This window comes from Mustela nivalis, assembly GCF_964662115.1.
Source record: "Mustela nivalis genome assembly, chromosome: 2".
Taxonomy (NCBI): Eukaryota; Metazoa; Chordata; class Mammalia; order Carnivora; family Mustelidae; genus Mustela; species Mustela nivalis.
Genome location: NC_139021.1, coordinates 33,865,024 through 33,986,919, shown reverse-complemented (window position 1 = coordinate 33,986,919; position 121,896 = coordinate 33,865,024). Strand labels below are relative to the sequence as shown.

Genomic DNA, 121,896 nt, shown 5'->3' with positions numbered 1-121,896 from the left:
CCACCATGTGCTTCAAATGACTTTCAGTGACTCTATCATGTCACTCTGCTTTCTTCTTCCCAAATCTCTCTCTCTCTCTCTCTCTCTCTCTCTCTCTCTCTCTCTCACACACACACACACACAAACACACACACGATAAATTTCAACAGGACAGAGTTGTCTGCTTGTTACCTCTGCCTCCCTGGTCTCAAACACAGTAACTTGTGTGTATGTGTTATCTCTACTTGTTGCTTCTTCAGATGTCAGTGTGAATATATTTGCCATCTCTTTGCTCAGAAACCTCTCTCAAGGTCATCAGTTTGCCAAATCCAGCTCCAGTGTACCACTTAACAAACATGTTCTCGTTCTTTCTGTGATATTTTACAACTGCATTTCTTCCTCCCTGATGCTTTCACGTCCTCGACCCTCTAAGGAGGTTGAATCTATCATTTGTCTTCCAAACTGGGCCACTGCTTAAAGTGACAAAGGGCACTAATGAATTATTATGCCAGGCCAACTGTCATCAACCAAGAATCTCCCAGGCAAACTCAGACGTATGGTCTCCCTCCCTCCAAAACCTCCCTCTCTCTTCACTTGGCTGCCTGTCCTCAGACTCCTTTTCCTCCATCTACTCTTTAAATGTGTCCCGGGCCCTCCTCTGTTGTTGGATTACACCATCTCCCTGTGTGACCTCATCTCCTGCGACTCAATCCCCATCTGTCAACAGTGTCTTCGTTCCTGTACTCCCCGTACAAACCCAACCACGAACCAGAGGTCTCTACCAGGATGTCCTCGAGGCAACTCTGCATCTAAAACCAAATTCATTATCTTCAATGTCAAACGCCCGCGTTCTCTTCCTGTTGATGAACGTAAATGGGGAAGTACCGAGGAGGAAGTGTTAAGAGTATAGGATCTAAAGTTATGGCTTCCTGGGTCCAAAGCCACATCCCAGCCACACATGCAAGGGTCATGATTTCACCTTTCTAGGCCTCAGTTTCCTTACCTGTAAAATGGAGATAAAGGCATCTACCTCAAAAGTTGGTTGTGGGAATTCAGTGAGACAGGAATGCCAATGGCAGACATTTATAAGGCACCACATACAAATAGGTATTATTTCATTTCATCTGCACAACAACCTAGTGAGGTAAGTGCCACTGTTGTTGTTGTTGTTGTTGTTGTTATTTCAAACTCAAGGTCCACATGGGACTTGAACTCACCATCCCAAGATCAAGAGTCACATGCCCTATCAACTGAGGCAGCCTGTCTTCCTGACCTGCTGCGTCTTCACATGCCCTTTACCCTGGGTGAGCCCACAGAGATCTCTGGTGACTCTCTCACTCTTACAAGGGCATCAGTCCTATCGGATTAGGGCCCTGCACACATAACCGTATTCACCCTAAATTATCTCCCAGCGACCCCGCCTCCAAATACAGTCACACTGGGGGTTGAGCTTCAACATATGAATTTGTGGAGCACACAATTCAGTTCATAACATGCATCCAAGGGGGAGGGAACAAGAGCTGATCTCCATTAGCATTTGCTCGGGGCCAGGGCCAGGACTGTGCCCGGTGATCTGTGGAGTTTCTCTCACTGAATCCTTCCATCAGCTGTGTGAAGTAAAGGCAAGTATTGTTCCATTTCCCTGATGAGGAAGCTGAGGCACCGAGGAGACAGCCAGGAAGTGATATAAATGGGATTTGAACCCAGGTGACCCGACTTCATAGGCTGGGGGGATCTGACCTGGATTTTGGCCTGCTTCTAAAATTAACAGGAAAGCAGGCAGGTTGGTGGTAGCAGACTCGGTAGGGAGTAGGAATTTGATGGCATCATGTGTTCCCAGTGGCCTCAATTCTGTTTTCCAGTAGTAGACAAGTCGCTAAGCATTAGGCCTGGGGTCAGGAGGGGAGCACAGGGCCCAGAATAGTGGGAGCTTGAAGACGACAAGCCTGAGGGCTGCTGCCCGCGCTGGCTGGTGAGGCTGAGCTGGGAGTCCGAGTGTGTCGTGATGCTGTGGGGTCTGTGTTTCTCCAGTGGCGCTCAAGAGCCCAGAGAGGGGAGGAGAGGGCACACTGGCCGCCAAACCAGGGCAGGAGGCTTGCCAGGGCGGTGCCGTCAAAGGGTGAGAGAGAGGGCCATGGCTACGGGTGAGAGTCCGAGGTTCCCGACGCTGGCTGCCTTTGAAGGCCCGGGAGGGCTGATCTCCACTCCGCAGGATTTTCACCAGAATCATCAGAACTGGGGTGCAGCTCTGCTGTGCAGTCACGGTCCCCGATGAAGGCCTGTGATTCCAATCAAGCATGGAGGGCAGGCTGAGTCCAGGAGGGTAGGGAGTAAGAGGTGGACAGCGCACAGGAAGGGAGTGAAAGAAAGGTGGAAACGAAGATGTGCGTGCTAGCGGGGATGCGAGGACGCTTCAAGGTCTGAGTTGTCCTGCATGGAGGGCTTCGAGGGCTGGGGGAGGCTCCACACCCTCTTCCACACCCATATTCCTGCGGCGAAAACTGAGTGGAATTGTCTCTGACCTTTCCCTTCGGCCTCAGAGCAGAGACCTCCGAGCAGCTGAACTCGGGGAGGCCTCAGGAGTGACCTGACTAGAATTTTCTTCCCATATGACCAGCACAGCCCTGGAAGAGCCACCCGGAGTGACATCAGGAGGGGGTTATCTGTGGGTCTGGCATTTTCCACAACTGAGGGACTTTTCAGGGAAAGGAATAATGGGGAGTGGGTTAGGATGACTGAAAAGGGGAGAAACCATTTTTTATCCAACCAATATCTTTTGAGCTCCAACATGTGCCAGGCAATATCTAAATACAACTGGTAATGTGATCTTGTGTGGTGTTTCCCAAAGCATTCTCTGGGACGATAACAGTGTCCCTTTTAGAAAAGGGGTGGGATCCAAGTGCAAATAAGTTTGGGACACATTGGGTTAGAGAGAGTTAAACAGATTTACCCCCTGCACGACTTCTCAGAACCTTTCATCTGTCAACATGGTCTAAGACTCTCCCAGAAGCGGAAATGCGAGCATCTCCCTAGTGTGTTTGACCCCAGGTCTCTCTCATTCTTGGCAGACCTAGAGGAATGAATGATTCATGGAACATGTTTTGGGAAATGTAACATGGTGGCAGAGAAGCTTTGAAGCTCAAAGTCATAAGACCTGGCTCCCAACACAGGCCGTGCTGCGTTATGACTTTAGGCAAGTGGTTACATTCATTTCCACATCTGTAAACTAGAGCTCCTTGTGTCTCCCTCACAAAGCCGTTGTCAGAAATAAATAATTCCCATGAAGCACTGGGCGCAGTTCCTGGCACACAGAAACCACTCATTAAAAGGGTGCTGGGCTGGTTGGGGACATCCTCGTGTCGGTGCTAAAATTCTGGGACACATGGGCCTGAAAAACTCTGGTTGGGGACAAGGGGTCAGAGTTTCTGTCTTCTACTAAGTTACACAAGACTCAAATCCTTTCAAAGCCTGTGACATGACCAGAGAAAGAAGAGTCAAGGGGGGTGTGGGTGGGGAGAAGAGAGACTTCCATTTCCATTCTGGCCTGAAGAAAGAGACTCTAGGAGTCCGCTGGTGGTGGGCTGATTTGGCTTCTAGCAGAGGGTGGTGACTGCGAGGGGACTGGCCAGCCACCACCCCTGCCCCCAGGGCCCCAGGACTGTGATGTTTGGAGCGGGTACACAGGAAGCCTCCCCAGGCCAGACAGGGGCCCAACAGCTGTGGGACTTGGCCTCTTCCCAGCAGTGTCCTTCCCGGGGGTAGACACTTCGAGAAGGAGATTACCAGAAAAGCTCCACAGCCCTGCTTCTGGCTGACATCAGGGCCCCGGAAGATGTTGGGTGTGGGGGATTTCTACCTCAAACGACAACTGGGAAAAGGGTTTCCCTCTTGCAAGTGCTTTGTCCCATTGCTCTAGGGCCCTGCTAAGTGAGAACAGATGACAGCATGTGGGAGGTAGGCATCTGAACTGGGAGACATGGAATAAGGACTGCGCCCCCCTGGGACTGGGGTGCTTCCAGAGACCCTGGGGGCTTGCGCCCAGCTCCCCGAGGTTCCAGACCCCACCTCTTCACTCTGGCCCCTAGAAACCAGCCCCCTTGGCTTTCATGACACAGGAAAGACCCACCTGTACACTTAAGAGCATCTACCTTGACATTCATGAGGTTTCTTTGCCTTCTCCTCACCTCTAGGGTGGGGGAGGGGAGAGTCAGCGAACCCCTCCCAGTAACTGGATCTCCATTTTAGAAGTCTCAGAGGTCAAGCACCCTGCCCAAGGTCGACGCCCACACCAGGATCTGAACCCCCATTCTGTTCAACACCAAAGCTTTCTCTAATTAAGAGGGACGGGCAGCGATCCCCATCCCTGGCTATGTCCCGGTTTCCTGGGAAAAAAATATATGTATAAGTCAGTAGAACCTCTCTGATGGAAGGCTGCTAATCCTGTTTTTTGTCTTTCTTAAGGGGAAAAAAAAATGCAGAACCCTTGTACACAGAGCTCTGTCAGCTGCCTCCGAGCAGGACCTAACGGTTTTTCCAGGAGAATACCCCATCACCACCAGACAATTCAGACAGCCCCCCTCCTGTGGCTTCTGGGCTGCCCCCCAACACTTCCCTAGTCTCTTTTTCTAGCCAGGGTTGGGCCTCTGGGGCTCGTGGCCTTGGGCCCAGAACTCGCCTCGCCTCCTTTCTTGGCAGGGGCTAGGCATCTCTACAGTTTTTGGCCCAGTAAAACCATTTTTTGCCTGCCCAGGGGAGAGTTTGGATTGGCTTCAGCTGGGATGACCTCATCCTCTGCAGAATTTGGGGGTGTTCCCATTTTCCACTGCTCCGCCTTCATCCAAGGAGTTCCCTCTGGCCATCTTTTCTCTACAAGGCGCCCCTGCCCCGACTTGCGGGGGCTCTGGCCTCCCCCAGCCTCGGCTGAGAAGGCCAAGTATGTGCCCTGGATACCTGCTCTCCCCACAGCCGGGTGCTCGGGGCTGTCTGGGCTGCCCCTCTGCTCTGCCCAAGCCCCTCCTGTGCTTTCCCTCCGCCCTCACAGCCTGCTTTCCCAGCCATGGGCCTCTGCTCGATTTCCGGGGCACAGGGGAAGCTGCATTATTTTAAATAATCTCTTCACAATAATCCCGTAATATAAGGATTCCTTAGTTTGCTGATGAAGAAATGGGAGACTCGGAGAGTCAGTGTGGTGCGGATAGAGTCAGGAGCCACACACAGGCGTGTTCAGCCCCAAAGCCAGGACACCGTGCTTGTTACATGGAAGGACGCCGCTGGCTATGCCCACATGAGTGATCCTGCCAGACATACACCTGGCTTCCCTGGAAGGATCAACAGCAAATCCCTGAGCTCTACCTTCCAAATATCTCCAAAAGGTGACCACTTGGAGCACAGCCTACGGCTAAGCCACCTCTGCCTCCCACACCTGGATTTGCCAAGATCCCTTTCTAAAGGGTCTCTGGCCCAGCCTTCACTCTTCCTGCTCATTCTCCACACAGCAGCTAGAGGGATTCTTTAAGCTGTTTTATTTGATCACATCTCTCCTCTGCTCAGAACCTGCCAATGGCTCATGTCTCACTCAGAGTCAAAGCCAAAATCCCCACAGTGGCCTAGAAGGCCTTTCATACCTGCAGTCCCATTATCCTCCCCCACAAGACTTCTGATCTCATGTCTTACTGTTCTCCCTTTCTGCTCCAGTTACACCAGCCACCTTGCTTGTCCTTCAACACAGACAGTAAGCTCCTGCCTCAGGGCCTTTGCACTTGCTGTTTCTGCTGATCCTCAAATAGCCTCATGACTCAGACCCTCACTTCCTTTAGGTTTTGCTCAGATATCACCTTTTCAACAAGCCTTTCCCTATTCATTTTATTCTCTCTGTCCTGCCTAAACCCTCTCTACCCCCCTGCTTTTCCCTCCCTCTGTTACTATCACCAAGTGACACAATTTTACTGATTTATTATTATCTGCTCCCCCTGCTAGAATGTAAACTTCATGAGCTTAAACATTTTTCTCTTTTTTTAAACTGCTATATTTCTCATGTCTAGAACAGTACTTGGCACATAGTAGATTCTCAATAAATCTTTGTGGAAGAGAGGGAGGGAGAAAGATGTTGGTCAACTAATTTTGAGCAGTGCCGAACAGGAGGGAGTCTGGACAGGACTTTGAGCATCCTAGTCAGGTGTTGGCAAAGCTGTTTGTGGTCCAGTCCCCAGCTAGAGGAACAGCTGGACACTTAGTACCTCTCTTTGCAGCTTTAGGACCAAACTTTGACTTGAGTCTCTGATGAGGCCAGTCCCAGGGCGGGTTCCCAGAAAGCAGACTCTGAGACAGCACTGCACCTGGGGGCTCATGAGAGTTCACTCTTCAGAGCAACACCCACGGAAAGACAGGGCAGGATGTTGGGGTGACTTGGAGAGGCTGAGCTCTGATTTAGGCCCAAGGGACAACCTCCGACGACACCAAGGGAATCTGCAACAAAATAGCACCTAAGCATTGCCCCACACTGCAACTCTGGCCTCGGCGGGTCACTGGTCGGGGGATGAGGGGTTGGGGTGGGGGGCAGGGGCTGGCCTCTGGCCTAGTGATGCTCTGCACGGGGGAGGCATTCCCCACAGCTGGGGCAGCAAGTCCTTCCTGAAGGCGGGTCTGGGTGCACAGCCGTGCTACCCCAAGTCTCTCAGTGAGTCTACCTTATTCAATGATGGCTTCATCTACCTTGATGGGTCCCCAAGACCCCAGAAAGGGGTGATCTGATCCCAGTATTACCCAAGTGAGGTTTGGTGCACTGCTGTTCAGAGTTGATTGCCTTCTGGCGAGAGCACCAAGACAAAGTCTAATTGAGAGTCATACTGCCGGTGCCCTCTAAATTAAAATTTTAAAAAATAAGCATGAAGGCGCAGGTACTCAAATCATGATGACTTGTGGAGCACTCTGCCTACCTTCTTCCTCCAGCACCTCCTCCCTTGTGTCTGCCGTGTCCACGCTCTTCGCTGCTTGGCACACAGAGTGATAGGTGTAGGCTGTCACTTCAAGAACTGGAAAATGAGGGTTGCTGTGCTCATTAGGGTGCAAACAGCAGCGGCTGCCTCTCTTCTCCAGAGGAAAGGCTGGGAGGGTCGGAGGTGCACCAGCGGGACCGGGCTTCCTGCAGAGGTGGTCAGTGGGGAAGCGGATAATCCTTGCTTAGAGCAAATATCCATCAGTAGCTGCGTGGGAAAAACACTTGTGCTGTCAGTAGGTTCCTCCAGAGCAAAGCACAGAAAATGCGAGATTATACTTAGGCAGTCCTCAAAAGTGGTAGGTGATCTCTACCACCTCTGGTCGCTGCTCCCCATGTGACTGATGGGGACCCCGGGAGACAGCCCAGTGGCCAGGCAGAGCCAGGTAGCTAGCAGCCTAGGGTTTGGCTAAGGGCTGGTGCCAGATTGTCTAGGTTTTGAATATTGGCTCTGTAACTTTTTTTTTTAAGATTTTTAAAAAATTTATTTATTTGACAGAGAGAGAGAGATCACAAGCAGGCAGAGAGGCAGGGGAAGCAGGCTCCCTGCTGAGCAGAGAGTGCAATTCGGGGCTCGATCCTAGGCCCCTGAGATCATGACCTGAACCGAAGGCAGAGGCTTAACCCACTGAGCCACCCAGGCTCCCCATCTGTAACTCTTCAGAAGTGAGATTTTCGTGTCCACTTCTCTTCTCCCCCCGGAAAGAGGTTGTAACCCCCAGTACCAGAGAATGCAGTCTTGTTTTGAAATAGGATCTTTACAGATGTAATAGAGTTAAAAAGGAGGTCATCAGAGTGCATCCTAATCTGACAGGACTGCTGGCTTTATGAAAAGGGAACTCTGGACACAGTGGCACCCACCTGGGGAGAATGCCATCAAAGATGAAGGGAGAGATTGGGGTGATGTTGGCAGACATCAAAAGTTAGAGTAAGACATGCGTGGAACAGATCTCCCTCCCCCCACACACACAACCCCCAGACCCAACCTTGTGGGCACCTTATTCTCAGACCTCTAGCCCCCAGAACCGTGAGGCAATCCATTGTTTAAGGCACCAAGTTTGTACACTTTTTTGTAGCGGCCCTAGCAATCAAACATGCTGGAAGTTTCAGAAGCTCACTGATTCTGATTCTCTGCTTTCTTATCTATAGAACGGGGATGATCTACCTCTCACAGTTGCAACAATTCCATGCAATTAAACCATCTCTGTAGTAATTCCAGGCAGAGCATGTCTTTCTCATGTCTGTGGTAGAGGCTCTTAGAATTCGGAGCAGCTCATAGCAAAGATCATGTCCTACACCTCATTTCCCAGCCATCTCTTACCACTGTCCCAGATGAAGAGAGCCCAGAGCAGAAGCCAGTTCTGAGCACTGAGCAAGTCACTTAGTTACCTAACAGGTGCTGGCCAGGCTGCAGGGATGGGAGGCCGGGCAGGCCTGTCCAAGCCTGCACAACCATCCTGGAGCCTGCGTTAACCCTGTTGCTGATCCCTGCCTGCGGCTCAAAATCTACAGATGGAGGGGAAGGAGAGGAGGCTAGGTCAGCCCTTCCAGATATTAAAATGACTTTCAAGAATAAAAATAAAAATAGGATAAAAATAAAAACAAAACAAAATGAAATAAACAAAATAAAATAAAATAAAAACAAAACAAAATAAAATAAAGTGACATTCGGTCAGCATCATTATCAACTGCAAACAGAAACTTAAATCACACCCTTCATGCTCAGCACTGAGCTCCAAGCAGTGATCTTAAACAATTCTCCTTGCTTCGGAGAAAGGAAAGGCATGAAATGGAAAATTGCCCCACTTCCAAAGTGTAAAGTGAACAAAACTATTGTCCATTACATGTCTACTGTTTGTTGTAGCTAACCTACCATGCCTTGGGATGATCTAAAAGTTGTGAAGTTGTATATGTTGGCTCATATGTGATATGTATGCTTAAAAGTTCAGTGCAGGTTTTTAGAGAATCTATGTGATACATAATTTTTGTCGAGCCTGGAAAATAATTTTACTGTGGAGATTTGTAGTTACTATGGCATTGGTTTTATGGTTTATTTCTGGCTCTATCTATGATTCATTTATTTGTTCAGGAACCTGCAATTATAACATTATTCCTTTTGGAAGCTTTTTTCCTCCTTGACACCTTAAAGTTTATCTTTTTTTCCTCTTTGCTTCTATAGTTTGTGTTGTTAATTTTATATTTTAACAACATCTACCACAACTAAAAGCTTTTATGGGGGAGGGGTGGCAGGGATTGTAAATGTGATACTTGCTTATTTTTTTTTAAATTTTGGGAAAAGACAGCAGAGTATAAAAATGAAAGTAAAATCTCCCGGGATCAAAACCTCTTAGAATATTTCCTTCTTGTCCTTTTTCTCAGTCTGAACATAAGTCATCAGTGCAAGAGGAACAGGTGGGAGTAGAAAGCTGTGTCTGTGGCCAACCTGGAACAAGTCTGGGCTTGCCTAGGGACATGGTGGGACAGCTGTCAGGAGTGATGCTACAGAAGGAGTGAGGAACCTTCTGGGTGAGAGCTCATCCCATGGGGAGAGAAGGTCAGACAGATGCCTTTGCCTCAGTGACTGGGCCTTCATTATCAAGGAGTGTTTCTGGATATAACCTGGGTCCGCTCAAAACCCGTGGAACCAACCTGAGTCATGGTGTTGTGGGGAGGGATGCGGTCCTGAGCCACTATGTCAGACACGGCAGAGCTGTTTCCCTAAAAGCCCTGTAAGACAGTGGGGCTCTGACAGCCCAGCTCTACAACTCCCTGACAGAGTACAACACGCAGGAGAGAGGCGTGATCTGTGATGTCACCCAGGTCTAGGACCTGCTTCAACATCAGCTGTAGGAGCCCAGCAGGGGTGCGGTACACAGTGCACCAGAACCGAGCAGGGAAGAGGGGAAAGCAATCGTGGAAATTATATGTTAGCAGCATTGTCCGGACTTAGACATGAGCCTATGTGAAACTTCTAGAAACACTTGGAGAGAACTTTCAGAAGCAGATGGGAGCAAGAACATGCAAAGCTCGGGTTCCTTTGACTGTGAGGACTTGCTCTATGACCCTCGCCAGACAGTGAGACCCCTGGGGTCATGTCATATTTAACTTTACTCCCATCACCTGGCTCACTGCCTGGTATATAGTAAGTGCTCAGGGCATGACATTTTTGCTGACTAAATTATCATCTCAATCTGATTTATGACATGGTTTCCAGAAACATATTATGGTTAAAAATGGGACTCCCTGGACAGAAAAATGAAATCAGAGAGGCTGCTCACAAATTCGATATCAACAAAGCTTGATATTCTTCCTCCAAATTCTCTGGGCACCTGCAATCCATTATATTCAGAAGCATCCAGGTTAGGAAGATGGTGGAGTTCTCCATCAATGAATGCTCTTGGGCTCGGACCCTTCTCCTCATTATTTAAATGGAACTGGGAGTAGAAGAGAGATCAGAACCAACCAAGCTACCTCCTTAGATGAACAGGAGCCTGGAGATCTGGCCTTTGTTTTACTGGTAAACTGGGGGATGTTAACTGCTCACCAGCCAAGTGTGTGTGTTGGGTATCTTAGGGGTTCTAGCCGAATGCATCTTGGTCCTTCCCCTTGGGGAGTTTGTCCCTAGTGAGAGAGATTAACAGTGCAAACACCTCTGTACGACAGAGCTGTCTGGGGTAGTGTACAATCAGGATGCAGTCGTGTAGAGGAAGTGGCCAGGAGGATCTAGCGAGACAGGGACCCTGGCGGCCAGAGGAAGGAGAGGGCTTTGGGAAGAATGTGGGCAACAAGTGAGCATGGAGTACAGTATTGCCTTGAGGTTGAGAAGAAAGTCAACTAGCTGGGTTCCAGTCCAGCTCTACCCTGTCCAGCTGTGTGGCCTTAAGCTAGTCATGTCACCTTTCTAAGATTTAGCTTCTATAAAATAATTCCTACCTCACAGGGCTGTTGAGGAGTAAACAATGCACATAAGGCACTTAACACAGTGCCGGGCACACAGTAAACACTCAATAAATAAAAGCCATTGCTTTTGTTATAGGGAAGAGTGGCACCGGGGTGGGAGGTGGTTTGGAGATGGTTAGAGACTGGGGAACCTGACTGGGATTCTGGAGTAGTTCAGTTCAACTGGACAGGTGTTTACTAAACATCTACTACATAACCAGGCTTTGTGCTTGGCTCCCAGTGGCAGAGACAGGGGCCCTGCCCTTAAAGAACTGACAGGCAAGTCGGGATATAACAAGCAGGCATCATTCCCTACTGTATTCCCTACAAAACGAAGGAAGGGTGTGGGGTCTGTGCCTCACAGAGGAGGTCCCGGGGCCAAGCCTACAGGTAGCCAGAGAGCCCTTTCCCAGGATGTGTGCATCTCAGCTGAGATCTGGGTTTGAGCAGGAATTAGCCAGCGGGAAGAGGAGGGCTGGATGGGAGAAGAAGGGAGAGTCTTAAGCAGAAAGAAGAACATTTCAGTCATCTGGAAAGTTCAGTCCATTCAAGCCACTACAAGTCAGTTCAGTGTGTCTCCATCCAATTACATGGGGAGGGAGTGAAACTGGTCATGAGGGCTCTGTCTGAGGCCAGTGGAGACTCTAAAAGGGAGTGCCACGGACTCATTTGTGCCTTCAAAGGATTGCCTGGATGCCCAGCGGGAGGGGATAAGGCCAGAGGAGACCGGCCAAGATATTTTATGATCATCCAGGTGAAGGACTGGGGCCTCAGCTAGGGTAGGGGTGGGCATAGTGACAAGGGAACACCTTCAAGAATTCCTTAAGAGCAAAAGTGAAGGCAGTTCTTTCTGCCCACAGTTCTTATCCCTGTGCTTTAATAAAAACCACTTTATGGGGAGGGGCAGGGAGGTGTTGCTTAGTCAGTTGAGCATCTGCCTTTGGCTCAGGTCATGATCCCGGGGTCCTGGGATCAAGTCCCACATCGGGCTCCTTGCTTGGCGGGGGAGTCTGCCTCTCCCTCTGCTTCTGCCTGCCACTCTGACTACTGGTGCTCTCTCTCACACACAAAAAATAAATAAAATCTTTTAAAAAGTTTTTTTTTAAAAGCACCTTTTTTGCACTGGGGGAAAAAAAGGTAAAAAAAGTGACAGGAGCGAGTCCATCCACCACACTTACATCAGGCATGTGAGAAACAGAGACAATGTGAGATGCCTAGCAATGGAGAGAACGCCTGGCACCGGGGGCCACAGGAAAGGGCTCAGCAAAGGTTGGCAGGAGGGCCCAGGCCAGAGGGAGGGGATAGTGGTAGCCTGGGAGCCATTGCACAGGGCGTGGTCTTCCACTGGCCCTCCAGATCCCAGCTGGGTTGCACTTGATGGTCTGGGCTGTAGGGGCCTTTTGGGGGTCCCAAGAGGAAAGAAGGAAGTAGAAGTGGAGTCCACTTCCAACAGTGTTTGAAGCAGCTGCTCCAGGGTTCATTGGTATGGGGGTGGGGGTTAGCTGGAGCCCAGAAAGGCAGATGTGCTGGTCTGGGCCCCATGGGGGAAAGAGGAGGAGGAGGAGTGAGGAGGAGGAACTTTACAGGAAGTGACTGGGCTGACAGAGGGAAGGCATCCACTGTGGCTCAGAGGATGAGAGGACAGCAGTGGCCCTGTCTAGACCCAGAACATCCAGCACTCCATAGAAGGCAGTCAGTGTAACAGCTCCCCTTTCCCGAGTGCCTCCTGTGGCTAGACCCACAGCCTGGAGACCTGAGGACGTCATGATGTCACCTCACCCTTACCACTGCCACCGCCCATGGTGTCATTCCCCATGTGACAGAGGAGGCCACCGTGGGCCAGAGAGGCTAAGCAACTGGCCGAGGTGCCTAAGTGACGTGAAGCCATTCAGTCACATAAACCTTCAACACGGACTGTGTGACTCAGGGTTGAACATGAAGTACATGAATGTACTTGAATGTACATGAATGCATGTGGGGGGCACAGAACAGTGCCAGGGACCGAGAGAGCATTTTCCAGAGTGTTTCCCGTTACCATCATTGTGAGACACAGCATCAGGCCCTGGGGATACTGTGGTCAGCAAAACATGAGATTCCTGTCCCCATGGACCTTAGAGTCCTTTGAGGGAGCCGGACACAGAAGAAAGGTGCAAGGAAACAGAACACCGGAAGTGCATGAAGGAAAATGGACTCCACGTCATGAAGCCCCCAGTCTGACCCCGAAGCCCAGGCCACTGGACCACAAAGGATCGAGGGGTTTACCGTCGGAGACCTCGGTTATCCAGCTGGTTCCACCAGTCATGGTGGTGCCTCCACACCAGGGTCTCCTCATGGGGAGAAGCAGAGACAGACTAGTGCAATGAGTGCAAACTGTTTTAGCTGAGGAAGCTTTTATGAAGAGATGATCTTAAGCAGAAGCCAACCCAATGTGTAAACCAATGAAACTCAGCTGCTCTGGCTGAGGGCACAACTGCTCCCAGCCCTGTATCCCCCTGACCATTCCCATTCTCTACAGCCCCAGACGAGCTTCATAGAATTCCTAGTAGGAACACCACGGGACCGTAATAGGACTTCACATTTAGTGAGCACTTACTGACAGCTATCCTCATCATGCTGCTAGCTCATTTCATTTTCTCAATGACCCTATGCAGTCATCATTTTATGAGGAATCTGAACCTCAAAGGGGTTAATAATATCATTCAATCAATGGCTGCTTGAAAAGCTGTTTGCCCATCATGGTCTGGCCCCTGTCCAACTCTGCAGCCTCCTTGCTCCCACTCCCTCACACACACCCCCCCACACACAAACACCCCAACCATGCCTTCTCTCTTTGAATCAGGGTACCCCTCCCACATCCCCGGCCTTGGCACATGCTTTTCCACTCTTCAGCTGGTGTGTTAGTCCCTTACTGTTGCTGTAACAAAAGATCACAAACAGTGGCTTTAAGCCCCACACATTTATTATCTTACACTTCTGGGGCTCAGCAGTCCAAAATGGGCTACCTGGCCTTTGTTCCTTCTGGAGAATCCAGGGAAGAATCCACTTCCTTGCTTTTTCCAGCTTCTAGAGGCTTCCTTGGCACACAGCCCCCTTCCAGCAATGTCATCACTCGACCTCTGCTACCATCTTCACATCTTCTCCGACTCTGACCCTCCTGCCTCCTTCTTATAAGGTGATTACCTTACACCACCCAGAGAATACAGCAGACTCTCACATCTCACTTCCTTAGCCAATTCACAGCTGTCTTCCCACTAAGGTAACCTATTTCAAGGTTCTGGAGATTAGTACATAGACATCTTTGGGGGGACCATTATTCAGCCTGTCACACCTCATAACCCCACACTCATTCTTCACATCTAAGCTTAGAGATCATGTCCTCAAGGAAGCAGTCCCAGACCAACCAGGTAAGACCTTCTGGATAAGGGGTCCCACAGCAGCCTGTGTCCGTCCCTCACACGGCTTGTCACAGTCACAGTCGAACATCTGTTTGGACATTAATTGATTAATGCCATGCCTCTAAACTTCAAGAGTCAGGAGAGCCACTTGGTTTTTCCATTTGTGTTTTCAGCAGAGCCTGGCACATAGTAGAGGCTCAATTAACATTTTCTGAATAAATGGATGAACAAACAAAGGACCTTGCCCGAGGCAAGAAGCAGAGGCAGGATTTCCACGTGGGCAGTGGGTTTACAGAATCCTGAGCTCCAAGCATTACACCAGACCAGATTGCCTCTCACAGACCTGCAGTGGCTCAGGCGGACTGCCTACGCCAGGACTCTAGGACATCCCACCGGGTTATGGGGTTGGCTGGCAGGAGAGTGCTGAACACCTGCAGGGGCACCAGTGTGACATCTAGTGATTTCGGACATGGGGTGGCGGTGGGGTAAGAGTACAGTAAACCCCAGCCACTGGTACTGGGGCGGCGACAGTGGTGGGAGGCAGGGAGAGGTGGGGGGGGGGGGCGGAGGAGAGCTTCAGGGGAGCCCGTGGGCGCAGGGAGGCAGAGCGAGCCAAGGGCAGCGCCTCGGGCAGGCCCACGGGGAGAGGCTGGGAGGGGGCGATGGCGGCGAGGAAACGAGCTGTCAGAAACTCGGGGGTGGCGTGGGAAAGTGCAGTGTCATGGAAACCAGGGGAGCGAGCAGGTCCATCCGGGAAGAGGCGGCTGTCGGAGCCTCCGCGCGGGGCGGGAACGGGAGTGGGAGGCCCAGGGCCAGCTGTCCTTGCTGGGAGGGCCTGGTCTGTCGACCTTCAGCAGGGTGGTTTCAGCACAGTGCGGGGGAGGTGGAGGCCGAGGCGGAGGCTTCCAGGGCTCGGGAGGCGGCGGACCAGCCAGCCCGCTTCCGGCCCTGGCAGCGGGGGTGGGCGGAGGGTGGTTGCTAGGAGGGGCGGCGGCCGCGAGCGCGTGTGGGCTGCCAGGCGCCGGGAAGAGCCTGGGAGGAAGCGGCGGAGGAGCCAGAAGGAGGGCACGTCGTGGGCGCGCACCCGGCTGGACGGGGAGAGTCCGAGCGTGAGTCAGCAGCCGCGGGGCGCAGCCGGGGAGGCGGGAGACGCCCGGCCCGCAGACCGGCTCGCGGCGCCCGTCCAGCTCCCGCCCAGCTCCCCCGGGGCAGGGGAGCGACGCTTTCTCCCTTCAAATGAGCGCCCGGATTGCTTTAGAGAGGACCCCCACCCTCCCAGACCCGGGGCTCAGGCCACTGAGCGCAGAAGCACAGCACAGCCTCCTGCCCAGGGGCCAGCTGTTCCCCAGGCTCTCAGAGACCTTGGAGGAACCCAGGCCCTGGGGTGCAAGGGACTGGATGGGAGTCTGTAGCGCCTCTCCTGCCCCACTTCTCCAAAAGGTTCTACAGCTGCCTTCCCCATCCCAAGGGATCTGACAACCACAGTTTGCAGAGATGAGTCCTAGTTTTGTGCTTTGCATTCCCTTCATAGGCTGGTGAAGTCCATAGATGTTTTTCTCAGAATAAATGCATAAAATACATCAAAATACTAACAACATTTCTCACAGAACTAGAACAAATCTGAAACGTGTATGGAACCACTAAAGACCTTGAATAGCAAAAGTGATCCTGAGAAAGAGGAAGAGAGCTGGTGGTATCACAATTCCAGTTGTTAAGATACACTACAAAACTGGTAATCAGAGCAGCATGGCACAGGGCACGAAAGTAGACACATAGATCCATGGAACAGAACAGAGAGCCCAGAAATAAACCCATGCTTATATGGTCAATTAATTCAGGACAAAGGAGGTAAGAATAAAAATGGGGGAAAATAATCTTTTTGATAAATGGTGTTGGGAAAACTGGACAGCTACATGCAAAAGAATGAAACCAGACTACTTTCTTATGTCGTATACAAAAGTAAACTCAAAATGGATTAAAGACTTAAATGTGAGTCACAAAACCATAAAAAATCTTAGAAGAAAACCCAGGCAGCAATTTATTTGACATTGGCCCTAGAAACATTTTTCTAGATATGTCACCTCAGGCAAGGTGAACAAAAGCAGAAATAAACTATTGGAACTTCACCAAAATAAAAAGCTTTTACACAACAAGGGAAACCATCAACAGAATGATAAGGCAACCAAGTGACTAGGAGAAGGTATTTGCAAATGATGTATCCCGTAAGGGGTTAATATCCAAAGTAGGTAAAGAAATGATACAATTCAACACCAAGAAAAAAAAAATAATCCTATTAAAAATGGTCAGAGGGCCTGAATAGACATTTTTCCAAAGAAGACATACAAATGGACAACAGACACATGAAAAGATGCTCAACATCACTAATCATCAAGGAAATGCAAATCAAAACCACAATGAGTATCACCTCACACCTGTCAGATGGCTAGAATCAAAAAGATAAGAAATGGATGTCAATCTCACCAACCGTTGTGCACCATCGGTGGGAATGCAAATTGGTGCAACCACTGTAGAAAACAGTATGGAGTTCCCCCAAAAAGTTAAAAATAGAGCTACCATATGCTAATAAGTCCACTACTGGGCATCTCCCCCAATAAAATGAAAACTCTAATTTGAAAGGATACATGCACCCCTATGTTTACAACAGCATTATTTACAATCGCCAAGATACGGAAGCAACCCAAGCGTCCATTGATAGATGAATGCATAAAGATGTGAGATATACCTATATATAAAATGGAATGTTATATATATCATTACAATATATGTTACATTTGTATATATATATGTGTGTTTGTGTGTATGTGTATGTGTGTGTGTGTGTGTGTGTGTGTGTGTGTGTATAATGGAATATTTTGGAATAGTACTCAGCCACAAAAAAGAGAGATCTTGCCATGGACAACTAGGATGAAGCTAGGAAGGTACAGGGCTAAGGGAAATAAAACAGACAGAGAAAGACAAATACCATTTGATTTCACTCATATGTGGAATCTAAGAAACAAACAAACAAAGAAAAAGAGGATGAACAAAAAACCAGACTCTTAAATACAGAGACCAAACTGGTGGTTGCCGGAGGGGAGAGGGGAGGGGGGATGGGTGAAACAGATAAAGGGAATTACGAGCACATTTACCATGGTGAGCACTGAGTACTACATAGAACTGAATTATACTGTATACCTGAAACTAATTCAACAGTATATATTAATTATACTTTAATTACAAAATACTCAAAATGCATAAAATACATGGAATTACAAATGAAACCAATTATATTGAAAATCACATTATATTTTGAAAATCAAACTTCTATTTTATTCCAATTTATGTTCTTCTTTATCAAAGGCATTCAAAAATAAGTTCTGGTGATAGGCTCTGACCTTAGAGTAGTGATAAGCACAAATGACATTTGGAGACATCTGCAAAAAAACAAACCCCCTAATGTGATAATGTGATAGGAAAATGTCTGTGATTTTTTCTGGTGACAAAGTCCCAGATCCCATTATTACTGTGGTCACTGTCTACAGTCATAATGGAAGGAAATGTTCAGTTTTAGGTAGAGGTTAGTGAAAATAAAGATATAATTCTTACCCACCCAACTTCTTGGACTCCCGTGAATTCTATCTATAACCTTCAAAATAGTGAGAGTTTCTATTCTTAGCAAAAGTGCTTACAGGAGCCAGAGAGGTGGCGTCACAAAGCAGTAGGGGATGGCCATGGACTTGGTGCCCAGGAGAGCACACAACCCTTCTAGGGCAAAGCAATACTGCTCAGCTCCTACTATTGCCCATCTGTACATTTCTAAGAAATACCAAAGCAAACACCAATTTTTTTTTTAATGTTAGCAAAAGTAGTCACGTTTTAGAGGATACTTTGGGAGCCAAACAGAACACAGCTGTTGGCCAGATGCTAGTGGAGACACTGGATTTTAGATCTCTGCTGGGTGAGGTCTTCTGTGGGTCCTGGGCCTTACCCTCCAGGTCTACAGTCCTCCATAAGAGGCCCACTGGAGCCTACATAACCCATAGCTCTGGTCTAAAAGTGGGCTAAGCAATAACCTCAGTCCACACAAAGTCACCACATTCAAACTAGCAATTGTCAACTATGCCATCTCATGGGCTTTGCTTCCCCTCCTACCCCCCTGAACCCAGGGGCTGACAGTGTCAGAGCTCTGTTTCCATGTGCATTGCTCAACCAAGAGAGCTGGATGGGAACCAGAAGCCCTGAGTTTCGGTCTTAGCTCTGCCACTTATCAACCTGGTGACCTTGAGGAATTGTGACTCTCTTTCAGCCCCTACAAGCTCTCGCCTACAAAATGGTTTAATGAGTTAATGGCACACCCCATGTTGCAGGATCCTGAACCCCATGCCAGGAGTTCTGGTTATTTCTATCCAGTTCCTTTCTGTCCTCTGCTCCAGTCAGCTGGGTCCCTGTGAGGTAAGCATGTAAGAAATGAAGGAAACCATGTTTGTCCCCAGATGTTGCATAATGGACACTATCTGCTAAATGCCTAAAGCAAGAGCCTACCAACACCAGGTGAGGCAACCGTCTGACTCATTCCAACAATAATCACTCTGCAAGGGTCTAGCGATCAGGCAGTTCCCTCGGTTTTTTTCTGGCATCCCTGAAATCTGGGTGCTTTGTAGATTCAAGAGGGGGAAAGAGAGGCGCTGCAGGCTTCAGGGATGCTGGCTGCGTTCATTTTGCACACGCTGTCCTCGTCTGGCTCCCAGGGGTCTCACTCTCATTTTCACACAGAGCAAAGGGATACTCTGAGCAGCTCAGCAGCAGGTTCTCAGGGGCTGGTCTTTTAGGGAAGCTGGGCAAGGAGACGCGATAAGATTCCTGCCACCACACTGTCACATCAGAGCTTTAAAAAAAAAAAAAAGAAAGAAAAATGGAAAAAAAAAAAAAAAAAAAAAGAGGGCCCTGTGGCTCCGTGGGAGTTTTGCCTGCATCTTCCGGGTAATTGCCTCGCCCCCACCCTCTGGGAGCTGGGCTGTGGCAGGCGCTCTGACTGGGGTGGTGGCCAGCGGCCGCCTCTTTCCCTGCCATCAGCTGCGGGGCTGCCTGGGACGTGGCAGGCAGGTGGATGAGAAGGACTTAGGGCCCTAGGGAAGTGGGGGCCACAGGGGATCAATCCAACCTGGAGGCACAGAGGGAAACCAGGAGCAGCCCACAGGAGGCAGACCCAGGGAAGGCTCCGCGCCTGTGTTCTGAAGGCGGCGGGCTGCTGGGTCTGGTCCCAGCTGCGCCCTTGGGGTAGCTAGAACTCAAGCAGATGCTTCGATCTCTCAGTACCTCTGAGCATCTCTCTGCCTCATGGGTTACTGTGAAGATTAACAAATTAATACAGGGAAAGCTTAAAAGGAAAAAAAAAAAAAAAACCCAAACCTGTGTTTTCTTCTATACTCATGGGATACTCCTGACATCAAACGTGGGAGCTTTTCCAGCTCTTCAGACACCAGCTGGGTGTTCTCTAATTCTATTCTAACCCTAACTGCCCAGAGTTAGCGTTGAGACCGCAGTCCTGCAAGGAGGCCCCCCACTTCAGAAGCCAGGCATACGTCCCAGGTTGTCACCCAGATTCCGACCAACTGCCTAGAGATGGGGGCTCCCGCAACCCACTCCTCAGGTTGATGACCTGTTCTAATGGCGCACAGAACACAGGGAAACACCTTTTTATTTACATTTACTGGTTTATTATTGATTCCAAATGAGCAGCCCGGTGAAGAGGCGCACAGGGCAAGGGATGGGGGAAGGGACCCGGAGCTTCCAGACCCTCTTGGGGCGCACCACCTGCATCCCTTGTGTTCACCCGCCCACTCTCCAAACCTCATACCATAGGGATTTCTACGGAGGCTTCATCACATAGGCATAATCGTTATTCATTCCATCTCCAGCCCCTGTCCACCCCCCACAGGACAGAGGGTGGGACTGAAATTTCCAAGCTTTAATGATGCTTGGTCTTGCTGGTGACCAGCCCCCACCCAGGAGCACCCCGGAGAGTTGCCTCATCAGAGCAAAAGACATTCCCATAATCCCAGGAAAGCCCAAGGAATCTGGGATCTCGGGGTCAAACACTCCTATAACCCCTGTCACTCAGGAAATGACAGGAGATTTAGGAGCGCCATGTCAGGAACTGGGGTCAAAAACCAAATATCACAACAAAAGATGCCTCTAGCACTCCCATCCCTAGGGACATCAAAAAAGTTTTAGGGACTCTATATCAGGAACCGAGGACAAGGACCAAATAGATGTCTTAGTACAGCACAGCGGTGCATGCCAAGCACCCACCAAACGGTGGCTCCTATTATTAGGCAGAAGCATGCCTAACAGGCCCATGCAGACATCCCTGCACATCCAGGCGGACACCTGTGTTCCCGCCACCCTGTTTGGAACCTGGTAAACCTTTGCTTGTCTGTAAAGACCCAGTTCAAAGGTTCAAATGACACCTCCTTCGTGAGCCCTTTTTCATGCATTTTTTTTTTTTAAGATTTATTTATTTCAGAGAGAGTATGCGCGTGCATATGTGTGGGTGTCCTCATGCACGAGCAGGGGAGGAGGGAGAGGGAGAGAGAGAATCCTCAAGCAGACCCTCCACTGTGCACAGAGTCTGACGCAGGGCTCAATCTCATAACCCTGAGATCATGCCCTGAGCCGAAATCAAGAGTTGGCCACTTAAGTGCCTAAGCCACCAAGTACCCCTTTTCATGCTTATTTATAAATACCTTTATTTATTTCATGCCTATTATTTTTACATTATTAAATGGTGGCTTTAAATTAGGATCTATGCTGAGCCCTCCACATATGGTCTCCAGCAGAAGCACATTCAGGTTTGTGGAGCCTGACAGTTAAATGGTCTGGCTTTTCTTTTTAAAAAGAATGAAAAATAGGGGCGCCTGGATGGCTCAGTGGGTTAAAGCCTCTGCCTTTGGCTCAGGTCATGATCTCGGGGTCCTGGGATTGCACCCCGCGTTGGGCTCTCTGCTCAGTGGGGAGCATGCTTCCTGCTCTCTCTCTGTCTGCCTCTCTGCCTACTTGTGATCTCTGTCTGTCAAATAAATGAATAAAATCTTAAAAAAAAAAAAAGAATGAAAAATGACCTCATTTTATAAAACAGAAAGGTTTTATAAAGTTTATAAAACAAAAAACTTGTGAACACATAGCTAGGGCCTCGGAAAAAGCCTGGGCAAGTGAGGGCCTTGATGCTTAAGCTTTGTCAGATTCATGGTAAACTCATCTCTGGTCTCAGGTAAACCCCACAGTAAGTATCTCCACATCCAGATCTGGACAGCCAGACTTGGAGAAAAGTCATTCACCTAAGATTGTGCCCTTGGCCACTGTAGCACGCTGGTATTCCCTGCTGTCCCTGATGGGTAGAGACTGACATCAGGTTCATCCCTCCATTACAGGGCTCCCCTCTGAAGACAGGGCACTGTGAACACCAGCCATCCAGCGGTCTCCACCATAATGTCAGCATTCGCAGTGGCAGGGGGCAGTGGTCCATAAAAGGCAGTCAATAAAGGCATGTTGAATAGACACACACACTTCACCTTGTCTGTTTTGTGCCCTTGGTCTCCACCAACCGATCTGTTTCATGCTCATGGGTTCCCAGTCCTACTATAATGTTTTGGATAGAGATACTAAGGAGCATGGGGTTTGGGGTAAGGGGGAAGAAACCTTCCTGTAGGATCTAACAGGGCTATAGAAGAAAATAGTCCATTTCTACCTTCAACAACTGTTTATTAGGTACTATTCTTAAATATCTCTGCCTCCGAGAAGCCCACGTGCTACTGAGGGGAAACAGACTGTAGCAAAATAACTAATATCATAGTCTGACAGATGCTGATTTAAGTGCTATGGAGAAAAATAAGGCAGGAAAGGAGATCAGGTTTGCTGGGGGATGTGGAGTGTGTAGGAGGGCCTCATGCAAAAAGTGACATATGAGAAAGCCCTGGAGAAGAGGAGGGAGTGAGTCATGTGGCTATTGGGGGAAGGGCCTTCCCAGCAGAAGGAATTCCCAGTGCAAAGGCCCTGAGGTAGGAGCATGCCTGACAAGTGAGAGGAACAGCAACAAGGCTATTTGGAGTAAGGGGGAAACATGTGAGAGGATCAGCAAAGTGACAGGGGCCAGCTGAGAGGTACTGCGGGCCATCATGAAGAATTCGGATTCTACTCAGAGAGAGATGGGAGTCTAACTCCTATCTTGGAAGAATCCCTTCATCTGCCACTTTGAGAATAAACTGTAGGAAGCACGACTTGAACCAGGGAGACCAGTTAGAGATTATTTCAAGAATTCAGGTGGGAGGGGCGCCTGGGTGTCTCAGTCTGTTAAGCATCTGCCTTCGGCTCAGGTCACCATCCTGGAGTCCTGGGATCCAGGCCCATATCAGGCTCCCTGCTCCACAGGAAGCTTGCTTCTCCCTCTCCCACTCCCCCTGCTTGTATTCCCTCTCTTGCTGGGTCTCCCTCTATCAAATAAATACATAAAATCTTAAAAAAAAAAAAAAGAATTCAGGTGGGAGACGGTTGCAATGAGGACTGGGTTGGTGGCTGTGGCGGGATGAGAAGAGATGGTCTGTTTCCAGGTGATTTCGAAAACAAAGACAGAAGGAAGTAGGATGTGAAGGAATCCTTCACATAAGGATGACCCTGAGATCTCTGGCCTGAGTAACTGGAAGATGGGGAAGTCTAGTGGAAAAGAAGCTCTTGGGGGTAAGATTACGATTTGAGATTTGGACACGTAAGATTACGATTTGAGATTTGGACACGTGAAACTTGAGACGTTTCGCGAAGTCAAGTAGGCAACTGCGTGCGCGAGACCGTCTCTGGGGGAGACGTCCAGGTGAAGAAATAAAACTGGGAGTCATCCGCAAATGGTTGGTATTCAAGGCCATAAGACTGAATGAAATCACCAAGGGACTGGAAACATAGAAAGGGACCATGGTCTGACCTCCGGGGCTTGCCACTGCTAGGTCAGGGAGAAGGAGCCACCCCAAGATCAAAGGGAAACCCAGAGAATGTGGTGTCCCGGAACCCAAGGAAAGGCGGTATTGCTAGGAGGAGGGCGTGATCACTGGATTAATGACATGAAGATCTTTGGTGACCTCGTCACTAGAAGTTTCCACAGAGTGGTGGGGAAGGAAGGCTGACTGGGGTGGTCTGAGAGAGAAGCAGAGAGGAAGTGCGGACAGCAAGCACAGACCACTGTCCAACAGAGTTTTGCGATGAAGGCGGACAAAGAAAAGGACAAAAGCTGGTAGGGGAAGTGAAGCCAAGAGAAGTTTCCTGAGGACCGGGAAACAAGGGTGTGTTTCCCTGTCACTGGGAACAATGCAGCAGGGAAGTGACGGCGCAGGAGAGGAAGAGAGAGTGCAGGAGGGACAGCCTCCCCCGGGCGGAGGGTGGGGACTGAGGGGCGCATTAGCATCGGAGTGGGTCACCCAGATGGGCAGCAGAGAAGGACTGCACCATAGACCCTAACACCAAGTGAAGGAGGATGGGGAGTTGGGATATAAGAAGGAACTGAAGAGGGCTGGGTGTGAGGTGTGACCATGAGGCAGGAACAGGCATGGTGAGAAGGTGATAGCTCCAGAGGGTCTGGGTCTGGGAGGGCAGGAGAATTGTTGGGGACTGCGGAAGACCCCTGGTTGGCCCCCAATCCATTCTCCCCTTCTTCCATAACTACAGAGTCCTGCTGTGCACACTCCTGCCCAGGGAAAAGGCATATTTCTCAGCCTCCCTTGCAGCTAGGCGTAGCCGTGTGACTGAGTTCTGGCAGTGGAGGGTGACAAAAGTGCAATGTGTGAGTTCCAGATCACTTGCATGGAAGGAATGCATTCGCCCCGCACCTGTACCCATCTCCCTTTCTGGAATGCTGGCATGCAGGGACCCAGTTTCCAGCAGTGGAGGGAACAACGTGAGGCAGGAACACTTGGGTGTTGGTCCTTGGACGCCTCGGCCTGCCTGGAGGAGCCAATAGGTGCTTCTCAGAATAACGTTCTCAAATTCATGGAATAAAATCGTTAAGATTACAAAGGAGAACAACTATATTGAAATATGACAGAAATATCAAAGACTAGGATCTACTAGCTCATATTAATAACCACCCTGCTTTCAGAGTAAGGCTAATAAGGATAAGTGGTATTTCACAACATCTGCAACAACTTCAGGGGATACAAAAGTCTCCGTAACTTCTGTTGGAGATGAGGTCACGGGCGTTGCTAAGACTCCTGTGCTTGTGGCCTGCTCTCATAATGGAAGGAAGTGCCAACTTTTAGGTAGACCTTGGTGGACATCAGGATGTGATGTTCTCCCACACAGGTTCAGAGAGCCCCTGGATTCTGGCCAACCCTGTTCAGGGCCCAGGTTTAGAATATCAGTCTTTGGGGATGGCCGAGCCATGAGCCTGGGGAAAAAAAAAAAACCACATTCAGGAATAAGGGCATGAGGCAGAGCCACCCTGTGGACTGGGGGCAGCCGGGCTGTCGAGTGAGAGAGAGGGAAAGCCCTGCCTCATGGACATGATCGTCTTTTGGGGTTTTTTTGTTACAGCAACTTCCCCTGCACCCTAACACAGAGGTGGGCAGTGAGTAAGCACTTTTCAGTACACAGCTGCCTGAGTCAGTTGATTGCCTCCTCCCAAAGCAACCTGAAACCCAGCTGAGGGCCTCTGAACTCCCCTGCCTGGGAACACAGAAGCAAGTCTTTCTCATCTGGCCCCGCACCTCCTCAAGCCCAGACATGGGCCTCCGCACGTCCCACCCCCATCTGGGCCTCGCCAAAGTCCACCTGTTTCCTGTTCTTGGCCTGGACAGGCTGTGCCCTGGCCTCACCCGCCAGGGACCGGTTGACAAAAGAGCAGCTGTCGCTCGACTCCCCTCCCCCACCCCCTCCCTCGCAGGCACAGACACACCCCGGACAGACCTCAGGCAGATCCCTGACTGCAGTGAACAGGAATGTTCGAGGAGGACTCGGGTTGGTCGGGGCTGTGATTGCTGGCAGGCTCTCAGGACTCCGAGAGGGTCTAAACTGGAGTCCACGGCAGCTGGGGCAGCAGAAATTCCCTTAAAAAGGGAAGGGGGAGAGATGCCAAGAAGAGAGCCAGCGCCTGTGCCAGGAACACAGAAATCTCAAGAGGTGGGCGGAGGGAACCGAGTCAACAGTCATAATGGCGAAAGCTACCATGGACCAAACACCTACCATAAGGACTGCTTTGGTGCTTTCCACAAGGGGCCCCCTGACCCTCACCAGACTGTATTTCACTTTACCACTCTGCAGACTGAGGCTCAGAGAGGTTGAGGCACCTGCCCAGGGTCACAGAGCCAGTGAATTAGTAAGAGGTAAAGCCACCCCTTAATAATAAGGACAGGAGCAAAGTGTGAAGTGCCTCTTCCTTCCCTGGGAAAAAGGAGGGCCAGCCTTCACTTTAGACCTTCCTGCTGATCCAGTAAATGTATGCCCTTCACAGAAAAAGGCAAGTCTGCAGGGAAACCGCTCTGCATCCTGGGGCGGAAAGGGACACTGCATGGTAGCCATGCGGAGCCACGGGGTGATAACAGAGCCAGAGCCGGTAGCCTCAGCCTGGGCTTCAACCTCAGCCTCAGACTGGCCTGGCCAGTCTGTCCGTCCTCGGCCCGGCCCAGGACAAGCTGGACAGGATCTCTGCCCTAGCAAAAGGCCACAGAGAATGGCCTGTGGATTCCAGGAGGCAAGGAGCGAGATGGTTCCCGACTTTGTGAGAGGCCCTGATTTCTGGGGGAAGGGTGTGGCTAGGGAAGGACCCATAGAAAGCATTGTGGGGGGGGGGGTCAGACAGAGCCAGCATGTCCCAAGTGCATGGAAGTGTGTTTCTTCACCTACGAAGGACAGTCAGCATCCCTGCAGCACCAGTGTCCGCTGGATGAGGGAGGTTGTATGGTCTCTTTTATAAAGGGACACTGAGGAGAGCACTGGGCACACAGTGATCTCTCCATGGCCACCCTAATCACTGAGTGAAAGTCAGGACATGGTGCCTCAGCCGTGCATCCTGAGAAATGGGTGAAGGCTCAGGGAAGATAGGCGAGCTGACTCACGAAGAGTGGGGCTCCCTGACCCACAGCCAAGGAAACACGAAGTCTCTCTGCTCCCCGCAGTCCAGAGAGCATGTGGGACTGCGTGCCAAAGGGACCTGCCACCCCTGGGTGCTCAGGGAAGGCTTCTGAGCCAAGTCCAAGGGTTCAGTCAGACAAACATGGGAAGTACCTTGGGGTAAAGCACAGAATGACACAAGAAGATTATTAGAGGGAGCTTGGCATCACTTTAAAGATCCGCAAGGAATTCTGTGAGCAAGCTGGAAAGAGACACCGTGAGGAGCAGGAACCAGGTCAACGGGGAACCACTGAAGGGTTTTACGAAGGAGGAAATTGACGAACCATTACTTTAGAACCAACCTCTGGCTGCAGCAGGAAGAACGGACGGGAGGGCAAGACTGGAATCAGAATTAGGAGGCGGCTGCAGGAATCCAGGTGCGGGGTGGTGGCGGCCGGAACCAAGATGAAGGCAATGAGGGCTGGCATGGCTGAGGGGATGCGGGGTCAAGCAGAGAAGATGACTCCCGGACTTCTGTCCTGGGCTTCTGGGTAGACGGGTGGTGGGGTTATTCTCAGGGATCCAAGAGAACAGGCTTGGACAGAAGGGCAGTGATGATCCCATTTGGGACTTGAGTGTGAGGTGCATGTAGGACCTTAAGTGGAGGCAGTCCAGGGGACAGATGCATAGAAGACCCCCTGGGGAGCAGGCCTAAAGGAAGCACATGGGTGCAAATGTCCGGGCTGTGAGGTTCAAGAGGAAGGGGAGACTCTGAGGGGAAAAGACAGGCAGAAGGCCCGTCATATTCATGCCCCGCTCGGCTGAGATAAAGCAAGACACTCTTGGGAAACCAAAAGTGGTTCCGTGCAGCAGGGACAGGTTAGGAAGAGGGTTCCAGAACGATGGACTGCTGGAGAGCTGTACATACGGGAGGCTTATAAGCCACGTTACAGAACGTGGGCTTTATCCTGATGGTAATGGGGAAACACTGAAATGTGTTCACCTGGGCAGTGCCTTGCTCACGGACATTCTGCTTTCACCAGATTTCATGACTCGGTCGGGGCAGAACCCACTAGTTGCTCTTCAGGAAACACTCTTCCTTTCTTTCAGAAGGAAGAGTAATAGAGTTTGGAGCGGGAATGGGGTTGTCCAGCTAAGGACTACATTTCCCAGCCTCCCTTGAAGCTAGCTGTGGTCATGGGACTGAGTGCTGGGGGTGGGGGATGGAGGGGAGCAGGGGATAAAGGCAGAACTCATTTCCCTTGTCTTGATTAGGTGAGTGCTCCCCTGACTCCTTTTCCCCCTTCCGTCAGCTGGGAGACCCCAAGAACTAAAGCAGCTTGGGAGCCAGCGGTCTATGCAAGGAGAATGGTAGGGTCTCCCCTAAAAGCTCTGGAGCACTGACCTGCAGGCAGACTCCTGTTTCGTCCGAGCTGCTGTGTTTGCCTGGCTCCTGCTACTGAGAGGAGCAGGGACGACAGATCCCAGTGACTTCTTCTGGGATCTTCTGACTGCACCCATTCTGCACCCTTTCCTGGTGTTGTAGGAAGACTTGGAGCAGCCTGTCTTCGAAGTAAGTAAGGCTGTTGCAGAGGCTTAAGGTCGGAGAGATACAATTTTCTCAAGTCCTTTCAGTACTAATATGCCAGATGAAACCACATGGAATCCTCATGGATTGCCCTTCGATTGTCCCTTCGAGATGGGAAGGGACTGCGGCTTACCCCTTTGCTAGCTTCTCCCTGAATTCCACCCTCTCCCTAGTGGAGAGCCACACATCTAAAACAGCTGGAATCGGGGTGGCAGGGGAAGCAGAACACCCCAAAATCCAGAGCCGGGACACAGAGCTGCAGCCATTGGGTTCATTCGCCCGGCAGCCCACTACGGAGTGCCGACTGTTTGCCGGGCTCCGAGCTGAGCACGAGGGGTGAGCAAGCCTACTGGTGTCTGCCCTCCGGAAGCTGACTGCCTACGTGGGGACGTCCAAGGCCAGACAGAGAATCATGCAGCAGATACGTAATGCCAGAGAGAGGAAGGGAAGGAAGGAAAAGATGACCGGGCCAAAATGACCAGCAAGTTTGAGGCAGCGGGTTGGCCCCAGCTCTGGAACTGGGATGAACCTCTGGGAGTCGGGGAGATCAAGCAGGAATTGGTTCCCCCAACAGAAGACTTCAGAGTGCTGCCAACACACGGAGGCCGTCTGCATGTACATTATGACCCGCTCTGACCACGCGTGCCGTGACTACGCCCAGAACAGGCCTAAGAATCTGTGTCCTGTGTCCTAAAAATCTGATGCAGACTTCCTCACAACTCCTTGGTTTTACCCCAAGATGATTATTTTCAAAACGTGTTTTAAAAAGAAAGAGCTCTGACTTCAACTATTAACAAAGACTCCATTGTGTTCTTACTAAAAAGGTGTGCTTTTTGTTTTGATTTTTAATGAGAGGGAGAGACAGCACAAAGGGAGGGAGTGGCAGGCAGAGGGAGAAGCAGGTTCCCTGCTGAGCAAGGAGCCCCAAGTGGGACTTGATCCCAGGACATTTAGGACCAACTGGCTGAGCCACCCAGGTGTCCCTAAATAGGTATGTTTTAATGATCCAACAACTCAGAGCCCACTTGCTGAGAAGCTAAATAGCCAGAACTGTGAGCAGGACCCATTTCTCTCTGTGCTTTTCCATGCAGCACAACAGGCCCTAGAAGTTTCTGGAAACCGGTTTGCTTTATCATTTAGAGATGGATTTGTCTGGGAGCCTCCCACTGATAAGCTAAATCCCAAGGCCTGCACTTTGTCATTTCCCAGAGTTACTGTATTTGCTTTTGCAGTTCTCCAACATAACAAGGGAGTAAATAAGGTAGCTGTAGGTTTTATGAAAGAATTAGCAGTTTACACGTTCCACATGCAAAACTCTGTCCAACCGGTCAACAGTTCAGGAGCGAGCTGCCAGCTATGGGGCACTTCTTGTGCATAACAATGTTTAAATTGAACTATAATTGACATACACTGTTACATTAGTTTCAGGCATACCACGGCGTGATTCACTATTTTTGAAATGCTCACCTCCATAGGCCCAGTTACCCTCTGTCACTATACAAAGTTGTTACAGTACAGTTGTCAGCCCAGACTCGGAGTTTGAATCCCTGTACAGGCATCAGCCTCTGCCCATTCTGGATAGTTACGGGGAGCCTGGGGGCTGCGGGTAAGGTTTCCTGGCGGACGGTGATGCCACTTTTCTCTTGTACAGAAACCTGAGCCTCCGGTAGGGTAGAGGGAAGGAGTATGCATGGAGAACATAAGCCTCTAGTTAGGCACATGGGGCCTGGGGGGTATCAGTGAAACCAGGAGGGAGGGGTCAGGTGGCGAGTGAGGGGATAGTAGCTATGGGAGTGACACAGAGTGAGGTCCACTTGGAAGCACTCCCAGGAATGGTCTATACTACATACAGAGTCACTGGAAGCAGGCCCCACCTGTCAGCCCTGAGGACCGGAAGACAAGGACTGATGGGGGAGTCTTCAGATGGGAGCCAGTCCCAGGCCTATCTGACTCCCTCACTCGAAGAAACCCTTGGGCTGACACCACCCACAAGGGGACCAGCAGCCAAAGAATCAGAGGAGTCTCCAAGTCTGTCTGCCCAGCAGCTGCCTGACCTGCAGGAAAGGAACCTGTGATGTCTCCCCCAGCAGCGCCCTGGGACAAGGGAGACCCCTAGCACGCAAGCACGTACACGCAGGTACGCGCAGGAAACTCAGCTGAAGGCAATACATTCTACTCCCGTGCTTCTAAAATTGAAAGCTGGGTTGGGACGGCTGTTTGGTAAAGGTTTCTCAATTGCATGGCCAAGGGCTACAGGACAGAGGCCGTGGTTCTTCCCCACCCAGTTAAAGGAAAGAGAGGTGAGGATCCCAGGGGAGGAAAAGGAAGGAGGAGGAAAGCATGGGCTGAGAGGAGATCAGATGAGAGGGAGCCCACAGAGCTTTGCTCATGCCACGGTCACCATGCCCTGGCCTCCCTTCGTATGACCAAGGACCGACTATACGTGCATACTTCACTTCCAACATTGACTTTGACTTTCACAACAAACCTGCGAGTGTGACAAACCCCACTTGTAGATGGAATAGCTCAGGTTCGATTAAGTGGACAAAGCTACGCGGCGGATCCAGACCAGGAGCCAGGTCTGCGTCACAGCCCGACCCTTGCTCGCTCCCCCACACTCCCCACACCCACCCCGCACACCGCCCTCACTGGCTTGGAGGCCAGCACCTTCCTGGAGGGGCTCCTGGTCTCTCACCTGGGTCCGAACCTCCTGACGCACGTCCTGGTGACTGTGCCTGGAGACATGCGCAGTGAATGACAGAAGAGAGGGGGCGGGGGCTTGGGAGAGGGGAGGAGAGGAAAGCAGAAGTGACCGAGACAGGAACCCCATTGCCAAGGGGACCATTCTTTGGCCACCCCCAGGCTGGTTGGGAGACTGTGCTTGCGGCCTTGACGGTGGACTTACTCACTCTTACCCTGCTCAACTCTGACGTGGGCTGCATTCAAGGGAAGCACGAAGGGGAAATGCAAGGGAGGGAGGGGGCCGGCCCGGGTGCCAGGCCCAGCTGCGGGCGCAGATGCATTCCCTGGGCCTCTGCCCCAGCTGACTGCCTTCAGCAATCACCTGGGGAGTTGTGAAAACACCTGCAGCTTGGGCCCTACCCGCAGACATTCTGCATTCATTGGTCTGGGAGGGGTCCTGGGCAGAATTTATTTACTTCTTTTTTAAGGATTTTATTTATTGATTTGAGAGAGAGACCGCACTAGCAGGGTAAGGGACAGAGGTAAAAAAAACACTCGCTGCTGAGTAAGAGAGCCCGGTGTGGGGCTTGAACCTAGAACTCCAGGATCATGACCTGAGGCGAAGGCAGATGGCTCAGCTGACGGAGCCCCCCAGTCACCCTAGTGAGCAGAATGTATGAAAGCCCCCCAGGTGGCTCAAAGATACACTCTGAGAACCACCGCAGAAGCACCGAAGACCCGACCTACCACTTAAGGGGGAAGGAGGACAACACTAATTTCTCAAGACCCTCCTGTGTGCTGCCCACTGCCCCACGAGGTGACCTTAGGCCCACACTACAGGTGACAAACCGAGTTGCTGGAACATGAAGGGACACAACAGTTAGCTCGCTCTGGGGTTGTCACTACTAAGGGGCAGAGGTGTGATGGGAATTCAGATCTCCCTTCAAATCCCAGCTTTCTCCATCCAACACACAAACGCTCACCTTTCTGGGATGAGCCCTGCCTGGCATCGCCCTGGCGTCCTTATTCCCCCGGTCCACGCGCCTGTGAGAGGCACAGTCCCCTTCTCAGTCAGGAGGCCGGAGAGATTTCATGCCATTCATGACAAAGCTCCATTTACACAGCCCCGAGCACCTCCAGAGTTCTCCCACACGTTATAGATCCCATTTGGTCTTCACACCCGCACCATGAGGTGAGCCTGACGAAATGACCATCAAGTCCATGTCACAGTCGACCGAACTGAAGCTCTGAGAAGCAAAGCGATTTGCCCAAGATCACAGAGCTAATTAGCTGGCCCAGTGGGGGCGGGGGAGGGGCGGGCGGGACTCGAACCCAGCTCTTCTATCTCTAAGACCAGCCCTTTTTTCCTGCCTCATTTCTGGATCAGAGTTGGACCATCTGGCATTGCTCAAGGGAACCATAATTGGTGACAGAGCAGGCCACCCAGCTTAGCAAGGTCAGGGACAGAGTTGTCCCTTAATGGCAGAGAGCACTTTGAAAAATGCCCACGTGCGACTGTTTATGAAAGTGTTGGTTATGATTATTATGATGTCGCACGGAAGTGTTGCGTGCCTTGCTGAATCAAAAATCAAGAAATGCAGTCTGGCAAGTTCAAGTCGTGGTGGGAAAAACATCTTTTTTGAAATCAAGATTGAATTGGAGAACTGTCCCCTCGGTTTCGCAATGACCCTCTCTAGCCATTATCATTGGGCCACCAAGAGCAGGGCCTCTTAATGAGGTACTATATATTGGCTAATTAAATTTAAATAAAAAATTGAAAGAAAAAAAAAAGAGCAGGGCCCCAGCAATATGATCTCAGCACCTTCCTGCCTGATAGGAAATGTGTTCTCTGACCTTTGGCTGGTCCTGTGACCTTGGCAAGGTGAGTCTGTCCTGTTGGAAGGGGCGTGGTTGGAAAGCAGCCTGGGTTTTGGATCTGACAGGGTGACTCGGTTGGTTGAGCTGGGTGTGGGCAGAATGTGACTCGGGGATACCCCCTGCTCACCACAGGTCCCGGGTACTTTGGGGCTCAACTGTCTTGGTCAAATGAGATGGTTAAGAAGCCTGAGAGAAAGAAGGAGAGGGGAGAATTGGAAAAGTGGGAGACCTATTCCCACGATACCCGAGGCTGTTCTCGAGGCTTCTCCTCCCTGGGACAGTGCAGGGCGATGGCACAGGTCACCGCATGTCCTCGGCTGACCCAGCCAGAGCTGCTCTGAACTCCAGCAGAGGCTACAGTAGCCCAGTTGGCCCTTAGTGCAACCCTAATTCTGGGCATAGCTGCTTGGATGCCATGAGAGCAGGAGAGGAAGCCAGGGGCAGGAGGGCGGGAGGAGGGTTTAGGCCATCAAGGGGCCCAGACTCCCAGCTGAAACTTTGCCCCCTTCTGGAAGGTTAAAACCTTTCACAGGGCCTCAGGGCCCCCCAGAGCCCTGAGATGCCCTGCACCCAATCTCTCTGGCTTAAGCTTTTTGAAGGCTTTTTGGGCAGGTTCCTATTTCCCAGTACAAGAATGAGTGTGTCCCCGGAGTAAAACTGAATCCCACTACTGAACTCACTTTAACCAACACTGAGGGATTAGGATTATGAGTTTGCCAGGGAAGGACGCAGAGTGAGAAACACTCCCCCTCTGCACCAAGACCAGGCTCTCTACCTTCCCTTGCCTTCTTCTGTGTACCCCACCCCCGCACCCCTCCCCGTTAAAAAGGCATCCATGCTCTTCTTCCCTACCTCTACCGCCCAAGGCTCTCAACCTCGAATAATTCATGTTTCTTGAGGACTCACTAAGTACTAGGCGCTCTGCTAAGCGTGTTGAATCATTTCCCCTTGCATGTTCAGAGCAGCCACGCGCGGTTGGCACTATGAGCCCCCATTCTAAAGACACAGTAATTGAAGCCGGCATAGCTACTCACAGACGACTGTGTGTGCCAGGGCTGGGCTCCAAACCGGGGCTGCTTGAGTCCACACCTGTGTCATGACCAAACAGTCTCTGATGTCCCCCAGGAAGTGAAAGACTCATTGCACCCCAAGATGCAATTAATTAATGGACCCGAAAACCGAGCTCCCTCCTTGTCCATATACCTCACTCCAGTGCAACTGCCGCTCATGACCGTTGCTCTGTGTAGAAACTTCTCCAGGGCAGGTGTTCCATATTGTCCAAGGCTTAGCAGGGTGCCTGGTGCACAGAGCGTAAGAAATGTTGACTAATGTTGAGTAAATGTCGAATGGATGAATAAAGATCAAATAGGCAAGGAACAATATACTGGACAGACTACAGCAATACTGGAAGAGGGATCTGGACAACAATAGAACAACAAGTTTGGAGCAGGGAGTGGTCACGCCTGGGTGGGGAGTCAGGAAAGCTTTCTGAGGCAGGAGGAGGTGGCATGTGGTTTGAACCTTGGGCCTGGTTGGGTGTAAGCGTGTGGCATAGGGAGGAGGGTAAAAGGAGTCAGCCAGGCCTGGGAGCTTAAATGGCGGGTGTGCTAAGCTGTGGATTAGGGGGAAGTAACCACATGCTGCGGAGTGTGGGAGGACAGGATAAGTGGAATCTGACGGCATTCCCCCCAAAAGATGCGGAAATCCTAACCCCCAGTACTTGGGAGAGTGAGCTTGTCTGGAAACAGGGTCTTTGTAGATGACCGAGTTAATGAGGTCTTTAGGGTGGGCTCTGATCCAATAAGACAAATGTCCTTATGAAAAGGGGAAACACGGGCTGAGAAAGACCTGCACACAGCATGCGAAGAGGAAGGTAGAGATTGGAATGATTGTTTCTGCAAGCCAAAGAACACCAGTGGTTGCCAGCAAACCACCGGAAGGTAGGTGGACAGGCACGGAACAGGGGGTGCCTGGGGGCCTCGGTCAGTTGAGGATCAGACTCTTGGTTTCCTCTCAGGTCACCATTTCCCAGTCGTGGGCTTTGTGCTCAGTGTAGACTCTGCTCCAGACTCTCTCTCCCTCCCCTTCTCCCCTCACCCCTCTCTGGAGCAGTTGCTAGCCCTCAATCTCTCTCTCTCTTCCTCTCTCTCTCTCAAATAAATAAAATCTTTAAAGAAAGAAAAGGCCTGGAACAGATTCTCCCTCACAGCTCCTAGAAGGAAGCATCCCGTCCACACCTCGATCTTGGACTTCTGGTCTCTAGAACTGGGAGAACACTTGAAACCACTTGGTGGTACTTTGCTGCGGCAGCCCCAGAAAACTAGTACCGCTTGGGACGCTCTCCACAGGCCAGGGACTCGGCCCTTGCCAGCCAACAGGAATTTAGCGTCGGCTTCCGGGCAGGAAGGATCCCAGTCATGTATCTTCCTCTTTGCTACCCAACAAAAGTAGAGGATCCTCAGAGTGGGAAGCTCATGGTAGGCCCTTGAAATAGAGTCAGGTTGAAGGAAACTGTCCTGCCCATGTTATTGGATTGCAAGGCCTGGGCCCAGCTACCCCCACCTTACTGAGCTAAGGGGCAGGGGCGGCGGTGAGCAGTGCGCAGCCCAAGTTTGGGCTCTCTGTGATCCGATTTTGGAGGGAGGAAGGGTGTGTGGCCACCAGGACACAGCTCCAGACCACCTCAGGGCTCTGCTGGGTGTGGGGTGGCTTTACCAGCTTAGGCAGTTTGGGTTCCAAACTATAAAATACAATTCTAGGGGCGCCTGGGTGGTTCAGTGGGTAAAAGCTTCTGCCTTGGGCTCAGGTCATGACCCCAGGGTCCTGGGATCGAGTTCCACATTGGGCTCTCTGCTCAGCAGGGATCCTGCTTCCCTCTCTCTCTCTGCCTGCCTCTCTGCCTACTTGTGATCTCTGCCTGTCAAATAAATAAATAAAATCTTTTAAAAAATAAAAAATAATAATAAAATACAATTCTAACTTGTGCAAAAAAGAGGAATTTATGGGCACCTGTAATCAGTGTGAATAAAGGTTGAGTCCATGGCGGTGAATTGTCAATGATGGAAGGTAAGTCAGGAAAGTGACATACACTAAAAGAACTCCTGAGCAAAATGCCAGGAGGCAGGAATTGGTCCCATCTGGCTGGGGGACCCAGAGCCACATCCTGAAGGACGTTCACAATTAAGAGGGAATGGCTGTGCTCAGGAAGGACAGGGCCAGGCACTCTGGGGAGCAGGGTGGGCACTCTGGAGGTGGCCCGTGATTGGCAGCTTGGGTAGAAGGGACTAGTTCCTCAAAGGAAAAGAAGAGGGGCCATTCCCCAGCACGTGGTGGAAAAGCAAGGCAGGCCAACAACTGTCTGGACAGGAGGAACAACAGACACGTGCGCAGAGAAGAGGAGGAACTGAACTTAGAAAGAAAAGAGTTGGAATGAATCATGGATGAGACAGGGAGGACACGCCCCTCCCTGGCCAGAGCCCAGTGCGAGAGCAAGAGTAGCAGACACCTATTGGTTCATGGACCCGGAAGCCACACCCCACACCCCTTCCCTCCTGAGACCTTTCTCAGCTCCTTCCCCAACCCCACCCGCATCTCTGTGGTTTCTATGGAAGCCATTCTCCCATCCTGTCCTAGTGGATCATCTGGGGGTGGCACCGGACCCACCTTGGGCCAACCATGTATATTCCCAGCCCTCCGTGCAAAACTCTTGCCTAGTAGATCCGAGTTTGAATTGCGTTTCTAGTCCTTGAGGTGACCTAAACTTAGGGTCCTAGCTAATGCACAGTTCCTGCCCCTGGGGTGCTTACAAAGCAAGAGAGACCATTACAAATATTGCTAGAATTGAAGGTGAATATACTTAACCCATATTCGGTTGATCCCCTAAGTGAGCACACAAATACACAGGTAAATCCTTACAAGTCATATTCATACATTCCCGTACAGAAGTACTGGAATCACGGATGAAGACTGGAAGAGGAAGAGAGGCATTGCAGGGGAGAGAGCAGCTGGAGCAAAGAGTTTGCTGGAGCAAACTTCACAGCTGGGGAGAATTTAGGCCAGCATGGCAGGAGTGCAGGGTTCATGACGGCCAGCGGCTGAAGGCAAGAGCATGTTGAACCTCACATGAGCCTCGCAGGTGAGGTTCAACAGCGTGGACTCCATTCTTAGATGTGGGGAGACAAGAGAGCTAGGGTGAGAGCTGTGTTTTATGAACAGCACACGGTGGTGATATGGAGACGTGAACACCGTTGGGGAACCTGGTGCCCGGACCTCCTCCTCTGTTGGGTGGGCAGAAAGAGAATGCAGAGCTCATGTAAGCACAGGGGGTGAATGATCTCGACAGCTGTCAACCCCCACGGTGTCTGGGAGACTTGCAGGTCAGAGCCAGCAGTTTCCAAACTGGGACATCAGTCCAAAGGGCTGATGGGAGTGGGTTGACCCAGAGTGGAGACCCAAAGGGGAGGCTGGTTGGAAGGGGAGTAGAGGTTGGAAGGAAGGGGAAAGCCAAAGGCAAGGCGTGGCAGAGCTGGCGAATAGGAAGTGAGCAGAAGCAATTCTGGAGTTAGCCCGGACTCCCACAGGCTCTCCATCACAGAGAGAACTTGAAGGAGCCCACTCGCCCCCCTCCGCAGGTCCCTTTAAAGGGGCCTCAGTGCACGGGAGCAGAGCAAACAGCCACGGGAGCTCTTTTCATAGTTGAGGCAAGAGTTGGTAGGGATCTAGGGCAGTGGTGGTGGGGATTCAGGGGAGGAGAGAGCCCAGAAGCACTTTCAATTTAAATTTTAATAGAAAATGCATGCTCGTGGTTAAAAATAAAAAATATTAAAAAAGCATTCAGTACAAACTCTGTTCCTATCCTTGTCCTTCAATCCCCTGATAACTGACCTTTAGCTACATAATAGAGTCCAGAGGATTTTTCCCTAATTTATCTACTTATTCTTCAATGAATATTTGTATTATTTCCAATTTTTCCTGTTACAGATTATGCCTTAATAAGCACCCTGGAACAAAGGTATTAGATTATATGAGCAAAAAAATATGCAAGATATATTTCTAGCAACAGTAAAATGGTATGGATATTTTTGGTATGGTAGATATTGCCTAATTCTGCTCCCAAAAAGATATACTGACTTGCAGTATATCCTTGCAACAATGGTATATGAAAGGGCCTATTTTCTTACCAACACTGGACATCACTGTGTCACTGTGATATTTCATTGTTTTTGTTGTTGTTGTTGATGTTCTAATCTGTCTTCCCTTGACTGTCAGGCTGATCATCTCTTCATCTGTTTGTTGGGCATTTCTTTTTTTTCTTTTGCAAATTATCCATGCATATTGCTATCCACTTTTCTATATAGCTGTCTTTTTTATCAAATTCTACATGCCCTTCTCATGTAAAAAATTAGCACCTTTGACTGCCAAATATATTACTGATATTTTTTCCCAATTTGTTGCTCCCCCCTCCCATGTGTGTGTGTCTTTTTTTATTACTTAGGAATTTAATTCTTCAGGGAAACCTATTTATTGATCACTTCAAAATACAATGCTCACCCAGAGTTTCTTCTAACACTTTAATACTTTCATAATTCACACTTAAACTTTGATTCATTTGTAATTTAGGTGATGCTTGGAATGAGGTAGGAATAAAAGTTTATTTACTCAAATGGCTATCTAGAGTTATCCTAATAGCATCAAGTGAACTGTCCATTTTTCTCATTTGGTTTCAAATACCAGCTTTTTCATACACTCCATTTCACAAATAAGAAACAGAATCTCAAAGAGGTTAAGTAACTAGTTTGAGGTTGCACAGTGAGCGAGTGACTGAGCCCAAGTCTGAAAAACCAAAGTCTATACTGCTTTCAATACAACCTGCCTCCCACAAGGAGGGCAAGGAAAAATTAGCAAGATTCAAGGGCTGGCTGGAGGGAAAGCAGGAGGCTGTGTCAAAAGTGAGCCTGCTAATCAGGCCACTAGAAGTCAGGAAAGCTTGTCTTTTAAGACAGTTTTAAGAGAAAAGGTGCATATTGTAGAGATAAATACAGTTTAGGATACATCAGAGTAGTTAGTAGCCAAGTAGAGGAGTACCTTGGTGGAAATTTCCAGAATTCGACTTTGGAAGAAGTGACAGAGCATGAGGAGTAAGAGAGGGAGGGGTTAAGGCTGATTTCCAGGTTTCTGGCTTGAGCATCTTGGGGGCTGGAACTGCTGTCTCCCTCCCATGACGGGTGAATCAGAGGAGAGACAGGCTGGCAGGGGTGCATTAGGGAGTTCACTTTGGGGCCCATCAAGCTTCCCATTCAGCAGTTAGATGCTCAGGCCGGGAGGTCAGCATAGGCTCTTTACCAGGGGACGGTAAAGGGGGGTAGGCCAAAAGGGAAGGAGGGAACCACAAAGACAGTAGATAGGAAGTAGAAAAGGGAGCTTTAACTGCCATAGGCTAGAGCAGGGAGACTCAGACTCCTCATGAAATAGCCCAAAATGTAGGTACCAATAGGTAAGGGCTTTAGGGGAAGGAAGGAAATCCAGAAGCTGACCCACCATAAGATGGCCCATCTTTGTTGTAAAGCTCTTCTTGTCACACTCCTGGAGGCTAGTGGAGTTCATCACGCTGTCTGAAGGAGAAAAAAGACAGCTGCCACGTTGCCTACTCATTTCTTGTATGGGGGTGGGGACAGGCAATCCCAGACAGATCACATACCAGTCATGGTGGTACAGACCCTGTGGACAGGAGCCAGAGGAGAAAGATGTTGCTGAGGCTTGGAGTGATCATGTGTAGCCTCCAGAAGGCTGATCCTTGATGGGTGGGTAGGATTCGAAGCCCTATGAGCAAGTTCAATGAGGTGAAGTGAGGCCCACCTAGGATACCTTGGAAACTCAGGCCAAATTCAGGTCTGATGGGGTTAGGAAAGAGGGATCTGGGGAGGCTTTTCAGCCAAGGACTAACACTGAGAAGATGGCATTCTAAGAAACATTGTCAATGCCAGACAGGAGAGGCAGGAAGCTGGGAGACACAGGGGTGGCTTTTAGGGGGATGTTTATTTAAGAAATATGTCCTGGGAACCAAGTAGACCCCAGGTAGGAGGTGTAGACACAGAGATAAAGAGAAGAACAAAGATCTGGGAGAAGGATCTAGAAAGTCTTCCTAAAGGAGTTGGGTTTTGAAGGATAAATACAAACTTACCAGTTAAATTCTCCACTGCTGGGAAATGCCTTAACTTATCTTTAGGAAGCTATATGAAAAAGTCAAGTGATACAGAGGGATACGAAGTAAAATACCTCTCCAACATAGTTTGGCCCTCAGTGCCCCGCTTCTGGAAAAGGCAGCCACTGCCATTAGCTTCTAGCACAGAGTGGTGGCGGAATACATACATGTTGCCTGCATTTCAGTCATAGCCTCACTACTGGCAAGCTAGTCAGTTTGGGCCAACGGTTTAACTTTCTGCCTTAGTCTCAACACATGAAGAGGGTGATGAGAATAGGACCTACCTTCAGGGTTGTGGGAAGAATTAAATGAGTTACGGATGTATAAAGAGTTTGCAACAGTGCCTGGAACATAAGGTGTGTACAGTACACATCCGCTTAATGTTCCTAGTATGCTCCAAGCGTAGAATGTGGTTGTGTGTGATCACTTGGTACCGATAAGGATGAAATAAGATGACATATATCAAACGCTTAGTAAATGATCCAGAAAAAAAAAGTGTTCAAAAAGGGCCAGTTGCTGCTGTTGTTGTCCTCATTCATGTGGCCAAATGGCCAATGAGAGCAAAAGGCCAGAGCCTTTACCTAGGAGGATTGCCTGCATGCAAGTGTTGAACAAGGGAACGTGTGAACGCATGAATGAATCCTTCGCCTTCTATCACAAGATGAGCTAGATCCATCTAGATCAGCTCCATGCTGCTTGTCCTGATTTTAAGGAAAAGAAAAGTACAAAAGAAGGAAGAGGAAGTTTCTCTCTTTGTACCAGCGCATCTCACCATTCTCTACGTCCTACGTGTCCCCTCTGCCATGGATGCCGAGAGCCTGATAGTTACAGATCCCAGAATCCTTTGCTGTTAGGGACCTAGGTTCAAATGCAGTCATGAGAGGTGCCTATGCAAGATATGAAAGGAGGAACAGAAGAATTGAGAATTGGAGAACATAATTGGAGAACAGAAGAACATGAGAATTTGGAGTGGCCTTTAGGAATGTGCCTGAAAATCCCCTGCTGTGGTCTTTAGAGACCTATGATCATTACCGCCATCTCCACAGTCCCTGCTGGCAGCCGACCCGACAGCTTGGGCTGGTTTGTCATTACTTTTGCTCCTCTGGCCTTTGCAGCCATCGCATAACCTCTTAAATCCATGTCTTAAACTCCTGTCTGCTTGAAATACCCAGAATGGTGTCCTCTTCCTGGCTGAACCATATACTAAACACTTTTTTCCCCCCCAGGGAAGAGAAACCGCTAGAAATCCACCGTCAGACTTTTACTCACATCTGATTGGCTGGAGCTCATCAAGTCCATTGACGAAGATAAATGGGATTACCGTAACAGCTTTACCCCAGTCAGGATCCATGCTCCCACCGCCTTCCAGGGTTGTGCACATCCCTGCCTCATTCTTGAACAAAGAGGGAAATGGCCATTGTGCTGGTACCTACAGTTTCTGGTTTGGAGGCTCCCTAATAAGACAAGTTGGCCTGGGGTGGGGTTGGTCTTCCAAGTCTGGCTGATGGTAGAAATGAAGGTCTAGAGACCTAACCTTCATGATCAAGCTGAGAACCCATCAGAAGAGAATTGGCTGTGTTTGGACTGATTTGAGGGTAACAAACGTATTTTCTTCTCTGCCGAGGCGGGGCATTCTCGGGACATACTAAAAAACAAAAGCACAGCAAAGTAAAGCAGGAAGAAAAATTATTTGTATTTATCTATTGGAAGAATAAATAACGTGTCTCTCACAGCCATCCTATGTTTTAATAAAATCACAGTAATTACTTTCACAGCACTTACAGTATGCCAAGCATGCTTCCCAAGTGACTCTGAGTCATGTTACCCTCCCAATAATATGAGGCAGGTGTCATAATTATTCCCCTTTACGGCGAGGATGCGGAGGCTGAGATGTGAAGCCCCGCAGTCTGGGTCAGAGGTCAGATTCAGGGTGAATGAATGAATGAGTGAATGAATGAATCCATCCTCTTGTAGGAGCTAGATGTGAGTTATACTGCTTCTCAAATGTTCACAGCTGCTGCGCCGTTAACAAACTATTAGTGCGTTACTGAATTCGGCATGGCCTGTCGTCATTATGTGTTCTGCTCATCAATACATGCTAAAAACCAATCACGGGTAAAGCCATGGCCTTCCCTCATGTTTGTATTTGCTCGCCGTTGCTGCTGTAACAAATTACAAGTTTAGTGGCTCTGACCAACATACATTTGCTCTTTTACAGTTCTGGAAGTCAGAAGTCTAGAATCAACACGGCTGCATTCCTCCCGGGGGAATCTGTTTCCTCGACTTTGCCAGCTTCCAGAGGTCGTCGGCGTTCCTTGGCTCTCGGCCTGTTCTTCCATTTTCAAAGCCAGGAGGGTAGCATCTTCCCTCCTCTCTGACCTCTTGCCTCCCCCTTACAAGAATCTTTGTGATTACATTGGGCCTGCCCGGTAATCCAGGGAAACCTTCCCACCTCGGAGTCCCTGACTGAATCAGACCTGCAAAGTCGGCGTCACCTTGTAAGATTACACATTCCCAGGTTCCAGAGATCTGGACATGGCAGTCTTCGAGCGGGCAATATTCAGATTCCCACGATGGTGTGAAAAAATCCTACCCCTGGGAAAGGTAGAAGAGGGCCCTACGTACATGAGTCCATCACATGGATAAGGAGGCCGTTGAGGTCCTCTCCAGAAGGCCCAGGCCCTTCTGTAATTCATGCCTGCACCTGACCAGTGGGCCCAGCTGGGCTCCTGGGTCCTGAGGAGAAAAGGGGAGAGACCCCTGAGGGGCAAAGCAGCCAGTCTCCCAAGAGCGCCCCTGCTCTTGGCTCTACACAGCCAGCTTTGAGGGGCCTTTCCAGGGGAACTTTGCTTTTCCAGAAGAAAACGAACAGAGGCACAACAGTCCCGAAACATTAAGAATGAAGTAAGGGCTCTGAAGATATCCAGACATCCAGAGCTTTCCACCCCTCACACAGGGTCCGCTCCCTCAGACTTCAGCAGCCAGGTGATTCCTGGTGTGGTTCCAGGAGAGGGGGGCAGAAAGCAGGAGAGGCTGCACTGTGTCCTCCTTGGGGCTTGGAGACCGGCTACAGTGGTCTGAGATACCATACGTTCAACAGGGTCCAGTCACATGGGGAGGGAGTGGGGGTGCTGCTCCCTGGCCTCTGAGGGGGCTCAGGCTTCTGCTCAGCCTTCTGCAGAGCCGTGGCTCAGGCTGTGGCTTCTCCTCCTCCCTGTCATCCCTGACAACAGATATTATACACAGTTTTTTTTTTTTTCCCGGAGGCCCTCAGAGTGGGAGTGAGGCAGTGGGTCCGTGGGGGCGGTTGCGGAGGTCAGGGAGGTCGCTACCCACAGGCATCACTTTGGCTTCCTGCCCTCTGCAGCTTCCGGCCTATCTGAGGAAATGAGGTGTGAACACAGAGTGACCACTGCAGGTCGGCCACACCACCAGAGTGTCGCCTGGCTTTCAGGAACGCTCACTTGTATGTTGGAATTACAGAAGAGCCATTAAGTCTCTTGCTCTCTCCAGAGCTTGTTCCCAAACCCCCCAGCAAATCTGAACCTGCAGGAGCAGGCCCAAGAAAACTCTTCTCCAGCGGCTTCCTGTCCTGCCAGCTGAAACAGGGAGTGCCCTGCTGTGCCCCTCTTCCTGGAGGTAGTGCTGAGCTGTTCACGCCTGCCAGGAAGTTGCCCCTCCAGCGTGCTGAGGAAGCCACCTCTGTCAAACCCCTGTTCAGGGTTGAGTGTCGCCTGCAAGCCCCTCTGGGCCACTGCCCCACAGCTACAGGCCACACACACTTTAGTTTCAGAGCAACCTTCTCTGTTCCTGACCACGACAGCCTGGAGCCTGGGTCCAGGGGACAGGGATAGCAGGGATCTGCCACTGTGACTTTGGTCCCCTTCACCCACAGCTGTCAGCTGGGCATGTCTGTCCCTGTCCCTTGTGAGTCTGAGTTTGGCTGATCAGACAAAGCAGAGGCCTAGGGCATGCAGACCTGTGCCTGGGAACTCAGTCAGGGGTGAGCAGGGTTACAGAAAACATGCGAGAAAAGAGAACACTGAGCGAGTGAACAGAGGCCTCCATTCCTCACGACGGTGGGCAGGGGCGGCCTCAGCCTTGAGCCTGAAGGCCAAAGCCATAAGGCCACACCCTGGCTTACCTTCCTGAGTAAGGAATCCTGCTGTATGAGGGCAGAACGCGCCTGAAGGTGACAAAGACCAACCCTGCCGTCTAATAGATGAAGAGACTAGGGCCCAGAGATGCTGAATGACATGCCCAAAATCAGAGAAGGGGGGCAAACCTAGGATTAGAACCTGGGACCTACGAAGGCAACAGCAGTACCACTGGCCTTCAACCTCCATCCCCAACACGCCTACACACGTAGGCTGCAGATGACCCTTCTGTGACTTCCACACGCTGACGAGAATGCCTTGGACCCAAGTACATTTACATACAAATGTGGACGCAAGGGGTGCCTGGGACCCACTCCATGATTAGAGCAGCCCAGCTGTGTACCAAACACGGGGCCGAGCCCCGCCTGCGTTAGTTCACATAATCCTTGCGGCCTCAGTAGAGAAAGGAGGATTCCCAGCTTACACAGGAGGAGCCTGAGCTTGGCAAGATCCCTCACTCACCCAAGTTACTTGGCTAGAAAGAGGCAGAGTCAAGGTTTTTGCCCAAGTCTGCTGACTCCAAACCCATGCTCTTAGTTATTCCAGGATCTGCCCACACAGAGACAGGATCTGTTTCTATCACTCCCACTAAAAGCCTCGAATAGGCTCTGGGATTCTCCCCTGGACCCTCTCTTCAGGCAGCAGTCATAGTTTTTGGAAGCAGGGAAGGTCAACAGTTGTAAAGTTTGATGAATATCAATCCAGACACAAACATGTAAGAAGCCCATGGACCCCCATGGGGGCCATGCCTCAAGTTTACCTGAACCCCGACAGCACAGTGGCCTGAAGGAAGGGTGAGGGCAGGCCTGGCCCGGGGTTGGAGCAAGACCAACCTTGCAATACATACCAACATATACGGTCGGTCTATATATCTTTCAAATCTACCATCCTGTGTGTATCTTGCCCTTTAAAAAACAAAACATGTTTTTTAAGAAGTTACCCAAATATATTCAGAAGGGGTTATGACCTCAAACCGACCCACAACGCAGGCTTTTTGTAGCACAAGCCCTTGGGACACCTGCCAGCCTCCAGAACCAGCCAAGCGCTTCGTGCTTTGGGGATTTATTGTGATAAATAATAACCTGTCACCGCCTTGGCTGAGCGGTACAAGAAGGTTCTCGCATCTCCTGGCCCAGTTCACACTTTGACTAGCCCGAAAGTTCCACTTAGCGGAGGCCGGGTATCCTGGCCTCCTCCTTACTCAACCAGAAAGACGGGTAGAGATCGGGGAGATAGGGTGGCCATGAACCACTACTCACCCCACCCCCCCAGCACGTCATCCCCTGTTACTCTCTTCAGAGCACTTAACACTACATGAGTCGACCCCCTTCGGGTATCTGTCCCCTACTAATCGCATCTCTGCCCAGTGAGCGAGCACCATGGGGTCGGGGACTAGGTCCTGTTCTGAGCACCTAGAATAGTGCCTGGCACACAGCGGGCCTGTTTTGAATAAATGACCACATAGACCTGTCGACTGTCAGAGGAGAACTGTGTCCCTGCCTTACACACCTGAACTGAGAGATGAGATGATCCAGGAGGCACTGAAGGCTCTTCTGAAGGAAAATTACTGTGCCTCGTACAACGTCCTGAACGTAGGAGCTTATGGACTGGCCCTTTGGCCTCGGCATTCGCCTCTCAGTTTTGCTTGCTCCCCCACCTTGCCTCCTAGCATGCCCCAAGCCCAGCAGAGCACCCCCAGCCCTCCTGGAGATCAGAGGCGGCAGCAGAGGGGAGGCTGGGAGAGAGGGAGGGCCTCCTGGGAGCTGTTATCTGTCCCTGCCTTTACCCTCTACGAGGGCCTCTGTGGTTCTAAGTCTCCCATGAGATGACGTGCACAAGGGCAGATTCCCAGCAAATCCCCACCGACTTGAGCTTCCCTTCTTTTTTGGTCTTCCCAGAAGTCCCCTCGTCCCTCTAATTCAGTTGCCCAGATGGTGGCAAGCACAAATCCTTCCTAGAGGCTAAGTAACTGAGTAAGATGACCGAGTCAGAGAGGAACTGGAACCAACATCCTGAGAGACTGTATTTTCTGCTCGCTCCTCCGTAAGCCAGCTTCACATCCGGTTTCCTACAGGCACAGAGACCCGGGCAGGGCCTGGCTGCAGCCCAGGTGAACTCCCCGGAAGGAGGGGGCCTGGTTTCCAAATCAGAGGGAAGAAGTCTGTAAACAGGCCGAGTAGGCCAGAGGGCAGGGAGAGGAACCGCACTGACGCTACCCTTTCCAAGTGTGGGAACAGGACAGTTCGGCCACGGATGGTGGGCGCCGGGGCCCGGCACGGCTGGGAGAAAACACTTCTTACTGGCATTTCCTGGCACACCTGAGTGGCTTGATAATTTTTTGCTCCTGAGACATGTGGGTGCTTGGGAACATTTTAACCCAGAGGCAAGTAAGGGAAGGTTTTGTGTGGATCGAGTCTCTTCCAGCTGAAGTGACAGAAAATTCAGCTCAAGTACAAGTAATAATACATAATGTTGTATAGCATTTACTGGGCATCAAGCTTTATCTTAAGTCCACCTTAAACGCTATCCCTTTCAGCAGTTCTCTTCTTGTCCCCATCTGACATTAGTCACCGAGGAACCTGCTCAAGATCACACAATGTGGCAAGCCAGGATTAAGCCTCAGAGATGTCGTTCCTCCTCACCACTACCCTTTCCTGCCTCTTGAGACTGAACAGGAAGAGAGGAGGTTTGTGTGCGCGCACGTCCCCTGGCCCACAGAGGCAGGATGCAGGTGGGCTTGGAGGACAGGTGACAGGAACAAGGTTGGCTCGGAACTCCCCTTCTCGGACTTGAGTTCCTGTTTTCCTGTAGGCCAGACTGATTCTCATCTACTGCAAATTGACTTCCTCCACCTGTAAAGGGGAACACGGCTCCTGGCAGCCCAGAGCTCCATTCAGCGCCCCCAAGAAAAACAAACTGCCCTCTCCCTGTGCTCCCAATTTGGAAACTTCCAGAAGAGGGTTCTGACTGGCCAGTCAACAGAGACCAAGGAGCGGGGGTTCTCGAAGAAGATGGGAGTTTCTCTTCTAATTCTTAGTCAGAGCTGTGGGAGGAGCCAGTTCCAAGGAGAAGCGTATAGAGAACTTTCTGGACCCATGTGCCCTCTGGGTACAACTGATGAGTGGAAAAACTTTCTGAATCCAGGTCTGCAGAATGTTGTGGGCCAGAATCCTGGGGGGCTGACTGGGCAGCAGGGTCAGGGCAGAGAGGAAATAAGAGGAGTTAGTTGCTCTTTTTGAAAGGAAATGAGGGTAAGCAGAGAAGGGAAGAAGTCAAGAACGGACACTGGCATGATGGACAGCTGTCCTTGAGACAGGCTGGGAGCCAACCAGTGAGTATGAAGGACAAATGCTCTTGGGTGGCATTACTTGAATGGTTTTGAGCATTAAATCTCACGGACTTGTAGAGACCAAATGAAACAACCTAGTTATTTACTTTGTACTGAGCCTGGCCCAGAGAAAGGGCTCAGCAAATGTTAGCTCTGGATACAGCTTGTAGCCTCCACCAAGTCCGCTGTCTCATTACGGGTATTAAAACTACTATACAGCCTTAGAGCAACTATGTTTTATGCTGATCGTGGTTCTTAACAACTAAAGATATTTGGTGAGAGTTATCTAGACAGAAGACTCAAAGCAGACCCGTTAGGGATAGACATGTACACAGAAACATGTCTTATTAATTTGTTTCTTGTTATTTTCTGTTGGGGAAATCCAAATATCTTCTTTAGCTGACATGGAAGTGAGCCTTCGCAGGCTGCTGGGGTGAACGGAATGAACCCCTCTGATAGTTATCCCTGGAAAAACAAACTCCAAATTGATATTTTCCTTCGTGTCACTCTACCAACAAATGCATTTGCTCCTCCCATGTGCCCTGTCCTAGAGAGGTGACAGGGGATGTGGAGTGGGGGGAAGGAGCCTTTCCAGAGTTCTTGAACTGCAGGGCCCTGAAATATTGCATGGGAACCCCAATCCCAGAGGGCCCAAGTCACCAGGTAAACCCTCTAAAGTGTCCTGATGGCTTCAGGATAAACACCTACAGTAGCCAGGTGGTTCCCAGCTGTTGAAGAGGAACCTGTGGATTTTCAGAGCAGACAACCCAGCCAGAGAACTGCCAGTTTTAACTGCGCTTGTGACAGTGAAGCAAGAGGCCTACAAACATATTGCTTAACACCCATCCATCAGCGCGCAGCCAGTCCAGAGGCCTGGGCCTGCCTTCTCCCAGAACTTGACATCTCTATTTGGGCCGTCTCATCACAAAAGGTTCCCATCCAGACAAAGTTCCCCAGGAAGCAAGAGGCATCGGGCTGGCAGTCACACTGCCCACTAGGGTAAAGGCCACCAGGACTGGCATAGAGCCATGCAGGGCTGTGGAGAGCCAGACGGAGGCTGGGAGGGAGCTGGGGCGTCCTCAGCCTGCAGGTCCCCTCTCTGCTTCTCCCTGCTCCTGGCACATAGAAGTATGTGCTCTGGATGCCATCGGCCTGAGGCACCGGAGCCAGGCCATCGGTGCTCCAGGCCAGTGCAGACTGGGACATGATCACTCCCCCCCCCCCCCCCCGTGGGAAGCTGCCTCTCCCATGACTCCGGATCTGTTGGGTGGCTCTCAGACTCCCCGGGGCCTCAAAGCCCCCTAGGGGGAAGGAGGGAGGGGGAAGCGGAGAGGAGGCTTGTGAAGAAGGCAGATTCTCCAGTTCAGCCCCAGACCTTCAGCCTCTGTGAATGACGCTCCGCACTTGAGAAACATACCTGTGTCAGAATCACATACGGCCAGAGAGCCCAGCAGAACTGGCCCCCGGACAGCGCTTTCAAAAATGACTGTGCCATCATGTATAAATTGGAAGCTTTTGTGTAAAATCTCATTTCCATTCTGCATGAGGCCCGACCCAGGTCTACATAACCACTTAGCAGTGAAAAAACAAACAAAAAAACAGCGCCAGGCAGCCTCTTGCCTCCTCCCTCCTGCCCCTTCCCAACATTCACCTTAGCACCCCACCCCCAGTATACACACAGATGATTGTGCACTCACATTAGGTCTCTCCCCTCTGCAGCCTCTGTTCCATCCTGCCGGCGGTACCAGGGGTAGAGGAAGCCCAGAGAGCTAGCGTTTCTCCTTCCCCGGCTACAACCAAGTGATCATAACATCTTCGCTGCCTCGTGGAGTTCTATCTCCTGACTCCGTTCTCCTGTGTCGTCTCCCTGCTCAGATGGAAGTTCCACAAAAGCAGAGCCTTGGTCTGGTGTGCTCTCTGTACTGTCCCCAGCACTTAGCACAGCGGCTGGCACACACGAGAGGATCAGAAACACCTACCAGCAAATCAAAACCTCAATGAGATACACTTCACACCCATGGGCATGGCTCTTGCTAAAAAATAGAAACTAACAAGTGTTGGCAAGGATGTGAAGAAACTGGAACCCTCGTCCATTGTTGATGGGAACACGAACCAGGGGAGCCACTGTGGGAAACAGTCTAGCAGTGCCTCAGAAAGTTAAACACAGAGTTACCATATAACCTAGCAATTCCACTTGTAGGCATATGTCCTAGAGAACTGAATGCAGGTGTTTAGACAAAAACTTGGACACAGATGCTCATAGCAGTATTCGCAATAACCAAAAGGTATAAGCAACCCAAATGTCCATCAAGTGATTAATGGGTAAGCAAAATGTGGTACAGCCATACAACAGAATATTATTCAGCCACAAAAAGGGCTGAGGTACAGATACATGCTAGGACACGGGTGAACATGATAGGCTAAAGAAGCCAGACTCAGGGCCACCAGGGTGGCTCGGCTGGATGAGCATCCGACCCGGGTTGGTTTCGGTGCAGGTTGTGATCACGGGGTCGTGAGATAAAGCCCCAACTTGGGCTCCACGATCAGCTAGGAATCTGCTTGGGATTCTCTCTCTCTCTCTCTCAAAAAATTATAAATAAGTAAAAAAAATTTTTTTAAAAAGCCAGACAAAAAAGGCCACACATTGTGTGATTCCATTTATGTAAAATATCCAGAATAGGCAAATCCTTAGAGACGGGAAGTAAATCAATGGTTGCCAGCAGCTGGGAGGAGACGGAATGAAGAGTAACTATGTACGGATGGGGGGGGGTCCCTTTGGAGGGATGAAAATGTTCTGGAACTAGACAGTAATGACGGTTGTACAACATTGTGAATATATCAAATGCCACTGAATTGTACACTTTTAAACGGTTACGATGGTAAATTTTACGTTACATGTGTCTTACCACAATAAACAAAAATGAAGCAAGGAAGGAATCAGCCATGGCCGTGGTATTACAGCGCTGCCCCCTCCCCCCCAGGCAGACAACTCAGTCCTGGGCTGAGCCTCACTGAATATTCAGGCCAGAAGGGGAGCAAGGAGACCTATGATTTCAATGCAGAGGGAAAGCAAATGACCCAGGTGGAGAGAGGGTTTTCAGAAACAGTAAGCAGCTTGCGTGGAGGCAAGGGTGGGAGACAACTTGGTGGTTTGGAAAACAGCTGACAGGTTGTTGGGTTGCCTGGAGAGCAAGGGAGAGGAAGGGGTTCCTACAGTGGTGGTCAGGCCAGATTACGGAAGAGCTCAGACACCCAAGCGAGGAGCTCCGACGTTACCCCATAGGCAGCCGGGAGTCGCTGAAGAATTTCAAGAAGGGGAGTTACACAATCAGATTTGCCGTTGGCGTGTCCTTGAACCTAAGGATGTTCCATGAGACCCCAAAAGCAGCTGTGATGCAATCTCCCCTTCACACCCCTTGGACCTTGTTCATTTTTCACTCACACATATATTAAGGGGTTTTCTCATAGGTCAGGTGCCCTGGAAACAGAGACTCTGGGGGAGCAGTTTGTATGTAGGGTGGCCTACTCGGGGGAGGTAGAGTAACACCCAGAGGAGAGTAAAGGAAGCGAGACTGGGTAGAGGCAGAGGCTGAACTGGGGTGCATTCGCAACAGACAACAATCCATCCCACAGAAAGCTCTGAAGGTGGAGTGTCCCAAATAAGGCAAAGGGCCCAGTCTTTGGTCCTCCATGGACTGGACAGTCATTGGATGCAGGCTGCGCTCCAGGAAGAGGCAGAACCTTGAATGTGACATCTCCCTCCCTTCAGCGGGGCAGGGGGGTGGAGTGCACATCCCTGGGATGGACTGTGGGTGGGGTGCCAGGTTCTGAGGGGAATCTGGGCAGGGCCCCAGGACACCCATTGCCAGCCTCCTGGACTCAGAGCTCTTTGCAGCCCTGTGTTCATAGAGCTACAGCCCGTTAGAGAACCAGACCTCAGCAGAGTTTCCCTCAAACGTTCCAGGACATCACCTAAACATCGTTCCTAACTTCCCCTCTTCATGCCTCTCTGTCATCACCAGTTACCACCCCTGGAGCTGCTGAATTCCTCCCTTACCGCACCACCTGGCTGCCTGCCCGGGAACAGAGCTATGTGGTCTTTTCTGGCAAAAAACCCTCCCCTTTGAGACGCACTCCCCTAGAGGAGCCCTCAAGAACTCCTGTGCCTCAGTTTCCAGGGTTAGCTCTTTATTTGGCCTTTGCTGGGTTAGGGAATAAAAGCCTGGGAAGCTGCGGTTCTCAGTCCTGGCTGCCCAGTAGCATCCCGTGGGAAACTAAAAAATAAATAAATAAATAAAACACCGGCTTCTGGCCTCCACCCCAGACCAATGGAATCAGAAACTCAGAGGGCGGGGCCCAGGCACTGGGAGTGCTTTTCCAGTCTCTCCGGTGATTCGGAAATGCTCCCAGGGCTGAGAACCACTGACCTCGATTTTTATTTACAAAGATCAGTCAGGGAGTGTGGAGGACAGAGATGATTCCGGGGAGAGAAGTGAGGGCCTGACCTGGACCAGAGGGGACAGGAAGGGAAAGAAGATAGAGCTCACAGAAGCAGAACGAGCAAGGGCCAGCCAGGTTGAGGCTGAGCAAGGGGTGGGTTGTGGGGGGGCGGGGGCGGGGCGGGTTGGAGGAGTCACCCGAGGGGAGGAGCCACCCGAGGGGAGGAGCCAAGAAATGCCGGTACCTGGGCCCCACCCCCAGGGATCCTGATTTGATTGGTTCAAGTTGCTGAACGTGGCCCTTGTCGGGGCCAGGTGTGTGTCAAAGCCGCCCAGGTGATTCTAATGGCAGACCAGGCTGACAGCCAGAGCTCTGGGCCATGCCACAGCCTCTTGCCTTGGGAACCCCACCAAGCAGGTGTCCCAGGTGTCCAGGTGGCCGCCACCCATTGTTGACAGGGCTTCTTGCCGTCTGGACCCTTGACTGAGGTCTTGAGCAACTCGAGTTTCTATCCAATCTAAACTCGCACCCTGGCACGCCCAGCCTGCCTCCTGGGAGAATGTCTGAGTGGGGTAGCTCTGCAGACGTGGAACTGGACAGCTGTTTAGGACTCTTGTTCCCCCGAGGGCAGGGGGCAGGGAGCTCAGCAGTCTGGGCTGTCTGCTCTGCCCCCCAAATACGCTAGCCTCTTGCTTAGCCAGTTTAGCATTTTCTTACATAGGTGATTTGTTTTTCCCAGAAAGGAAATAGCTTTTTCCTAAGACAAATATAATACATGATTGTTGTAAAGGAATTTTTTCCCCCCAGAATACGAAGTAGAAAGTGAAAATCACCCTTAATTCCAACCCCTGGAGGTGCCCTGGTGGAGAAAGAGCAAAGCCCCTGACAGCCCGGAGCTCGCCTGCCCGCACAGCCAAGTCTGTCTGCTCCTGCCGGGCATGGCCAGCGTCACAGAACATCAGCCAAGCTACTGGATTGTGAAGGTCAAGACAAAAACAAGACCATTCTGCAATCGTGTCTGCAGAAGACAAAAACAAGAGCATTGTACAAACCGCAAAAATAACACACCATCCCCTCCATCCCAGCTAATGGATTACTGGTGTTTTTGTTTTCACCAATGATAGCCTAGTTCCATTTCTTTCTTCATTCTTATTGCTCCATTGACAAGAATTATTAAGCTCTCTCATCGTAAAATTACCCCTCTTCTCAGCAGCATCAGACCCAGAACAAAGCCCAGCTTCCTTGAACCATCTCTCCAAAGCACCGAACACAATGGCAAACCTGGTACTAATTGGCTCTTAGCATCCTCGCTCTGGGATGCCCGGTGTTGCCCATGCTATGCGCTCTCCCTCATTACAATAGCAGAGAGACCCAACCACACACATATTCCTGGTGGCCCTCGGCAAAGAGCATCGAAATGGTAGATTTTGGAATATATTCTTCCAGCTAGCATTTTCCTATGCATATAGTTATAATTTTACTTTAAAAATGAAAAGACACTATAATTCTAATTTGCACTCTACCTTTTGTTAAATCAACAATATCTTAAGAAAATCATCATTTTAAACAGTGCATCTTACTGTATGGATGTTGTAGACTTGCTAATACCACTCTAATTGTGTGATGCTGTGTCTATGCGAGTCTATGAGAGTAGTCTTGTATGCTTTTTTTTTTTTTTTAAGATTTTATTCATTTATTTGGAGAAAGAGAGCACAAGCTTGGGGGAAGGGCAAGGGGAGACGAAGAAGCAGACTCCCCGTTAAGCAAGGAGCCCAGCGCACAAGGCACTCGGGGCTCAATCCCAGGACCCCGGGATCATGATCTGAGCCAAAGGCAGACGCCTAACAGACTGAGCTGTCCAGGCACCCCTCATATGCTTTTTTTTTTTTTTTTTAAGATTTTATTTATTTATTTGACAGAGGGAGAGAGATCACAAGTAGGCAGAGAGGCAGGCAGAGAGGAGGAAGCAGGCTCCCTTCTGAGCAGAAAGCCCCATGTGGGGCTCGATCCCAGGACCCTGGGATCATGACCCAAGCCGAAGGCAGAGGCCTAACCCACTGAGCCACCCAGGTACCCCCTTATATGCTTTTTTAAATATCAGCCATGCTGGCTCTCTCCAAAAATCCTGAGAGAAGTCATCTCTTCTCCAGACGTTGGTGTGGGGAAGCCACAGGTGAGGATGGAGTTGGCACAACCAGTCTCCAGGGGGCAGAGCAGAGGTCCTCCCAGGTGAGACAGAAAAGTGGCCACAGAGGCAGAGCCAAGCTTCAGAGTTGGCCCCAGAAGAAGGTTCTTGCTCCCTACCCTACTCCAAGTGTCACTCGCCCAAAGATGAGGGACATAGAACACGTTTGACCCTCAGCTTTCAGAACTTCTCCTTTAGAAGGGAGTTCATTTGGGATACTCAAGCTTGGATGCCATTTTGGTAGACTTATGTTTCAGAGGAAGTTTCTCCAGGGCAGTGAAGCCAACAAAATTTTTAAACAGCAACGTCAGTTCAGCTCTTAACTAATTTAAGACAACCCAATTAAATCAATGCCAGGAAACAGGCCTTGTTCTAACTCAATGCTTCTCTAGTTTTGCTGTGCCCTCCAATCACCTGCTGCCGATCCTTACAACCCAATCTGGAGTTCACAGGTCTGGGGCCAGGACTAAGAGCCTGCCTTTCTGACGAGCTCCTGGGCGATCCTGAGGCTGCCAGAGTAGCCAGGTCCCCACTGTCATACTGAGACTGAGCCCTAAAAACCTGGGAAGACTGTTGCTTACCAACATGCAGCAGAATGCGATGACCACCAAGGGGCCCATTAGATCTCTCTGCCCACCTCTGAGAAGTCTCCACGTCCCTCTGAGGGATGAAGCCACGGCTAGGTGTATGTCCTGCTCTACAGCAGCTAAGCCACGAGTTTTGACACCATGTCCTGCCCACAGGCAACTACACGTGGGCAAGAACCGGGTGGCATGGACGGGGTGGGCTCCTAACCTTCCCACCGCAGACGTAGCTGGGAGCTTAAACAGACCTGCTTCCAAAGTGCCTGCTTTCAAAAAAAGGAATGACCCTGAGGCCCAGGAACCCCTAAACTGGCACCCCCTGTCCATCTCTATGATTATTCCCATGTGAAATTTCATCAGTCCCTGGGGCATCTGCCTGGCTTAATCAGAAAAGCATGCGACTTTTGATTTCGGGGTCGTGAGTTTGAGCCCCACATTGGGTATAGAGATGACTTAAGTAAATAAAAACTTAAGAAAAGAAGTTCATTATCCCAAACTGAGGGTTGAAAATAAAAATGGGTTCAAGAGCTTAGCTTACTTCATGACTGACAGATTCACAAATGGTACTTAGGGATACAAGGAGTCAGCAAATTGGAGAGGTGACTCTTACGCCCTCACGCAACCCTTTCTCTCTCCCTCCTTCTGCTTTTGGGTTCTTGAACCCATCCAGGGGTGGGAAATTCTTATGCTCTCTGGCATGCCTTGATGCCTACCAACCCCTCTCCACCATCCCCTTGGTCTCTGTTTGACACCCTCACCCCTATTCAACAAGGAGTGCATTTGTGGAGGGGCCTCTGAACAATATCCGTGGGTAGTGGCAATGTGTTTGGTGACCAAATTCTGCATCAAGCTGTGCTCAGTTTCCAGTTTCCTGTCCTAGAGCTGTGTGTCCAACGTGGTAGCTGTCAGCGACATGTGAGCAATTATTTTCATATTAATTAAAATTAAATAAATTTTAATATTCAGCTTCTCAGTTGCACAAGCCACATTCTAAGTGCTCAAGAGCCACATGTGACTAGTGGCTACTGTATTGAATGGTGCAGATATACAGTGCTTTCTAGATTTTCTCACCAACATCTGACAAGGCCATAGGGTGCCTTTGTGTGGTTTAGAAAAAGATACCCCTTCCTCAAGACACCTCACTGACCCTTGCAGGAACAATAAATATTCAAACTACAACCATACTATAAATGGCACCCCCACTGTTGTGCAGTGTACAACCTGCACCACCATATGCAGCCACCTTGATAAAAGTCCTTCACTGATCTTTTGAGTTTCACTACTCTGTCTTTCCCACTTCAGACCGTGGCCTCTTATCTTTTCCCTTCTGGAGGCTTTTTGCAGTTGGCTTCTGTATTCATGCCCTAGAGCTGTAGTAACAAATTACCACAAATGGGGTGGCTTAAAACAACAGAAATGTATTCTCTCAAAGAAATTCAAAGTGAGGGTGTCCGTAGGGCTACACTCCCTCCAAAGTCTTCCTTCCTGGCCTCTTCTAGCTTCTGGTGGTTCCAGGTTCTCTTTGGCTTGCAGCCACATCACTCCAATCTCCAGTGCCACCTCCACACGGTCTTCTCATCTGTGTCTGTGAATCCTTCTATTCTGCTCAAAGGACACTTGGTCCTTGGACTTAGTGCACCCCTGGATAATCCAAGATGCTCTCAGCTCAGGATCCCTAATCACAACCACAAAGATAGTTTTTCAAAATAAGGTCATATTCACTCACAGGTTTGGAGCATTGGGCCTTGGACATATCTTCTGGGAAGCCACCAGTCAACCCACACAAGTCCTGTGGCGTGAGTGGCTTGATTGCCCCCTCTGTCTGGTCATACTCGGCAGGCTTCTGCCTGATGAGTTTTCCTCTAAACCAGCCTGGACCTAAAGTGAAAGTTGTCTCTCATGGCCAGGAGACACACCTCCCGTGCATGCCCCTGGCCCCTCATGCTTCCGGCAGGGGAGGCCGGCGTGCCTTTCCACCTCAGGGTCATCTGCAGGGTTCCCCATACCTGCTTAAACACCCGGCCCAGGTTCACTGCCCTGTGAGCGTCTGCAGGTTTCCAACGCCCCCACACCAGCCTCTGAGGAAGGCTCCCGTGCAGCCAGCCTGCCAAGGCTTCAGGAGGACAGTGGGTTGATAAAGGGGTGTGGGACAAAAGGGAAAGGGAGAGAGAAAATTCCTAATACTAACAATAAGGAAGCCAGCCATGGACCAAGATGACTTCTGGTCTTTGATGACTGTTAACACATTAATCCTCACAACAAGCCTAAGCGGTCAATGCTCTTATCCCACATCAGAGACAAGGGATCTCGGGCAGAGAGGGATTAAGTCACGTGCCCCAGTCTGAGAAGTCTCAGAGCCAGAATTAGAACTCAGGCAGTCTGGTTCCAAAATCTATACTGCAACCAAGAGAAGACATGATGTAGGCTGGATGTTTCTAGAAACATGGAAGAGCTGCAAATGTGAAAGAAGAGTTGAGCCTCGGGAAGAGGCACAAGGAGAGCTTGCAAGTCCATGTTCATGACTTTACCTCGACAGACGGTGAGCCTCTTTGAGCAGACTGTGAGCAGAGAGCTAGGCTGTGTGGGCCCTGGCTGGGATTTTCACGCCCAGCCTCCAACTCCTGCAGTGTTTCCCCACCCAGCCAACATATGGGCAGGGGCAAAGAAATGAACACACGAGTGAGGTTCATGATTGGGAGAATCCCAGCTCACCCTCCTAGAGCCTCCCCCACTCTCTCCCCACAGCACTCAGAACAGGAAGTCTTCACCATCTTACTGCTGTGAGGGGCTGACGGGGAGGGTCAGTGATGCCAGGCGGCAGGAGTGTCCGAGAGCACTAGAAACACTCAAAGCCAAAAGGGGAAGACAAGGAAGGCTTGACCCCCTGTGTGCAGAGAGATCTGAGGAGGGCTGATGGCAGAGACAGCACCTAGCATCCCTTGGTTGGGTGGGGGGGACACCATGGGGGCCTATGTCCACAGTCTGACCGAACTCAACCAACCACACAGGCTAGATTTATGAATTTGATCACCAGGGAGGATGGTTTCCCGTCTCAGAATCACTAGGTAAGGTGTACAAGGGCAGGGGCTGGGCACAATTCCCTGTGTGCTGTGACCACCACAGCCTAGCCCTGAGCACCCACTGGGCTCTGCAGGACTGCCGAGAGCCCAGGAGATGGAGTTCCTGGTGTGTGCACAGAAGCACAGCTGTTTCCTTTTAGCATTATTTTCTAGTGCAAATTTCAATTACGGCCAAGTGTTGAGAGGTGACAGGGCAGGCAGAAAGCTGTAAGAGCAGAGTAACAAAGTTGCTGCTGGGTATTTCCTCCCGAGCTAGAATTTTCTTGGGCAGCAAAGTAGACTAGGACAGCCCAGGTTTTAGAGCCAGAGTGGTCTGGGTAGGATTTCTGACCCCACCACTTATCAATTGTGTGACCTAGGGAAAGTTCCATAACCTCTCCTGGCCTGCTTCATCTTCTGTAAAAATGGGATTAAAAGCACGTCGCCAGATTATCAGAGAGATGCTCTGCTCCTAGGCTGTCCTTCCTTCCTTTCTCAGCCCTCCAGTGAATGTTCTGCTCCAACATACAAACTGAAACTTCCCAGGGCAGGCCTGCCCCTTCTCCCTCCCTCTCCCGCCCTGTTCACTGGGAAAGGACACAAGAGCAGCTCCCACATAGCCCTGGGAGGAAGGCCCTGAGGAGGGCCTGTGCTTCATCCCCGCTAGCCTAGCAGGGGGGCTGGGAGTGGGTGGGCTTCGGCTCTCAGGCCGGAGAGCCCCACTGGCCTCCAGAAGGGACTGCTGGATTCTCACCCAGTGGTTTCTCCAGGGCCCTTAGGCACAGGTGCCCACACTTCCCTTTCCCAGGCTACCTTTGGGCAGTACACAAATAACTCACCCGGATTGGCACTCCAACCTTGCAGGAAAGGCCTGGGGAGATTCAGTGACCTCAGCCCCAGAGAATGTGGGGGAATTCAGCATGAGGCAGGGCCAACACAGCCAGACCTGAAGGGGAGGCCCTGGCAGGCTAGGGAGTTTACAGGGTCAGCTGAGGCGTGGGGCCCTGTTTCTATACCCCTGGGAGTCAGGGTGACCTCTCAAGCCCCTGGGAGACAAACCAGCCTCCTGCACTTACATGTTACCCATTGCCACCCTGAGCCCGTCTTCTCCATTGGCAGCTGCCCAGAGAAGCCCGAATTGCTTTCAGGTTGACTTCAAGGCTTCCTTCTGCAGCTGCTGGACCCTGCCTCTTCCCTCTAGGGACACAGAGCTCTGAGAAGAGCTACCAGCCCCCCCTACCCCCCACCAGCCCCCCCTACCCCCCACCCACTGTGGCCGCCCTAGAGCCAGACGCCTGGCCTCCCCAGAGTCCCCATGACCTGGCCTAGTCTTACCAGCCTCCCTTCCAGAACTACCCCCTCTCTCTTCCCCTTGGAGGCCTACCCAAGGTTGCCAGATGGAGCAAATAAAAATACACAATGAATAGTTAAATCTGAATTTCAGAGAAACAATGAATATTTATTATAGTATAGATACGTAGTATCCAATATTTGGAACATATCTCTCCTAACAAAATACTTGTTGTTGTATCTGGCTTCCGATTTAATAGGTCATCTTGTATTTTAGCTTATAACCCTGGCCCTACCTCATTCTTTAAATTCTAAGAATGTCCTTTTTCTCTGTACTTTATCTGTGGGGAGACAACTGGACAGTAGGCTACGTGCAAGGCATTAGTGTTTTTCATGTTATTACAGATACTAATCTGGTCTTAAAACTCTGGAACTCTACTGATGTTTGCTAACACTTCTTAAACTGAACTCTTTATTAACTACATATTTTGTAGTCACTTATTAAAATAAAAATTTCCAGTGTAGTCACTTATTAAAATCAAAAATAATTTTTTTCCTTTGTTTTTCTTATTTTTGTTATCCATATGTGTTTTGGATATGCCCTGCTACTACATAGGAAACCATATTATTCTTACCCTATTATCAATGTTTTTAAAAGAAAATGCTATTTTACCTTTCTTCTGTTCTTTTTTTTTTTTTTTTTTTTAGATTTATTTATTTTTTGAGAGAGAGAGAGTAAGGGCAGGGGGATGTGCACACAGGGAGAGAGAATCCCAAGCAGACTCTACACTGAGCACAGGGCCCAACGCGGGGCTCGATCTCATGAACCATGAACCTGAGACCACAACCAGAGCCAAGACCAAAAGTCGGGCGCTTAACCCACTATGTCAGCCAGGCACCCCTCTTCAGTTCTTTTTAAGAAAAGCCCAGCCACCATGTGCCCTGTTTCCCTTTGGAAGGGGAAGCTACCAGGTGGGTCCCCGCTTTCTCAAAAGGGTGCTAACTGGTGAATGACAAACACTCCTGGTATATGCACATTCTTGAAATTGTGCTCTGGACTTGGAGTATGTGAGACCCGAGGCCCAATGCAAATGGCCAGGGCCACAGGGGAGCCTCCCTTTGGGCATGCTTGGGGTTATAAGAATGTCTCCCTTCTAGGTTTGCTGCCTTCTGCAAAAAGGTAATTGAAATAGCAATGTCCCAATGTCCAGGCTCAAAAGAGTAGGGAGTGGTAAGGGCTCCTCCAGAAGAGGCACAGAGCTCCCTGCTCTCAGCCCCAGGGCATGTGGAAGCTATCTGAGCCACATTCTCCATGTCTGAGGTGTTCTACTGCCCCTCAGCTTGGAGGGTCTGACCTGGCAGCCACCACACCCCTCTGAGGTCCAACTCTAGGTCACTGGGGAAGAATTCTTGGAAATACTCTGGCCCTCTCCGGGCAGTACCCTGGCAGGGGACCAGCTTGGTCCCTCCCTACCCTGGCAGGGGAGCCAGGCTTCCAGCTGCCCAGCCCCGCCGAGTCTAGAAGCTAGCAGCCAGACCTGGGACACAGGCCTTCCTCAGCCACACCAGGCAGGGCCTCCCGGGTTGAACCTGCAGGGCTCCAGCTGCAGGTTTCCCCCTCCTCCCCCCTCCCTCCCCTTCCCACGCCTCCCTCCCAGGATTCCCGAGGACTTTGTCAGTGTGCCTCACGCCAACATCACACCCACCCTGACTCAGAGCGTGTGAGACAATATACATGCCACTCAGAGCTCACAGCACGTACCCGCCTTCCCGGAGCACTAGGTGGGGAAGTCTTTCTCCTGCCTCTCATCTCCATCCACCTGGTAGGAAGCACCATGGTTAAGCACTCAGTCACAGATTGAAATTGCTGGGTTCAAATCCTGGCTTTCCCATTTTCTAGGTTAGGTCACTTAACCTCTCTGTGCCTCAGTTTCCTCATCTGCAAAAGGTAACCAATCATGATCCCTACCTCGTAAAGCAGTCCTAAGGATTAAATGAGGCAATGCATAAAAAGAGCTTAGAGAGGGGCGCCTGGGTGGCTCAGTGGGTTAAGCCGCTGCCTTCGGCTCAGGTCATGATCTCAGGGTCCTGGGATCGAGTCCCACATCAGGCTCTCTGCTCAGCAGGAGGCCTGCTTCCCTCTCTCTCTCTCTCTGCCTGCCTCTCTCCGTCTACTTGTGATTTCTCTCTGTCAAATAAATAAATAAATCTTTAAAAAAAAAAAAAGAGCTTAGAGAAATGTCTGGCATGTTGTGAACATTGGCTAAATATTACTTACTGGCCATTACCGAGACTTGGCCTGTATCCTCTGTAATCATCGGCATGGTGAGCGGTGGGCACACAACGCTAGGCCCTGAAGGGAAGGCATACAGAAGGAAAGCTGTGATCTCTATTCTCAGCTCCGGTGTGCCCTTGGAGAAAACCTGAGAGCACCTGTCTGGTAGATTTCTGTCGTGCTTTGTGACCACCTTTATACAAATCCTTCGAATGTTCTACCTGTGTTTGGGGAAAATCCCGCAGTCCAGGTCCATGCCCCTCTCAAGGGCAGAAGCCAGAAACTCGATCTCCCAGCATCCCTTGCAGGGGAGAACAGGTTCCACCAATCAGATGCGTTCACCTGAGACCTTGTGGAAGCCGGAGACCTTGGGACCCTCAAAGGCAGACAACTCTCCTCCATGCTTTTCTCTGCTTCTCTGTAGGGGGTGTTATGAACTGAATGAATGGTGTCCACCGCCCAAAGATACGTTAGAATTCTAAACCCTCATACCTCAGAATGTGAGCTTTTTGGGAGATGGAATCTTTTCCAAGGTAATCAAGTTAATGAGGTCATTAGGGTGAGCTCTAATCCAATATTACTGATGTCCTTATGAAAAGGGGGAAATTTGGACCCAGAAACATGCACACAAGGAGAAGGCCATGGGAAGCTGAAGGCAGAGACGGGGTGCTGCCTCTCTAGGCCAAGGAAGGCCAAAGACAAGCGACTGTCCAGCAGCTGGGGAGAGGCATGGAGGCACGGAAGCTACCAGGAGGAACCACACTTCCGAGACCTTGATCACAGATTTCTAGCTTCCAGAACTGTGGGGAGATACATTTCTGTTGTTTAAGCCTCCCAGTTTGTGATGATTTGGGATAGCAGCCCTAGAAAATGAATACAGAGGGGAAGTTCCAATGCTTCTGTGTCAAATGGAAACTCCTAAGAACAGGCAATTTCATTTGTTTTACTTACTAGCACATAGAGGGCCCCGAAGAAATGCACGTTCAGTAAATGAGTGTCTTCTTCCCAGTTCACAGCACAGGGCCTACAGGACAGAGAAAGGTCCGACAGTCACAGGGGGTGGGGGGGGACTCTTATCTATTACCATCCAGCTCAACTGTGGGCCCGGAGGGACCATACCTGCCAGATGTCCAAAGAGCCCCCTGATGCAACAGGGTCTCCGGCCCTGTGTGGGCAGGTTCTGGTGGGTGGCCACAGGGCCTTGCAGCTTCACTGAAGAGACCTTAGAAATCCCATTTGAACTCTCTCATTTTAAAACCCACAAGGCCCATGGAGGCTCTAAGTGACTTCCCAACCCATGTCTTTCCATGTCGTGGCACTGCCATTCAGGGAATCCTCAAGGTCAGCCAGAACACACATCAACATGGACCCTTTCAATCAATCTGTCTTCCATGCTATTTTGCTTTCTCCAAAGTTTCCTTCCTTCTTCCCTCCCTTCCTTTATTTCTTCTTTCTTTTCTTTTCTTTTCTTGTTTTCATGAATAGCAGGGTCATAATGAGAAGTCACTTCGTGGCAGGGAGAGACTCTGATTTCCGGAGGAAAATGATAATCCTGCCTGCGGCCAGTACAGTGGTTCCTGCTGCATATTTTCTAGTCTGATTTCTTCTGATTTCTCTGGAATCTAATACCTCTGCGACAATGGCTTGGGGATGGGGGCAAAGATCTGCACAGCCTAGCGGACTAGTCTGAGTATGACTGGAGACCTTCTCTCGTTTGGACTGAGTGTATGAGTGAATGCATAGGACTGTGTCTGTATGAGAAAGAGTTGGGTGGTGTGGGGGGAGATGGACCTAGGAAGGCCCTTTCCCAGAGGAAGAAGAGGCGGCTGTCCCATGTCCTGCGATGCCAAGCTGCCTGGCCAGGCCTCTCTCCATCTTCATTTGCAAACCAGATCATAATGAGGACTAAAGTCACCCAGATGGGTCACAGGGAGTCCACAGGGCCCTGCCCAGGAGGTTCAGCCTCTGGGCCACACCCGGGCCTGTCTGGGAATGGGCCTCCCTGTGGTAAGAAACGTGAGCCTCCCCACCGCGTAAGGGCTGGGCCTGTCCCTCACAGAGAGCCCTTTGTGCCTGAGAAGGGACTGGCAGACTTCCAGGCACGGCCCACCTGCAGCCACCCCGCCCCGCCCCGGAGCTCCCCACCTTTCCTCTCCAGCGAGGCCTCCCTTCCTCACAGAGTGCAGCCGCCACCCTACTGAGGGCAGAACACTGGGGAGGAGGCCTGGGCTTTTCCAGAAGCATGACCCTGGGAGCCCCTGGCTAGAAGCCAGGGTGACTCCAAGGACTGCTGCCCTCATGCTGCAGCAGGCAGATGGAGCAGGGGCTGATGACAGGCTCACCTGAGGAGCCAGGGGCAAGAGAGAGCCAGCCATGGGGTGGAGGAGAGAGCTCTGAAGCAGAAAAGCCCTTCCTACTCTCGTCCTGTCCGGATAAGGGTGAGATACAGCATCATCTGGTTTGCTGCTGGGGAGACACCATCACTGAAGGTCCATGATTACAATGGCAACTGTTCATGTTCCTTTAAAAATTAAATTTTAAAAAACCCCACAAGAAATCTCATGGGCTTGTCAGAGCCTTCCTCCCCCGCTGTCGGCTCCCATTATGAATCCGTGGCATCTTCCGCAGAGAGTTAATTACATGTTGTGTGAAAGATACAGGGCTTCCTTTTACATTTTTTTTTTCTCCTTGATGGGTCCTAACCCTTTCAGCAGTCTGCCTCTGCCTCCTCCCTGTGCTGCAGGGAGGAGGGGCACGGAGGGAGGAGGAGGAGCAGGCCTGCCATCCAGGAGGCCCAGCAGGGGTGCCCTCCTGCATCCCTTGGCGCCTGGCTTCCAGCCTCAGATGGCTCAGGAACAGCCCTACCCATCTAGGCATCATGCTCCGTGATGGGGAGATCCTGAGCTCCCTCGATCATGACGGAGCGGAGTGCAGATGGAAGGTGTTAATTTAGGGACCCAGCCCTTGGTCCCTCCCTTCCACGGTCTCTCTCCTTTTCCTCTCCTTCCCTCACCAACAGGGCGCAGGGCGGAAGGCAGCCCAAGAACAGCATCCCCAAGTCTGAGGGAAGGCACGCAAAGGGAACAGGACCCGTTCCAGGAGGCCTGATGCAGAGATTCACAGCCTACGTTCTTAGTTCCTTTTACTGATTGTTCCCACCTGTAGCCTGATAGTTCATTCCTGGGATGGCTCATCTTTTCTCTTAAAAGGCGATGACCAACTCCAGAAGCAACAAGTGTGGACTAATACCTTGAATTACTGCCTCTCTGAGGTGTTGAATTTCACCTCCTGATGAGAATGCTCCCAGCACAGCTGTGGGGCCCTCTCCGGGCAAGCTACAGCTCCCCTGGACTTGACAAGTCACAGCACTGAAGGGCCAGGGCCCTCTTAGCCAACCCCTGCCCCAAGCCAAGACACACCTTAAAGTGGAGAACCTTCTACCATCCTCCAATATCGCTCCAGTAAACCAGCAATAAAAGAAGCCTCAAGGTTGTGAGTTAAAAGTAATCAGGTCTATAATTACGATTCTCAACTAACTGCACACAGATTAACCGCTTTTTAATGGGGCAAACCTTTCATTGTGGGCCGCTGTCCTCCTGCAACTATACCCTTCCTAATTCCAAATTAGGGCAGAGTCTGGGAATGTTAATTCATTTTAATTATTAGCCTAGCCTACTTTAAGAAACACAATCTGCTGCTCCTGGATTCCAAAATAAAATACGAATATGAATTTTTCTATTCTTTTGGATATTGTGTTTTACAGCTGCCCATCTTAGGGACAAGGAGTGGACTCGAAATAAATAAATAAACAGATAAACAAACAAACAACTCCTCTTCAAAGCACAGTGTAGGCCCAGAGGGCATAACTGACTGGTGTGACAAACTACACTGGATTACTGACAAGCGGGTTGTCCATGGCCTCTACAGCAGTTGGGGGGTGGGGGGGGGTGGGCAGGGAATTCAGCTCAAATGTGCAGAGCCTGTGAGAATGCTAATTCCCAGGACCTGCGCCCAGACATCCTGATTTAATAGGTCTGGGGTGGGGCCTAGAATTCTTTTTTTTTTTTAAGATTTTATTTATTTATTTGACAGAGATCACAAGTAGGCAGAGAGGCAGGCAGAGAGAGGAAGGGAAGCAGGTTCCCTGCTGAGCAGAGCCCGATGCAGGGCTCGATCCCAGGAGCCTGAGATCATGACCCGAGCCGAAGGCAGAGGCTTAACCCACTGAGCCACCCAGGCGACCCAATTCTTCATTTTTTTAAAAGATTTATTTATTTGTTTATTTATTTGACAGAGACACAGGAGAGGCAGGCAGAGAGAGAGGCCCAACCCACTGAGCCACCCAGGCGCCCCTAGAATTCTGCAGTTTTAACTAAGCATCATGGACAATTCTGATGCAAGGACCCCCCCCCCAACTTCATGTTGAGAAATTCCAGAGGGGTTATAGCTGCGGCTCATAAGTATAACAATCAGCCGGACAGCTGGCAGCTGCCGTTCCTCTCCCAGTCAGAACTTTCCGGGAACGTATATTCCAGGAAACTTCATATATCTATTTTTTAAATAACATCGTTTTTTCACCTTGATTACAAAGGTATTGCAGAGGGGCGCCTGGGTGGCTCAGTGGGTTAAGCCTCTACCTTCAGCTCGGGTCATGATCCGAGGGTCCAGGGATCGAGCCCCGCATCCTGCTCCCTGCTCCTCAGGGAGTCTGCTTCTCCCTCTCTCTCCTGCTCATGCTCACTCTCTCTCTCTCTCAAATAAATAAATAAAATCTCAAATAAATAAAGCTATTGCAGAGAACTTATTTAACGCCATAATTAAACAATAAGTCACTCATAATCCTTCCATAAGGGAGGGCACTATAAACATTATGTTGTGTTCTTCCCCTCTGTGTATTTTTTATAAAGCTGACAACATACTGAATATATCATGCCATTTTCACTCCCTGCATGTTACTATTTCTTTTCTGAATTATTATTTCTAAAGCTATATAATGTCCCCCCTCGTGTAGATGTGACTTATCTTAATATCCATCCTTAAGTGTTAGATGTTGAAGTTGTTCCAGGTAATTAATTATTATAAACAATATTGAGACGGATATCTCTATGCATAAAGTTTATCAAAATTTTGGCTGACTTCAGTAGCTGGATTCTTAGAAGTAGATCACTGGATTAAAGGATAGGAACTTTTTTTTTTTTAAGATTTTATTTACTTATTTGAGAGAGAGATTACAAGTAGGCAGAGAGAGCGGGGGTGGAGGGGGAGAAGCAGGCTCCCAAGCAGGGAGCCCAATGTGAGGCTGGATCCTAGGACCCCGGGACCATGACCTGAGCCGAAGGCAGAGGCTCCAACCCACTGAGCCACCCAGGCGCCCAAGGATAGGAAAGTTTTAACTGATAAAAAGACTACCAACTTGCCAGCATACAGAAGAATGCCCCTGGGCTGACCACCCGCTCAGCCTGAGCTACAGCCTGATAGGAACACACTCTTACCGTATGTTATTGGTTGAATTATTTTCCCTAAAAAAAATTGCAGAATCCTAACCCCCAGTACCTGTGACCTTATTGGGAAATGGTCTCTGCGGGTGTAATCAAGTTAAGAGGAGGTAATCAGGGTGGGCCTTTGTCTGGTATGACGGATGTCCTTATTAAGAGGAGAGTGCCATGAGAAGACACAGACACACTGGAAGAATGACACGTGCCCATGAAGGCAGAGACTGGAGTGACGCAGCTGCATGCCAAGGAATGACACCTGAACTGGGAAGCAGAGGCAGGCTTCTACCGAGAGTCTCAGAGGGAGCGTGACCCTGCTGACACCTTGATTTCAGATCTCTAGCCTCCAGAACTCAGAGCTAATAAATTTCTGTGGTGCTTGGTTATGCATTCCTAGGAAATGAATATACATACGTTCTCCAGGTTGGTGTCTGCTGGGCCAGAAATGGCTGAGGTGCAAAGCACAGTTCCGGCTCCCTTTCCGAAGGGTACCCTGTGCGGCCAGTTAATCTGTCCTTCCTGGGAGCATTTCCTGCTCCCGTGCAGGAGAGCAAGTGTCCATGGCCCAGCTGGGACTCTGGGGGGCCATCAACCATGGGAGCATCTTTTGGCGGGTCCAGTTTGCTGTTTCCCTCAGTCACATCTCACATAGTAGAGGGGCAAAAAAACCAAACTTTGCATTTTTCTTCAAACGCTTGGATTTGACTGAATGGAGTAGGTTATTTATTAGGCTCTTTCAACACTTCCTGGATTAAAACCTTGTTCAGCAGCTCAGTCATGCCTAGTGTCTGGGCAAAGGTCATCTTTGTCACTGATAGGCCTCAGACTGAGTCGTGATCAGTTTCTCTCAGGTCCTTAACCCAGGACTGGTTGGTAGATTACACTGCTATTACATTCTTTACCTCTCTAGAAATGTTGGTCTTTCTTTCCTCCAGTGGCTTCTGAAAAAGAGCTCATTTCTCCCTTAAGCAGACCTTCTTGACCGTGGACAGAACCTGGACCTAAAGAATCCCAATGGAGAATATCATACACAGGAAGAAAATTATATCAGGAGGGTTTTACCCCTACAGTCAGAAAGTCTAAAACACTTGAAGCTGCTCCTTATTGAGCACCCTTTACTGAATGGCTCTTCCTTCTTCTGGTCCTCACAAGGGCACTAAGATGTAGATGCAATGATCTCTATTTTATGGAGAGGTAAAACCCAGGCTCAGGCAGATCAGCAGGTGGCCCAAGGTCACAGAGCTCAGCCATGTCTTAGGCAGAGGTAGAACCAAGATTTTCCTAGTGTCCTGGGCTCTCTGCTCTATTACGTGCCCAAAGATGCCTTAGAGGAGCTTCACTTCTCAGTGGAGTGATAAATGCTATCACTTATCACAGATGCCGGATGTTTTGAGGAGTTATGCCAAACTTTTGGAGGCAGATATTTCTAAGTTAGCTCAGTTTCATGTCCAAATTTTCTGGTATCTGCAGTAATAGAGAATTTTGTTACATGATCCCTGAAAATAGTCTAACCTCTGCTAATTCATCTCTTGATCTTATACCTACTTTCAACATATCTTTTCCCCCAAAGTTGCAAAAAAAAAAAAAAAAAAAAAAAGTAACCCCTCTAAATGCATACGAGGAATCTTACATTTAATGGTCTTTGAAAAAGTTTTGTGAAGAAGCCTAGCCCCTCGGGGGGCGGGGGAGAGAGACAGCCCCTAATATTTTTTGTATTTTGTATGAATGTATTTATACATGACATGTTAGCTTTAATGAAGTCCATCTGTCTTCTTGAGTGTGGATGTACACACAATGGGCTAGCTTTAGTGAGTTCCACTTAAATTCCATTGACCCTCTGCCCTCGTTCCAACTGCTAAGGGAAGGAGCAGACTTTCTGCTGAGTGGCCTCTGGAATCAGGGAGGAGGATGAACCTGGGGCCCTGGGGCTGGGCTAAACCATCAAGCAAGGAGCAGGCTGGGCCAATACCCGAGATAAGGCTCTCATGGAAGTAGAGACAGCAAGCAGGAAGCCCAGTCAGACACAAAGGAAGCCTATGAGGCCACGCATGGGGCAGAGGGGGGCAGAGTTGACAGCTAATTCATTTCCTCAGGAGCTCCACCAAGGGGGGAGCTGCAAAGATGAAACTCTGGGCCTCCTAGGGGGCCTCTGGGTGGAGAGGGAAGTTGAATTCAGCAAAACCTCTGAGGCCATACAAAGCGAAGTAAGAGTTACTTGAATGCATGGGCTGGGTGCACTCAGACAGTGGAGCAGGAGAAAGGAGCTTCCCAAAGAAGATGGCAACTGAACTGGGCCCAAACCAGAAATATGAGAAATCAAAATGTGAAATGCTAGAGAAGGTAACCCTTACCAAGGCAGTTCTCAGCCTGAAAAAAAAAAAATGTGGAAGTTGGGGGTGGCAGCGTTTGTGGCTTAAATATCCGGTCACAGCCCTCCTCCTGCACCTGGCCTTGGCTCCCACGATAATCTCCACTGGTCCAGCCCCCCAGCTTACCCAAAGGGCAACCACACAGGGCCCCGGACCTTCCATCACCAACACTTTCCATACCCAAACCCTGGTCACTCTTTCTGCCCTCCGATGTCACCAACACTTTCCATACCCAAACCCTGGTCACTCTTTCTGCCCTCCGATGTCACAGGCCTCTGCATCCTGACCCGTCTCAGCAAATTACACCCCTTGATTTCCCAAAAGGATCATTTTTAACTCTTTTCTGCAGAGGCCTGTAGCACAGAGCTTCCCAGAAGTCTGGTTCAGTGCTATTTTGAGTTGGACTGGATTGGCAGAGATGAGCCGCCCACCCGAACACTCGGGAAAAGGCTGCCCAAGGAGAAGGGGGCCAGGAGCTCCCGCTCTACGTGAGCTGGAATGAGGGTCATATGGGGCGAGAAGCAGCTCACATGGTCCCTGTCGAGGCTGTGCTGACAAATAGCTCTGGACAGATCCGGGCGGGTTTTGTTCACCCAGCTGTTGTGCTACTTCTGCCTGCAAGATGAGACACGGACACCCCCCTCCCCGGGCTGGCATCACTTGTTGAGCCGTGGCTTTGGAAAGAACAGCAAGTTAAATCCCGGAAAGAGCCCGAGAATGAAATCCAGCTGGAGGCCCACCAAGGACAGTTGTGTCTTGCTCATCCTGGCAGGCTGCAGCCCCCCTCCGGCACCTGGCCTTAGCTCCCAGAATAACTGCCACTGATGGCCGCCCACCAGCTTCTGGGAAAGACCACCACACAAGGCCCAGGATGGCGGCGTGAGGTGGGATGGGGTAGGAGTGGAAGAAACTGTCTGCTGCCCTGCTGTCCTGGCTCCTCTGCCTTCCCTCCTGTCAGCCACAGGGCAGGGAAGCCTATCAGGGCCAAAGCAACTTCCTGGTGCCTCTTAGGCCACGGCAGGTGGGTGCTTTTTAAAGGTTGCTTTTGCCCTCCTTGAGCGTCCTAGAACCACAGGATGCAGCTTCTCCAAGTGGTTACTGAACAGGGCCCAGACTCCTTCACGTGTCTCATTACTGCCTGCAAAAAGCCCATCTTCTGCCTTCAGGAGGCTTCGGCCTAAATTCTCAGGTCGTAAGAAATCACCTGCTCTTAAACTACTTCTTTCCTCTTTTTATGCAGCGTCCTTCCATCTTCCTACCACCATGGCCTTCACTCAGCCGCCACCCGCCACCCACCCTCTACTTACTGAGGTTCTGGAAACTCTAGGACCTACATCCCCTTTGAAGGGTGCGGGGGCGGGGGGCGGTGGTCTGCAGCCTCCACTCCATCCCACCGCGGTCAGGGGAGGAAATTAGGTTAAGGCAGTGTATTTCTTCGCTGGGCCAGAGCTGCCCCCATCGAAGGGAACTGACCCTCCTACTTAAGACACACCGTGCCCCGGGGCCGAGGGTGTCCACCCGGAGGTCCCCCCCACCCCCGCAAGTTGCCCGGCGGCCTTTCTCTGCAAGCCCCCCTTCCGGGAGCGGCTCGGGGCCGGCCGCCACCCACCCCGCGCCGGCTTCAGCACGTGGCTCTGGGGCGGCAGGCTTCCTCCCCGCCCCCGCAGCACCGCAGGGTGGTTTTCACCCTCTTTCGCCCCCACCCCCCCACCCCACCGTGACTTCTTGTAAAGAGCTGCGCCCGTCCCCACCCACCTCCGCCCTCCCGCGGCTGCCAGACCCGGGCCGCTCCCCCCCACCCCCCGCCACCGCCTCCCCCGGAGGCAGCGCTTTCTCCGCCCCTGGCAGCGGGCTCCGCTTCGGAAACTGTTGACTCAGAGGGTGGCCGGGCGGCCAGCGTCTGATGTCAGCTTGGAGCCGGGCCAGGGGAGAGCGGGCGGGAGCGCGGGGCGGGGAGGGGACGGGAGGCGCGGGGCAGCCGGCCCGGGGGCGCCCGGCCGCGGCGGGGGGCTGTGCGGCGCGCTCGGCGGCGGCGGCTGCGGCGGCCCGGGCGCCCGTGAGTCACGGTGCGTCACCGGAGCAGATGCCCGGGGCGGCCGGAGGCTCCCGGGCTCCCGCTGACTCATCACAAAGTCCTGCCGCTCCGCCCGGGAGGCTGGGGGTGGGGGAGGGGAGAGGCCCTTGGCGGGCGGCGGCCGAGGTCGTCTGAGGCGCGCGCAGCCGGAAAACCCCAAGAAGGCGGCCGCGGAGGGGGCGCTGGGGCCGGCTGGCAGCTGCCGGAGTCGCCTGAAGCGCGGGGCCGACGACAGGCGACGGGGGAGGGAACCAGTCCCCGCCCCCCAGCAGCCGGCGCGCCGCGTCAGGGCCCTACCCGCCCCCCTTTCGCAGTCGTGCTGTGCCTCGCGGGCCGCCGCCGGGGTGAGGTGGGGGTGAGGGCCGCGGGAGGCTCCCCCCACCCGGGCCGTGTCGCACACGCCCACGCGCCCAGCTATCAGGAGAGCACGGGTCCCAGACGCCAGCGCTGGCCTCGGGGGCGCCCGAGGTCGTGGGGGCTCTTCCCCCTCCCTTTAAGACTTGCGGTGTGTCTGGGAAGAGACCGTACCAGCTTCCAGGGCCGGGAGGCCCGCAGTCCCGGTTTCACTCTTGGTACCCGCCCCCCCCCCCCCCAGCGGCCTCTGCCCTGGTGCTGTAGCTCCCACGTGCTGGGTCAAGGCCTGGCCCCGGCGCTTTCCTGTCACTGCTGGCTAACCACAAGGCCCTGTGCTCTCAGAGATGCAACAGAGGGACCAGAAAGCTTCAGGAAGGCGCATGAGCAGAGAGAATTTATCTGCGTGACTGTCCACCCTGTCCTGGAACAGGGACGAATTCTTTAGCATTCAAGAAATATGTGAGACTCTTCTATCCCAGGTGCTCCCCATGCCCAGTGACAGGTGGAGGAAGAGGAGGCCCAGAAGAGTCTGTTGGTCCTCACGCTGCAGATACAAGCCAGCCAGGGAAGCAAACACGGGGCACACCTTGTGCCGAAGGAGGACAAGGGTAACAAGCACATACAGAGGTCCTGGGGGAGCTGGCATTAGGCATCTTTAAGGTAGGGACCTTAAAGAGGAATGATTTGAACAGATGCAGAAAGGACATTCCAGACAGAAACAAATGCCTGGAACCAAAACCTAGAGGCGGGAAGAGCGAGGTGAGTTCTGGGAATGGCAAGCAATCTAGTTGGACGGGAAAAGCTGAGGCTCCCAAGAGCAGCAGCAGCAGCTTGGCCTAGCAGACAGATGTGGATCTCAGAAACAGGCACAGTGGCCCAGAGGGACCTGGAGCCACAGGGTTCCGCCCTCTGCCCCAGGGCACTGCGTCATGCCAGTTCCCAGACAGATGGATTCCTTCCAAGAATTCCGCAGTCCTGCTGTCACAGCTGCTGGAGCCTCCCTGCCTTGGATGGCTTTTATTAGTCGGTGTCTAATGCAAATCCTCTTTTGTTCAGATTTCAAGTACTTTCCCCTCTGTCCTTTGTTCATTATCTATTTAGGTCTCCCTCAGGGTTTCTCAACCCCAGCAGCAGGGCAGAATTACCTGGGGGTGCTTTACAAAACACAAATTTTGGTGCGTGGGCCCCCTCCCTTAAATCTGACTTCTTCGGCCTGGGGTGGAGCCCAGGCATCAGCATTCTTTCACTGGGCTGCCAGGGATGAGAAGCCCTGATGCAGATGTCACCGCTGAGTGCGTCCAGGTCAGGCCCACACTCAGAGTGGGGCCTCCTGGCCTTCAGACTCTCTAACTCCAGCAAACCCTGAGCACGGCCTTGGCAGATCTCCAGGAGCAGTTGGACTCCCTGAGGCTGGAGCTGAAATGTGTTTCCCAGGCATCCACTCTGTAGCAGAGGCCAAAGTTCCAACAGGAAGGGAGGGTGAGGCTTCTGTTTGCTTCCCAAGAGCCAACTGGCCTTTCAAGCCAGTGATAGCCACCATAAGCCCCACCGGCAGGAGAACAGGAGTCGGTGGGAACTATAGGCATTTTCCACGGACTGCACGTGCCTGGCAGGGGGCTTCGGTAGAGACGGCACCAGCTCCTGCATCCCTGGCCCTCAGAAGTGGAGAAGGGCCGTGCTAGGACAGATTGGGGACCTGGCCTCCAGGTCCTCTTTTACCTGCAAAATGGAGGTGTTTTGCTAATGACTTTCACAAATTTAGGAGAAATCTCCAAATCTTTGCCTTACAACTCCTTCCCTGTCTGTCCACCACCACCTAATCCAGGGCTTTGGGGGAGGACCTTGAAGCCATATCTGAGGCCCTGCCTTAGGAAGGTCAGGCTGAAGAACTTGGCAGTGGCTTCCCTGCTGCAAGGGAAATGACGTGGATTAACAAGCCAACCTTCCTGGACTGACTAGGAAGAAGAAATATGGCCTTGAGCCCAGGGAGGATTCAGAACTATAGGAAGAATTTCCTGACAAATAACACTGTTGCCTATAGGACTGATGAGAGTCTGTGAAAGGTGGAGATGCGTCCTGGGCACCTGACCCTGTCACCACCAGCAGCGTTGTTCCCATTTGACAGATGAGAAAACTGAGGCTTAGAGACATTCAGTAACTTGGTGAAGCGGTCACATCGAGGCAGGGCGGGGGTTGGAATTGGAAAGACCAACAGTTAAAAGCAGTGGGCAATGCCTCCCTGCCTTTTGACTCTAATATCCTAGGATTTTGTTTTTTATCTTAAGCCTTGCAACCTTAGAGAAGCCATACTTAATCCTGGAGTTTGGACATTAAACCCAAGGGGAAAGTGTCCTTGAAATGCTGTGCATTCTTCTTTCTTTGAATCCCCATCATGTTAGAGGAAACTCTACAAAGGTAACCAGTGTTTATTGCAAGGGCTTTCCTGGACAAAATCAGGGCAAGCTAGAGACTGCCCAAGGTCTCGAGAAATACAGCAGAGGGAGAGGCGCCCCGAGATGGCCCTTTCTTGCCTTTAGGCATGGACAATTCTCCCTTGGGATTCTCCCAGCACCTCTCCTTGGAGTGTCACCAAATGCCCGGTGTGAGAGCTACATTTTACAGATTAGGAACTCGAGGCTGGACAGAAGTCTCACTCACTGGGAAACTACTGTGTCCGGATCGGACTCCCTAAGTTCTCTCCCCCGCCGCGTCGCAGAGGCAGGCCTGACCACCCAGTGCGGATGGGAGCGGTAACCCGGCCGCACTCCCAGGCCACCCCTCCCCCGGCTGCAGGGCAGCCCGCGCCGCGGCGGGGCACACAGGAGGCACCGTCTCGATGCGCGCGCACACACGCCCGAGCCCAGCGCCGGGCCCCCGAGCGCCTGGGAGGAGCCCACTTCCCTTCCCCCTCCTCTGGGAAGCCGCCGCCGGGGGAGGGGGCGGCCGCTGCCCTCCCCACTCGGAGCGGCCGCCAGGTGCGCAAAAACCCGGCCTCCCCCTCCCGCCCCCACGCCTGTTCCCGGCGCGGCCCGCGTCTCGCCGGTCACGTCTCCCTAGTCGGATCCAAAGTGCGAGTCAGTCGCTGCCCGCTCGACCCCGCCGAGGCGGGGGCGGGAGCGACCAGGGGAGGGGAGAGGCCGGAGCGGGCGGGGCCCTGCGCGTCCCCCCTCCCCCCGCTCTCCCTCCCGCCCGGCGCGGGGCGCGTCTGCAGGGGCCGGACCCCACCCGCCGCGCCCCAGTCGGCCCCGGCCCACAGGGCGAGGCGCGGGCGAGGCCGCAGCAGCGCAGCCGCCGCCCCAGCGGGCCGCTCAGCGGGCGGGGGCGGGGGCGGGGCGGGAGAGGCCCCGCCGGGGAAGCCGCAGGGCCGCGCTTCTCGAGCTGCGCACCGGCCGGTGTTGCTGGGGAGAAAAGCGCCGCCGCGGCCCCGCCCCGAGCCCCGCGGGCGCTGCTCCCCCTTCTGGTCCGGCCTCGTCATTGCACGCGGACCCCGTCTGCCCTTACAGCGACGAGCGGCCTCACCTGCTGAGGGCTGCTGGAGTCTGATCAGTAGAAACTACCGGCAACTTAAAAATCATCATTCTTTTTCAAAGGAAAATAAAAAAAAATTCAAAAGCGAGTCGTGGACATTGCAGGAAAATGTGGAAATGGGAGGAAAAAAATCGGTGTGCCTGTATCTGGAAACGAACACTGTTAAGAGTTTTAGTGTCTACCCTTCCAGTGCTTCATATCAACAAATTTGTGTGAGTTTATGCTTTATAGAATAAAAAATACAGGGGCGCCTGGGTGGCTCAGGTCATGATCCCAGGGTCAGGGAGCCTGCTTCTCCCTCTCCCTCTACTGCTCCCCCTGCTTATGCTCTCTTACTCTTTCAAATAAATAAAATCTTTTTTTTTAAGATATAATTTATTTATTTGACAGAGAGAGATCACAAGTAGGCAGAGAGGCAGGCAGAGAGAGAGGAGGAAGCAGACTCCCCAGCGAGCAGAGAGCCCGATGTGGGGCTCTATTCCAGGACTCTGGTATCATGACCTGAGCCAGAGGCAGGGGCTTTAACCCACTGAGCCACCCAGGCGCCCCTAAATAAATAAAATCTTTTTAAAAATTTAAAAATACAATATTGTCAGCTTTGTGAATGCTGAGGCCTTATTTTACTCATTGCTTGCTCCTGGGTGTCTAGAACACTGGCAGTATTCTAGATAATCAGAAACCCTTTGTTTCTGTCTCCATGGGATCATGACTGTTCTCACACTTACATTTTCTCTTATGATCCATTGACCCCAAAGATGTATGTAAGAGATGGGTGGTAAAATGGTCCACTAGCTCCCTTAGCTAGAATCTGAAAGCAGGTGTGTTTGGGATTCAGAATTATTCACAGTTCACCTATAAGCTACCCCCCCCCCCACCAACACACACACCCAGAGTCTGGACAGCACACTGTAATCGAACACACCAGATTCCTGCAGCAAAGCACGTGGCTCTTCACACCAAGTAGGGCAAACACACACCGTAAACTGAGGCAGGTCAGTGTAGTCAATTTTGAGGTCAAAGTTTTCACCAAACCAAACTTGAAACTTGGGTTTCCAGAGAATTTTGAATTCTGAATTTGTAGTGACTGTGGACTTGCACTAACTTCTGGTCACGCCCGAGGGTGTGACCCTCTGCTATGCTCCCCTATTTGCAGGTCTCTTGCACACTTGGTATGCACAGTAACTCCAGTAACTGAGGTGCCAACTGATTCGGTGTGATTGAATGTGAGGTACGGGGTGTGAAGGGGTAGGATTTCGTTGGGTTAGATCTTTGGATGTGGTACCTCCTTCCCTACTCCCAGCTGCCACCTTTGGCCAGTAGACTTGAGCACCTGGTATCTGCATCTTCTTTCCAGATTCACGTCCGGGACCGAGCTTGTCCGAGACCCCACTGGGGATTTTGAAAATGAGGAGCCAAATGTCCCAGAAACACTCCCCCTACCCTCCCAGAGCACTAACTACCATGACAAAAGGGACACTACCTTAACTTCTCAAGAAGGGTATGGGAACCACGACATTCATATATGTAGTCTTTGCGCTGGGTCTCTCTCTGAGCTCCAGACTGAGTATCCAACCTCCTCCTGATATCCCCACTCGATTCCTACCCCAAATTTACCTCAAATGCAACATATCCGAGACCACACTCGCAAACTTCCCCTCAAAACCTAGTTGTGACCCATGTCAGTGCTCGAGCCCATCATCCACGTAGTTACAGGAGCTCAGAACTCAGGCATCTTCCACCTCCTTCTCCTCCGTCCTTATCCGCCATCCCATGTCTTGCCCAGTCACCTCTGAAACAGCCCTCCAACCCTTCCCTGCTCTTCACCTCACTGCCATCGATGCAAGAGCCTAACCGGCCTCCACTTCCAACTCGTGCTCTACTCAGGTCCTTTCTCCTTCGTTGGACGAATCCCTTTGAAACAGAGACTCAGTTATGCCACACAGACACACATCCCCGGGCCACCAGGAACAGCTGCCCAGGTTTATGACCTCACCTAGGATTCTGTGGTGCGTGACCTGCAAAGTCATTTGACAGCTCTAAAACACCTCCCCCCACCACACACTCTTAGCTGTAAACATGGTCATTTTCATTTCTGAGGATAAAAATGGAAATCCATGGAAAGGCCAGCAGAGCTCTGCCTGGTGTCTCTGTCCTGCATGGTCCTTGCATTATGAGCTTCTGTGTTCCAGAGGACACTGGCCTTCTTCCTCAGTCCCTTGAGTTTCCATCCCAGGGCCTTTCTCTGCACATGTTGTGCCCCTTACATGGACCGTTCTCCCTCCATCTTTGCACCTATTTAACTCCTGCTGTCCAGTCACATCTCAGCGCAACTGTTCTTTCCCCAGGAAATCTTCCAGGTCAAGCCAAATGCCCCATCTAGGCCCTTCAGCACCATGTGCTTCTCCTCCACAGCTGTGACTCTCATGTTTTGTTTTGTTTTGTTTTAAGAATTTATTTATTTGAGGGGCGCCTGGATGGCTCAGTGGGTTAAGCCTCTGCCTTCAGCTCAGGTCATGATCCCAGGGTCCTGGGATCAAGCCCCACATTGGGCTCTCTGCTCAGCAGGGAGCGTGCTTCTCCCTCTCCCTCTGCCTGCCGCTCTGCCTACTTGTGATCTGTCAAATAAATAAATAAATATTTTAAAAAATTTATTTGAGGGGTGCCTGCATGGCTCAGTGGGTTAAAGCCTCTGCCTTTGGCTCAGGTTGTGATCCCAGGGTCCTGGGATTGAGCCCCGCATCAGGATTCCTGCTCAGCGGGGAGCCTGCTTCACCCCCCTTCCCCCACCTACCTCTCTGCCTACTTGTGATCTCTGTCAAATAAATAAAATCTTTAAAAGAAAAAAAAAAGTATTTATTTGAGAGAGAGAGAGAGAGTGTGTGAATGAGTGGGAGGTGGGGCAGAGGGAGAAGCCAACTCCCTGAGGAGCAGGGAGCCTGATGCGGGGTTCAATCCCGGGACCCTGGGATCATGACATGAGCCCCAGGCAGATGCTTGACAGAGTGAGCCACCCAGGTGCCTGTGAGTCTAGTAGTCTTTGCTGTATCTCCTGGTCCGACCCATGCCTGTCTCCCTCAGAATACTGTCGTGTCTGGGTTGCCTATAGCGGTGTTGCCAGCCCCTGGCCCAGAGCCTGGAGAATGTGCTTCATCAACGTGCAAGTGAATGAATGTCTGCTCGCCTGGGTTCACCCATCTCAGGACAAGTCCAGGAAGTTAACCGGAAGCAGAGAAAGGAGGGGGTGTTTGCGAGTTCCACCAAAGAGCATCTGTTCCCTGCGGGGATCTGGGGATGGGAAAAGATACAGCCCTGTCCTCAGGAGCTACTGAAACAAGGCAGCCTGAGGAACCAATTCACTGACTGCCTTCAAGATCTTCATGTTTAAATCACAAAAATTAACCCAAGCATCTAGCAAAGCCGCAACAGCACAGAGACCTTTTCCCTACAGGTAAAAGGTCCCATCTTGGAGTCTGAACCAAGCCGCAAAAATCCCCTTTCTCTCAACCAACCAGACCTTATGGCTCCCTGCTTTGTGAGGGCCTCAACCACCTGACCCTTCAAAACCCCACCGAAACCCTCTCGGGTTGACAGTCTCTGCAGGCTCGCTTGGTGTGGGAGTTCCTCAAATGCATCAAGCTAAGTAAACTTGGCTTTGTGTGGCCACAGGCATGTCCTTGGTGGGTCTGACAGTCCCAAAGACGCTCATACCCCACCTGGAAAAACCCACACTCCAAGTGTAACCACCACACATCCCTGGAATACTCAGGTTTTCTAGCCTTTCATGACTTCGTCTCACAACTGGAAACAGCGGTTCACATCGGGCTCAGAGTTCCAGAAGTTGTCAGAGCACCTGGAAGCTGTGCCTTGTTTGGGATTTGCAGTGGCAAAAGGGGGCGCCAGGCAAGTGAGGCAGGAATCCCCCCTCTCTCCTAGCTACTCCCCAATTCAAAAGCCACTGTAGCCGTGCAAAGGACAGAGAGGCGGGGGCACTTGTGAGGTTCAGAAACATGAGAACCTAAGAATTTAATGCTAAGTGAAATCAGCTTAGGCACTCCAGAAAAGACGGTTGCGGTAACTTCCGAGGCACTAAGCATAAAGGTAATCCACGGGCGCCATCTAGTGGGAACATGTCACGGCCGCCTACACCCTGAGCTCTTCCTTAAACTGCCGCGCACAGCGTGAGCAACCCCAAGAGCGGACCGCCTGTGCCCTTGTCCGAGACAACTTTTTGAGCTTAATTACTCCTGGCGCGGTGCTCTGAGCTGTCAAAAGCCAAGAAAGTCTCACTCATAACCTATAGATGTTTCGATTTTTGTGAAAATTTTTTAAAAACTTGAATTCAACGTGTTTCCCTTTAACCTGGCCGCTAGGAGCCTCAGTGCTAAAATGGGGGGCCGATAGTTAACAGGACCTTATAATGCTCATTTTTGCACTAACGTCACCTACGTTTTATATAATTTTTAAAGCCCCCCCCCATTATTGCCATTCTAGTTTCTATCTTATATGAAACCTATTTTTCCAAATTTGAGGGAAAGGTGGAGTCATCAGTTACTTCACATGGGGTCTCCATTAGCTTCCTAAATATCTTATCCAGGAGTCTTCAGGAGTGAGAGAGTTCAGAGCCTCAGGATGCAGCCAGCTAAACGCCAGTGAGCAGGAACCTGGGAGACATAATGTCTATCACGTATTGAACCTTTCCTATATGCTGGACACTTTCTTTGCTCTAAATGTAAAATGCATTGCATTCTTAAAAGCCAATTTCTATACATGAGGAAATAAAGCTCAGAGGCTTGGGGCAATTTTCTATACACCAATAACTGATATGTACTTTTATGGAAGAGGTGACTGAGGCTCAGAGAGGTTAAGTGATTCATCCAAAGTCACACAGCTAGTAACTGGTAGAAATGGAGTTAGGATGCCCCAAGTCCATGTTCTTAATCACTACTTTATTGAGTTTTCATGAGCTCTGAGTCTGGTATCAGTCAAAGCCAGAGTGGGAAAAGCAGGGCTCCAAGTTTCAGGGTCACAGGCTGGAAGAGGAAATTGCCCGCAGAAGGGCTGTGTGAATCACCTGCAGTTGCCTGTTACATGACTGGGGTTGTGGCGGACATGACAGATTACTCGTGTGGAGCCCAGCATCCTGGATGAGCGATGTGGGCATGTACAGACTCAGACCACTTCCTATGCCTGGTCTAAATATCAAGGGGGAGCTGGTGTGTCTCTCAGACATTATCTGGAAGTCAGCCGAAAGGGTCTAGTTAGCTCCCTGGAATGAAGTGCCATGTGGGCAGAGATTTAGGGCTATTTTATTTACTGTCCTACTGTTAAAATAGTGCCTGGCCTCTAATATCAAAAGATACTTGGAGAGCGAACAATCCAATGAATGAATACATGATAAAGTCGAGCCCGCCCTCGGGTTCTGCTGTGAAGGAACCAAGCTGTGTTGAGAGGTGCTGAGGAATGGCACAGGATGGGCTGCAAACCAGTGCCTGAGGCCAGCCAAGGCCTGTCTAGAAAGCAGACTCCAATTGAACTGCAGAAAAAATGTGGATTCATCATTCAATCAGAACAGTTTCAGCAGCTCACTATGCAGCCGTAAGGATGGTGGCCTCGGGGGTGGGGGGTGGGGGTCCTGGTAGCAAAGAGACCAGTTAGAAACTGTTGAAATAGTCCAGTTAAGAGACAGTAAGTCAAGAGCTCCTGGGTGACTCAGTCGGTTGAGCATCTGCCCTCCGCTTGGGTCATGATCCCAGGGTCCCAGTCACACATCGGGTTCCCTGCTCTGTGGGGAGTCTGCTGCTCCTTCTGTATCCTTCTCTGTCTCTCATGAATAAATAAAATCTTTAAAAAGGGAGAACAGGGGGACGCCTGAGTGGCTCAGTTGGTTAAGCAGCTGCCTTCGGCTCAGGTCATGATCCCAGCGTCCTGGGATCGAGTCCCACATCGGGCTCCTTGCTCAGCAGGGAGCCTGCTTCTCCCTCTGCCTGCCTCTCTGTCTGCCTGTGCTCGCTCTCTCCCCCCTCTCTGATAAATAAATAAAATCTTAAAAAAAAAAAAAAGGGAGAACAGGAAGTCAAACTGGCAAGTTTCTTTCTTTTTTTTTTTTCTAAGAGGGGCAGGGATGTGTAGAGAGAGAGACAGAGAATCCTAAGCAGTCTCCACACCCAGTGCAGAGCCCGGCCCCGGGCTGGATCTCTCAAGCGTAAGATGCTGACCTGGGCCAGAATCAAGAGTCGGACACTCAACCAAGCCACCCAGGTGCCCCCAAACTGGCAAGTCTCTAGACCCAGGCATGACTTCTGGTGTGCCCTTTGCCCACGTCTAGGTAGGTTTGATGCTGTGTATACTCTGGGTCCTGTGTGTGGCGGTTTGCAGGCTGAAGCTGGGAGTGGTGAGGTACAAGGAAATGGGGGCGGGGGCTTCTCGGCGACTGGTCTGGGGCCTGAGTTATGGGGAGAGGAAGGTTTAACATGTCGAGAATAAGAAGGGGCTGCTCAGATTGAGGAAACTAGTTCTTGGACATGCTCTCATGTCCTCAGCTGCCCTCTGGCCTAGGCCATGGAGGTCTGAATTCAGGGCTTCACTCTCCCCTAAAGAACCAACTGGAGAGTTGCAAAGTAGTGACGCTCCTTTGGTACAGTTTGAATCAACGGTTTCCAGACTCCTGAATCACCGTGCAGTGTACCTGGCAACTCACCTGCAGGGGGGCTGACTTCAGATGGTCTCCCTGGGTTTCCTTGAGTCACAGCCCGGCTGTATTACTCAAAGGCAGTTCCTTGCTCTAGGTGAGAAAAAATTGGGAAGTGGCAGAAAAGGCTGGCACTCATGTTAATGAAGTCAGACTTTTCCAGGTTGGAATGTTGGAATGAAAACAGAGGTGTCTAGAAGGCACTGCTACAGAATATTAAAAGCCCCTGTGGAAAGTTTCAGGTGATTTTTAAAAACTGCCTTCTTTATAACTTTTCTGTGTTACTGGAATCTTTATAAAAAATAATTTCATAATAGGAAAAAACAAAGCTCTCTCTATGGGTAAAAAGGAAGAAAAAGAAGGAAAGCTGGAGCATGTAATAAACAAAGAAAGGGAGGGGGCAGAAAGGAGCAGCCACTGAGAGGGAAGGAGTGGACAGGCAGGAACCACCGAGGTGGGCAGGCCAGGGGTCCAGGGTCAAGACCTTGCCCCATCTGAATGGCAGCGTAGCTGTCGCTACGGGCTTTGTCCTGCCCAAGTTCATATTGAAGTCCTAATGCTTGGTACCTCAGAATATGACCTTATTTTGAAATAGGGTCATTGTCGATGAATTCAAGCTAACATGAGGTCATTAGGGTGCAGCCTACTCCAATAGAACTGGTCTCCTTATAAAAGGGGAGATTTGGGCACAGACACATACACAGGGAGAACCCCATGCGTCCATGAAAATGGCCATCTATAAGGCAAGGCGAAGGAAAAGATCCTGCCTCACAGCCCTCACAACTAACCCTTATTAACACCTTGATCTTGGATTTCACGCTTCTGGGAGACCATAAACTGCTGTGGTACTTTGTTACTGCAGCCCTAGCAACTAACACACATTTTAGCAAAAACTGTGGCTCTGACCTGACATTCAACACGGTATAGCCTTAAAAATAAAAACATAGTAAACCCTTTCTTTCCAGGACTGGGCGCTGGGGTACTCTTGCAAGGTTTCCTGCAGGGCTGAGCACATCCAACCAACATTCTGCATGCAGCTGCGTCCAGGAAACCCAAGCGAAGACAATGGACACAGGTTTACCCAGTGTTGTGCTTGAATCCCTGCTCGGACCTGTTCTAGCCATCAATTCTTGGGCAAATTCCTTAACTTATCCGGTTGTCCATTTCATTGAATGCCAAACAAGGAAACTAGAAAAGAATCTCTGGGACACTTACACCTCATTTGTGAGTCACAGCAGTGCAGTGAGGCTGTGGAGAAGTGAAGAAGTGACGTGGCTTAAGGCTAGGTTTTATTTCCAATGTCTGTGTCCCGTTTAATTTGCTCAGCTGCCACCAAATGGCTATCACTGGAGAGTGGGGTTGCTGATAGTGAAGGCTTGAATGAAATCCTTTATTATTGGCACTTTTCAACCCTACTCCCTCCTGACAGAGGGACGTAAGCTCTACTATGTTCTGGAACCACTTTGTTCCAAGGTGATCGGTTTTATTTGACACCAATGTTAACGTAACATGAACTTCATGGTACTTAGTATTTATGTCTTCTAGAAATGCTAGTGAAAGCAGAATGTGACACCCAGTTGAATCAGGCTTAGGGTTATACAAAAATGCACATTCCCAAACATCTATCTAGCAGCCACCTCAACTCACCAAGTGTTAGGAGCTACTAACACTTCAACTGGTGTTACAACTTTCCAATTTCAGATAACCCTTCTTCCATTACTTCACAAGTTTGCAATCCTCCCACTCACACAAACCTTGGGTCTTCCTCCAAGTGGTAGTTTGTTCTACTTGTGTATTTAATGTGTAAAACTGTACTGAGATTTTAATTGGTCACTATCCATATTACAATGTTGCACTGACAGTGCTGTGCTCTGAACCCAACATTTTCCCCAACAGCCTATGGTGCAATTTCAAAGTTTTTTTAAGTTTTTTTAAGTGTTTTTAAGGAAGCAGGTCAAATTAGCAACAATTAGCAAAATAGCAACACTGTACATAAAAGGGAAGGGACAGAACATCATGTTACTTGGGGATATTTTCCTTCTCAATGTGAACTTCTCACGTTCTGCTCCAATGCCCTACCCCTTCAGTCTAACTCTAAACCCAGTTCTTATCCAGGCAACATGAAGGCAACATTCGTACATCTTTAAATGATTTCTTTTCTTTGGGGAACCAAAAAAGTGCCCCCCCCCCAGCAAGTTGTTGCATCCTTGTAGAATTCGGAGAAAAGTCAAGCTTGAAAAATACTCTTGCTTCATTTCTGTCGAGAAGCGTAAGGAAGAGTGTCTTAAGAGGGTAGGTTTAAGTCATGAAGAATTAATGCTGAGGGACAGTCTCAGAGATAAGACACTGAACCCTTAAGCTTGGAAACTGAGTTGCCACCAATGAAAAACAGACTTGGAATACAGAGTGGAGAAACCCCCAGAAACCAATTTAAGACACAGGATAGATGGAAATCAATGAAATCCAGAGAAAATTCCTAACCTTTAGTCAAGTGTCCCCTCTTCTACACACTGCCGCTAAAAACTGAGTGGTGGCAAAGTTGCAGGCACAGGCACACACCAGATAGTCTGGCACCACTATTTAGGAAAAGCTTTAATTTCCCTGGGCCTAAATTTCATCTGAGTAATATCCTACTAGTTTACTGCAATTACTGCAAGATTTCCTTTTGCACTCTTGTACAACGTTGGGGGGAGGGAGGCAATGCATGATCATCTGTCAATTGCAGATTCTTAACTTTTCAGCTTTTTATAAATTGATCCAGTGGCAATCTCAAACTAGGCCATCAGCTGCGCAGGGTTTTGATAGGCATAAGCGGTATTATGATAGAATCAGGATTTGAAAGACCACTCAACAATGGAATTGCTTTTGAAGCTGTAGTTAGGTCAAGGAATTCAGGAGCACAAAACGAGTACATTGGGTAAATTAAGCCTTCTAGTCACGGCCATTTTTAAGAAATTTGCTTTCAACAGATAGAACCCAAATCCTTCAACCATCTAACACTGGACAGAGTGTGCCTGGAGCTGATCTGTGTTCCCCTATCTATACTCCATTCTAGGTGAAGATCTCAACTATGATTAAGATACATGTAGTACCCACAAATTTCCCCAGTAACGTTTAATGTCAGGCACTGCTACTTTTCAGGTTAACTTCAACTGGATGAAATGGATGATCATCCATTATCAGAATTTCTTTAAAACTAAAAATGCTTTCCTATTTCAATACTCTCTCCTGTCCTGGATTAGCAACAAAGAACTAGGAGGAAAAAGTGAAAAAAGAACAGAAAATCAAACCCACATTATCCTTGATTCAAATTTGACTACAGTCCCAGCAGAGTAAAAGGTTCCAGAAATCGTAACTTGTCATCAAAACACAGCCACCTTAAGAGTTAGCTGCTTATTAAGTAGGTACAGATTAGCCTCCAGCAGTACCAGGGAAGACCAGAACTGATTTTCATTTCTTATTCCTAGGTTAGGTTTATTCCCATTATGAAACCCTGAATCTGCAAATATACCACTCTCTTATTTTGCCTTCAGGATGGACAAGACAGGAATTGGAAGTATTTGGAGGATTTATTCACAACTCGAAGGCGGAAGACTACTAATTCTTTTCTGATCGTATACTCTAAAGCCAACTACTATATTGTTGGTCAAGTTGCTAATATCTACAGTGTGAAAATACAAAGTCCCCAACAAGGGACAAAAAAGATATGACCATGGTTTTTTAAACACAGTATTTGCATAGACTGTTACAGTGTCCACAATTTCTTGGAATACCTACCTTAACTTATATAAATCAATTTCATTTAGTCTTAAGTTTAAAATTTAAGAGGCTGGTAAAATTAATGGGTCTAGAAAACATGGCCCTGGAAAGAGATATGATCTTCATGCTCACATGTACTGAACTTTATCAAAATCTTTCATATGTAATACCCAGCATTATTTTACCAGATTTGCTAACTTTATAAAAGATTCCGAAACAATGCTTTTAAGTTAAAATATATACAAAGTTGATATGCAGAATTAACTCTTTCATGATAGAAGCCAAAGTAAAACATAAGGAGGAATAAAAACACTTTATCTTGTGTATTCAGAATCACACACAAATTACCTTTACAGTTCAATTTACTATATAGAAATCATTCGGGTTTTATATTTTCAGGTAAATTCTGAACTGAGATTACAATATTATAAAAAAAAGGATTATTACATTAATTCAGTACTTTTTAGCATACCAAATTGAAATACATAAGTTCAAACTTCAGATTTATGTGAACAGTCTTCAAATACAATACAGACATTTCTTAAGGTTACCATCTCATTCATATGTGAAATTTGCAACTCTGAGCTGTTAGACATAGAACAACTCTCCTATGAATACGGCAGAGCTGACATGCCACGAAGCCCAAAGCTTATAGCCAAGCCAAGGACTCAAAGTCGTACCATCTTCTAAAAGGTCTGCCATGTCTGGACCACGAAACACAACATGTAAAGAAGGCTGGGAATAATTCCTCCTCTTTATTACGGTTTTAAAAAGTTCCATGTAGCTTGTAACTTTGCATAAAACCCCATATTATACCTTGGTCAAGTCCAAGGGTAATTATAGATGACAATGGATTAGGGTCTTGAATTTAATTATTAGAACCCATGAAATTCAAATGGGCATCAATCAAATCAAAAAATATTAAGCACCTACTGGTTTAGATTGAAATTTATTAGAGATTCATGATCAATTACTTTCCACCTTGAAATCAAGGTGTAAAAAACCAGCTATTAAGTGCATTCCAAACTTCTCCTATGTAGCACAAGTAGAATTTTCTGTCCATTGGCACCAAAGTGAAGTCACATTTCCTCTTGGGAGACAGAAATTCCACATCTGAACATAGAGTAAGTTAGGAAAAAATGACCCCTGTTTATTTTATTACTATTGTGATTCTGAGATCTAGGATTACTAATACACTAGCAGTGAACAACGCAAACTCCTGGCGACAACCGTCAGGTCAGTAACACTAACTCCCTTCCCCCAGTCACAAAATTTTAGTATGAAAAGAATTAAAATTACTAAGCTGAACAAATGGGAAACAAGAAACTAAGCGTAACTAAAACAAAACAAACTCCTACTAAAGTCTGAAATCACTGCAATTAAGAAATTGAGAACAGGTGTGCTTCACCCCACCCCTTACAACTCTGAATTTAAATAATATTCCGTGCAAAAGAGCATCAGTTTTCTGGATATAGATGTAGCCCTTCTTTATGTTTTAGTGCGCTGCAGAGTTTTCTGCGATTTTATTTCCCTCCCCCAACAGGTTTATTCAAAGTATTTAATAGAATCTTCCATTTCAGCCAAAAGATTTGTAATTCAAAGATTTACTAAGGTATTCATTCTATGCATTCTATCTATACAGAAACACCTATTAATTATTACAATTGATTTATGCAGAATTAACATTTTTGGTGTTAAAATTGTTAAATATCATGCTTACTGCACATCAACTCTCCATAATGAATCTGAACTTCACAATGATTTACCAAACATTTTACTTAAATTACTATTTAAATAACTGAAAAAAATGTACTGAGCCAAACTAAACTTAAATGGGCTATAAAGGGGGGGGAACCCTTCAAAACAGTCCATATACACATCTATTTCAAAACTACCTTTGCTAGCTAGCCCCTTTCCCAAAGTTTTAGCCTGAAAAAACAGTAAAATCTACACAAAATTTTATTGCAATCATACAAGGGTTACATTAGGTCAAATACAACAAATACTATGATGCAATTTTACATTTATTAAACTACAGTTCAAAGCACAAATTTACACATTCTAAATACACTAAACATATCTAATGAAGTCACACTGGTCTTCCACTGACATTTGATATATCTGGGTGAAAGACATTTAACTTTACAAGACTTTTTAACATGAATCCTTAGTATAAAAACTGTGTACTTGTATGTAAACGATTTAATGGGGAACCCAATTAATGGGCTTCCATCTCCACTAAGTCATCCATTTTGTTGCATATTTTATTTTAAATGCTTAAGGGGTAGGACAAACTGGTAAGTTTAAATCTGGATACATTATCTAAATCTCCCAATTACCCCCCAATGAATTATAGATGAGAGCTGATTTTGTCTGGTCCCAAATAGCTATTACTAATAGATTTTGTTTCCAAGAGAATTAACAGAGTAAAATTGTTTGAATTTGTTTCACAGGGAATGTAGACCAGACAAGTTTAACCTGCAACTTCAGATCTAAAGAAGCATTAACGCCTGTTTAAGCTTCAGAAGAAAAGCTATCTTCTTGGCTCAGCTGAATGCAAGAAGGCACAAAGAAGAAGTTCTTCATCATTGTGTCTGAAGTAATTCCAGCATCTTGCATCTCATACCTTTCAAAAAACCAAACACAAAACCGTAATTCTAAGTTTAAGCACAAAGACCACACTAACACAAAAACGAATGGACAAAGAATTAAATTATAAAATAACAAATCTTCCAATAACCTGTAACAGAGGAGCATTTTGCTATGACTTGTAAGTTAGGCATTTGTTACAGAATTATCAAATATCCAATCACCTTTTTAAAAATGAAAACAATACCTTACCAATCACTAAATGACATCATGTAGTAAATAGCTGGCCTCTGAAAATCATTAAAAGCAGATGGTTCATGAAGAGAATCTGCTCCCATGTTATCAAAGATAAGCCAATCTCCCACATTCAGCTCAGGAAGAAGACAGCTTTCCACAATTTGATCAAGCTCATCACAGGATGGACCCCAAAGGCTGCTTGTAAACAGAGGCTCATCTTCCTTGTATTTCTGTCAGGAGGAAAGAAACTTTTTAAATTTTTACTCCTGTTCATGCAGTATTGAATTTGAGGGTGGTTGAGAGCATTTTTCATTAGATCATTCAATATTCCTATGAAAGGCAGGCCTAGAGGTAAGGGCAATGATGCTCCTTCTGAACTCTATCTAAGGAAGGCAAACCCTCAGAAAAGGGCAATATTCCCTATCCTAAAGTATTCCTCCAAAAATTGGGAGGTACCTTTAAAAAAAAAAAGGTCAGTTAATAAACTGCCAAATAAGTAGCTCTGTTATTTGTAATACAACTTGCCTTGTGAACCTCTGGAATGGTATTTAAGTCCTCAGACAGTTTACTTGCAAAAGAACCATAAACACCATCATTCATATAATACATGAAGGCTGGTTCATCACTTCCGGTTTTTTCTACTGAAATAAAGCAGAAAAAATGAAGATGAATTTACATTAAAAAATGTCTAATATAGTTAAAAACTATGCAAAGCATAGCAGACTGAAAATTTATAGAATACGGTTTTCACATTTCCCAAAATATTTAAATTAACTTAAAAAAAAAACCCTGATACTAATATACCTTAAGACTGTTAGCCTAAAAAAACTGAAAACATACTTCACAAAGGAAGATGATCAATGAATACATGAAAAAGGTGCTCCACGGGAAGTCACCAGGTAAATGCAAATTAAAACTACAATGAGCTTCCACTACCACACACATACTGAATGGATAAAATTAAAAAGTGACCAAAAAAAAAAAAAAAAAAAAAAAAATCAGTAAAAGTGGGGAACAATCAGAAGTTGCACATATACACCACCACCAGTGGGAGGGTAAAATACTACTCTGTAATCTTTTATAACATCCACTCTGTTACCCAGCAATTCTATTCTTGGTCATTTCTCCAATGCAATGAAAAAATGTCCACAAGACTTAACACAAAATATAAGTTTTATTTTTAATAGCCCACAACTGGAAACAACCAAATATTCATCAACAAAGATAATAAATCATCTATTCAGTGGAATATTAGCAATAAACATGAAACAAAGTAGTTCGATCAGGCATTATATTGAGCTATCCTAAAATACATGCTAGATGATTCCATTTAAATGAAGTTTGAGGGCAACCCAAACTACTCAATGACGCAAAAACCATCACAATAGTGACTGTCTGGCAAAGGAACAAACCTAGGAAGAAAAAAATTTGATATGACATTTGTTTTTATAGTGATGTCAGTATATGCTTTCTATTAATTTGTCCAATTATATATTTAAGTTTTTACTTAGGGAGTATAATCTTTTATCAAAAACCAACCCGAAATGGATAGCAAAACTCAGGTTCAGTGATTTGGCTGTTTGTGGTGGTTATGAGTTAGCTATTTGGGAACACCTTCTACGTCTGCCATACTTCAGCAAATATGTGTATGTGTTGGATAATGGTAGCTAATTTTTCACCGTTGGTTAAGGGAGTTGCAATATGTAAGCAGAAAAACAGAAAGCACCATGTAATATACTACATGCACAGCTTTTGATGATATACACTTAGGTCTGCTATGTGTCTCTGCGTGTATATATGCACGTACACACACACACACACACACATTTTCTGGTTCTGTTCAGTGAGAAAGCCCAGATGAAATGATCCGTCAGTAGTAGTGAATACAACCAATACTCACTCCTTTCTTGGTTTTTAAAATACCACTCTCCATTAAAATGAACTAGAGGTTCCTTGGAAAAAATCACCAATTCTTGGACTGAGGCAGGTAAAGAACCTGGAACATCTGGATGTACCATGAAGTAAAAAGCACTCGGGGAACGATGAGGACATGTCAAAAGGACCCCAATTTTCGACAGCAAATAAAAATAATCGATTACATCATCTGCTGAATAAGTATCTAGGAGTCTAAACTAATATAAATAAATAGAAGGGAAAACTCTGAGATTAAATAAGAGTAAGAAATTCACTGATGTTATTAAAACCAATTGGGTAAAGTACCAAAAGTTTTGGTTATTTACAAACTATCTTTCCACTTCATAATGAAGAAAGCCACCTGATACCACCTTAACCGGGTGATCAAAATGGGAAGTCCCTTCTATTCTTACTGCAGCTCTTCGATTTTGAGATATTTTAAAAACTCAGGAAAAAAAATTTATTCTTCCGCTAACTTAAGGGGGGAAAAAAAACAACTATAGGAATAAATCTTAATGCAGAAGAGTACTTTCTACATTTTTTTAAAGTGGTATTTGTCAGCAAGACAGACTGTCTAGTGTCTCTGTTGGTTTGACTAGAGACAGATTTAGACTCAGCTGGCCCTTGTTATGTAAAAAAATATAAAGCAGATCCTCCCTGTGACCCATCTGACTAAGAGGAACATAATGAAAGACGTTATAATAAAACACTGGCTCTTAACAAGATAGGACAATCAGTCACCTGGGGGGAAGTTTATCTACAACATGACTAACTAGGGGAATCTGGGTGGCTCAAGGTCACGAGATTGAGCCCTGCCTCAGGCTCTGCACTGGGCAAGGAGTGCTTAAGATGTCCCCCCACCCCCCAGTTTTTATTATCTATCTATCTATTTATTTATTTATTATTTTAAAAAAATAATAATAATAAATAAAAATGCATATCTAAACATCAGAACCAAGAATTAGATTTTAGAAGTCTTATGGAGTGATAATTTCACTAGGGCATTTTAAAAAGCTCCCTAGCTGCTTAGAGCTGATTGAAGATCACCCACAACCTCATGATCCATAAATGTCCATGTCCAACAGTATTTTATACTTGACTAGTATCAGACAATTTCAATTAGTTTGAAGATGAATTTATCTAACAGAAACAAAATTAATACACTTTGTAACTTACCTCCAGAGGAAAATTTATCATTCTCAACAACTTTCTTTGCAATGATATTAACTGCAAGTGTAAATGCAGAAGACACATAGTAGCTTCCAGGTTCTGAGATTATCTTAATGCCGGATCCTTCAGGAAAGTAGACATCCAACAAAGGGCTGATAACATGATTAACCTATGAATTTTAAACCCATTATGATTTCAATACTGAATTAGATAATTCACATTAAGAGACTGACTGGCTTCCTAGACAACTTAAAACCAAAGTAGTTCCAATTACAGAACAGAAAGCTTAGCTATTTAGCAATGATCTTCAAGCAATTAAGCAGGCTTTGAGACATCTAAGTTTACATTTTCAGAATGGCATTAATTTTAAAAAATTTTGTAATTCCCATGGGAAACAGCTACTGGTGATTGTTTAAAATTATGTTTCTATACTCCTTAACACTAGCAATGAAAGAGCAAATCATCCAATCAGTTTCTAGATATTACAGAACGAGGGATGGAAAGGACAGCAGAAAGGTGAGTAGTAATGTACATTTAGATAAAACAGCTTAAACTGTCTAAACTATAAATTCATATGTACCATCTAGTACTCCTTTAGAACAGAAACAACTGAATACAGACTTGTGTAAGTTATGCTATAGACTTCATTGAATTTTATTAAGCTTTTCAAAGTTAGCTAGGTCTTCTCACTGCCTCTTCATCTTCTTAGAATCAAATTTTAAACAGTTGTTTCTTTTTTTTTTTTTTTAAAGATTTTATTTATTTATCAGAGAGAGAGAGAGCACAGACAGACAGAATAGCAGGCAGAGGCAGAGGGAGAAGCAGGCTCCCCGCTGAGCAAGGAGCCCGATGTGGGACTCGATCCCAGGACACTGGGATCATGACCTGAGCCGAAGGCAGCTGCTTAACCAACTGAGCCACCCAGGCGTCCCTAAACAGTTGTTTCTTATAGGTTTATCTCTTGCAATTGTTAAACCCTTGTCTATGGGGTGCCTGGGTGGCTCAGTGGGTTAAAGCCTCTGCCTCCAGCTCAGCTCATGATCTCAGGGTCCTGGGATTGAGCCCCGCATTGGGATCCCGTCTCAGGATGCAGCCTGCTTCAGCCTCTCTCTCTGCCTACCTCTCTGCCTACCTGTTATCTTTCTCTCTGTCAAATAAACAAAATCTTTTAAAAAATTAAAAAATAAATAATAAATTTAAAAATACACCCTCATCTACATCTACTAGTTAAGTAGCAAAGTAATGAGATTACTCCTGTATATCCATCCGCTGAATTAAATTTACCTCTTCCAACTGAAATTCAGTTCCTGTGAAGCCTCCGCCAATATCTAACATGTTCATCGTGAAGCCAAATTCTCCCTAGAGATGGAAAAAAATATTTTAAATGCTTATCCAAATTGTTAAGGCTACAGTAACATTTTAAAAAACCCCTTCCCAAGGAGGTAAATAGTAACTGTTACTAATCCTTTATGGCAATGGCTTTGGTCTCTACCAACAGAAATAGATTTATTCAGTGTTGTGTATGTATATACTGTCTTCCTGATGATGTCTGTACTGTCTTGCAGACATATGCAAGTAAATTACTATTTTCATCCCTTTACCTACTTTTAAAAAATAAGACCGTATGGAACTCTTGCTGCATGGAGTCTGCTTATCCCCCCCTTCCTCTCATGCATGTGCATTTGTGCACACACGTTCTCTCTCTCAAATAAATGGATAAAACACTGAAGAGAAAAAAAATGAAAAAAAAAAAAGCAAAAATAAGATCCTGGCTAAAAATATCAAAATAATTTAAGGAAAAAACTTACAGCCATGTCAAACACACATCGAGCATCAGACAGAGCATGTACATATACTTGAGATTCTTTGCAAGCACTTGAAACATGAAATCTGGAAGAAAAGAGATTAATAAATTTAAGGCAACAGTAAATTTTAGAAGCCCTTCCTATCATTCTTTTCAGTTCTCATTCACCATACTGACACAGTATTCACAGTAATCTTATCAAATATTTAAAGAATTGGGAGGCACAAGCCCCTAAGTATCCAAGTTATAATACAGAATTTCAGAAAAGACAATGTTGGAGTTAATACTGTAACTTCTTAAAGAATTTTTAATGAGTTATCAGACAGGCTTTATAACTATCACACAAGCACATGCTTTTATGCATAGTAAAGTAACAAACGCCAACAATATAATTAGATTATAAAAATCTTTAATTTGAATGTACAACTTCATCTGACAAAATAAAAATGTCTACTGTGAAATACAAATGAACATTAATTCAGCTGAGTGTTACTAACACTTGTTAGTATTACTTGAGAGATACTTATCAGAGATTCAGAACAGAAAACTAAAATTTAATTGAAATACAGTTCTGTATCCTGACTGTGGCAATCGTTAAACAAATCTGTTAAATTTATATGAAAAAGTCAATTTTACTGTATATTAACTTTAAAAATAGAAATATGAAAACCCTCAAATACTTGTCAGTATCTGTCACCTAAGACAGAATTAAACTTATCAGGGGTAATTCTTGATCCATCTTTTTGAATAATTTAAAAAGCAAGATCTAATATTAGCAGTGGACTGGCATCTCAAAAATTTTGGAGCTCTGTGTTCCAAATTTGACTCAGATCATAGTTCTGAGGCTATAATCAAATCATTAAATCTCTCTGAGTATCCATTTCTGCACATGTAAATATCAAGAATGTAATAGAAGGTTTTACTGGCATGCCCAGGGGATTAAAAAGAGAAGGAATACAATTTAAAAGATGTGGTTTAAAAAAAAAAAAAAAAAAAAAGACAACTCAGATGAATGTCATTCTGGTATTCATTCGAATTCTAGTACATCCTCTCCCTCCAATTTAAAAGGAGGGGTTTTATACTACTAACCAAACTGAATTTTTATTTACTATTTTATCTCTTAAATAGGGAAGGGAGAGGTGTGTGTATAAAATTATATTAAGGATAAAACACATTTGTCCTTCCTAGACTAAAATAATATATATTAAACTGAAAGTTCAATCTATCAGACTTCATACAAATGAAGTGTTGAAAGATCATTAGAAAAACAAAGACTTATCACCATAAAATGAAGTTTCAAATGAAATACTCACTTAACACCAGTAATTTGGACATCAAGTTCCTTAGCACATTCCAAGAGATGCCTACAGTTCTTCAGGGTAGTGCCAAACTTCATGTTACCCTCTTCGCCTCCAATATTATCTTCTGTTGCAATATGTAGTAAGACCCTAAGAGAAGGGGAAGATGATTGGGGCAGAGTTGGTTTACATCATCATCAGCACATGTGAAGCCTGAAGTTGTAGGAAGTATGTTGATTATGTTGCCAGTGCTCCCAAATCCAGCGACGGTTGAATCAAGTGAACCTAATGAAAAACAATCCTGTATAGAGAAAAAACTAGCCATTAGGGCCTAAAGCATGAAGCTTACAAGGACGGGAATTTGGAAAATGCAGGAAGTTAAGACTCTGTTGTAGCAGCAAGAGTCAGTGGGCACTGTAATGAAAGACGACATTACTTTCAAATGAAGTCCATCAGTCCATAAAACCACCTAGAAAGACTAAATTGAATAGCAATGCCATCACTGTCTTTCAGTTAAGAATTATCAGGGCTTTTACATGTTTCAAGTTTCCTAAACTGTTCCAGCTGGTTAACCTTCTACCACTTATTTTGAAAATTCCCATTAATCTCTTCCATCTTACAAAAAAACTGGCAAATTAGGAGTTATTTACTGTGTCTAAACAGTAGCCTTTTAGATACTGATTGAAATCTACTTGGTATTTTCTTTCAAATTACGACAACCAAGACAAAATGAGACTGTCTCAGGAGATACTCAAGTAATTACCAACCACTAAAACCTACTAATATGCAAATGCTGTTTGGAAAACTGTTTTCCCAAGGAAGTCCTGATGAATGACTGCTGATCAGAAGGGGTTAAGTCTCAAAGAAGCAAATTATTCTTCCTTTGTGCAGAATCAGCTCTATTAAGAATGCACCATCCACTTTACAGTTAGTACAGTAACCCCAGCTCAGGGCTTATCTTCAGAAGATCACAGAACAGAAAGATTTTTCTAGAGATAAGTGGTTCACTAAAATTTCCCCCCAAAGGCCTTATCCAAATAAAGAATTTTAGGGCAATCAATCCTGTCAGGACACCTAACAATACCATCAAAGTTGGTAAGAAAATTATAAATGTACAAGGAAAATATGGATATGATACATACATACTTTCAGGACCACACATAATAACCCTATAAAAGCTAGCAATTTTGTACTAATATAATTTTAGTAGATCCTAAAATCTTGACATACAAGTTCATGACAACATTAAATCTGCCTTTTTGCTTTTAAAAAGTAAACTTTTTAATTTAAAAAAAAAATCTTCGAATACATGCAGTTACAAGTTAAAAAATATATATTAAACTTCCTATTCAAAGAGAAGAGTGGGTCTCAAGAAACACCTGCATCTACAGTCTAGGTTCCTAAGACACTGTCACTAAAGACAAACATTTAGGAACTACAGCCAAAGGCAGATTAAACTCCCAGCCAACCAGGAAAAAAAGCTGACAATCCGGTTCCAACATGACAAATAACTACTAGTAGGGTTGATGTGACTATGAAAATACATCTGTGGCCCTCATTTTATTATTCCAACAACCACATTTTCTTGCTTGAATTAAAGATTATAAATTCCTATTCCAAACTGCCCTTATCTCATCCCAGCTCTACAAGAAGGACCCAGAAGTGGGCACCAATAAAATGCTAGTAGCATCTTCCATGACATAACTTTAAATAAATTTAAAAAAATAATTAAAATACATAGCACTGCTCTACATAAATGTCCTTTTCCCAGGCCAAAGACAAACCCAAACCCTAGGCCATAAGGTAATATTGCCATGTACTTGGTTTTACACTTACTTGGCATTTGGGTGATTACGTGCGATTTTCTTCAACTCAACTTCATTGTCACATGTCATGATATTCACTCCAATCTTTGCTGCGTACTTTATTTGAGACACTTGCTTGCAAGGACTTATATAAATGATGTTTTCGGGAGACACACCCAATTCTTGCACTAAAGCCATTTCAGTCTATAAAAACACATTTTAAAGTGTCATCTAAAAGGCAACATTTCTATTACTTTTCATTTAATTACTACTTTATACTATCTTTGTTAAAATCCTTCAAAAAGGTATAACTACCATCAGAGAAATCTCATGGTTTAGAATTATTTTGCTTTCATCAGAAGTAAACAGTCTAGCTAGCTCCAGCCTAAGAATGAGGAACAAAAAGTTCTTGATTAAAGATTTAAAAAAAAAAAAAAGGCTTTTTAAAGTCTCATCTCACTGAAACTTTCCTTTCATTGGTACACCTGAAAAGTCTGTACATTTCCATTAGGCTGCGAATTTACACAAGAACTTAAAAACATCCGCAGGTGAAACTTCCTTGCAATTTTTCTAACTAAGTTAAAGTGAGTTCTAAAATGTTGCATCTCAGTGACAAAATAATGAAAAATACTTACTTTACTGGAGCAAGCAAATCCAGTTCCAAGAGCTGCCAAAATCTCAAGTACAGCTGGAGTGGAGTTGCACTTTACTGTGTAGAATGGCTTGATCTGAGCCACTATGTTCTGCCACTGACTGTGTTTCTTCACAATCTTTCCAAGATCTCCCACAAAAAATGCATTTTTCCCCGTCTGTTGTGATTGTGAAAATAAGAAAAAAAAAAATCAAAGAACTATTGAAAATAAAGTACCATAAGTAGTAAAGAACTCCCTTTTTCCTCCACAAATGAGCCAAGATACACACTTACATACACTCCCACATTTAAGGCTTAAGAGCCATTAAGATAGATTCAGCAAACACAGGAAAATCCAAACACCTTTCTTTTTAAACCTGACTTTTTGCTGTGCTAATAAGCTGGCACGTAAAATATTCTTTGCTTTGCTTTTTTAAAAACATTATCAATTATAGGGACTTGCAACTTTATAACTGCCTCCATTTGGGGGGACTAGAGGAGGAAGAAACCACGTTTCCTTAAATGCTTTGCTAAGCTGTTCAAAGTATTCACTTTGGTAGTTCAGGATCTAATTTCCTATTACAGTGAGTAGAATCAGGAATGTTATATATCTCCATTATAAATTGTACCTAACAGCAAACAACAAAGCAACACAACTTAATGTTTAAGGAGACAAAGTTGGTAGAGAAGACAAAGAGAATGACAAAATTTTATTTAAAAAATACAGAAGCACACTGAATGTCCAATAAATCTGAGTAAGGATACTCTTCCCTCAAAATTAAAAACAGATTTTTATTAGGGATCTGGGGAGATCAGTAATGATTTTATCAGGGTTACTCTAGGGGTCAAAGGATTGTAATATGTCAGGCAAAGTAGAAGTCAATCAATGCTGGATGGCAGACAATAATCTTATTTCTAAGACACTAAACACCCAAATATTTTTTGAAAAGCTATAAAGACCGTATTACTGCTTTCAATTCTTTAATACACACTTGAAAATGTACACTATTGGAACATACTGACCAGGAAACAGGATTGGAAATCATGGTTTTTGCATGGCAGATAGGGGATATCTATACTCAAGTTACTCCATCCTTTCAAGATATGCCATTCCTAATATTTTAGAGACACAAAACTTATTTTCACTTTAATACACCCCCCCCCCAAAAAATAAAAAAAGAAGAAGAGGAGGAGGAGGAGGCGGCGGCCATTGTGGCTACCAGCAAGAGAAATGGGACTTAAAAACAACCCACAAGATGTTCAGTTGTAATCACTTTTGAGCCGTAGAATTAGATGACAATGCTAGGAGAGCACAGGATTTCAGACCAACCCTTACTAAATGCTACTGAATGTTGGATAATTCAATATTGTGGGACAAGAATGAATGAAAGGAATATTTCAAAGATCATTATCTGGCCCACAAAGAATGTTGCAAAAATTAGATAAAAGAGAGCTCAGCATTACTTCCACTAGGAGGTTCTCTAGTGACAGGAGAGAAAATGGTTTGGTTATACAACACACTGAACAGTATGGCAAGTGTCACCCCCCCCCCCCAAATTTTGATGGCAGTAGAAAGAGAACGGGATTTTGCAGAAATGTGGGGAAATTTGAGCACATCTATAAAGGTGAAGAAGATTTTTGGTATTCTATGACCGAATACCAGTAACACGAAAACAATTCTTCAACAAGTTTGAGGAATATGGGAAATTAGCCCCAACAAAGAAACAAATTTTATCAGTAAGGCCATACAGATAATTCTATCACTAAATACAAAACAAAAATAATCTTAAGTAACAATGAATAGGAGTCTGTAGAAGCGGACACTTGGTGTAGTAGAGAATAAACATTCTGTGTAAGTCATCAAATTCTCATCCAACATACAACCAAGATTATCTGAAATATAAATCATTATCTATTCAACCATATAGTTGAGGGAAATAATTAAGAAGCCAATTAGTGACTAGGAGGACAGCAACATAACAAAAAACCAGAACATACAAGAGCTGGGTGCTAAAAGGCAGAGCAGAGAAAGAGCTATAAGGAAGCCTTTGTTTTAATGTGGGCTAGAAAGAAAACCTCATCACTACTCAAAGGAAGTGGGGGCATAAAATTAAGACAACTTGAATAAGTTAACATCTGAAAAAAGTACTTTTATCAGACTAACATCTTGGAAATAGAGCAATGTTTTAGAATTCAGAAATTTATAAACACTGTATCTGAGAAATATGATATGGCACACTTACCAGGGTATGTTCATAAACATAGTTATCAATAACATTTCCAAGGTTTGTTCCTTCATCCAACAGGCCAATGGAGTAGTTTGCATCGTCAAGAAATCCTTTCATCTCAGCCGTATTCCACAAAGCCGAAAGTCATAAACCAGGAAAAACAAGAAGACGGGCCACCAAGCCTTATGTCTGGGTCCTTAGAATATGCAACAAACTGTCAAAATAGAAGTTTTTTCAAAATCTGAATTATTTCACTAGTTAACCTTAGCGTAGTTGTCAATGCAAGTGTGCTAAATGCCTAATTAAGTGAGGAATCTGTGATCACTTAACACTTGCACACTGGATCATTTGATATCTCGTAGTGCCCACTTTAAAGTGAATGTGTATTTTATACATTTAAAAAAACGGAGCTCAATATGACAATTTAACTGCACACATGTGCAGTTTATTCCCAGTCAATACAGTCACCTTATTTACGCAGAGTTGTAGACCTAGTCTGTTATTATTTATCTTGCTTTTTTTCATAACACATAAGAAATTTCAGGAAAAATTCATTCTAAGGAAATAAAACTAGTGAAATACCTATCTGCAGCCAAGAAATTAAAATACTGGGGCGCCTGGGTGGCTCAAGTGAGTTAAAGCCTCTGCCTTTGGCTCCGGTCATGGTCTCAGGGTCCTGGGATGGAGCCACGCATCGGCCTCTCCCCGCATCGGCCTCTCCCCGCATCGGCCTCTCTGCTCAGCAGGGAGCCTGCTTCCTCCTCTCTCTGCCTGCCTCTCTGCCTACTTGTCTGCCAAATAAAATCTTTAAAAAATAAAAAATAAATAAAATAAAATACTGGTCTAAGCTTCAATACACTGCCAGCCACATCCCATGGCGTGCTAACAGGTAACTACAGATACAGGTCTAAATTCTACAGCAGGCGAGAAAGTAAAGTAACAGCAATGGGTGGGGGCAGAGTGACTTTAGCAGACCATCTACAGCTTTGATACAGACTGTGCAGCTTTCACCTCAAGCTGAAAATGGTACCAGGTACACCAGGTTAGCAATGTTAAAGTTTCTTATGAAGTAAGCGGAAATCCTTATTGGACTAGAAGTCAGAAACCCACATGGTTTTGGCTCTAACATTTAATAATTACATGATCCTAGCTCAATTTCTCTAAACTTCAGTTAATTATATTAACTACATCAAAAGGCTCCTGTAATTATATATATAGAGAGAGAGCGCGCGTGCGCGCATATGAATTAAAAATACTTAAGTGTTGCTTCAGAACAGAGCTAAAATTAAATCGCCAATTGCCAGAAACATAGAAATGCCACCATAATTTAAAACTAGGTAAAAGCTAGGCACTTGGTACATCCTAAGCCATTTAGTAAGAACTCTAAAAAGGCAGGCTAAATCTAACCTCTTTCCTATGAAGAAATCCTTCCCTTCCCCCAGATCACCCACACTCCTCTGGGTAGCAAATACTGTTCTATCTTCTTTGCTGAATTCACTGGTCCTTAAAGGTTGGTTTAGGCAAGAATGCCTTTTAACATAAAAAGTCCATTACCAAAACAAGTACTCCAGACAGGATACTCCTCACGTCTGGTACTGATTTCTGGTTGCTACATTAATAATGCGCACAGGCCATCTCTTGGCCATCTACTTTAAAACTTGCACAGCCTTTCCTGTCATTCTTGATTCTCTCTTTCCCTCCCTCCAAGGCTGCTGTATGTGTTCACCTTTGGTGATGGTCCTCATCTGAAAGGTATACTCCATTTCAATGGTTCTCAAAGGGTCAGATTTTTGAATGCACCAAAACAAACTCCTCAATAAGCCATAATATTAAATTCCATGACAACCAATACTTAGTTTTTAACTTTAACAACTTCATTTCCAAGAAGTCAACTACATTCAGTTTAGCTCACAAAACCTTTCAAGGAATAGCAGAAACAGAAAAATTAAGGATATTTTACAAAAGGAATTAACCTAGGAATATCTAAGTGAGACTTATTATTTATGAAGTAAAACTGTAGCCTTGACCTTCTCTAAAGGTTGTTTTATCAGAAGTGATGTAAACCTGTGCCCAGAAAGCAGACATTTTAGGCCTGAGGATACATTATTTATTTTAAACAACCTTTAATAATTAAGGTGAATATCCAACTATGCACTAAGGGAGAGAAAAGATAAAGGTTATTTATTTTTTTAAAAAAATCCATTCAAAGGTAGGTATAAGAAATTACAGCAGAAACTTTCAGTTAGGTTTAGCATTACAAATCTTTATGGTCAAACACCTCTCATTTGTATTATCAATAATAAAAAATACGTAAGACCTTCAGCCCAATATTTCAGCTACGTATTTAACTGGGAACCATAGGTTATTAATCATGGACCTCCAAGGCAAATGCTGCCAAAAAGTCTAGTTTAAAGTCACAAAGATATGTACCTCAATTTCCCATAGCTGCAGTCCTTACAGAGAGGGTGATTCTCCTCTATTGTAAGGATTCTCAGTACTTACAAACATCAGACCCCTTCCATCAAGTCTTATCTGCTGAATGTCTACATTCTTAACAGCAAGCATTTAGGACAACGTGCCAGGCACTGTTTTAAGTACTTAATACATATTAATTTTCTCAATGCTTAAAACCATAATAACGGTATTACCACCATTTTAGAGTGAAGACACTGAGGCACAGAACAATTAGCTCTAGAAATGCTGATGATCAAATTATGTTTAAAACAAAAAAAATCTGGGGTGCCTGCGTGGCTCAGTCATTAAGCATCTGCCTCTGGCTCGGTTCATGATCCCAGCATCCTGGGATCAAGCCCTGTGTCAGGCTCCCTGCTCAGCGAGGAGCCTGCTTCTCCCTCTCTAGCTCCCCTGTGCTTCTGTTCACTCTTCAAGCTATCTCTCTCAGTTATAAATAAATTTAAAAATCTTTAAAAATAAATAAATAAAAGGGAAAAAAATGTCTACCAAGCACCCCCACCCTTAGAAAAGAGGTTTCCTTTTTTAAGAAACCCAACAGTAACTCTCAGTCGGATAGAGCTTTATCGTATTTCCATAATCAAGTAACCATTTCTCAGATATATAAATCCCCATGGTTCTAATAATAAATAAACTAAATTCACATACGGTATGAAAATATCCTATTACACTTACCCATATCCTTTTAGCCTTTATAATTATTTTCTAGATTTTAACTTTGTTGTTCCTTCTGCATCTTTTGTCTAATTCTCAGGTAAACCCCATAAGTGAAATTATTTTTTCCAGGGACACCTGGGTGGCTCAGTAGGTTAGGCGTCTGCCTTTGGCTCAGATCATGAACCCAGGGTCCCCAGTTCAAGTCCCACGTCAGGCTCCTTGTTTAGCAGAGAGCCTGCTTTTCTTGCTTTGTGCTCTCTCTCTGACAAATAAGTAAAATCTCTGAAATTACTTCTTTTAACCCATTTTATCAACTGTCTATTTACATGAAACAATGTACACCCATATTAACAAGTGTATACACCTCCATAACCACTTCTATGAACTTGAGTTCCCTATGTTCCTTTTGCTGTGAATCCCCAAATCTACTTTAGCTAATCACTGAGCTCTTGTCACCATAGATCAAACTTTTGAAGAGGTGAAATAATTTTAAAATATAACCCAGAACTAAAACAGGTGACAAATAATGAATGACATGAATAAAAATATTAAAAAGCGCATCCTGCTCTAAGTGAGGAATGGTTGTGAAATCGTTGTATTATCACTGAAATGTAACTCTCACTTCAAACGTAACCATAGTGTTAGTTCACCAATCCCTTCTTAACTTACAAAAGGACTCTGATGGAAAAATAAAATTCAATTACTATATTGGCAGTACTTAACAAAACGAATGAAGGGACTAACACACCCAAACCACAAAAACAGATGTAGTATGTGTAACATTATTTGATTTCCTTACTTTTACTGAGCACTGCAATAAAATTGTTAAACCAGCACTAACAAAGCCTATACACAGACAGTGGATGTAAGTGAGCTCTAACTCCCTTTACCGTGGATGGTCCCTGAGAGTTTTTTCATGCTCGAGTTAATTCCCAACTCAGAATAGGTGCTCACAAACAGGTGGACAAAGGTGTCACAACTCCTTAAGAATGAGGAGTTCTTAAGCTTAGGATTGGCTTGTGACAGAGAACTCCTTCAAAGTGTTGAAAAAGATGGTCCATCGTTCACATTCTTTTTTTCTTTTTCATTGTTCACATTCTTAAGGAGCCCCAAAACAGGATACAAAAGTGACCCACATATAAATGCAAAGCTCAACTGTCAGTTACTGTTAAAAACTAAAAGTCATCCTCAGGAAAAACTATTACCTCTAAAGCATATGCAAAACATAAAGACCTCCAGGTGATTGTCTAACACATTCTGAGCTAACAAACCCTTTGTTCAAATGAATGTCACTTAGAAGCCCAAGATTTCTAACAACTAAAAAGACTGAAGTAGGTGGTTAAGGGAAGGCTGGTTCTTTCCTATCCCCTGTATTTACCCCAATCTCACTGAAGGAAAGAGTCCTAAAAATAGTTCATAGTCGTTGCCTACCTTTCTTAACAGGTTAGCAAAAAATATTTTAAAGCTCCACTATCTCAAAAAGGTTTATGTTCCACATTTCTTCCTCAAAGCACTAAAGTGTTTTGCTAGTTTTCCAAGAGGCATTTAAAGTTACTTCATGTTAAACCAAAAATCTAGGACATATACAGCATGTCCTACAGAACCAGAATGAAAATACAAGTGCATATGTGTTGTGGGTGAGCAGTTTATATATCAGATCTGCCAAGTTAATCCACCTCAATTTTAAATCCCACAGGGAATTTCCAGACACCTCACCATTAAGGATACCCTCAAACCCAGGTAATGCCAAAGTTCAGTCAATCCTCCAGTCCTGAGTGTTCATTTCCAAAAGACACTGCACCCTTTTTTATGGCTTATAAATCGGAAATGAGACTGATTTACTGGCTCCAACACATTAGGACACATTATGTGGTCAGCTGCTAGACACTGAACTGTTTACATTGAACTTCAGAAATATCTACTCTGTGTAAATCTTGGATTTCCAAATAGAGCAAATTCATTTTTTCATAAAACCTATGAAGTTTATTTTTTATCAACAGACACTAGGAAGTATTCTCTACTTATAAGCCTTCAAGCCATGTTCACAACCAAACACCTTACCCATGTATGGTGAAAGCAAGCTCAGCTTCTTTCACGCTAATATAATTGCTGTAATCACAATACTACTTTTGTAAGTAATTTCCTCTTAGATACTGTAGCTGGGGAGAAAAAAAAACATTTTAACATTCCTTATTTACGCCTTCATATTGGTGCTTTCTGATAACACATTTTTTTTTCTTTTTAAAATGAAGAGCTGCCAAAGAAACAAAAGGCTTCAAAGAACTGCGCACTGCTTCCTGGAGCCTTCCATGAGGCCGCTGAGTCCTCATGTTCACTGAGAGCGTAGCTCCAAGAGTAGTGGCTGCAGCAGCTGGGCACTTGCCTTGTTACACACCTGCTACAAAGGCTTCTATAGTTGATTGTACTTCAGAAGAAACTGATACATCTCTCAAATAATCACAAGATAATTCTGGCAGCAACAGCCCACTTGACACCAAGCTGGATGAATATGAGTCTTGGATTTCTGAAGTGAAGACCTCCCTGGAAGTAGAACAGGGAGAGCTGAAAGGTTGAGAGTACTGTTTCAGATACATGTAAGCAGGAAACCCAACCTTAATATATCAACCACTTTTCTAAAAGGACGTTTACTCATTAAAGAATGAGAACTTGAGATATTTTGAAATTATAACCACTACTGTAAAGACTAAAAGCATTTTTTTGTTGTTTTTTAATATATAATTTGAGGACTTAAAACTCAGCTCGCAGCTTTAACAATAGATATAATGCTGTCGAAGTCACCTCTGCATTCTAATTCTGAGAGACATGTTACTTACCACATAGAATGCCTTTGGGCAAAAGAACATTAGAAGAGGAGTCTCAAAGAGGACTTTGGCATTATAGATGCCAGGCCTGGAGAAGATTCGAACTACCAGAAACAGTGACAGGAAGCTACCTAATGGAGATGGTACAAACTTCCAATAAATTGTGAGGACCATTAAGACCACGTGGATTTTTGCCATACTGGACTGAAAGTAAATGATAGATGAACACAATAACCTATACTGGGTACTCGGAGCCTGCTTCAATAAACAGTAAGTGGAAAGCCGGTAATGGCAATTAACATCCTTAAAAAGTTACTTTTCAGGTGATGAGGTTAAAAAAAAAAGAAAGAAAAAAACAAAACAAAACCCTGACTAACCCTAGAGGAAGATTATTAAAGGTTACTGCTGAAGAATTATTTTAAAAGAGCAAGAATAGGAGACACATTAAGGGTGGTGGTGGGGGGGGGAACCCAAAAGAAATGAGCCCAACAGGTTAAGTTTCAAGTGCCTAAGTAAAGGCTGACCCATGACATATCTCAATATTCTAAAAATACAACTTAATGAGAAAACAAAAACATAGGATTTTAATACCCATATACTTCTACAAGTGGAATTGAAAGATTAAGCTCCCTTTAAAAATGTGTCTTGACTATTTGATGTGAAGGCTAATTTTTTCCTCAATAAGTGTGTGTACCTCACACAAGTAAAAATATTTAAATCCATCCTGGTAATTAAGATGCAGTATCATTAAAGAAACCTACTGTAATACAACATGAACAGGAAACATATAGCTGTATTAATCTTAAGCTTTCTGAGCTTTATTGATGTAGTACAGGGAATAACTCTTTAAACAAATGCATTTAATTACTATTTTGATTACCTTATAGGGCAAGATCTCACTGTCACTTCTCCAAGATTATATATAAAACTCATGTGCAATGTAATGACTACAGCAAATACAAGGTTAAGAAATAGAATACCTTATAAGCCTATACATCTTTCCCAGGTGGCAGTGGTTGCATGTCCCCTAAGCATGTTCATGCTTTTCTAATCATCATTTCCTTGTGCTTTAATAATTTTATTGTTATATATGCCCCTAAACCTTGGCTTTACTGGTTCTGAACTAAAAATAGCATCCGTTATTTTTCTACCACAACTGACTTCTTTTGTTCAGCTTTATAGTGCAGACAGATATGACCAGAGTCCATCAATTTTCACTGCTGTGTAGTATTTTGTGTAGATATACCATTTATTTACCTGATCTGGGTCTATGGGTTATTTCCCACATTACTTATTATTTATGACATAATTTCTATTTTTTTATGTACCTAAGAGACAATGCTATTCAAACTATGGCCTTGAAACTAGCTGATCCAGAAGTTAAGAATCAAGCAGTACACAACTTTACACTGTGATACAAGAGACTAGCTTGCTGAGTGGCAGCTTAGGTAGCACTGGTCTAGGGCTACATAAAACTGCTAGGTTTTTAGTGAAAAAACGTTCTTCAACTCTTGCTCATTTTTCCTTTTTTAGGTCTTTTTTGTGCTTTTTACTTGTGGGAGCTCTTCATGAATTTAGGATAGCAAATACCTCATTTGGAGAATTATTTAGGGATTTTTTTTTTTAACAGTGTCCATGTTGAACATACTAAGACCCCTTCCTACTTTTTGGTCATGCCCAACAGAACACCATGTTGACCAGCTGACCATGTTGAACCTAAATAAGAAGATACAACACTTATTTAGGAGCTCTTTATAAACTGGCATCAGAGGATCCTTGCAGCAAAAAGCAAGAAATAGATGAAAAGAAGAGGCATGTATTCAACACAAACCTAATAATGTCTGCATAAGCAAATAAATCATAGTAGGGAATTCTATCCTAACAGCATGGTAAAGAATTCAACAAATTAGGAAAAAAAAAAAATATCAGCTAAAATATAAAACTGAAAAGCCATTACAAGTTAAATTTTTATTAAATATAAGAGAACATCTATTTCTTATGATTCTTACTAATTTATGTTTTAAGATTACAGGTATTCATGTTCACAGTAACACTACCTTAGAGAAACACTATCCAAGAATTTTCTGTGGTAACTGAAATTTTATCATTACCCAAAACCACAGCATTAGCCACATATAGCTCCCAAGCACTCACAATGTGACTCATGCAACTGAGAACTGAATTTTAAATTTTATTTAGTTTTAACTTTTAAAATTTAAATAACCACCTGGCTAGTGGCTATTGTACTAAACAGAACAGTGCTAGAGGATGCTATTTTCATAAGAAATTTTAAACTTCTAAGGATCAGGTCCACACACATCACAGATTAAAACCACCCCACCTCCAAATAACTTTGTTCAAGGTAACAAAGATCAATTCACAAGTTTACAAAGTTAAACTGTAGGGGCACAAAAAGTAACAAACTCCACAGCAAGTTCAGAAGAGAGATTTAAAATGTGTTTATGTAAGATAATGAAGAAAAGGCAAAAAGTTCAGAGAGGAGCATTTGAAAATAATTTGTTATTTTATTATTTACTCAATAATTTAAAATAATTTGTTATTTATTATTTGGGTCCTTCTTCAAGTCAAGTAGTTACAGGCATTTAAGACCTTATGGTGGCTGAGTATGGCCCAGACAGGCTGAACATCAGTCTAATCCTTGTAGCTCAGTATGCTACACAAATATTTTCTATTCATGCCATAACGTTCCTCACATTACTCAGTGGAATAGAGGAAAGGAAGGCTAAATCTTTGCTTCAGTTAGCTTGTGACAAACTGCTTAAGCGTGCAAGGATGACCCTGGAATGGAGGTGAAGGACAAAAAATACTGGTTTCCTAAGCACCTCTCCTGCAATAGCCTCCTTAGGGTTCTCTGAACAATGGCCAGCACAAAATAGCCTATTTACCTAGATTTTATAGTTTACAAGGTACAAATGCCTTATTCACTCCTAACTGGAATTAAGTGTCTCAAAATTTCAGGGGGAGAGGGGAAGTCTCAAAAACACTGAAATAAGGGATGCCTGATGCCTGGGTGGCTCAGTTGGTTGGACGACTGCCTTCGGCTCAGGTCATGATCCCGGAGTCCCAGGATGGAGTCCCAGGATCGAGTCCCGCATTGGGCTCCCAGCTCCATGGGGAGTCTGCTTCTCCCTCTGACCTTCTCCTCGTTCATGCTCTCTCTCATGGTCTCTCTCTCTCAAATAAATAAATAAAATCTTAAAAAACAAAAATACTGAAATAAGACTATGTAAAGGGAGCATAATGGAACACAAAAATTGGTAGCCATTATTAATTCTCCTGGCTCAACTGTCTTTTGTAAGAAATGCAAGAACTATTTATCCCCTTTTAAAACTGATCTATACTGATCAGTATAGAGGGCCAGTCTTTTTGGCCCTCACAGAAAAGATCCAAAATTTGCCTAAAGAAAAAAAGCCACATTCCCCAAACACTGTTTTATTCATTAACATATCTTCACATTGTGCTTATACAGAATACTTTCCTGCTAATTTACACCAGCAGTGAGGAACCATCAAGTACTATCTTATGTATGCCAGGGGATACACATACTTTAAAAATTGTGTATTTTAAGGATAGCAGTTTTATTCAGGTTTTTGCTTTGTTTTGTCAAAGAGCACCAACAACCATTAATGAATGTTCTGTTGAATTTGTTTGCATCACAGAATCTGTAAATTACCCAAACTAAATGTTCTCCATAGTAAATAAAAAACCCAACTTTACTGACAACAGCAAAACATGAGAAAACAATACTAGTAAATTCATACAGAACATTTTTCCCTTAGTTAAAATAATTCCAATTTGGTTACGGTAGATCTTATTAAGGCATATGTAAATATCACCAATCAGGAGACAAAAAAGGAGTATTTAAAATGCTGAGGATTCTCATGAAGTTTCTATTTGAACATGGTCAACTACTGAAAACCATGTAAAATATTTTTGACAAATTTTAAGAGCCCATTTAAAGCACTCAATTAACTGAAACGTATTTCTAGATTTAGATACAACTTTTTAAAAGTATGTGGTAATGATTAATTCAATCTGACTTCATTACCAGGTCTGCTAATAAAAATAGTTGGTTAAAAGAGAATTTAGTTTTCTGGTATGCCTGGGTGGCTCAGTCAGTTAAGCGGCTGCCTTCAGCTCAAGTCATGATCCTAGAGTTCTGGGATCAAATCTTGCATTGGGCTTCTCCCTCTGCCTGCTCTACCAGCTGTTCCTCCTGCTTGTGTGCATGCATGCACTCTCTCTGTTAAATAAATAAACTCTTTAAAAAAGAAAATTTAGTTTTCTGGAAAGGACTATTTAAAATTTTTACATTAGGCTATTTTATTAATTATAAAACAGTGACAGCTAAAATAACTTGAGAATCACCCCACAGGAAAAAAAAAAACACCAGCATAAAGCCCTAAAGAACTTTTTAAAGGCATTAAACCTAACTTTGAAGGGAAATTCTAGAGCTTAGACCATTTGTATAGAACTAGTGGAGTATTACACTGTTCAAAGAGAGTTCACATAGCTATATGCTTTGCAATGCCAAGTTATTCTCCACAAAAGCCCATTTGTTAAGCCCTTTTAATGACTTCTGGTTTTCCAAACAGTACTATTGCTCCCCAGGATTTTAATGTCTAATAGCTTCTATCTAAGGACATTTCTGGAATGTCGAACTTTCTCTCGCCATTTCTACTAATTCTAGTCAAGAACCTTTGGAGTCACATCTTTTCTGAATTTAAAATTTCTCAGATTTTAGAATGGTATTATAGTATGCATGTATACACACACACAAACACACACACACACACATTCTCCAAGAGGCCAAGCTAACAACCTCTAATCACAGTATTTCTACAACAAAATTTAGGAATATCAGCAATAAATGGAATAAGATAAAAACAGCACCAGCTCAGCTCAAGGTTTTGTTCCCAAAGCAGTTTAGGTTGCTTCTAGAAGGCTCTAAAAAAAATTTTCAAGTAGCTTTTAGACTTCAGAATTTTATACATGAAGAATTATGGACCTGTAACTTTATAGCAAAGCTTCTAGTACAGTTTTGTTCAATAGTATACATTGTACCTGGACATAATCAGTTACTCTGGCTGCCAGAAACTGCAGAATAAATATCTTTAGTATATTCTACCTGTGTTGATCCACCCCCAAAAGGAGTCAACTATGGACTTTCCCAATACTACATTAATTATTTTAAATTAAAACTACTTTCCTAGATTTGGCAGAATCATTTATTAACCTTGTATCAGTTCACAGAAACAAGCTTAAGAGGAAACAACGTTAAAAATATTAATACATTATATTTACATTAAAGAGAATTCAATTAAATGCCTGCCTATTAGATGCCAACTAGACCCCACCCCAGAAAAGTTAAATCTCCAAGCCAATAAGGGTGAAATATTAGATATTCTGGAAATAGAACAGATGACTAACAACAATTAAGAGATAACTGACTTGGTACTGAGATGGCAATAACAGCGCTTCTCTCTACCATGCATGCAAGCCACCTGGTTAACACACAGCTTGAGTCTGGTTTGGGTAGGGTGGAGATTCTGCATTTGTTACAGATGATGCTATAATCTCAAAACCCACATTACATTAACAAGGGGTGCTTAATACACTCAAAAATGAAAAATCATTGTTATCAGTTTAGGGCTAAAGGAACTGTTCTAGTTATAGCTATAATTTAAAAAATAAGCAGTTTGCTCAAAATCACATAGCTAGGAGAAAGCCAGTATGAGAAATCCTCCAGTCAGGTTTCTGTCAATAGAACTTTCAAGAAATCCTACTATTTAAACTGTTTATTTCCCCCTCTCTTTAGCTTTGCAAATGTGTTGAGAAGGTCTAATTTAACTTAGAACATTTTTATTTGATAGAATCTATTTAACATCAAACTATAGAAACACTAAATTGATACCCTAAAGCTTACTGAAAACTTCAATTATTTCCTCCAAGTCTCCGGACAACCTAGAAACAAACCTTAAAACCTAAATGTCAATAGTAAGAAACCTATAATAAATTTTAAAAACTCTACAAATCTAGCAGCACAAATTAAAAGAACATTTTTCTGTAGTATTATATTTTGCACCAAGTTTTAAGTAGAGTCCAAATTTATCCAAGAAAATCTGTTCAGAAAGTGACATGCTGGGAGACATACATTTATCATCTCTCAGTAAGTCCTCTAAAAACAACCTATTTTTCCCCACAAGCTGAGTATTACATAAAGTCATTTTATAAAACAATTATAAACTCAGGTAATCACATTATACCTGGCAAGATGCTCAAACTATTAAAACAAGATTCACCTCTTATATCCCATGCTGTGGGGGCACATAGCTTCAGTGAGTGGTATGAAGAACAGAATCTTTTGCTCTATTTAATTATCTCTCTTTTTCAATTAAGCCCAAATACTTAAAAATTTACCAAGTTAACAGTTGAATGATAGAACAAACCACTGCCTACACCTTAAATTAAAAACAAACAAGACTACAAAATCTCTCCAACTTCTATTAAAACCTGGATTTCCTAAAACTTGGGCTTGTGGTATGTACTTAAGTATAGTAATACTTGTTACGTACTCAAAATAAATTAAGTGATCCAATCACTGGTAAACAATGCATACAAAATTGAATCAGTATACCCTGTAATTGTCAAGCCTTTATTTTTAGAAGATTTAAAAAAGATCTTTAAAAGTTACTTCACTTTAAGTGATAAGTACACTTTCAAGTTTTGAAAAAAACTGAGCAACAAGAACTCTCCTTTACTTCAATCTTACAAGACCCCTAGAGCTTAGATGTGAAAATACTTACATGGACAAGTTAGGAGATGGAACCCCCCTATCATCAGCTAGGTTCCCAAGGTGGCTCAGCGTTGAAGTCGAACTGCTCTCTATACAGCACTTCTCCTAGGCCCTCTGGGTAGTTGTATACTTGGTCAGAAAGTTCGCCCTAAAGAATGAAATAGAAGCAGTAGTAAATAGTCCTAATTAAAAAAGAAAAAGGTTGTGCTTCAGCAGATTAAATTGACTTAAAAATTAACTGTAGGAATAAGTATGTTTTAGAAGAGCGTTTCACTAATCACATTGCACAAATGATGTTTTCAAAGGGTTTACCAAAGCACTTTTCCCTATAGTAAAAATTTCCAAACTCCTATAGTACAAAATTCACAAAGCCAGATGTCATGATCCACTTACCAACTTGGTATATCTACCTACTCAAGTTTACAGCCTTCATCTAATTTCATTGTCACTTTTATTTATCCTCTAAAAACCCAAATTTCTAAGTGGCCTAAAATTGAAAATTTCCAAGTACCCTTATTAACCTGATGTACAATGTTCTGGGGCATGATCTATAATTTGGATCTACTCAGAACATTTCTTACTCTCCAAATTCCAAATTTCTTTAAAGTATAAAATCTTACTACATACCAAAAAGATCTGTGACTTAGCTGGATACATCATGTATGTGAAATAACACTTGATAGCTGCTCTGTACATAAGACAACTAACTAGAAGTAGACACCTCTCTTCCTTATACCTTAACCTACCTAGACTTAAGTCTACAATCACTAGAACATACAAATGTTTAAAGTGCTTAGTATGTTACAAAATGTTAAGTTTTAGCAATGGTTATTACCTACTACAGTTTCCTTAGTTGGACTTTCTCACCTCTAAACTGCTATAGTCTGTACTTCTAATCATAATCAGGTGGTTGCTACATTAAAGCAATATATCCTGACAGCATTTGCTAGAAAGGGTGATAAGGAGGAAACCAGAAAATGAAACTAGAAATTAGCATGTTAAGGATCAGAGAAATTTCAGAAGTACTCTAGACATCTCTAAAACATCTCAAAAAAATAAATATTTTAAAAATAAAGCATCTCTCATCTCCACCAGGATAGTTGCATCCTGTGGTTCTTTCAGCCTACTAAGAGAATCTGCTCACACACACAGATAAGTCAAGAACCCATACCAACATGTAACAGGGGTTACAACCTTACATTAGATTCCAAATAATATATTCCCGACAAAACAAAGATTTTTGATTCTTCGCACACCAAGATAATTTTAGAAATAAATTAAAAGCTGACATGTGCTGGAGACAGAGACAGAGTTTATTCTCAAGTATCCTAAGGAATAGGGTAAGTATCCTGGGTGAGACACTCATCTCCATCCCTCCCCCAAGCATCCACACAGCGATTTTGCTTAATGCAACCCAAGAGCAGTGATGTATGATGTTAAGGATATTAAACTTCAGACATTCAAAAATGTTCTTCAGCATGATCTCTAAAACATTCCCATCTAACAAAAAGATACTAAGGAAATGAAGGCCCCAAAATGTGAAAGGCACATTTTAGTAAAATAAAAGGGGTACACAGGGTAAGAGGGCTATCTACATAGAGAATAAATAGAATATTTGTACAATTAAACCAAAGAGAAATTAAATGAAAAGGTGGAGAAAAGGAGGTATAGGAAAAAAAATAATCATTCTCATTTAGAATGGAACGTGTAATCAGCAATCGTTCTTTAACTGAAGAAAATGTCTCTTATTACTTCTGGATAAGCAAGCACATGGAGAACTAGTCTTGACTAGTCAGCAGTAGGTTACTAACCCCCTCCAACACATACAAAATCCAAAACCCTCCCAACACCTTTATAATAATTATCCCAAAGCCTAGTGGCCCCAAATTATCAGTATTTCTCTGAATGACAAATAGCAGTTGCCTTTACCAATGTCTTTTAAAGTTGCCACTTGGTATTCTTTCCAAACCCCCCAAACCCCAGTCTAATTATGAGAAAAATATTGGACAAGCCAAAGAGGGGGGCATTCTACTGGGTATCTGGCCAATACTTCTCTAGGCTGTCAAGGACAGGACAAACAAGGTTAAGGAAACAGTCATACAGATCAGAACTGAACATAATGTGGTACCATGGATTATCCTGAAACAGAAAAAGGACATTAAAAACTGATGAAATTCAAATAAAATTCACAGTTTAATTAACAGGAATTCATCAAAGTCTCCTTTAGTTTTCACAGATGTACCACAGTAAGATGCTAATTAATAATGTGAACTCGGTGAGAGAAGTACACAGCTCTGTACTACCTGTGCAACTTTTCTAGAAATCTAAAATTATTCCAAAACAGTTTATTTTATAAGATCAGGCAAAGTATTCATATAATGGACTACCACTGAGAAATAAAAGTAATAACCTACTGATTTATGTACCATGGATGAATATAAAAAACCTGCTGAGGGGCGCCTGAGTGGCTCAGTGGATTAAAGTCTCTGCCTTCGGCTCAGGTCATGATCTCAGGGTCCTGGCATTGAGCCCCATATCAGGCTCTCTCCTCAACAGAGAGCCTGCTTCCCCTCTCTCTGCCTGCCTCTCTGCTTACTTGTGATCTCTGTCAATAAATAAAATCTTTAAAAAACCCCTTCTGTGTTAAAGCCTTTTACACAAAATAATGCTTAACAGTTTAATTCCATTTACATGGAAGTTCTAGAGCAGACAAAACCAATCTACGGTTAAAAAAAAAAAAATCAGAATCCTGGTTGCCTCTGGAAAGGACGGTGTGCAGCATTTGAAGGCACAAAAGTTTCTGGGGTGAGGGCAAAGTTCGATTATATTGACGGGTTTGGATCACACAACTCTATTTTTTTGGGTCAAAACTCATAAAATGATAAACTTAAATCTGTGCACTTTACGGTTACATAAATGTTATCCGAAGCTTTTTTTTATTAAACTACGATATGTGCTTATGAACTGAAGTTAGAGGGGTGGTGTATTGTTATCTCCAACTCTGAAATACACGGAAAAATGAGATGAGTTGATGAAAAATACAGCAGGATGGCAAATAAAATGCTGTTAAATGCGTCTAGGAGAAAGTACAATTCTTTTGCCTTCTCTCTATGTTCGAAAGAAAACGTATAAATTAAACCTGAGTGGCAAAAAAGAAGACACTGATTACTTGATTACTGCACCTACTATCTCATATTTAATCATTAGGAGCCTATCTTTCCTACTCAATGTAAACTCCTCAGGGCTTCTTTGTCTTCCACGACCAGCACCTACACCCTTAGGGTCTGCCCGACATTCACTGGCTGTATTTCTGCCAGGTTCGTTCCATCAACTCCTCCCCATCACAGAGCACTTCTCTCTATCCCTTAAAGAGTCCTCAGGTTCCCACCCAATCTGGGGGCTTAAAGGTGGAAACACCACGGAACAGAAAACATCTTAGCAGATCCAAGGTGCCACTAAGAAACCCAGAATTATAATATGAACATCATGGGTGTAAACTGTGTACCCGACCTCAGGTTTCCGAGCCAGCAGTGTAGCCCAAGAAACATACACGCTCAAGAAATATTTGGGGCCAGAGTTAAAACAAGTCACCATCATTCCGGCTGGCAGTCAAAATAGTACTTGATAAGCCACCCAAGCCTACCGTTCTCCTTCTCACTGCCGGGGAATCGTGGCGCGGACGGGAAAACGAAGCCATGGTGACTAATCCTCAGGCTCCAAGAGGTGACTAAGGTGAGTGAAGGCGACTTGGCCCAATCAGGAGCGCCGCAGGGGGCGGAGCAGCAGCCGCGAGGCTTCCAGAAGGGGCCAAAGGCCTCTCCCCCGCTACCTGACACCGGGGCTTCCCTGCCTCCGGGCCCCGGAGTGGCGTCAACTTTCCTCCACCAGAGGGGGGCCGCACTCCCCGCACCCCTAAGAACCCGTCCTCCTCCGGCAGCTGTCATAGGAGGCCGCCGCCAGGCCCGCCCCACTCCATTCATAAGGCCCCAGCCGTAGCAGCCCTTCGCGCCGCCTGCGGGGATACCGGAGGCGACCGCGCGACCGGGCTCCCGGCCGGGGTTGCGAGACCAGGGCCCCTCAGGACTGCGGCCCGGCCCCCTCCCCGGAAACAGCAATGCACCACGGGAGAGGGGTGGGGGCCGCACGCCGCCGGGAGACGACGCCGACCCCCGGCGGAGACCCCCGCGAGCGCCCCCACACGCACACGCCCCCTCGCTTTAACCGCGGCGGCCCCAGCTCGGTTGGGCGGCAGGCGGCCGCCTGAGGGCCCCGAAGCGCGCCCGCCACCCCAGCCCGCCGCGCCGCCGCCGCGGAGGGACCGACCGCCGCCACACACACCGCCGTCCGCCATGTTCGAGGCAGCCGGCCGCGGGGCGCTGCGGGGCCGCCGGCCGGGCGGCGGGGCCCAGCCGGCAGGTACCCGGCAGCTCCCCGAGGCCGGCCCCGCGCCCCCGCGCCCCTCAGGTCGGTACTCACGTGAGATAACGGCCCAAAGAGTCGGGTAAAGCGTCTTCTCTTTTTCGGCGGAATTTTTAAAGAGGGATGTGGTTACCTTGAGCAGAAATACCCAAGGCGGCCTGGGCCATAGGCTGCGGGGACGACGTGGGGGAAAAAGCGCGGCACCGACACCAGCTGTGCAGCAGTGGCGGCGGCGGCCGAAGGGAGAAATAGAACAACGCGGGTAAAAGAAGAATGGCGAGGACTGGGTGGGGAGAGAATTCGGCCTCGTCACACTGCAGAGCCGAAGAACGAGAAAGGATGAGAAGAGGCAGAGAAGGAGAGAAAAAAAAGGAAACACCGCAGCCGAGCTAAAAGCCGGAGTGTGGGAAGGCGGCGCCGGCGACGCCAGTATTTATAATAAGGGGGCGGGGTCTGATGACGTCACAGCCGGCCGGGCGGCCGCGCGAGCTGGGCGGAGCCGGACTGCGGCCCCGGGCGAAGGGAGGGAGCGGAAGAGAAAGGCGTGAGACGAGGACCGGGCTTGGTGGGGGCGAAAGGGGGCGTGGCAGGACGGGCGACCCCGGGTGCAGGTGCCGACCGCCTGGTGGCTTCCCGCCCTTTCGCGGGCCGCGGTTCCTTTGCCCGCGGAGCTCCTGGCGCGCGGATGGGGGCGGTCGAGGGAAAAGAACGCGCCTGGGTCGGAGCGCAGCGTCGCCCCGCGCCTCCACCCCTTAGGCGCCTAGGCTCACGCTTGTCGCTGGCCCCCGCGCACTGGGAGTTGGATCCGGTTCTCTGGCGACCATGACGCGGGGGGTTGTCCCGGGCCACGGGCGGCGGCACGCGTGCACTGCCTGAAGAGGCTGTAAGCGAGGCCTGTGAAGGCCTTCGCCGGAACTCCCCCCTCGAAAGCACTACGCTATTTGAGGGTTCCCCAAGCTCTGCCTGGGCACTGCCCTCCCAGGGTGAGGTTTCAGCACCGCTCTCCTTAATGGCTGGGGTGGTGGGCCCAGTGCTGGTGAGGTTACAGAGCCTTGTGCTCGCTTGAAAATGTCCCCAGTGCTTGTATGTTACAATATGGTGCTGTAGTTTTTTTTTTAAGGAGTGTGGCCTCTGTGTCCTATTTAAAGGGTTGGTGCAGTCACACCCAGTCCTTATTAATGAAGGACCCGTGCTGGAGATGTTAGATGTTAGAAACGCACAATACTTTAAACCTCCACCTCGTTTTCACATTTTAATTTTACTACTTAATAACGGATTTTTTTTTTTTTTAAACTGGGGGACCTGGTACGACCTACATAACTTTTATTCTCATCTTTCAAGAATGCCTTCATATTAGCAATCAGAAACTTTGAGTCCTCTCATGCTAAATCCTTGGGACTCGGAGTCAATAACACAAATGAAATAATGTATTACACTTCCCTCCCAAGTTAAGATCTATGAGATTAAGACCTTTATTTTTCTTTCGTTCTTCCCCAACTTCAGTTTATTTTGTGAGCAGCACTGTAGTTTATTAATAAACCTAAATTAGGAAGGAAGAGAGAGAGCTTTCCTGCGTGGAAAAGTAGCAAAGCTAAAATGTGAGCTTTTGGAGGAAAGTATTAGGTAAAACTCGGGAACTGTGGACTCTTCTTAACTAAGTTTTTCCATATTTCATTTTGCTGTATCTTGACTTTCCCTTTCATCCTTTAAAAATTCTTTTTGATTCAGAATATTTATAAATAGCACTTTACTAGACCTCCTGGTGGAAGGAGTAGGCTGGAGATGAACAGGCTACTTGAAATCATGCTTACAAGCCAGCAGGAGAAGCAAGACAACTACACAAAATAACTGGATTGTTTACAGATAAATAAGTAATATGCTGCATAGAATCTAGTGGAGGGAGAAAATGATTGCAGCTAAGTGAGAGAAAGGCTTCTGGGGAAAGCTGGTGATAAATTTTGAGAGCAGATGTTCCAGACATTGGGAAAAAGTGATTTTGAGAGCAGATATTCTACACAAGGGAACCAAGTGAGAGAAGGCACAGAAATGGGCTCATTTAGAGTACTCTGAGAGTGGGTTTTCTGGCTCCAACATAGGGGCCTGGCTGCTAGTGAGATTGAAAAGGTAGGTTAGGGCAAGATCAAGAAGTGATCAGAGTTTGGACTTTATTCTGGAACCATTTAAGCAGGGACACAATATACTCAAAGATGTTTTTAAAAGATAATTCTGGCATCAGTTGTCTTGAAAATAGAAAGCTTGGAAGACACAGTAAAGGATACTGTTACAAAAGTTAAGAATACTAAGGGGTTTGGGACGCCTGGGTGGCTCAGTTGGTTGGACGACTGCCTTCGGCTCAGGTCATGATCCTGGAGTCCCGGGATCGAGTCTCGCATCAGGCTCCCAGCACCATGGGGAGTCTGCTTCTCCCTCTGACCTTCTCCTCGCTCATGCTCTCTCTCACTGTCTCTCTCTCAAGTAAATAAATAAAATCTTTAAAAAAAAAAAAAAGAATACTAAGGGGTTCAGAATGGATGGGAGGGAAAAGGCATTGAAAGAAGAGAAGGTAATCTAGAATATCAAGAGAGATAAGAAGGTGTCAAATTATTTGGGTATACTAAGCTAATCAACAGGAAGAATTCTGGAATCATGAACACGGGTAGAAATAGAAGGACCCAGTTTGGGGGTAGACTATGAGCCTGCTCTGAGCATAGTTGAAGGTGTTGATATAATATCCATGTAAAAAAGGCCCAAAGGCCCTTGGAAATTGGGAGATCTGGACCCCTTTCCGCTATGAATTTGGGAACCTCTCCTATAGACATGATGATTAAGGAAATGTTGAGGTCTGTAGGAAAAGGGATATAAGCAAAGGAACTGAAAAATGCTAGAGAGAAGAGAAGCCGGCAGAGAAAACCAAGAGGACCCGCCGGAGAAGTAGAAGGAGACTTAGTACTTAGTACTTAGACATAGTACAATGTCAAGCCATGCAAGAAGGAAGGTGTTCCAAGAGGGAACAAGTGATCAAGATGTCCCATCCCTCAAACAGGATAGGGAGAGGGTTCTGATTCTGGCAAATGGCAAATCATTGGTAAACTCTGAGCTCATGTTAGGTTTGGCTTTTTGTCCCAAAGTTCCAAGCATGGGAGTGTTCTGAATTTTAGAAAAAGGAAAACATGAGGATGGGGAAAAGAAAGGCTATGAGCACATGGCAGAGAGAACCCTTGGAAAACTATTGTAGTGATCCATTGAGAATGATAAGGCCCTAAAAAGTTATCTGTGACTTTTCACTGAGTAATTTCAATGGAGTGGGAGGCACAGAAGTGAAGTTTGAGGAGTAGCTGAAGTGAAGTCATTGGATGTTGACCACTCTTTCAAGTGGAAGGTACTGGACCTGAGCCTAATTCAACATCATTTGTACCATGAAGCTATTCAACAACATATTATTCAAACTATGTGCCCTCATTATTAGTGCTTGTGCATTCAAAACTAAAGAATAATGCAGCTAGCACTATTGTATTTATTGTATTTGATGAATACAATAGAACCTTAAAAACTGTGCTTCAGTGGACTAGCCAATGTAATATGTAACTTAAACAGAACGAAAGCTTCCTAATGAGAACAGCATATTTAATTGTGTTTGGGGTTTGAGGTTTTGTTTTTTTGCCAAATCAGGTTACTCATATAGAAAAACACAGGTAGTGCCAGGGGGGAAGTATTATTATTATTAAACAGAGAGCCCTAAGATACAGCCATACAGTACCATTCACACTTAGATCATCCTGGTCTATTGATTCAAACTCATTTGCTTTCATGCCAATAGATGTAAAAGCTGGAATGAATTAGATTGCTGATAAAGACAAGTGACTCAAAAACAATAGGTTCACCTAAAAACACCAGCCTACAGTAGAACTATCTTGTTATCACATGTATAAATGTGACAATTGTAAAGAGTCCAGTTGTAATCGAGAGTAAAAACACAATGGGACTGTTTAAAGACAGCTTAACAAGCAGCTTTATTGCTAAAGTACATTCTTAGAGTACTCTTTATTATATAGAAAACTAAAATACATATTTTGTTATGGGTATTTTTGAGATTTCTAAAGTTTTAATGTTAAGTTTCATCAGAAATGGCAATGCTCTTTGAAATTCAAGCATTTTAAAGAATACTTTGTAAAAATGACATTTTCAAACTGATACACAGTAGAGGAAACATACAGATTATTAATTTTTAGCTGTATTTCCACATTTCAAATTTTCACATAGGCAAAATATATATAGCTTTTGAATAGTTTAAACATTCATACTTTTTTAAAGGTTTAAGTAATCTCTACACCAAACATGAGGCTTGAACTTAAAACCCCAAGATCAAGAGGCATATGCTGTTCCAAATGAGTCACCCAGGCACCCCAAACATTCACTTCTTTTTTTTTTTTTTTTTTGGTGGGCAGCAAAGCCAAGTTTTTTTTTTTTTTTTTAAAGATTTTATTTATTTATTTTACAGAGAGAAATCACAAGCAGATGGAGAGGCAGGCAGAGAGAGAGAGAGAGAGGGAAGCAGGCTCCCTGCTGAGCAGAGAGCCCGACTTGGGGCTCAATCCCAGGACCCTGAGATCATGACCTGAGCCGAAGGCAGTGGCTTAACCCACTGAGCCACCCAGGCGCCCCAGCAAAGCCAAGTTTATTGAGTAATAGTAAAGTGATAACACAAAGCTCCCAAAGAGGGAAGGGACCCCAGAGGATTGCCCTAAACATTCACATTTTAAAACTCGGTATTTCAGTTGTCTACCTCATCTTTTGGTGAACTCATAATCTTCTAAAAAGCTAACCTGCTTCACAAGAACCTGGTGCTATGGCTTTTATGAACTAGTAAAAATGCATAAGAGTGTTTCCAAATTACTTTACAGGGTTCAGAACACAGATTATATACCATTCTTTCCTTGAACGAGATAGATCTAAGGTGCTGTCCTTATTTGTTAAATATCTGTTAAAAATCTTTTAGAGCTGTAATTCCTTTACCTAGGTTGACTTTCACCTCAGATGGGAAATCTCTTAATTTGAAAAGAGAGTTTTTATTATCATGTTCAATTTTTTTCCTCACAAAATTTAGGTCCCAGAGAAATAGGTTTCTGTGACCCTGCATCCCAGCACTGACTTGAAGTTGTTCATGTCCATTACCTGTCTTTGTCCACAGGATAATCTAATCTGCAGAAGGGTATGCCTGGCAAGCAAAGGTAGCCAAGCCCAGATTCAAACCCTGGTGTAAGGAAGTTTTTTTTCTACTGAAATGGTAGCTGTGTATGTCATTAAATATGGGTCAGCATTTTGCCTCTCTCAAGTGACTTGGATGCTTTCTGTGATAAGCAGATCATAGGCAATACACTGATGTCTCATATTACAAATAAAAGATGTAACAAGTTACTGTTAATATAAGAGGACTGCTTCAGAAACCTATGTAAGTAGCCAAAACAATAATCCAGTTTTATCAATAAAATGTAACATACATGTCTAGAATAATCAGTAGACATGATCCATGAGTTTGCTCTCTTATATCTTCATCTAATCCCTGGAAGTGAGGAAATCCCTGGAAAGTTAATTTCATGGTCACTTTGCTACAAGGCATTGTCTGATAATAAGTGTTTTATTGGTTGGGTAATATATAGTAAGGCTTCTATTTCTCTGTCTCAAAACAGCTGCTTGGCAGATATTCCTAA

General features: G+C 46.7%; 1 protein-coding gene and 1 long non-coding RNA gene across 13 annotated transcripts; both read right to left on the bottom strand.

The window, feature by feature from the left end:
• Positions 1-24,350: 24,350 nt before the first annotated feature.
• On the bottom strand, positions 24,351-67,180 carry LOC309858968. 4 transcript variants are annotated; one of them, XR_014308460.1, is made up of 4 exons: positions 66,968-67,180; positions 62,013-62,085; positions 61,065-61,139; positions 24,351-24,733 (listed from the first exon to the last, which is right to left on the bottom strand). It is a non-coding gene; the product is annotated as an uncharacterized lncRNA (long non-coding RNA). The 4 variants fall into 4 exon arrangements; XR_014308461.1 differs by lacking the exon at positions 61,065-61,139; XR_014308462.1 differs by lacking the exons at positions 24,351-24,733; positions 61,065-61,139 and adding an exon at positions 41,326-41,388.
• Positions 67,181-85,619: 18,439 nt separating this feature from the next.
• AZIN1 (antizyme inhibitor 1) lies at positions 85,620-116,672 on the bottom strand. Of its 9 annotated transcripts, none has more exons than XM_082719331.1 (13): positions 116,246-116,608; positions 111,780-111,917; positions 104,514-104,692; positions 99,017-99,215; positions 96,778-96,951; positions 96,174-96,346; positions 94,353-94,487; positions 93,044-93,125; positions 92,520-92,594; positions 91,242-91,404; positions 88,677-88,792; positions 88,167-88,381; positions 85,620-87,951 (listed from the first exon to the last, which is right to left on the bottom strand). In XM_082719331.1, the coding sequence occupies exons 4-13, from the start codon at positions 99,116-99,118 to the stop codon at positions 87,840-87,842; spliced, it is 1,347 nt and encodes a 448-aa protein (XP_082575457.1). In that variant the 5' UTR covers positions 99,119-99,215; positions 104,514-104,692; positions 111,780-111,917; positions 116,246-116,608; the 3' UTR covers positions 85,620-87,839. The 9 variants fall into 9 exon arrangements, with proteins under 9 accessions (XP_082575457.1, XP_082575455.1, XP_082575460.1 ...); XM_082719329.1 differs by having other exon boundaries at positions 104,526-104,692; XM_082719334.1 differs by having other exon boundaries at positions 88,677-88,789; positions 104,526-104,692.
• Between the last annotated feature and the right edge of the window lie 5,224 nt (positions 116,673-121,896).

Excerpts from the sequence above, each read along its gene's own strand:
- AZIN1 (XM_082719327.1), bottom strand. The coding sequence starts at position 99,118 with ATGAAAGGATTTCTTGACGATGCAAACTACTCCATTGGCCTGTTGGAT. Across the intron at positions 96,347-96,777 it reads GATTTGCTTGCTCCAGTAAA|ACTGAAATGGCTTTAGTGCA; the intron begins GTAAGTATTTTT and ends GTGTTTTTATAG. Across the intron at positions 87,952-88,166 it reads ATGATGTCATTTAGTGATTG|GTATGAGATGCAAGATGCTG; the intron begins GTAAGGTATTGT and ends GTTTTTTGAAAG.